The 129,565-nt window shown below is 42.2% G+C and overlaps 15 protein-coding genes and 1 non-coding gene across 23 annotated transcripts; 7 read left to right on the forward strand and 9 right to left on the reverse strand.

Moving 5' to 3' along the window:
- Positions 1–3,401: 3,401 nt before the first annotated feature.
- On the forward strand, positions 3,402–3,473 carry Trnad-guc (transfer RNA aspartic acid (anticodon GUC)). The gene has a single exon. It is a non-coding gene; the product is annotated as a tRNA-Asp (tRNA).
- A 5,073-nt stretch (positions 3,474–8,546) lies between these two features.
- Positions 8,547–32,328, forward strand: LOC144471928 (uncharacterized). Of its 2 annotated transcripts, none has more exons than XM_078184520.1 (8): positions 8,547–9,230; positions 20,831–21,300; positions 21,425–24,038; positions 24,247–24,367; positions 24,447–26,297; positions 26,380–26,566; positions 26,726–26,974; positions 27,152–32,328. In XM_078184520.1, the coding sequence occupies exons 1-8, from the start codon at positions 9,221–9,223 to the stop codon at positions 27,683–27,685; spliced, it is 6,036 nt and encodes a 2,011-aa protein (XP_078040646.1). In that variant the 5' UTR covers positions 8,547–9,220; the 3' UTR covers positions 27,686–32,328. The 2 variants fall into 2 exon arrangements, with proteins under 2 accessions (XP_078040646.1, XP_078040647.1); XM_078184521.1 differs by having other exon boundaries at positions 21,425–24,029.
- Positions 32,329–33,396, reverse strand: Rpb12 (DNA-directed RNA polymerases I, II, and III subunit Rpb12). The gene is made up of 3 exons (XM_078184524.1): positions 33,163–33,396; positions 32,580–32,672; positions 32,329–32,480 (listed from the first exon to the last, which is right to left on the reverse strand). The coding sequence occupies exons 1-3, from the start codon at positions 33,218–33,220 to the stop codon at positions 32,458–32,460; spliced, it is 174 nt and encodes a 57-aa protein (XP_078040650.1). The 5' UTR covers positions 33,221–33,396; the 3' UTR covers positions 32,329–32,457.
- Positions 33,397–34,232: 836 nt separating this feature from the next.
- Positions 34,233–35,425, reverse strand: LOC144471929 (receptor expression-enhancing protein 5). Of its 2 annotated transcripts, none has more exons than XM_078184522.1 (4): positions 35,208–35,425; positions 34,648–34,880; positions 34,449–34,584; positions 34,233–34,360 (listed from the first exon to the last, which is right to left on the reverse strand). In XM_078184522.1, exons 1-4 carry the CDS (start codon positions 35,332–35,334, stop codon positions 34,314–34,316), a joined length of 543 nt encoding a protein of 180 aa, XP_078040648.1. In that variant the 5' UTR covers positions 35,335–35,425; the 3' UTR covers positions 34,233–34,313. The 2 variants fall into 2 exon arrangements, with proteins under 2 accessions (XP_078040648.1, XP_078040649.1); XM_078184523.1 differs by lacking the exon at positions 35,208–35,425 and adding an exon at positions 34,947–35,102.
- Positions 35,426–36,828: 1,403 nt separating this feature from the next.
- Positions 36,829–38,898, reverse strand: LOC144472530 (cytoglobin-2-like). Its single transcript, XM_078185713.1, has 4 exons — positions 38,756–38,898; positions 38,053–38,256; positions 37,316–37,541; positions 36,829–37,175 (listed from the first exon to the last, which is right to left on the reverse strand). Exons 2-4 carry the CDS (start codon positions 38,205–38,207, stop codon positions 37,044–37,046), a joined length of 513 nt encoding a protein of 170 aa, XP_078041839.1. The 5' UTR covers positions 38,208–38,256; positions 38,756–38,898; the 3' UTR covers positions 36,829–37,043.
- Positions 38,899–40,742: 1,844 nt separating this feature from the next.
- On the forward strand, positions 40,743–49,063 carry LOC144473574 (facilitated trehalose transporter Tret1). 3 transcript variants are annotated; one of them, XM_078187543.1, is made up of 4 exons: positions 40,743–40,919; positions 46,612–46,776; positions 47,154–47,599; positions 47,676–49,063. In XM_078187543.1, the coding sequence occupies exons 2-4, from the start codon at positions 46,635–46,637 to the stop codon at positions 48,588–48,590; spliced, it is 1,503 nt and encodes a 500-aa protein (XP_078043669.1). In that variant the 5' UTR covers positions 40,743–40,919; positions 46,612–46,634; the 3' UTR covers positions 48,591–49,063. The 3 variants fall into 3 exon arrangements, with proteins under 3 accessions (XP_078043669.1, XP_078043671.1, XP_078043670.1); XM_078187545.1 differs by lacking the exon at positions 40,743–40,919 and adding an exon at positions 40,942–41,239; XM_078187544.1 differs by lacking the exon at positions 40,743–40,919 and adding an exon at positions 44,283–44,421.
- Positions 41,672–45,234, reverse strand: LOC144473576 (globin-like). Its single transcript, XM_078187547.1, has 4 exons — positions 45,103–45,234; positions 44,159–44,367; positions 42,994–43,219; positions 41,672–42,458 (listed from the first exon to the last, which is right to left on the reverse strand). Exons 2-4 carry the CDS (start codon positions 44,311–44,313, stop codon positions 42,327–42,329), a joined length of 513 nt encoding a protein of 170 aa, XP_078043673.1. The 5' UTR covers positions 44,314–44,367; positions 45,103–45,234; the 3' UTR covers positions 41,672–42,326.
- Positions 48,776–50,308, reverse strand: LOC144471995 (uncharacterized). Its single transcript, XM_078184624.1, has 7 exons — positions 50,163–50,308; positions 49,867–50,086; positions 49,629–49,805; positions 49,271–49,544; positions 49,097–49,212; positions 48,935–49,037; positions 48,776–48,867 (listed from the first exon to the last, which is right to left on the reverse strand). Exons 1-7 carry the CDS (start codon positions 50,306–50,308, stop codon positions 48,776–48,778), a joined length of 1,128 nt encoding a protein of 375 aa, XP_078040750.1.
- Positions 50,309–50,347: 39 nt separating this feature from the next.
- Nero (deoxyhypusine hydroxylase nero) lies at positions 50,348–51,715 on the reverse strand. The gene is made up of 3 exons (XM_078187546.1): positions 51,268–51,715; positions 50,877–51,197; positions 50,348–50,784 (listed from the first exon to the last, which is right to left on the reverse strand). The coding sequence occupies exons 1-3, from the start codon at positions 51,545–51,547 to the stop codon at positions 50,474–50,476; spliced, it is 912 nt and encodes a 303-aa protein (XP_078043672.1). The 5' UTR covers positions 51,548–51,715; the 3' UTR covers positions 50,348–50,473.
- On the forward strand, positions 51,695–53,273 carry Mrps23 (mitochondrial ribosomal protein S23). Of its 2 annotated transcripts, XR_013494610.1 has the most exons (6): positions 51,695–51,911; positions 52,067–52,228; positions 52,297–52,399; positions 52,467–52,575; positions 53,049–53,164; positions 53,261–53,273. XR_013494610.1 is itself a non-coding variant. In XM_078187549.1 (5 exons), the coding sequence occupies exons 1-5, from the start codon at positions 51,868–51,870 to the stop codon at positions 53,081–53,083; spliced, it is 453 nt and encodes a 150-aa protein (XP_078043675.1). In that variant the 5' UTR covers positions 51,695–51,867; the 3' UTR covers positions 53,084–53,183. The 2 variants fall into 2 exon arrangements, 1 of the variants encoding a protein (XP_078043675.1); XM_078187549.1 differs by lacking the exon at positions 53,261–53,273 and having other exon boundaries at positions 53,049–53,183.
- LOC144473577 (oxidized purine nucleoside triphosphate hydrolase) lies at positions 53,221–54,784 on the forward strand. The gene is made up of 3 exons (XM_078187548.1): positions 53,221–53,374; positions 53,834–53,979; positions 54,292–54,784. The coding sequence occupies exons 1-3, from the start codon at positions 53,223–53,225 to the stop codon at positions 54,477–54,479; spliced, it is 486 nt and encodes a 161-aa protein (XP_078043674.1). The 5' UTR covers positions 53,221–53,222; the 3' UTR covers positions 54,480–54,784.
- Positions 54,785–63,063, reverse strand: Lrrk (Leucine-rich repeat kinase). 2 transcript variants are annotated; one of them, XM_078187540.1, is made up of 3 exons: positions 62,940–63,063; positions 62,514–62,882; positions 54,785–62,417 (listed from the first exon to the last, which is right to left on the reverse strand). In XM_078187540.1, exon 3 carries the CDS (start codon positions 62,407–62,409, stop codon positions 55,039–55,041), a length of 7,371 nt encoding a protein of 2,456 aa, XP_078043666.1. In that variant the 5' UTR covers positions 62,410–62,417; positions 62,514–62,882; positions 62,940–63,063; the 3' UTR covers positions 54,785–55,038. The 2 variants fall into 2 exon arrangements, with proteins under 2 accessions (XP_078043666.1, XP_078043665.1); XM_078187539.1 differs by lacking the exon at positions 62,514–62,882.
- Positions 63,064–63,401: 338 nt separating this feature from the next.
- On the reverse strand, positions 63,402–66,322 carry Nup75 (nuclear pore complex protein Nup75). The gene is made up of 8 exons (XM_078187542.1): positions 65,996–66,322; positions 65,333–65,759; positions 64,880–65,259; positions 64,481–64,800; positions 64,190–64,407; positions 63,904–64,122; positions 63,719–63,818; positions 63,402–63,646 (listed from the first exon to the last, which is right to left on the reverse strand). Exons 1-8 carry the CDS (start codon positions 66,023–66,025, stop codon positions 63,445–63,447), a joined length of 1,896 nt encoding a protein of 631 aa, XP_078043668.1. The 5' UTR covers positions 66,026–66,322; the 3' UTR covers positions 63,402–63,444.
- Positions 66,323–66,668: 346 nt separating this feature from the next.
- Positions 66,669–89,135, forward strand: LOC144472774 (uncharacterized). Of its 2 annotated transcripts, none has more exons than XM_078186112.1 (2): positions 66,669–66,763; positions 87,518–89,135. In XM_078186112.1, the coding sequence occupies exon 2, from the start codon at positions 87,519–87,521 to the stop codon at positions 88,386–88,388; it is 870 nt and encodes a 289-aa protein (XP_078042238.1). In that variant the 5' UTR covers positions 66,669–66,763; position 87,518; the 3' UTR covers positions 88,389–89,135. The 2 variants fall into 2 exon arrangements, with proteins under 2 accessions (XP_078042238.1, XP_078042237.1); XM_078186111.1 differs by lacking the exon at positions 66,669–66,763 and adding an exon at positions 68,452–68,774.
- A 5,336-nt stretch (positions 89,136–94,471) lies between these two features.
- LOC144472775 (uncharacterized) lies at positions 94,472–99,358 on the forward strand. Its single transcript, XM_078186113.1, has 4 exons — positions 94,472–94,644; positions 95,036–95,228; positions 95,291–95,435; positions 96,136–99,358. The coding sequence occupies exons 2-4, from the start codon at positions 95,037–95,039 to the stop codon at positions 96,390–96,392; spliced, it is 594 nt and encodes a 197-aa protein (XP_078042239.1). The 5' UTR covers positions 94,472–94,644; position 95,036; the 3' UTR covers positions 96,393–99,358.
- Positions 99,359–103,762: 4,404 nt separating this feature from the next.
- Positions 103,763–121,558, reverse strand: LOC144471996 (nephrin). The gene is made up of 14 exons (XM_078184626.1): positions 121,453–121,558; positions 118,682–118,811; positions 115,137–115,345; positions 113,600–113,710; positions 112,331–112,537; positions 112,085–112,239; positions 111,064–111,208; positions 110,735–110,865; positions 109,588–109,747; positions 109,174–109,473; positions 107,267–107,566; positions 106,919–107,143; positions 106,686–106,846; positions 103,763–106,296 (listed from the first exon to the last, which is right to left on the reverse strand). The coding sequence occupies exons 1-14, from the start codon at positions 121,556–121,558 to the stop codon at positions 105,937–105,939; spliced, it is 2,700 nt and encodes an 899-aa protein (XP_078040752.1). The 3' UTR covers positions 103,763–105,936.
- Between the last annotated feature and the right edge of the window lie 8,007 nt (positions 121,559–129,565).

Genomic DNA, 129,565 nt, shown 5'->3' on the forward strand with positions numbered 1-129,565 from the left:
CTTCTCTGTACAATTATCTTGCTAGGAGATGTGGAGCACTGAAAGCAGTGTCACTATGGAAATAGAACTTCTGAGATCTTCGCTACTAAATTTCTGAGATTACGATTGAATTATACCAACATAAATTTAACTTAAACGGGTCTACTTAAATTTAACTTAACTTAACTTATCCAGCGAATGTTCGACTAGTATATTCTATTATTCATATTATTATTAACATCATTAATAGTACTTATATTCTGTGGAATAAGGTCACGATGCATGACAAATCGTCTCTCCAGATTTTTTCCTAGAATGCTTACCGAGAGGACGCAGTTGCACGGCACTTGAGTGTCTGTTTATGTTGGGACCGATAGGGTCTGCAGTCAGAATTTCTCCTTCGACGCATCACTACGGCAGTTCTGCTCGACGAAGAAAGACGCGCGAAGACGTTGTTTTTGTTGGAACGTTCGTGTAGATATACCGTTTAAGTTTATTAATCATTTAAATACGAATAATTCGGACACTCGCAATAGGAGAACAACAGAACGGTAGAACTAATTAAATTCATATTCATCATGTACGATATCGAGAATCACAGCCGACAGGAAATCCTCGATGGTATAATGGTACGTATCCCTAACGCAACAAGACTTACTAGAGACAATCGTAAAGACGACACCAAAAAGTATTGGTGGCTAGACACTAGTGACGACAGTTAATAAAGAATTTTTAATAAATTTTCACGTTTATTCGATTCTCGATAGTATAGTGGTTAGTATCCCTTACAACAAAACAATCACATACAATAACAATATTAGGTTCGATGTCCCCGAAATAATTTTTAAGCACAAGTTCGCAAACGCAGACTTAAAAGACAAACACAGAGACGATACAGATAAATACTGGTGGCTAGATTTAAACAATAGAAGTTAAATAACATTTAACACATTTTTTTTTTCTTACAATAAACAGTAAGAATAGCAATTGTTAAGTAGTTTTTAATAAATGTCTCCCGATAGTTGGTCCTCGATAGTATAGTGGTAGGAGTCGGACGTGTTTTACAACCGCTCCGCAGGTACCCGAGTAAAATAACAAGCGCGCATCTCCGCTGTAACAAACGCCGTACGACACGAAAAGGACGCCGCGTCGAAACCGTTAGAAAAATAGTACAAGTTACTACATCCCGAAGAAAACTGTTTGTATTTAACATTTTGTGAAGTGAAAATTCAAAATCAAACAATTAAAACTGAACAATTGAGTGTGAGTGTGACCCTCAAGGGGTTACGACCCCAGAATGTGAAACTTCCACGTGCCAGGAAAGTGATTATCAATGGAACGTGCCACTAGATCGAAGGCAGCCGTGAACATCTCGGACAAAAACACAGTGACAACGGACAGTGCGGTATTAACATCCTTTACAAAACAATCAATAAAAATGAAATCTAATTTTTAAAAAATAAACCCACAACCGAATATTATCCAAAGAAAGACCGGGCCAAAAACCGAAGCAACGCAAATAGACAATTTAACAGGACCGGAAAATATAATGAAGCCTTCATACGAAGACTTGATTCAAATTATAACGAACTTGAATAAAACGATAGAAAAACTCTCAAACCAACTGGTAGAAGAAAGAAACAAAGGACAGAGAGAGATAGTCACAGTTAAACCTGCAGCAGCAGAACCAACGCCACCCCTAGCAGGTACCGTCTAAACAACAAGAAATCCTCCAGCTTCGACGGAATTCCCAATATCGCGCTAAAAAACCTTCCTCCGTTATATATATATATCATTATACAATTCTTTTCAACAATTACTTAAACCATACATACTTCCCCACGGCCTGGAAAACCGACAAATTAATAAGTATAAAGAAGAAGGGAAAAGACGGTAGCGGCCCTTCAAACTACCGACCCATCAGCCTTCTTCCTAACATTAGTAAAATATTCGAAACCATCATTAACAACGCTATTAATTCTTTCTGTATTGCTAAAGACATTATTCCAGAAACCCAATTCGGATTCAAATACAAACACTCGACTGTACACGCCATATCGAAATTCACTTCAGACATCTGTTGGGCCAGAAATGCCGACGAATGCGTTGGTGCAATATGTATCGATTTAGAGAAAGCTTTCGACACAGTTTGGCTGGACGGATTATTCTTCAAACTCGCTAAAAAAGCATTCCCCCATCACCTAATTAAGATGATTTGGAACATGCTACGCGATAAAAGTTTCTATGTTGCAGACGGCGAAACCACCTCCACCCGAAGTTTCAAAATCATCAACGGACTCCAACAGGGCACCGTCAACTCTCCTATACTATTTAACATATTCTTAAGTGATTTACTGTACATGTACGGCCTAAACAGCGACGGTACCAAATCAGCCATAGTATTTGCAGACGACCTAATAATCTACAGCAAAAACACAAAACCATCCAAAATAAAGACCGAACTTCAGAATACTTTTAAACAAATTCAAGACTACTTTCACACATGGAAACTTAGGACTAACATAAACAAATGTGAAACAATTCTATTCCGTCCGTATATATCAAAAAATCTCAGACGCAAATAACGACGTACGCACTCACGGAACCAAATTCCATCTATACGATAACGACAGAAACTGTAAAATTCCACATGAAAACACCGTTCGCTATTTAGGCGTACATCTAGATTTTAAACTAAATTATAACCACCACGTACAAATACAAATCGACAAAGCTCAAAAGGCCTTTTTCGCACACAAACGTCTATTCTACTCAAAGGATCTTGACACCAGTGTCAAAATCCTTTGCTATAAAGCCTTAATCCGGCCTATCTTAACGTATGCATGTCCCACGTGGTTCAACATTAGCGCCAGCACGATGGAAAAATTAAGACTTTTTGAGCGGAAATGCCTTAGAGCTAGTCTAGGAAAATACAGGACCCCCGAATCCAACTACACCAAACTTTACAGCAACCGCAGACTTTACGAATACGCAAAAATCACAAGAATAGACCTATTCATCCTAAAATTAATTAGAAATCATTGGGCAAACGCGCGAAAAATTCATTCAAACAGCCTAATTTTTGGCTCAACATATCCCAACCCACTATACCACGACAGAACTAGACAAACTGGTTACACCCCCCCAGAATCATTTACACATCTAGATAAAACTGGCTACATCCAAAACAAGAACAACATTCCACTAATATACCACATTAATAGACAAACATATAACAAAAAAATCCTATACGACACGAACACACCATTAAACAGTCCAGATTTGCGTTTTAACACCAACCTATCAAACATAGACAAAAAAGATGTACACAGATTAAACACAAAAAAGTACTGGTGGTTGTAACAACACAAACTATTGTTAAAAAATTATGTAAAACAAATTAACAAGCTAACAGCAGAAAATCCTCGATAGTATAGTGGTCAGTATCTCCGCCTGTCACGCGGAAGACCGGGGTTCGATTCCCCGTCGGGGAGGATTTATTTTTTAATTTTTTTTATATTAATAATGATAATAATGTTTCAACATGACAACGGATGAAGACAATTAATTAACCTTTTATCGCTAGGTGTAGAAAAACGATATTGTGCGAACGTAACTGATCTAACTAAATTTGTCGACGAAATTTAATAAAAAAAAATGGTTTTATTAGCGGATTCTAAGATATGATTTTCGTTGCCCCGGCAAGAGAACAGCTGCGTCGATATTTGAGGATGCCATAAACTAACCGTTCCCCGTCGTCAAGGACCAGAGATCTGTCCCACCACTACTACAACCGTGCAGAGCACAGTCATTTCTTTGTAGTACCGTCATCGTAGGCGTAGATGAACGTTTCGAAGATTCTCTGCAAGCATAGTTTTCAGTTCGTCGAGTCTTATTAGTTTACAAAAACCATTTCTGAATGAACAATACGTCTTTTTCGATATTAGCGAGTGCAATTAGATGCATTGGTATCGCGCGATTGTTACGACACCCTGTGTACAAACAAAGTTGGCCACGTGACGCACGTATGTTTTGTGACGTCGAAGTATTCCCCTTCGTGGAACACGTTCGACGATAAAGCATGAAATTCGCTTGTAATTCGACGTATCGTATCGGAGTTTCTCGTAAATACAACAAGTATCAGCTTCGCGCGGTGACTCATTGGAGATAGCCGCGAAATAATCGGCGCCGGACTCGCAAAATGAAAAAAAAAGGAAACGAAAAATCCAAGAACACTCCACTAAATTTTGTAATCGACCGCGAACAAGTTTGAATTGTTAACCGTAGTTCGTCTACTTTGTGCAATAGAGGAACAATAGGACATCTGTTGCAACAGAGGTTGCTTATTTTCGATAATGGACTTTTCTCGAACGTGAAGGTAAATACTGACGAATCGTTGTGTGTTTACCCACTCGAAGTAGCCTAACTCCGACCACGGAATTCCCTGAAGAGGGACGGTCAGCAGGTGCACAGAAATCCATTCCACCTGCGGTTGCCACGTGGGCCTCTGAAAAGCTATAGTCGGTCGCCTGAACACGTTCGATAAACAATTACATTAACTCCCGTGTATTTCGCAATTTCAGCAAGAATGATACATGACCGTAAGATTAATTCAAATCGGTAAACTCCATTGGACAATAAAAAACAAAATAGTGTCCAATATGAGACGCCTGGAGAATTTTCAACAGGGAGACGTCATAACACGAGAGCCCGACTTTAACCACTTCATAAGAACATTCCTGAGGAACAGGGAATGCCTTGAATTTCTTCATTCCGTTTGATTCCGCGCCGTCTTTATGCACGTAGGGTCACCTATAGTGGGTCAGAATTTGTGAAGCATGCTCCCGGGATGTCCTGCAAGGGATGAAGAACGCTGCGTATTCGGTACGCGACGTTAAAGAGGCCAACGGGACTCTAGATAGAGATTCTCACAATTAAACTAGATTTTTCCAACTCGTTCTTGGTTTTCATCGAGACGAACGACACGTTGAAGAGGTGAACGTCATCTCAAATTGAAATTCTCGTCGTAACACAGCTTCGTCTCTCTACTGACCCCAAAGGGGGGCGCGATTTTCCCCGGGGCGATGCTACAAGCGGGCAATAAAATTGGAAATACAGGAATTATGACGGGTGCAGGAACGATAGCGGGATTTATGGTAGGAAACGACGATCGTCGACACACTATAGCGCGCGGAGCAGAAGCCGGCAAAAGGCAAGCGACTAACCGACCAGCCAGGCAACCAGTTAGGCCAGAAGACTCGAAGACCGTGCTCGATCGGAGTTCCGACTGTTGTTCGGCCGAGAGGACGCGACATTCCACGAAACGTCCCTCCCTGTTTCTCTCCTCGTTCCCTGTTTCCTGGACGCCATTCGACTTCCCCTCGGCCGGCGCGTCCCGAACCCTGCACGTGTCAGAAACTGCATCCTCTAATTAATCCGTCTTTCCAGCCCATTAGGTCGCCGATGTTCGCGAGACCATAAAGAATTCGCCGTACAATAATTGCTACTGTTTTGGTACGACTTACACGAGGGAACGAGCCACGCAATTAGCAGTGCATTCTCATTATTATCTGCAACTTATCTCTGGAGGAGCGAGTCAGACAAGTTACGCGGATTATCGATCGTATTCGATAACGGGCACATTTGTCTAGAACACGGTTTCACTGTGGCCAATCGACAGTGCGGGGGGGGGGGGGGGGGGGGGCTCTGCTCTGCACACGCAACAAGTCAGTCAATTTCCCCCTCCCTCTGTGTGGAGCTTATTCTCTTTGATTTGAATGGCACTGTTGCTTTTCCTCCGTAGCGTCACGATACGCGTTTGTTCGCCGTGGTGATCTTTCGCGACTAAAAAGGGGTTACCAGTCCGGGGATCCAGTGGATGTTATGGTAAATATGCAAGCGACGGTTCGCTCTCGTAATTAGTGTTTTCTTCCTCCAGGAGCGGCCGTTTCGTTGAGGTCAATTCCCTGAAGGCCGTTCTTCCGGGACTGGCAGACGCGTGAGAAGAAGGCTGTGTGTATGTATCTGGCCTGGCAGATAACAGCGCCAGGGACGACGAAGCGCGCGTTAGACCCAGCGACACCCAGAAAGCCCGCGTCTGCCCTTGGCTGCCGCAGATCTGGAATAGATAAGCCGGGATTATCGGGAATTCCTTTCTGTCTGATGCTCTCCCTTTCTTATCGGCGATCGTACCGCAACCAGTGACCTAACGCCGATACCGTCTGCCCACGTTTACAGAACGATATTTATTTAATATTGGTGTCCATCGAATTCCTCCGATCGAAGATCGTTCGCAGGCCGTAAACATCGGAGATCCAAAGTGTGACGAACGAGGCAAACCGCAGACTCACGTTGTAAAATACGCGCGCGCGGTGACGCCAGAGAAAAATCCATCAAATATCGCGGCACCGGACAATTCCGCGTGACGTAAGAGGCCACCACCGGCTGACGGGGAGCTGTTTTCTCGATTTTTCATTTAGCATGCAGCTACGCGGCGCAAGGCCACGGTTAAAAGCCTCATTATCGTCTTCGAATATGAGGCATAGACAAGAAAGAGCGTAGTAGAGTGCGTCCCTGAGGATTCTGACTGGATATATCGCTAACTTCGTCGCTCCGCTCGCATGAACTTTCTCGTGCCGCGCAACCTTAAAGCACGTTCACACCCTCTCGTTCGATTTACTCGTAGATCACGACCGTGTCACGCTACGGATTGATAAAGAACGGTATCGTAATTGGAAAAAACCTGCCACGTCAATTGCCAAAGATACGACTTAATGTTAAAGTATATTGCTCGCTGAATCGTATTCCCGAGATTCTAACATTTCGAATTATGTATGTATATCTACGCTTCAATCAAGACGATACATGGCCAAGAGAAATCAAGAACTTAGTAATCATTTACAAAAACCCTGCAATATCGATAAAATTTAAATCTGTCGTACAACTTTACATTTGGAACGACTTCTCTCTGTGGAAAGCTATCGCTCTGCAATAGTTTTCGAGATGTTCGTAAGAAACCCAGACCTACCCCACGTTAAAGGATACATTAAGGCATTGTGTGTATCTTAAAATCGTCTCTTCTATAGATTGATTATTTATGCATAGATAGTGTTGAGATAGGAATGTATATTGTTTTAGAACAGCGGCAAGATTTTATTTACCCGAACTTCGGACGCATTCTGTTGTAGATCCTATGCAAAACAGAAATCTACTTAAACATCGTAATGAGTTATTACAGTTGATACTGACGACAGTATCGTTGAATTTCTTTGCTATTCTATATTCGATCCACTCATCTTGGTCATAAAAGAATAATATTCGCAGTCTAGTTATAATATATGCTTCGCTAAAGAAACTTATCGATAAATTTCTCGGAGAAACGTTTCTCTAATCTCAGTAACCATGAAAGAAAAAATTCGGTTATGATTTGTTGGTTCTGTTCGGTACAATTCGAAATCGACTGACCGAAAACTTCAGGAATCTCGGATCTTATGAACCAAGCTTAAGCCAGTTCTTTCCTCCCCACCCCGCGGAGTTCCCCCACTCGTGCGATCCACGTCCATCCCTTCAGTGGCTCGGCAGCGCGCGCTCGATACACGGAATCGCCTCGTGGTTCTCGGAAGGCAGTAGACTGTCGTCAGCCACGCCAGACGGCGCACAGCTCGCACACTCACTGCTCTTTCGGAGATACTCGCCCACCGTCTCACCCACTCTTACCACTTCTCTCTCTCTCTCTCTCACGCACACACACATTCTTTCTCTCTCTCTCACTCGTTCCGTCTCTCTCGGCGTCTGTCTCTCGAGCACAGTCGTCGGCTTAGCGGGCCGCCAGTTACGCAACAATAACAACGCTGTCAGGAGGTGTGTAGCATGCGCGTGCTGTGCCACCTATACGCCGCCGAACGACCCTGGAACAACGAGCGGGGCCGATCTGTCGCTTCTGCTGCCGCTGGTGTCGCGATCACTTGTTGAAAACCCGGTAGGCGAGCGACGCGCGTCCGTTTCGCAACGCAACGGTTCAGAATCCCCCCGTGTACTGCTGCCAGTGCGACGAAGTACGAACCGCGAGTGTGTCCGCTGCTCTGTAGCCCGGAGAGGAGCATGGAAAGTGCGTGCAGTGCGGTCGAGCAGGGATCACGGGGCACGAAGAAGAGCAGCGACGGTCCGGGAGGATCGGCTCGGGCCGAGGATGAATGAGTGAGAGAAGAATTGGTGTTCGGCGCGTCGCGCAGCTGCTGGTGGCCGGTGCTGGACCCGAACGAGAGGCCCGAAAGGAGACCCGATTTCCGTTGGTCGGTGCCCGGGAGTCGCGACACCGTCACGACACGTACGACGGATCCGCGGAGTCCACGGAGAAGGAACGCGAGAGGTGCACGTCCGCGAAGTACGTCGCGCGATTAGGCGCCAATGACGTCAGCCGGAGACGTGTAAGTCGCTCGGCCGCGTTTACCGACGGTGTTGCGCCGCTGGCGGTAGTAATATCGTAGTACAGTGTGTCTCTCCGCGGCGGTGGCGGTGGCTGTGGTGGTGGTGGTGGTGGTGGTGGGGAGGGGGGGCAGCGGCCGAACGAGAGAACCCATGTGGAATAGGTTGCGCGCGGTAGCCAATTATATTTCGTGCGTGTGCAATGACTAACTGCTCTCGGCGGCCCGGCTGAGATGTGTTAGTGGGACGGTGTCGTCGACGGACCCGTTTCTGCGTCGGTGTTGCCCCCGGCTACGTCAGCACCGGTCCGACGGGATTTGCATGGCAAACAGATTGACGCGGCGCTGGTAAGTGGATAACGAGAGAGGAGCCCCGCATACCAGCCGGGAAAAAGACGGCGGCCGCGCGTCCTCGCGAGAAAGAGAGCCGAACGAAAGAGAGACGAACGCCGAGAGAGCAAGTGTACGCGCTGCTTAAAATAGAAGAGTGACTTCGGCAGTCGCGAGTCGACCGAACGGTGTTTTCCTCCTCGCACCGATTGTTGTGCTTCTTCGTCTACTATTTCTTCTTCTTCTACTACTGTGATACGTTTCTATATCCGGTTGCGTCAGATATATTATACCAGAGAGTGTACCAGTGAAAAATCGGGGTTTTCTGTGATAAGAGGGGAACGTGTTTCTACGGAGCCACCAACGTCTTCCGATATCGAAGTGTCTCCTACGATGGATCGTGACTCGTGTTTCTGCGGAGGCTGCGAAAGGACCGAGGGTCGAGCTATGCCGATGGAGTAACAAGTGAGCGGCGAAGCGGCGTTGCCATGACGACAGGTGAACCATGAGCCACCTCTCTCTCTCTCTCTCTCTCTCTCTCTCTCTCTGTAGCGGTCTTTTTCCCTCTCTTTCGTTCTCCCCTCTCTCACTCCGTCTCTTCTCTCTCTCTCTCTCTCTCTCTCTCTCTCTCTCTCTCTCTCTCTCACTCCGTCTCTTCTCTCTTTCTCTCTCTCTCTCTAGGCTACCCGTGACTCCTTCATTCCTTCGGTTTTTATTCTTTCTCTCTCCTTTTCTGCGTATCAATTCTTTCTTCTCTCGGAATCTCCCGTCACCCCCTCTCGTTCTCTATAAATATCTTTCTCTTTCTCTCTCTCCGTATGGTCGCGCGGAGACCCTTCCTGTCCGATTGTTCCTCTTCTCTGACCTCGTGTATTTACGAGAGACACTGCCCGGTTCTGTCTCTTTCTCTGTTGCCCGCGCGACGCGACGCGACCCGACGGCCGGGTCGCCGGCAACCCCGTAAAGTTTATTCAAACGACACGACTTTCTATAATGTCATTTTTATTTCGCGGCTAGAGAAAGAAAGTCTAGCCGCAGCGGCTCGTTAACCTCCGCGAATGCAAGTCTCGTTTCGTGTCTGGAATAATGAAAATTTCGTGCAGCTAGTTAACCTTCTATAATGGAACTTTTGTTCCGCGGCCGGCGAAAAGAAAGTTTCGTAGAGCAGCCAGCCAGTTCAACCGTCTATTAGTTCCGTTTCGCGATCGCAGACGGATGAGACTGCTATCCCAGAAGCCGCGTCATTAATTGTCCAACGCGACAGACTACGATACGTACGATAAACAATCTGCATTCGGAATTCTAACCTGTCCGGCGGAACCGAAAATACACACGCATGATCGTAATAGCTGTCCACTCAACTGCCGTGTTTATAAACCCGAAACAACAGGACCAAGATGGACAGCTATTATGCTAATCAGGATTTCTTCCGAAAAACAGGTTACGGTGCCAAAGTCACGTGACTTTGTATGATAGATCCGAAATAGTGGCGAATCTGCAGTTTAGTGACTTTTTTCTATTGATTCTGTTGACTGATTCCTTTTCCAAACGCTTTGTTTTTTTATTCATAAAAGTAGAAATCCAAGAAGCTTGAAAAAATAATGCGCTTTTATTAGGTTTTTAGGCAAAAGATACAATTTTGAAAACTGACTGTTGTATACGAAAATCGATTGCGGTAAGTTTGTTATAGAGAACGATATTCTACTGTTTGGTTTGAGACGATCAGTGGTCGACTATAGTTTCCAAGATATTTGCTAAAAAACTGTTGTCACTACTACGTTTCAAATTCCGTTTTCACGTGCATGCCGCAGCAGCGTGTATGCGTGAGCCAGCGGTCGTCGCTCATCTTTTGCGTTCATGTACTTCGCGCTGTCCGACGGCTACTAAACACAAAATAGTTTTTCCCTAATATCTCGAAAGCAGAGACCGACGGACGCTAAATGGAACAGGAAAAATTTGTTCGGAACGATGTCCTTTATAATGTATAAAAATATCATCGAGATCGCTGTAGCCAATCTGCATAATTACGGAGACTTTCTGAATATCGCGTTTTTTTTTTTTCAAAAAGAAACTAGTGAAAGCACATTATGTTTCCAAGCTCCCACGATTTATACTTCATTTTAACAGTGAACGTACCACCGGTGGTCAAGCGACCTGTTTCCAATTTGTTATTTTAGAATTATCCAACTGCCAGAGAGACGTTTTCTAGGAAATTACTTACCATAGTATTTCTTATTCAAGCATATATGTATATTATGATAAAAATGTCTCGAAGTATAAACGAATGCATTCTTATAATTATTATAATACAGATCAGCAGCTTTTGGTAAGTCGTTGATGATAAAATAAAAAACGAAAGAGGTACAGGAGGAACAAAATCAGCGTATTTAGGACTAAGTAATTAAACTGTAGATTTATCGAAATAAACAATTGATCTCCTGCATCGCGGAACAGATAGAATAACAAATCCGACACAGTGTTATGTTAAAGATGCTGAAGCCAGTGATCAATTTGATTTTATAGGATCTGGTTAGGTAGGAGGATCGGGATGAAATTTACAGAAAAGGCCACGCGGAGTCCTTCCGTTCCTCGTCGAGTGATTTGTCCTTTCCTTTGTGCTTTCCCCCCACCCCGCCGGTTACTGGTTTTCCTGAACGGTCTTCCCTCGCGTCTCCTCTCTCCCCCTGCTCTCCTGAAGGAGTAGTCGTGTAATCTCTCTAGCTCGCTCGCTCGCTCGCACTCGGTGACCGTCGACGGCCGCTCGGTGAACGCCGTTGTAGCATGCTTAACGCGTAGGCCGCACAATATTCCAAGTACGCTCGGCTATTTTCATGCTACACCAGAAAGACACCTAGCGACGCGCTACGCCGAGCCGAACGGATCCGAGCAGAGAGCTTCTAGGTGACACGAATGGCTGATCTCTCTCAGGCACCCGTGGCAGCGAATCTCTCGAATCTACGACACCCTAGACATATCTTGCTTCCCTCGATTTTCCACTGGAACAGCAAATATTCTGGACAGGATAAGGGTTTCCAAAAAAAAATGTGAACCGTTCGTTTTTTTATTCGACGATCAGATCCGCATAGTCTATCGCTAAATCGCGTCGATAGAATTTTCGCAACGTTTCCTATAGGTAGGAAATAGGTGGGTCTCTCGACAGCTTATTGACACGAGTGTTTTGAATGCACGCAGACCCGATAGGGATTCCGCAGAATTTTTCTTATCGAGGAATTCCACGAAATTATTACTTCCTGCGATTAAAACGAGCGATTCATCATCGCGTCCACTCGCATCCTGCGAGAGCGTTATGTAAAGCGCCGCGTGTCCGCGGACCAGTCGTAAATTCGGAGCAGGTTTCCTGGATCGTTCGGATTTTTGCCGCGTTTACGTTCCTTCCCCTCTGTCGTAACAAAGTTGTTCTCTCTCTCTCTCTCTCTCTCTCTCTCTCTCTCCCTCCCTCCCTCCCTCTCCCCTCCCCCTCTCCCCTCCTCCTCTCCCCCCTTCTTCTCTCTCTCCCTCTGTCGAAATACATATCTATATTCTAAGGGAGGTTATAATCTATAACAAAGTTTCACAACTTCCGTAAAATCTGCAAAACGATCCCGATTTTCTAATAACCGTTTATTGTTTAGAATGCACCGCTCGTATACGCGATCCGTAGAAAGTTTCCCGCGACGTATCGGCGTTCGACGAACCTTTTTTCACGAATGTTTTCGCGCCGTTGGCTCGACACCGCTCCGATCATGCATTGCATCAGAAAGAATATATGTACGTACTTAGGGAAAGGCGATTAAACTCGCGATTCCATGGTTCTCCCGATGATTCTGAATGAACGCAATTGCTTGACGGATCATTCATTGAGTACCGGGAACCGCGCGTATTACGCGCACGAAATTCCTCGCGTTCTTTTTCGTTGGCGGATCTATCGCAACTATCCCGTCAATTTATCACGATAATTGCCACACGCTTCTCGGAATTTCGCCGAGTTCCCGGTAACGATTACCAACCTCCGCGAGCTTCTTCTATTTTCACGGACCGTCGGAAATTCCTTAAACGAGTTCTGCAAAAATACAAAAGGTCGCTGGACGTTGCAGTTTTTGTTTCGAGTTAAATAAAACGGTGACAGGGATCGTTGACGAAGGGAATTGCGGTGCGGACGAATGAATGTTGAATTTTCGTTGCTCGACGTGTTTTACTATTTTCGTTGGTGTTCCTAAATTTACCGGGTGCGTTTCGTTCGACGCGTCCCGCGCGCCGTAAATCCGGAGAACTTCATTACATACGTACGGTGATACCATAAAGTGGTTACGGCCTTGTAATAAGCTTAAAAGGATTGAATGCACTCGCTTTTCTCGTCGGAACTACTTTCGATCTTGCAACTTTGGCGGCTTCAACGGACCGGCACAATTCCCATTTTGCTGGTGTAGCTCAGTTCCAGGGCGATAAGCGATATTACGAGCGTACACGTTGCGTAGAAAGGTAAATTACGGTTCTCCGTCTATCACCTCGTCGCTCTTATCGGTCTTAACGAGGCCCGTTATCGAGGCGATCCGGTGCTGTGTCCCGATCCGCTGATTATCATCCGTCGAATCTTTACGATGAAAAATTAAACGATACTCAACCTGTCGTAACCGACCGCGAGAAAACGTAAAATGTCGCACGGAACTGTACCGGGGCTCGTTTCGAACCGGGAAATGTATCGCCTGTCCGGTGTCGAGTCGTTCGAACAAGTGGAAATTAATCATCGGGCGACAAATAATTAGTGCCAGAATTTTTCTTCTCCTTTTACGAAATTATGACAATTCGAGCGTCTCCGACTTCTTGCTCATGACACGTAGGATAGCGGAGTCGATTACCATGACTAAGTACATATTTACCCGATAAGGCGTAGTACATTTCTTTTATTCAAAATTCAACAAAAATAGAAGATGGAAAAGTTTTATTTTTCCTTTTTTTTGTGGGGTCGTCACCCCACAGCAACCGACTACACTACGCTACGGAACGAAAGATGCAACGATAGATTTAGTTTACGACGATAACGCTTGAATTACCAGTAAACAATGAGCGATTCTCGCCGGTGAATGTCCCGTGATACTCTATACGAGCGGGGCTCGTGACCTAATCACCCATTCACAAGTAGTACTTGGCCGTTACTGTGCATTGAATGCTATTGAGCCACGAACAAACCGGAGATTTGTCGAGAAAATCATTAATGATTATCCATACGATCCGGTATAGGCGGATTAAACTCAATTGATCGTGCGCGTTGCTGTGCCCTGATTGTGACTTACGATCAACGCACCGCTCTTACGTGTACATTATACCTACGCGATTCGAGCCCACTTCGCCGCGACACCGAACAAAATCACCCGCACAAATACTTGATATTTCAGGTAAATGTATCACGAGGTTACGGTTCCGCGGATTTTGAGCGAGGTAGCTGCAGCACCGTCAGCAGTGTTTATGTTCGTTCTATCTTCCGAGTATCTCTAACATTGAACAGTATAATCTGTCAGCACACTTCTGTGTCGTTTCTCCGTCGTGGAAATTTCCTGGTAAACCTACTCGCCATTACCGGCGTTCACCGTGCTACGTAAAATTAGAGTTCCACCAAAATTTTCCTGTGTAACATCCTCCCACGTTATTTCCATCTTGATTATGTAACCGCGAACTCGCCGTTGCATACCCCATCAATGAATGCTTCGATTATTTGTTAAAGAATTTCTTCGCGAGCACGTACTCGTTCGTCAAAGCTTTTCCAAAACGAAGTGTCTCACTGTACACTTCAACAGGATTGCAAACCAAACTGATAACGTTAACATTATTTTGAAACCCGATGATGAGCAATTTTCAGCGGCGTCTTGGACTCGCTACGCGACTGAAAAGTTTAATAATGTAATCATGACAAGTTAAACTACGCCGAATCGATTTTTCCAATTGAAATTTTCGCGGAGTCACGCGAAATGCGTGGCCGATGAAGTGTCAATTACGCCCGAAAACCAACCAAAAGCCGCGTCATTTGGTCGCGCCAGCCTGCCTCTTGACAATTCCAACACACGGTTACAACCCTCCCGCAGCTAAGTAGAAGCTGGCACAGCGTCGAGACCCCGTGAAAATATGGCCACAGTATCCGCGAAGGATCCCCCAAGAGCCCGGCGTCGTACGGTCGCGCCGCTCGCCCCTCTCTCGGGTAATAATAGGTAGCGTGTCGATCGGAGCGGCTCTCAAAAACAGCGGGGGATTCCGTGGAACACGGCCGTGAACGGCCTAGGGCACGTAGACGCACGGGGTGCGTGACCTAATCACCCGTTCACCGCTCCATCGGAGCGGCGCAAGTCGTACGACACGAATCTGCGTCGAGTTTACTGCTTCTCTGGCCGCTCGGTGGGGGCAGGCTGTGGCAACTTGGCGGGAGGAGCGGGGAGGAACCTCGGGGTTTCCTCGTGGCACCGGCGGAGGGGAGGGCCGGATCGGATCGGTAGGGGCGCGGTGGGACGCGGGACGTGAATGGTGGGGGACACGCTGCGCCGGGGAGACGGCGACCGTCTCAGCGCTTGATCCCGAATGAGGGGAAGACGCTCGCGGGGAGGGTGTTGGCACTTTGTCAGACCGGAGAGGATGAGAGAGGCGCTTCGTCAGACGAGCTGCCCAGCCGCACGCGTGACTCACTTGCCAGCGGGGAATCTCCCCGTTCTGACGCGGGGGCAGCACTGTACGCGTCGCTAGAGACGGATCTCGTTTTCAAGCTGGAACTACCGATTTAACCCTAGAACTGACCCCCTTCTATTTTTCGGCGTAAGTCACGTTGCGGGGTTGCGGCCGACTCGAAATAATATCTTTACCTTTTACACTTTGATGTCGCCGGCGCGACGACACACAGAAGCTCATTGTTTTAGTATTTATTTACACGCAGGTCGCTAACAAGTCTAAAGGGTTCATTCCACGGTCAACGGTAGATCTCCTTGCTTTAGGATTTTTGAGTTTATCAAAACGATTTGGCGGAAGAATACTAGAATATTGATGGGTACACAACCGTGTGCAACGCTGACTATGTATAATGCACTGAAGTTATATAGGAAAGTTAGTAGTCTGAGTTGATGTACTATTAATCTTAAGGCTCGAGTATGGTGCAACCCCTCGCCATAGTGAACTTAAATTTACTGCTGAACGTTAATTTTGCGAATATCTGTGTCACCGTATTTACAGTTTACGACTTATATCAGCGCATTTGCGCTGACACTATTTGCTCGACTACCCGTAAAGACGTAGGCTATGATTTATCAACGTGATTAGGACGTTAAAAATAATTAAAACGTAAGCTGATCTGTGTTGTGGGCTCTGAGATTGCCGTGAGATGACGTTTGAAAATATAAATCCAGAGCAAAGTTCTGATTATCCTGCAGTACACAATTGTTTGCGGTTGTATTTAGAGTAGCATCGTGATTAGCAGGGTACGCGCGTTCTTTAACCGTTAAATCGTCACATGGCTCATAGTTGCGCACGGTATGAACGCTATGCCTTTTAGTCTGCATTCATTCGAATCTTCTTCGACTTTCTACAACTAGACCTGTCGTCAAAAAAAAGTCTGGAAAAATGAAAATATGTGCATTGAGGCGACTCTAGCGTATGGATAGCGTTATCTTTTAACAAATATTCGCGTGATTTTCTACGAGGAAATCGTGGCGTAAATGCGGCTTGAGAGAAAACTCAAGGTGGAAGGTTGAAAGTCGACAGAGATCGATTATCCTCGACAAACAATTGAATTCTAATCGAGTTCAATTAGCTTTCGGGTCAGTTCAGACCCTGGTGCATCCTCCTATGAATCATGCCTTCGTATAGTATTATCGTACTTTTTCACTGTTCGCAGTTTCGGGTTTGATAGATCGTAGAAAGGTTCGAAGACCGTTGAGACAGGTTTGTATGAGTCTAACACGTCCGGCACGGACCGGTTAACAAATGGCAAGGCCTGACCAGCGGCGCACAATAGTCTGAACGGACTATTCATGGCTCGTAATTGATCGTTCGCGATTGGTGCAAGTTACGCTTCGTTTCTTGGACTCTAGCCTTATCTTGGCTGCAGCCTTCGTGTGTCACTGACGGTGCTCGATGACGTTCACTTTTCGTTTTCTTATCGTTCGCATGCTAATTTTGGCTCGCTGCGATTCCGCGGCCGCCGTCAGAATTATTAGACTGGAATAATTGCAGGTTGAATGACTTCGATACCGAAACCGTCCGATTTGGGAATTTTCTCGGCCTCGCCTATGGCCTGTGCGCAAATGATACTTTCGATGAAACGATTCTACAGTTTCTTCCGAGTGCAAAAAGTATATAGTTTGTAAAAAAAAAAATGTTGTGAAACGTATCGAAATACAAAGAAAACGAAACGAAGAATTTGTGTTCCGTCTAAACCGTGACAGACGAGTGAATTTTGCATGAAATTATCCTTCGGGCTCTCCTATGTCTAATTAAACAGAAGCATGCACGACCAGCTTTACTATTTCGCGATCGCACGTGTTAAATAGATTCCCCCCTGCTTTCTATTTCGAACGTCAGAAATGTGTTACGATTTACAAACAATACTACCGTGGCCTGTGGCACAGCCACTGATACATTTTCATACATTAGTATTTATAATCGCGCATCGCATTATTGCACAGTATAATTCCAAGATCCTATTAATGCATGGCGGGAGATTGAAATTCGTATAGGAATATTCCAGTATATTTATCGTCGAATGGGTTTCGTGAAATTATTTGACAAAAAGAAAACGGATCCTATTAATAAGTTGAAAATAATTTGTAATAAATAAAACTGAAGGAAACTTGAAGAGCAATTGGAACCGCAGAGTGGCTCTATTAATACCGACAATGTTCAAACCGGATTTAATTGTAGCGTTAATAATTAGACGATCGTTAACAGAACCGCGTACAATTTCTGTGAAATAACCGTTGTTCGTATAATCGAGCGTAGGATAAATAGCCGATTGTATCCGTTCGATGAATCGATGACAAGTAGAAACACTTTTAATCTAGACATTCTTGATTATGATTAAGCTCGGATAGAGCAATGATTCTTTACGGGATATTACGGGTTCATAGAACTTCATAGGAGGTCGTCGCTGTCATTTCGTTCGTTTCTGTGGATTTCCTGTTGGAGGATCGAATAAAGTCATGAAGCGTCGTTTGTTCCGCGTAACATCGGCTGCCGGTTATCGTTTACAAAGGAGCTGCCTCGCGTTCAATGAATCTGTTATGCGAAATTGGATCAACCCCCTGCGCTCGCCGGCTCATTACACAATTTTAATATTCGCCGATTCTTTCTCGTTTGTTTGCTCGGATTTCGCGCCGAACGTGTACACAGTGCCCATGAAGAAATTAGTCGTGCACGTAATTTTATTTTCCTTTAATTTCGTTTAGATGTATTCAATCCAATATCGAATTTAATCCTAACATAGTACTAACTTAATTCTAATTTAAACTAGCTTAAATTTAGAGTAACTCTGTTCTACATGGTTTGTTAAATTAACTTGAAAAAATCACATGTAAATAATTGCAGACAATGAATTGATTACAATGAAGACGAATAATTTCTTGATGGTGGTTTTCCCTTTTGGCATCTTAAATTGTGACCGTTTGAAAGCGGTTTGAATTCTGACGAATCTGAAGGTTATGGTTACGCTAAGATCAGTCAAGGTTACGGATTAAAGGGAACTATAATTTTCCAATCGTTGATACTAGCGAATAACCGTCATCTTGTACAGATTTCGCAAACGATGTTCTCTTCGACATCGACCAATTTGATCCTAGTATATTAATTAATATAGCGGACTGTTAGTCGGATAGTTCGAGAACTGTCGCACAAAAATTAAGCTTCTTAAAAACCGAGGATTCGATGTTCCGAGCCCTGTATTCAGCGCGCAGAAATTTATGAAAGTCGCTAATCGATCAATGGTTATTGATACTTGTAGCTGGATCGCACGATGCAGTGCGTTTTTAAGGTGGCGAATCATTGGGGAATTCTTCCATAGACAAAGCCGGTTGATTCTGGCGGTGCATGGTCTCTCTCTCTCTCTCTCTGCTTCAGTTCACCTCTTTCTCTCTCTAGCGTCTCGTTTTCCCGGTATCTCTCTTTCGTCGTATAAATAGCGCGATCCAAAATTACCGAGCAGTCCGGCGAACAGCGGTGCAGAAGACGTCACTGAAGAAAAGTTCTGCCACCGAATGCTTCTTCGAGAAATACGTGGGAAACCCTCTGATGTCTCGCTTTTCATATCCCGACGTCTGAAGCACGCCGATCTCACGAAGTCGAAGCTCCGCCCCTTATTTTACAGTCGAAACACTAATTGACATCTGGATGCAGCATTTTTGCTGAAACATCGCAGCGAAGCTACTCAGATTTCAAAGAAATTCAGGTTAAGAATAGTGTTTATGTAATTTCGGTTCTACAGAGTTGGTTAGCAGCGATTGGATTATGGAAGTATTAAAGGTGAAAGAATGTGCACAGCGTGTTAGGCATGCAAGCTGTACGAAGTTAAATTGGGTTACAGCGCAAGATGTTTGCAAACAACCGTGACTCGTCGTCGCGAATAGTATTGGGCGCCGATGTTCGAGCTTCCGAGACCACACAACCCTAACTTTCTCATATAAAAACGAACTCGTTAGAGGAGTTTAATAATTCTCTGCGCGAAAAGTCGATAGTACAGTTCATTCGATTGGTGCTTTGTGCACGCTCTTTGGGACGGCCTCTGCACAGTTTAAACAACGGAACCACGCCTCCTCGGGACTGTTAGCACAGAGAACGTAGGATAGACGATCTTCCGTTGCAATAAAGGATCGATTTGTCGAAAAATTCCAAACAAAAATCTAGCGAAAGGAAAATTGTGCTCAGTAGTTGTAAGCCACGAACCAACCGATCTGAACTGTTGAACTTGGCTCCTTCCGCTTTCGTAATGCAATTCCCGCATAAATCCGTAAGAATAACGTTCTAGGCCTTGAATATTAAACGACCCGATAAACACGCGTCTCTAAAGTAGAACCGTTTCTCTCTCTCTCTCTCTCTCTCTCTCTCTTCGTCTTTATATGTGAATTAAGATTCCAACTGGAATTAGTCTTCAATGAGTCACATCCCTCGATTTTGTTTCCTCGATTAAAAGCAAAACTTGATTCTTGCTTTACTGTTATCGTTTTCCAGCGAGGAAATTCTGCTGCATTTATTCTGCACATCTACTAAAAGCAACGTAAAATTGAAATTACTCGAGTGTTCGGCATTAACAATTCCTCGTGAATAACATTATCGCGCACGGTTCTTAATGATAGTTAATTGTTAATGATTTGGGAGATCCTCGTATGCCTGATGCATGCGCATCGTTGCAGTGTAATGATCGAATGAATATTCTTATCGAGCTGCGACTGCAACGTCTATGACGTCTTAGACTTGTTTACCTCGTCGTCATATTTGCGACATATTTTAATGAGAGCACAGTAAAGACGCTGCTAAGAAACGCGCTTCGTTCTCGCTTGTCGTCTACTTCGTCGGTAACTATTCGGGAATCGTTCCCGGCACCCTAAAAATTGTCGATCGAGACCCGTGTCTGCACCGCGAATGTTAATCGCGAATTAGTCCTATTGGTGTTTATTCATGCAAACAAGGAAAACGGACATGCGATGCAGCCGTTCAAGGAAACCGTCGAAGAAATTGTTTTATTATGTAAAGCGTGTGGTACACGGTTTTCTTTCAGACGTCCAGCAATTTTCCTATTTTGATGAACGAAACCGCGGCACGTGAATCACTGCATCACACCACGAGATAAAATTCTCGGAACGATCTGGCTAATTTGTGTGCAATATCAGGAAACCGTTTGAAGCGGCGCGTGATTCATGGTTTTCGACGAACTCATTATGCGGACGTCTTTCCTGCTATCTTGCGGCGTTTCCTCGTCTGTTGTGGTTCAGCAGAGTATCATCCACATTCGATTTGATTGTTATTAAACGATCGAGCCTTAATCATAGTAACAAAAGTCAATGGAAATTATCGCCGTTCTAACAAAAGCTCGGACAACGGTGGACATGTCTTAACACGGTTACGAACGTTCGTTTCAGAGACTCATACTGTGGCGATGACAGATCCGCAGTTGTCGAACAACAACAACAACAATAACGATGGCGAGCCGAAGTACCTACACAAGAAGTTCAAGAAGATGGCGACGACCGAGGTCGCGCCTAAGCTGGAGCCAAAGAAGGACGCGGCCGAAAACGACGGCCCCCCAGAGACGCTCAAGAAGAAGGACTGCGCGAAGGAGTCGCTCAAGGAGCCGATCAAGGTCGAGACTTCTCCAGAACCAATCGATGGAGAACCGACCGAGTCGAGAAAGAGCGGCTACGTGTGTCCTTACTGCAGGCTCTCGTGCGCTAAGCCGAGTGTCCTGCAGAAGCACATCAGGGCGCACACGAACGAGAGACCTTATCCCTGCGTGCCATGCGGTTTCGCTTTCAAGACCAAGTCGAACCTCTACAAACACTGCAGGTCCAGGGCTCACGCTTTGAAGATGGAGGGTGGCGATGCCAGCAAGGTAAACGCGGCGAATATGCTGAGTACTCGGACGTTTGCTCGATCGAGTGACCCGATTTCAATCCGAGTATTCAGATATTCTAGACGGCAAGAATTCCAGTAACAACGTCTGTACAATGTTTCAGGTCTCGGAAGACTCAGATATCAGCCTGTCCGACAGCGCGAGCAACGGCACAGGCACACCACCACCACCGCCGTCGTCGACGCCGACGACCACGGTGTCCAACATAAAGACAATCCGCACCGGGAAAATCTACAAGCCAAAATTCCACACCGCCCTGCAATGCGTGAACAATGACGCCGAAACGTCTTCCCTCTCCTCCGTTTCTTCCAACAACAGTTCTTCCTCTAGCAACACGAAACCCAATCCTGAACAAGTGCAAGAGCACATCGATAAGATTATTACCGATAACCAGGCGATCGTTGACGCTGTCGACCCCCGGCTGCACAAGCTGATGCAGAGACAACAGAGCCTTGTCGACCAACCATTGAATTTGTCCTCCGTCGAGGAGTCTTCCAGAAAACGCTGTTACAGCGAGAGCTTCGTGAGAGATGGAAAAGAATGTTCGGAAAGCTCGTTGATCAAAGACCTGCTGCTGAAAAATTCGAATCAGGACGGTTTGGACAACGAGAACTATCTCTGCCCGTCGTGCAATATCTCCTATTCCAGCATTGACAACCTAGAGACCCACCGCAGGTATTACTGCAAAGGCAGCAGTCCTCTGAAAGAGTGCCAACTGGATGACAAGTCCGACTTCGAATCAAAGTCTTCCGACTACTACAACACCCTGCAGCCTCTACCCTCTCCAGGACCTCTGTTAGGTAACACGAGGCTAGTAGATGCCTACGCACCGCCCGCGAAAAAGCAGAGATCGGAGTCAGTACCCACAACCCTACGATCCTTGGAGGAACTTAGTAAATACCCAAGACCGAACTCGCTGCAGATGTTCGGTGGAGAAGTCCGGATTTTGGACAACACCGGGGAGACAAAGACGATGAGGATCGAGCCTAGACAGACCAACTCGCCTACCAGCGAACACATAGTCAGCAGCAAGTGTGCCACTTCGGAGACAGCCTCTATTGTAGTCAGATCTGGACTCCATTCCGGCGGTACCATGGTGCACAAACCTCCAGGCACGCCAACGAGTACACCTAGCGCCATGTCATTGGCCAGCACTCCGCAGATGCTGGCGCCGATCATACCGAACATATCAGCCCCTAACATAGCGCCCAGCATGTCCTGCTACAGCTACCTGGAGCCGCATCTCAATCCTTTGACCAGTATCACTGCCTACAACCCGCTGACCCTGCCGCAGGCTGGCATCTCCAGCATCCTGCACGCCGGTAAAGTGATCCCCTACGTACCCGGAATGCCCGGTCCGCACACCCTCGCACCCGCCATAGATATATCCTCTAGCATCGCCACAGGGAACCCAGGGTACAAGGTGATTCCAGGTCTGCCTGGCCTTCACATGGTACCGCAGCCACTAGATCTGGCAAGCCCTGTGAAGGTGCAGACCCCCAGTGTTCCTGGGATTCCTGGTCCGGCAGGACAGCCTCTTGACCTAGCCAGCCCGGCTAAAGAAGCCAAAATGGGATTTAAAACGCCTGGAAGCGATCAGCAAATCACAAAGACCGGTTTTATGAGCCCCAAAGTTCCTAGCAAGGCTGACCCCGCGACAGATAAATATAGGAGAGTTTCCGGAGACGTGGTGAAGATGGAGCTCGACCGTCATATCAAGAATAGCGCGGCAATGAAATACAAGGAGGGTTCTAGAAGAGAGTTCTATGACAGGAGTCCCAAGGCTGATGGAAAGGTGTTTGGGTATTCGAATGGCGTTGATGCTGCTGTCTCGAATTCGTACAGTAAGTCGAGATACTCGCCTAGGGAATCGGAGAGCAGGAAGAGGATTTCCGCGTGGAACGAATTGGAGGGCAGTAAAACCACACCCCCGCCTCAGGCCATGTCTCAGGCTCCGCCCCTTGAGAACGGTCGTATCAAAGTAAACTTCAATGATAGTAAAACGAAAACTATAGATAGCTATAGTACAGTAAACGGATCAGAGATGAAGGCCGATTCTGTGGCACCTATGGTAATCCTCAACGTGGACACCTCGAAGACAGAAGGACCAGTTAGAATTGAAATAAAAGACAAGCCTGAAGTTAGGTCTCCAAAGAATGGGGATGCTACTAAAGAGGAAATCAATTCGAGTAAGTTTTTGAGGCCCACTTCGTTGCCTCTGAAGCCAGGTACCTTTACGCCTAAGAAACACCATGGGATCACCCCCACGGCGAACACATTGCCCCTCATCAGTCCCGAGACACCAAGACCCAAGAAGTCCTATGGACAGCTTTATTTGAACGGACACGCTTATACATATCTGGGCTTGAAATGCTCAACCAGGGTGTTTTATTGTACGCTAAATAGACCACAGCCTATGTACGTCACCCAGCAGCATGGTTTGTCCATGTATTCTAACTGGAAAATATGCAAGGAGGCGCCACCTGACGTCGACATGGCGCATTATGACTCCAGACACCGACCCCTTAATTATACTACCGCGTGGAAAAAGGAGGAGGATATTTTAACGCATTCTTCGCAAAGACCTACTACACCAACAAATCAGGATAGTGGGTCAGATGGTGATTCGCAAGAAAAGACTAAGAGAGTGAAGATTTTTGATGGAGGGTTCGAGAGCAATGAGGATTATACCTATGTCAGGGGCAGAGGTGAGGATTGTAAGCATTTCTTAAGACTGGGCAGGTCTTGTAGGTCACTGACCGTAGTGTCCTTTACCAACCGGAAGCACTGGGTCACTGACCACATGATCTTTTTTACCGACGGGACTCGCTAGGTCACTGACCGTTGCGTTGTTTATCGACGGCGCTCCCTGATCACTGACCACGGTATTTAATAATTAATTGCATTTTTTTCTTGTCTCATAAGGTCGGGGTCGGTACGTTTGCGAAGAATGCGGCATCCGTTGCAAGAAACCTTCCATGTTGAAGAAACATATCAGAACGCACACGGATGTGCGGCCGTACACTTGCAAGCACTGCGCTTTCAGGTAATTTATAAACCGTAGATGCTCGATGTTGTAATTGTCTCATACTCATTCATTAACTTAGCAAATCTTTGTTCTTAAGTTTCAAAACCAAAGGCAATCTGACCAAACATATGAAGTCCAAGGCTCATTATAAGAAGTGCGTGGAGTTGGGCGTTGTACCAGTTCCAACCACAGTCTGCGATGAAAACATCGACAAGGAAGCCATCGCTAGATTAGCAGCAGGTGGCAATACCGAAGAGTCCTCGGAGGAAGAAGAAGAAAGCGATGGAGAAGAGAGTGAAGAATCTGGCAGCGAGGAGCAGGAGGCTGCTCAGAGTTTGCTCTGTCTCTCTCAACGAAACGCTAATAGACTTCCGGGGCTTTTGCCTTCAGGCAGACCCACGACCTATCCATATACTCTGACCTTTCCAACAACTTCTGCATCCACCACTATATCAGTCAGTGTCAGCAACACTGCTCTCAGTGGACCAACTGTCAGTAGCCAAGGCACCACTGTAGTCAGGAACGAGTTGCCATATCGTTATTACTTTCCCTCCAGCAGGGCCGCTGAGGAGTCGAGGACAACTGTAATTCAATCATCTAAAAAGGAGACCAATGAAGAAGTGGATGAGGTGGACGGTGATTCAAGAAATAGTTTGTCTCAACCTATGGATCTCACCACAAAACCAACTCTGCAACCTCTGCCATCACCTATTCCACAAAGAGCTATGCCAGCAGATATTTTGACCCCAGTTTCTGAACCTGTTTTATTGCAGACCATAGTTCAAACAATGGAGAGGCTGCCAATACAGGGCAGGGAGTGGAAGCAGGATGCAGAGGGCCATATGTTGCAAGCTTACCTGACTGAGCGCCACGTGATGGACAGTAAAATCAAGCAGCAGTACCGAGTTGGTACCACGAAGGCCGAGAAGCAGCCGAGGGACTACTTCAGGCAGCTTTCACCTAAGTCAAAAGGTATGGAGACTACCAATGTCCTCACTGTGACCTACACCGACCCTAGCAAAATGCAACAGACAATTATGGACACCAGAGTGAAGATCGTGAAACATGTGGATGATGTCAAAATGGAAATCAGGGAGAAGATTTATCATAACAAGGAACAGGGGAGTCACGAGCTGATGAATTCTGCTAGCTCGAAGCCTTGTGTAGATTATGGAGTGCCTGTGATTAACAGTTGCGAGAGGCTAGGCGAGTCCACTAACAGGAGCTCGCCTAAATCTTTTGCTTTGGAACCTATCAACAGATTGCTGCCGATTTCTCATATGAATAATGAAACTGATAGAGGTTCAGTTCTAAAGACTATAAATGTTAATCAGGAGATCAGAACAAGTGGTCACGAAGTTAGACCACCATCATCAGATTTGAGAATGCAGAGCCAAAGTCCTAGAAACCTAGATATGAGGCCCCCAAGCAGAGAATTAAGATTACAAGACTATAGAGGTCAGTTGCAAGAGCTGCGACCTCCAAGTCAAGACTATAAGCTATGCAGACCAGAGTTAAGGTCTCCTAATCGTGAGTTCAAGCCCTTAAATCAAGAGATGACGCAATTAGGAACACCATTGGCTACCATGGACTCGAGACAGGATAGTAGGCCCCCTAGTAGAGATATGATTTTATTGTCCGACTATAGACATCCTCAGACTCAGGAGTCTAGGGTCAGCTTCGAAACCATACCTCTGGCTATGCATGAAGTACCTAAATTGCAAGAAGTGTCTAGGACTAATATTGATATAAGAAACATGGAGCGAGTAGAATTGAAGCATAATGAGATGTCAAAGCAGAGTATAGCTGATAGTATTAAGCATACTGTAGCGAGGAAAATGGTAGTCGGGGGACCAGGATTTAGGTCGCCATCGCCCACTGCTGGAAATTCGAAACCACAGGCTGAGTTTTTGCAGCCTTCTAGCGGGCCTGCTTCAAACTATGTCAGGTTAGTTGTGCGATAAATTTTCAATGTAAAACGTTAGAATCGTTTTCATTGAAAGAACTGAGTCTACTGGATGTAGTTACAGTGTGACCGAGGATGGGAGGAGCGTCTGCGGCATTTGTAACAAGGTGTTCAGCAAACCTAGTCAGTTACGATTGCATATCAACATTCACTACTTCGAAAGACCATTTAGGTGCGAGAGCTGCGCGGTTTCTTTCCGAACCAAAGGTCACTTGACGAAGCACGAACGATCTGTTTCTCATCATAACAAGGTAAAACTATCTTGTTTACCGTTTTGTAGCAAGCCTCCGCATTCTATTTTATCTGAGAGGGATTATGTTCTCTGTGAAAATTGATCCTAAAATTATGGAGTTAATGTTAAGGAATGATTTTCTAATTTTTTAATAAAATGTTTAATGATAAATTATTAGGTTAGTATGACTTCAACCTTCGGAGCAGCGACTACCAGCAATCCTAGGCCATTCAAGTGCACTGACTGCAAAATTGCATTCAGAATACACGGCCACTTGGCGAAGCATCTCCGAAGCAAAATGCACATTATGAAGTTAGAGTGTTTAGGGAAATTGCCGTTTGGAACGTATGCTGAAATGGAGAGGTCTGGCGTCAATTTGAACGACATTGATACTACTGACTGTGATAATAGTCTTACTAGTCTTCAGGTGTGTACTTTAGTATTTTGTACAAATCATGGCATCTTTATTTTCTAGATGCAATGTTGGGTTACTGACCAGACTATACTTTACCAACACAGCTCACGAAATCGCTGACTGTTTAACCATGTTTGCACATGTATAAACAGTCAGTTTTAGCATGAAATAATTAATTGCTTTCAACAGATGCTGGCTCAAAGGCTCTGTGAGAAAGACCCTAGCAAAATCGGGCAGTGGGACTCTGAAGCGCTTCCCAGCCAAGCTATAAGTGGAGGAGAGACCTCTTCAGACGAGGGTGAACCCATACCGCAACATATAATGCACCCATGTCCTCCGAAAGCGACCACAGACGCAGACATGTCGCGATCATATCATGTGCCAATCGCTAACGAAGATCCGAAGTCTGATGCCCTCCTGGTGAATTCTCCTCAGTTCACTCAGCTAGGTTGTGAGTACAATTCAAAGGAGAGACCCATGGAACCTGTGTTCCCCATGGAAGACACCAGGCCGGACGAGAACACGCAACCGTTCAAGTGCCAAATCTGCACAGTGTCCATGCGCAGCATGAACGAGTTCCAAGTGCACTGTTTCGTTGAACATAATATCGAATCGGACTCTAGTACAAATATACACAGGGACAAGTGTACAGAGAAAGAAAATACTCAGCAGGAGCCGGCAGGCAAGGAAGATCACGGTAGACAGAAAACTGACGACACGTAGTGCCAAAATCATACAGAAGTTGTTCGAATGAATTTGTTGCCGTACCAGTAAAATAGGATAAATTGTGAAAGAATTGTTCCACCACGTTTCGAAGGAAATTATGGTGAGAGATTCAAGTTTGTTTCTACTAAGAAATTTCCATCACTAATTTTAGTTATTAAAAATTCAACAGAATTTAAAAATTATATATAATTTTCTTCTTTCCATGCAATTGTAAAATCTTTGTACTTCCGAAAAAATCAAAGAAGTACTAAACTAAGAAGAAACTATTATAGTTTTTTGAAAATTAATTTAGATTAAAGGGCACTTCGTTTCTTTAATGACATTGTACATTTATTTTTAATTTGAGAAACACATGTGAATGTGATTGTGACGTAAAACGATGTAAAATACTTTATCTGATTGATAGTTCAAAAATTTCAATTTTCGTTTTATAGTATTTAAGATGGAAAAAAGTAGTTAAAACTTAAGTACCTTGATACAAAAAATAGCTGTATGCATATTGCGTTGCATAACATTATGGTATGAATATTAATATTCAACGTCTTAAAAGACCATCGGAATATCATAAATAATTTTGTTTTAAAATATTATTCAGGGAAATGATATATTATAAAAATCTTGTTTTTTTCAAACCAAAATTAGATTACCTTCGAAAAGTGATGGAATGTAACTTCTAAGAGCATAGTTCTCATACCTAATGCAAAATACGATATTTATATACAATAGTCTTGTATCAACACGAGGTGCAATGGACTGGCATGTGATTCTGTATTTAAAGTGCAACTGTTGCGTTCAATATTAAAAGAGTATTCTAATATTACAAATATAATATTATATCACTATTATTGGTACAACAAGCATACACACATACACATAACGTGAGCATGAATGTACGAATAAAAGAAAGCACTTCTGACTGAATCTACAAATGTCCTAATACGTTTACTTTTTAAACAACAATACTGCAAATTACAGAATTTATTTAAATTATACATATTTATTTCTTTGTATTTATATAAAAGTAAATATAGATTGTTTTAATCAAAGTGTTTCCGAAAATGAATGATGACGCTTGTGACACAAAATTGTCAGGTTATTATTGAATAATTTTGTAATAATTAATGGACATTTGTAAAGTCATTGCTAAGTGTATTATTTTGTACGGATGAATGACATTAGCAAGAGTAATTACACGAATTATTGTTGACATAGGAGAAGATGTGTTTGTACATATTTATGTATGATATAACGAGATCATGTTAGTCTTTATAATAATTTTAAGAGGTCCGTAACGAGAGCAGAATCGGTTATTCGGTTCCATTAATTTCGATCAAATTTTTCGATTAATTAATCACAGGTTTAGGTTGTAAGTAATAGTTGTTACAAGATGAATGAAACATTTCATATCAGAATTAGAACTGCTACTTCAGAGCAAGATTGATTGAAATTACAGTTGATAGAGACTACAAACGATGGTTCTAGCTTTTTTACTGCAAAACTATATTTTGTAACGTTGTATATCTGTGCCAAAGTTTTTGTTAACTTCTGACAATGTTGCTCTGTGTACAGAAAGTTGTAATAAATTTTTTTAATGGGAACAGTGCCACAAATAGCATGAATTTGTACATAGAAGTATATAGAAATTTGTATATACATAGAGAAACTGGATGGAGATTTTTGAGACATAAAATGAGAGTATAAAATTAAGTATTTATTCAAGTACTTTTTGGTGAGTTTTATTGAATTTATAAAAAAAAAACATGCTGGATAACCGATTCTCAGGTCTCCCCTAAATTGTTTAAGAAGAAACAGACCTTCCACGACAGACAGCTATCGCATCGTATTGTTAATCACACCGTCTAACAAATTTTTATATTTTCTTTGAATCTCGACAACCAATAGGCGAAAAATTTAATTAAGATTTCTCATTTTATATTGTTATTATATATACTGTTATTTTTGTGAAACCATGGAATGTTTTCATGGTAGAAAAATTGCATAATTCTAACAGTTGGAGCTCACAAGTTCTCAGTGTCAAAATTTGTTTAAAGCTGGCTGTTTTTTTTAAATGTTTTTAAAAGAGGATAACGGACAAACAATTTTTAAAATCTATGAATATTGCCTATTGGTTATCGTAGGGATTATTATTTGGAAATCCCAAGAAATTCCGTGGTAGTATAAAAAACAACATAAACGACGTAGGATAACAATAACAGCAATGGTTCATTAACGATATCGTACAGCAACTTCCTACGACTTATCCTAGGACTTCGAGGAACCGAAGCAATGATCCCAGGTCACTCGAAGCTGCCCAAACATTCTGTAAACATCTGTCTTATTCTGCCTTTCATTCTCGGAAAAACTCTACATTATTGAAACACAAAATTGATGATGGACAGTGTCATCTATCAGCACCCAATTCCCAACATCTCGCTCGAGTACGATTTGTCTTTCCTACATTGTAATCAGGTTTCGATTATCATAATTTGTACCTAGATGTGTTTGAGAGGATTCGATAGACTAATAGAAAGATCGCACAATCATACACATTGAGGTCCAGTCGAGGTGGTTGTCGCCAAACATTATCAGCGTAGCATAGTTGACCTAGCATTCGGTGTATATCCATTCTAAATGCTATTAACACCGATTTACAAAGGCCACGTATGAATTTCCGAAGTGTGCACGTGTGTATGTCCAGAATGGCCAAGCCAACAAATGGAAAAGTTAATTTTTCCATTGAAATGAACAACATTGTGAGTTACAACTAGAGCAGAAAGAAATATTTTGGAGTGCAACTGAAGCCAAATTTCATACGATGGTGTGTGTACGTGTCTCTTTACTGTCTAATGATATAATTACTAAGATAGTCCTTTCAGATTATCATTCTGGATATATTTTCGAAGACCAATTGATCTTTCCAGGGGCATCACATACTTTCATCAGTGCATCAAGCATAATTTACATATCAAATCTAATTAGGTTTAGGAATGATGAGTGTGAACCTTTTTTATTGTTCTATACTAGAATGACTCGCTAGAAAATTTATATCAACTTCTACGCAAGGTGTCCAAGTACATTTCATACTTATTCAATTCGATATATTTTTCGACGACTTGCACAGGTTTGTGTATAAATATTTTCAGTTCAAATGTGTGAGAAGATTGCTTAGATTTAAATCACTCAAGAATGATGTGAAGTGTAGAACAAATTCAAAGGTACATATGCAACACTCTTTTTAACGTGTACAAAGCATTTTTCATCTAGTAACTCATACTCTTACCATATTCTAAAGAAATAATAATTAATATGTGTATTTAAAACATTTGGTCTGAATCACATGAGTTGATTCTTTGGTAAGAATTTTTGTGCAAGACGTAAATGCAATTGTCTTCCATTAGGCTTCTAAGTAAGAATTATAATTTGCAATTAAAGTTCGTTAAAAAATTCTGTATTAATTATCCAATCGAAAAATTGTTGTAGAAATTATTTAATATCATTATTTAATAGAAAAAACTATTTTACGAATCTTCCTATAAAGTTTTATTTATTAAAAGAGATTATGATGATTTATCATATGGTATTATAATGTTTCCCTTACGTTCCTTGTCAACAGTCTTGAAGAACTTCTAGTTTATATATACTTAATATAGAAAATAGTTAAAACTTGAATATTAAATCACTGTCTATTATATATTATAAAAAAGCTGTGTAAAAACATTATTGTTCAGGAAGAATATTATTTTTATTCAGGAACGATATTGTTCTCGTTTAAATATTATTTTTGTTAGAATAGTGGTATAAGAGAATGAGATATTATTAGTGTTAAAAATGCTTCATCATGCATGTTATCATATTTACAAATGATGTAAAAAGTTGGCTTGGCTCTTTCCAAACTCAGTATTAAAAATTTAAAGAATAACCAAGAATACACAATATACGAATTATTTTTTATGGGACTGTGTTCTTCGAGAAAATGCTTCCAAAATTAATTGTCATTTTTAAAAGGAATTTCTGAAACGGTCCATATATTTTTACGGTTTCGAGTTTTATAACAAGCAATGGCGGCAGCATAAACAATCGGCATCATCTACAACAATTAATGTGATTAAAATTTTATAGAACTATTTTCAGACACGTTAGAGTTATGTTTATACAACGAGTGGTGAATCATATGCTTTTGTAAAGAATTGTTCCAATTAATATTACATTGAAACAAAATATTACAAAGTTAATGATAAATATCAGATAATGGGACCGGAGTAGGATTTTTAAAAACATATGCAGAAAACCATCAAGAATAATGGCTTTTACGAGAAAACGTGAGAATGCCAATACTTCGCTAGTGTCACTGTCACTCTTTCTTCCTAATTCTGTGACTCTGTTGAACTACTGATGAAAATGTAATTTATTTATTGTAAATAAAAAACATATATTGCTTAAAATGTTTTATATTATATGATCTGCATTAGTACGTAATCAATGAAGTTTTTGTTGAAGATTGTGAAAAAGGATTTAAAGATTATAATGAGCTATGAGATATATTTCAATTGAAATTGTTATAATTTTCTACGGTAGTATTGCAAGCATAAAAGTACAACTTTATGAATAATATGGGATGGGAATAAATATTTAATTTACAATATCGTTGTGTATTTTTTTATTGCTTATCGTTACCTTCGTTCATGAAAATTAATTGCGCTAAACTATAGACCTTACATTGTAATCTTAAATTTGTAATTCATATTTATTATAAATTAAACTAAATGTAGTCATCGTGCATCGAATACGACAACTATGGAATTATTAAGGAAATTATTTAATTAATAAATTATGTAATATATGAAATACGCTATAGGGAAAACGTTTATAAAATATTGTGAAAAAAGGATACGTCTTTTCGTGCGTTTCTTGTACATAATTCTGTAACCACACTCCCTGCATCTGATTGGATCTCTGGGACGTATTTCATTATCGTGGTGGCATTCTGCAAAAATGATTGTTTAAGTCTATAAATATTTTTAGTTTATGTATTGTATACAAAGTATTTGAATTTTGAACGTTTTCGCGCACTTTATTTGTATCAAAGTAACAACTAATATTTGAGAATGACGTCAACAATTTTTATTAATTGGGTTCACAAATGAATAATTCAATTTTTGTTCTATTAATTTAATGAGAAATAAATAATTAATTGCTTTCTTGTAACAGGTTGATGTTCACATTTAACACTTCAACATTTCATCATTTCATGCGCCATTTTCATTCAACAATGCTGACGATAGATGGGAACATCAAACGGCAAGATTTCAATGTTTTTAATAATGAACGTCATGCTCAATAAAAAGAATCAACTTATCCTACTTGTTCATGTATCTGGTAATTAATTTTAGAGTAAACTAATAGTTAATTTTATTTTCAAATTGTATTCACGTGCGTAATCTTAGCAGTGGGGTTAGCTTTGTGTTTTACTGTACCTCCGCAAATATACACCATGGCCTGCTTCGGCGTTGATTCCGATTTACTCGATTCCATTTCGTATAAACTTTAAACACAGTTTTACTATGTGCAATGTGTTTTTAACCTACTTCGAGGAAATATTTATATATTGCCAAAAATTCAACGTACAATAGTGACGGGCAGCGCTATGCCACAAAGCACATTGAAAGAGAAACTGTTGTTGGAATCTTTAATGTTTGTAATCATAAAACGTAACTATGAAATTTCAGATTTATATATATATATATATATACGGACAGTGTTGCCATTTTTTCAAATTGATATTTTTCACATTTTAAGAAACAATCATTATCCAATTATAATGTATTTTTCTCACAAATCGATTTCCCCTTCCAAGCGGTCATTTCTCTACACTTTAATTCCAACACTCTTTTCTGATTGGTTGACGATTTACTACTGAGATAGGATCCACTGTGGATTGGATGCGCATTCATATCATGGCGATAAAAATCCTTTACACTGAAGCAGCCCACAAGGTACTATGATGAGGCATTATTGTATGACAGGAGTTTCTCTGAATGTGTTCGTGGAGAATATAGCGCGCGAAATTATGAACAAGCTAATGACCATAATTCTACATTAAATTGAATATTTTCAGAATTGCCATTTCAAAGTTCAAGATTTTAGTACGTTCGTTTGATCGCCAGCTCGAGTGTTTTATCGTTACGTAAAACAGCATTGTACTGTTGTTCAAACATTCAAATTTGAAAGGAAGCAGCATTTATTACCGAAATTTGTATTATGACATGGCTAATTAATGCTGGAAAAATATGTCCTCTATTGCAGGTGAATAGCAATCGGAAAATAATTAGTATGACGTATTAGAAATTCATATTAACCTATTTATAGTCATATTTGGATTGGAAATTGGTTATACTAAGGATACTATATGCAAGGTCTGGCCATGTATATATTTATTATAATCCCCATCAGTTATTACCTTATTCTCACTTGTACATGTATTCGGACAGATTCTGTATGTGTCATTAAATGAAAGTAAAATCTTAAAAGATTGAATAACAGACAATAAGTGTAATAGAAATATTTTTATTCAAATAATGTTCATTCAAATTATGTTAGCATAATTAAAATATTATATAAAGCTCCATTAATCCTGTTTTTCTGTCAATAGTGCAGTTGATGCAACTTTAACAGCTGAAATAGAGACTGCCATTAAATACTGATCCAAATTATTATTATATTTCGTTGATTACTAATAATTAACTAATATATAAATACACACCTGCGTTCTGAGCTTCTGAAATGAACTGGTCAACTTTGTGATGATATCGCAAAAATGTGGGTCTAATAAGAACCCGATACAATACTAATGAACCATTATTATCCATGGGCACCATCAACCACATGTAAAACAGGCACTGAAATAGAAATTCCACGTAGAGAATACATTATATATTTAATCAATACCAAATTCAGTGTACCTTAAACAGCCAGTAAACTGGGAACCAACATAGAATATAATCTGAGAAAGATTCAACGATTGTGAACACTGCAAAAACTACCCAATATGTTAACCATTTTTTGTCATCATCTTTGCTTGGGCTCTCTAGAGCTTTCATAGAGCAATATGCAGGATATACGAATCCAAAAATATTGCAAATTAATTGCTGTCCAACACCAAATACTAGGTAAATACCTACAAACACTGCAGAGCCTAAAACAGAAAAAGCAGATTCAATTTTTAATCGATATTCTAGCCTTTAAACGTAAATAAAAATACCCTTTTTAATCAATGTTAAATCATCCATAGTTGTTATTCTGTTACTAGTTTCATACTATATATATATCAATCACTATAAATGTACAAGAGTTACTTGCAGTTTGTGTAATATTGAAATATTGACTTATCATGCTCATGGAGATAATTCGTTTGAAGTTGTCGTTACGTAAAACGAGAAACAAAGAATTTATAGAGTTATTTACCATACAGGGGATAAAAAAAGACTGGATCGATCACTTACGGTTAACCTAGCGGACTTACCTAAAAAGAGATAGGTCCTGTTGACCCCAGTTTGTTTCTCAATTTTTGCAAGATACTTTGTCCAAAGTTTGCTCTCGTCGTGCAGAGCTTTATCTAAAGAATCTTTAACTGCAGCAAGCTTCGCCATTTTGTTAATGAAAAGAACAACTGCCTATAATAAGAATGTAAGAATTTTACTAGTAATTTCTGCGGTAAAGACACAGAAATGCTGTAGTACTGCGCAGCTGTGCGAATTTAGGTGTGACAGTGTTCGGCAGTGTTGCAATTCTACGAGCTACATTTTGGCGGGCTTTCGTACTTCTACACACTTCCGTTTTCAAACGAAACTAGCTGAAACGATAATCTGATTTTAACAGTGCGAGATACTTTCCTACTGGTTAAAGAAAAACGGGAAAAATTCCGAGATAATTATTTATGTTACAATTTGTACAATTAGAGTGAACACTAATTAAAATCAGTTGCTAATAATATCTAGGGACTTTCGGTTTCATTGAAGAGGGGGCGCTCCAACGACTTTGTCCAACCCTTACTCCACCCTTACAGAGTATCGTCGCGTGACTGCGCAAAATCCAATCGTAATGGACGCAGGAGAGTCTGAATTATAAAATATAATAATGAAAGAGTATTATTTATATTACATCTTTACATATTTTCTATCACATTTATTGTCTTAGTATTATTGTTATTATTTGCATTTTTCTATGGCTTTTCTTTGTTAACATACAATATAACTATTAAGAGATCCAATTTCATTAAAGAATCAGAGGACTATATGCAAACAATTTAAGAAATTGCACATCTAATTTTCTGTCTCTTTTTGCAGACTTGTAATATGCCTATGGATTCCTCATCATTTTCCCGCCAAATCTTTTCTAACGGCTACAAATTCAAGAAAAGAGCGACATCTGACGAAGGGATGTTTTTTAAACTTTCAACTGAAAGTACACAGATGGAGTTGATTGGATCAAATGATAGCGTGTCGGTTAACACGATTTAAATATTGAAAAGTTCGCCGTTGAAAGTCAACATTGTTCTGCTTTAACCGGTCAGTTCAGAACTTCGGCTATATCTACTATTCCCTAGCCATAGTAAACAGAACGAAAAATTGAGGAATTAGGAAAACATGACGTTATCGCATCTATAGTATACTATTATCAATGAGAATAGTATTATCAGTGATAACAAATGAGTGATTAGTACGTGTGATCAAAATAATTGCTTTAGAGCAAGTATTAAACGAATGTAGGCAGACACGATAATAATTGCGATAATTATTATGTCATTAGGGAAGATCATCAATTTTATCATTTGTTAGATACGCTTAATATGACTATGCCGCGAAAATTGTTCACGATGGTTCGGCGAAAGTTCAGTCATTTTGGTGCACGACGCTGTAGGGAACGCGCGCGGAATACTTAAGTGGCCCTCGTCACTATTAAACGTTTAGTACTGTTAGAGGTAATGTTAGGTCCATCAAGTGACTCTAGACTTTGAGCCTTGCTTCATCTGCATTTTTTCCTTATTTTATCATATTGTAACTAAAATCGATTGATAAAGCTCGCTATTGTTTGATCTAATAACATTGATCCCGTGTTTGTAGGTAGAAATTGTGATACCATAATATCTTTAAAAATGTATAATTCTTATTACAAAACAATGAAGTACATATATAACACGTGAACAATAATAGCAGAACTGCTATGCGATAGTGTTATGCATACTTTTTCCGAGCGCTCATACCTTACAATTAGTGAAATAACAGCTTAGGACGATCCTTAGGGAACTGCTTTCCATTTGTATAAACCATGTAAAACAAATTATGTGGCTAATCTACTTTTAATTTGCCAGTACATTACAAATCTTCGAGAACATTTTTTCCACGATTATGTTCCACGCTTCAGCCACTTCTGGTGTGAATTGTTTCCCGAGTACCTGACGAAAAACGTCCACTATTACCTGCTTGATGTCCTAAAAATGAATTAAATTGTTTGTAAAAGTTGTTGTGCAATTTGAAAAAAGGTACAAATTGCAAAATTAACATTTTCTCCAAGTATGGTATTTCTTGAAGATAATTTTTCGTAATTTTTGAAATTATTCAATTAAAATACCTGAAATTGCTGCTCCGTCTGTCCGCGATTTTTGTGACGTTCAGCCACCATTATTAGATTCGCGTCCATTAATTCCGGGTCGTGTAAGGAATCGATAACACTATTTAAGGCTGCAATTATGTTAGCACAATGAGCCTGAAATTTTTTGTTAGCTGGCAGTTCGGATAAAGGAATGTCCTTGAACGGTCGAAACACTTGTTGGTACACCGGATATTTGGTGAAGTATCTGAAAACCGTTGATCAACAATACCGATCCATTATAAAATAAAAATTATTTAAATGTACGATAGATCTTAAAAATAATTCAGGAAAAGCATCGAAGTCTTTGAGTTTGAACTAAAAAAATTTAAATGTATCATTCGTGTGACCTTTAGAGGTCATTTTTAGGAAAACAATGAAATATTACACGTAACAGAGAGTGTAAAAAATTATCATTAAAATCTTTCTATTTCAATATCTTATCACTGACGAGGAATGTCAAGTATACTACTGAACGATTGAAGGATTTACATTTCTCAAAAAGAATCTCAATATTCTGGCTTAGTGTAATTACATATATTGGAAACCTATGCCATTGTTAGTCTAGTATTAGCATAACATTTTGATTGCAAATGTATGCGATTTATTAATATTTTCGCGGTGAAGTAAATAGGACTGGTTATAATATGTAGATCTATGCTGATGCCAAAGTCGGTCTCCCAAACTGACTGTCAAAAGCGAATAAACATTTCACTCACGCAATCATCACAGCAACCCCGGAGCTGACTTGATCCTTTTTTATCACTGCCCACGTATTCTGCACCAGCCTCTTCTGTCTCTCTGTTAATCCTATTGCTTCATCCAGTTGGTTGTCGTCGGCGAAGAACCCGAAATATCTTAGAATGCTTGCCATGGTTAGCACTAGGCATACGCCACGATGTCTCACAACGGAACTATCGAATCTGTTTGAGTTAACCAAGACAAGGATTTCAATATTTCAAGCCATACAAGACAGTAGAGTAGAGAAATTTTTACACAGCAACTCTACATTTCATTTTCCATTTTAATGAAATAACAATCCCGATTTTTCAAATCACTGTAGTTCCAAGCAAAATTATAATTTTCTGTATTGTTTCAAGCACTGTAAATGCACCAATTGCGAAACAGCAATCGAAACATAAGTAACGATTGCCGGTTAATTTTTAATTTGTTCAAACTTTTTGGGCTGACATTTAATTATAATTTCAGATTCCGATGCTTGCGAGGGCTTCATAAGATCTCGATTTTGCGCACAACTCTCCGGCTCACCGATGAATACAAACGTGTTGATTGCATGAATGAATGATTGAAAAGAACGATGTTTTCGAGGTGATTTCGGGGAACGCATACGGGGATTCGGCTAGATCATTATAATCGCGGGAGCAAGCCAGCGTGCGTTTTGTTCGGAGCTGAGGCATTTACCGTTATTTCGTAGATATGTCACGTGCCACTGTTTGCCGTCGTGTTTCAATTCATTGACTCTGCGGCACAGATGGATGGCAGCTAACTCGGCTTCTCTCAAAGCTGGACTAACCGCAGTCTCTGGCCGTCTGATACTGTTTTACATCTACCCCTTCCAGGCCAACGCCGACGCCATTAATGACACACGTTTAAGCGATTAAAATTGGTGATCATGGTTTTGAACGGGTATTGTACAGAGACGCGTACGTGTGCGCACGTATATGTACTTGATATACACGTGTTTAGATCTGTGTAATTTTTAATGCATGTAGGTACGTGTATCTAAATTCGTGTATTTCAAATATCTATGAATTTCGTGCTCTTTAGATTTTGGATTGAGAATATCTCGTCTTGAGTTCATACCCTAATATATCATTACGGGCTAGGAAGGGGAAGAGAGAAAAGGCACGAATGACTACCCTGGTGATATCGTGTGGAGGATGAGTAACGCGGTTGCGAACCCTTGGCCGCTCAGCTGACTCGAAAACAACTCACTAACTGTAGACAGTGAGACAGCTTTTTATAATAGGGTTGGTCATCCAACGGTATGAGTGACACGCGCAGTACTGTTTATATGAATTGTCAACAATGAATTATTGGAAATGAATTATTTTCAATTAATTATTGAAAACGTACCGTATAAAATGACTAAACAAATTGAACAACAAGTTTCTAAGTTATTGTAAGGGAGAAGCTTCAAAGTACAAATCCTCGATAGATTTATTCGCGAACAAAATTTTCCAATATTTTTGGAGTCGCTTCAATTTGTACCTTTCAATTTGTAAATTATTTTTCTAGTTTTAATTAGGATATTATGTAGAAACCTGTTAGAAATGCTGTTAAGATAATTAACACTTTGAATTACATAATTGGAAGCTGACTAGAATCTTTCGGGGTTTCTGCAAGATTCTGATCGTTTCTAACAAACAACTAATATTGATAAATAAACAGAAGTTATATCGTGTGTGGTCTTCTTTTAATCGACAAAATCGCATAGAAACATTGATAGAAGTTTTATTTAAAAAGAAACAAAAATAGAAATGTTTCATTTTCGCAATATGTGCTTTGTATGTGTTATCCCACGGATATTCGTGCCCGGATCAGGCTACAAACTAAGCGGTCCGTTTGACGTTGAGCTTCATGGCGTATCAAGGGGAATCTCCCTTCAGTAGTGAGGATGAATACCATGCACTTATCCAAACAAAAATGGCTTGCAGTTATCCAAGCATTACCGTATTGACATATGTAGTCGTAGAATCTTTGTACCGATTTACTCAATCAGTTGTTTCCGTAGCAATGGCTCCAGATCAGTGTCTCTACCTCACTTGGTTTTGCGCACCTTATTCATTCAAATGCAATTTTAACTCAAATTTTTTAATCGTAGAGATCGTTTGTACAAGGAAATTACACATCTAATTTTTTTGAAAAATTTTACAGATTATTCTACAAGATTACCAAGCAAAGGATGAAATCTATCAAAGGGCGCAACTTCCAACCGGAAATAGATATCAATAGGCTACTCGACCCAGAAACTTGCAAAAAAGTTTTACTTGACCTACATTTCCTGCACATTTCCGAGCACACAAACAACGCCAACTGTGAGAGGATAACGTCAACGAACTCGATTTTCAAATTGAAGATATCCATTAGCCTCCGCTATCCTTTTTTAAGTGGCGAATGTAAGATCTTGGCTAATTCTGTTATCACGATATCACGTTACGAAGTTAACAGATTTTGTGTAATTAAGAAAATGGTATCATTTTCAGCCGATTGTCGTCGTTCCATGAGGATTACATCCAAGGGTAGATAAGTTAATTAATATAAAATGCTGCTTTAATAAAAATTGTAATCGATAATAGGTGGAATGAAAAGACGTCAGATACGAGATTCCTGATTACCACGGAGAAGATTATAACTACGAAACAACAAATATTGCAACATAGGGGGAACAAGATAGTAATCGCGATGTACCTACAAGTTCCTTGATAATTATCAGTACTTAAGTGACAGGAGACTGTGAATGTTGCCAGGTCGCTATATATCGTCTTCAAAAATACGTTCTTTGTCATAGTTACAAAGCACCAGCCGAAGAAACAGCAACAGTTATAGGACCGAACCGATCGAGGTAAGCTGTCACATATGTTTATGGTCGTGGTTCGGTGAAAGTAGTCATTTTGGTGCCGAACGCTGTTACGGAACACTTACCGGACAAGTGCCTCAGTGGCCCTAGTGACTATTACGCGTTTAGTGTACGCGGTCTTGGGCCAGAAATGACCGACGTTTGACACCGCTGTAATTTCTTGGAGAAGAATTAGGTAACAATCTATCTGGGTTCGTTCCGAAGAAGTTTGTTTTCCTGATTAGTACTATTTTTCAAACAAGTATCGCTCCTGGTGGCAAGATTGACGGTAAATTAGCCTGGCAGATTGCACCTGTTGTTACCAGGTGAGCAAACTCGCACGTCTGTTTCGGCTAATTTTACAGGCTCGGGCCTCTACTTGATTGAGTGTTAAGTCGTTTAACATTTTCACACCACACATTCAATTGTGCATGTATAATTGAATTTGCTCAAACGTCTCTAATGATTTAGGATCATTCGTGGTTGGGATTGGAGATCACTATGGATATGATTACTATAAATTGAATTGTAGTTTTCCAATTGAGTTTGTACAATTTTGAATATTTCCACTAATTCAAAATTATTCCACTCGCGACTAGTGATAACTATAGATTGAAGTCGCCTCTTTGCAATATACGTTTCATCCGTTTCTTTGCACTCTAAAGGCAGTTCATAGGATTTGATAAATTTTTCTATCCGTTCGATATCATAGGGTTTGCGAATTAGTTTATCGTTAAGCTAGGAGTTATAGCATTACGTCCATGGAGAGCTATTACTTTTACTATTACATATTACTGATAATATCGTACATTATGTTGCGAAAGTGATTTTTATATTTCGATCGTCGTGAAACAAGTCGCGTTCGTGGAATATCGATAACACTTTTTTTAAGATATCCCGCGAACATTTCCTCATATGTAAAAGATAGTTTATTCACACTTTAAAAACCACTACCCTAAGCCTAGCGATTATTTAAAAAATTAGTATTATTTATAAGTACACAATAAATCGATACAAAAGTAGTCGAACAACGACGTTCAATATTTACCGACGAAAATTCATGAAAATCATAATAGAAAAAATTATAAAATTATAAATTTACCGCAACAAATCGGTATCCGTTCCGTTGAGAAAACAGAAAGCAGTACAAACTCTTTCTTTTTCAACATATTAACTGCCATCGTGAGTTGTGTGTAGGAATTTTTCGAGCGCGTTGGTTTCCTCAAAATGATGGCAGTTTACTCCGTCAGAAATGGATATTTGTTAAAAACGCTGCGCTAGTCCCCTTAATTGTTTGAAGTAGGTATCAGAAAGTATGTGACTTGAGTTCAGCAGGGATAGAGAAACTCCTCCATTTCGATTCAACGCGTTACAATTGTATGAAACATGTAAAATAGAACGCTTAAGCTATTCTTAAACTTCCACCACTTCGTATATTATTGAGAACGCTCCTTCCAAGGTTTTGCTCCACGCCACGGCCACTTCCGGTGTGAATTGTTTCCCGAGTGCTTGACGAAGAACCTCCAGCACCACCTCCTTCAAGTTCTAGAAATGAATTCGTTTGCGATTCTTAATACCTGCTGAAATTCGGTCGCCGAATCTCGGCGACAGAAATGATTAAATTGTTACACTGTTGCGAGAAAAAGGTCGGACAAAGTCGCGCCTCAATTCGTTTTAAAGCCTGAAGTCTTTACTGTCGTTGCTACCATTCTAGCTGTATTTCAATGCTCCACTGTTTTCCTTTGTTTTAAACATCTTTGTAGAATAAATCGAACGCGAAGTCGAAGATAGTCTGTTTCGTACATTTTACAAAAAACAAAAAATACGGACAAATATCAATAATTTTTTCCCGCGGCTAAAATCACTACGAAATCGGAGAGTGAAGTTTTCTCTTTCCAAAGACATGTGAAATCTTCTCCTTGCAATGATCTCAAAAAAAGAAATTAACGTACAATCTTTGCGTGGCATTTTGTCGAACTTTGAACGAAAGGTTATCGGTAAATTGATAATTTCTTCGAGAATGTCGTCCTTCCGAGGACGGCCAATTTCCGTAATTGCTTTAATTACTCGTTTAAAATACCTGGAACTGTTCCTTCTTCTGTCCGCGGTTTTTATGCCGTTCCGCCAATCCGATTAGGCTAGCCTTCATTAGCCCCGGGTCGTGCAAGGAATCGATGACATTATTTAGGGCCGTAATTACGCTGGCACAATGAGCCTGAAACCTTTTGTTGGCCGGCAGTTCGGTTATTGGGATGTCCTTGAACGACGCAAAATACTGCTGGTACTCCGGGTATTTGGTGAAGAATCTAGAAACCGTTGTTCAACGATTCGTAACCATGCGAAATTATTCGAGACGCGACGTACAAAGATTCCAGAGACGGCTCGAGTAACAATTCCATGAGCTTATCATAAACTGTCATTTCTGCTTGACCTCGCGGACCGCATAGTTAAGGGAATCCGAGCTGAACAACCCTAATCTAGCCGGCAATCATCCCATTTGCAAATAATCTATTATATATTCCGCAGAAAATTTCGTTTGCCAATGTAGTTTCATCTAATCTGCGGGAACGAAAGATAATTGAATAAAAATCGACAGATAAAGGAAAGATATTCATCGTGAACCTGCAAAAATGATCAAGGTCATCCCGAGTCACGCTCGATATTGCACAATATTGGGAAAATAATCGTGTATTATAGAAAACATGGATGATAACACACCAGCGTCAGGAAGTTTGTAAAATTATCAGAAAAATCTGTCTACCCTATTATCTTATCGGTGTAAAACAATGTTAAACGCATTAATACGCGGAAATAGATTAATAATCTCGAAAGATTATCTCCATATTCTTCTTCCGCTGCAATTTCGATTATAATAATCTTCTAAAACGCATTCACCGTTCAGCAAATCAAATTAACCCTTTGATGGAGCGTATTTACTTTGCTGCAAATCGATTTATTCCCGCGGCGAAAAAAAACGAATATACGATCTACGAAACGGACCAACGTCTGTGTAAAACCAATCTGTGTGCATTAAAATCGTGTATTCAAAATTGTTGTTGCAGACTCGATGCGACACGGTGTCCGTCTGATTTTTTGCAATTGTCGGCTGCTGCGCAGGACTTGTTAACGTCTTTGTATAGAAAGTAATAGATCCGGTTGAAACAGATCTATGACGGCATCGGGTTATCAGACGTGATCTCTCGCGAGTCGGCTGTCAAAAGCGAGCAAACACCATGAGCACTTACGCGCTCATCACAGCGATCCCGGACCGTACTTCATCCTTTCTAATCACTGCCCACGTGTTCTGCACCAATTTCTTCTGTTTCCCAGTCAGTCCAGTCGCTTCGTCCACTCGGTTGTCGTCAGAGGATATCCCCAGATGTCGCAGAAAGTCTCCCATGGCTGATAATGTTAAAACACTGCGGTCTCTCGCGAAAATTCAAATGAACGCCGACTAAAAGAAGAAGAAAAAAAACCGCGAAAACTTTCGTTAGTGAGAAGTGCAACGGTGAGAATTCTTGGAACGCGGGTGAAGTCTCGGAAACGATTTAGAAGAAGGCCATGGTCACGTTCGGGCCATTTTTTCGGTCCGTCGACCGCCGGTCGAAGCACACGCGATGGCCAGTGAAGCATGTGTGCCGTACGCAGCGACGAACAGCCCATTGTGCGTTATTTGGCCGGCGGCCAGCCGACCGAAAAACGGCCCCGTCGTACCATCGCCACAGGCGATATCTCCGCAAAGCTGTCCTATCCGTTATTTGCCGTTTTATTGAAACGATTTTCACGATTTTCGGAACCGTTTCCTAAGCGAAGTTGGAAACTATTTCGACTGTTTCAAGCACTGTAAACTCATCAGCTGTGAAACAACTGTCGCTACGAACGCCGCAAAATAGCTACCTTACGGCGGCTACCTGTTCGCCGTTTGAAGTTTTCAATTTTGTCGAACATTTTCGATCGAGATTCTTTGTTACAATTTTAGATTTCGACGCTCGCGACGACACCAGAGGATTTTGACTTAGCCCGAAAATCCGCGGTGAAACATCGGTTCCGGAATTATTGGACGAATGGACGGATGATCGAAGTGAATGATGTCTTGGCGGTGATTTCGGGGAACGTGTACCTATCCGGCTAGACTGTCGTGAATCGCGATCGCGGGGGCGAGCGTTTTGATCGGAGCTGAGGCAATTACCGTAATTTCGTACGATATGTCACGTGCCACTGTTTGCCGTCGTGCTTCAATTCACTGACGCGGTGGCACGGTTGGACGGCAGCTAACTCGGCTCCTCTCAGAGCTGGACTAACCGCCGTCTCTGGCTAATGCTGTTTTACATCTATCCCCTCCAAGTCGACGGCGACGCCACTAATGTCACGCGATTAAACCATTAAAATAACTGAGGCAAAAATTATCGTTCCGTGATCAGTTCATCATCGGTTTCATAAACATTTCTTCGGGTCAATATCGGCGTTCAGCGAGGACCATGCACCATCGCGGCGTTCGGCGATCGCGATCGATCGGCCATCGAAGCTTTTCAGTCATTGTTCCATCGAGTCTTACTGGAGACTGTTAAACTTGCTGGAATTGATTGATTCGATTTTAAATACTAGAATTACCAAACTCGTAAAAATGCCAAGTATAATATATTGTCATTGAACATTTATTAATATTGCAAAGATGTTTTTCTTACTTACTGGAGCTATCTATTTATACAGACGTATTCTATAATTGAAACTGTGTTTGACAAATGTGATCCTATTCTCCTAAAGCCAAAGCAAACTAGACATTTATAGTGTTTGGTAGTTCTAACGTTAAGTAATTAAGAACCATAATACGTAATAATTAGAATTACTGAGGATAATTAAGGGTCATTGGAGTCGATTAGAGAACGCGCAGAATAATCGCGAGTTGTCAATAAATGATTGGCAATAACGGCAAACAATTAGAAAACAATTGCAAACAAATCCGATCGCATAATCGCGGAGCCTATAATCGCGTTCGCCAGTATTCGATCCTGCCGGCATCGTGCTACGACCGTCCGCCCCGTTTCCATTTGCGGTTTCTCGATAAAGGACATTCGGTTAATCGTCCGGGACCAATTACGACCTAACTCGACTAACCTGATGCGCCGAGTTTATTACTTTAATCGATTAACCTTGCCCTGTGTCCTGGCGACGCTGCACCGTCCGGTGAAAACGCCGGGCAAACTTGTTTTTTCAAAGTCTTGCTTCTAAAATCTCACAACAGTATTCGGATGATCTTAATGATTCTTAATTGAGCATTCGTGCACTCGGCCTTTAGTAAGACGTCGCCGACAGTATTACATAACTTATGTAGAATGACAGCAATTGTAGTTGCACGATTGTACCATTAGCAATCGGTTTTATCATTTCTATTACTGCCTTAATCTTAATTCATTGCGCGACGCATTCTGCGCGGCAAAAGAAATCGGATGCACACCTGGCAGGTGTACAGTTGCGACAAGTTCATTTGACATGGTGCTCACGTACCACTCCGGGGAAGGGTGCGCAGGTTGCCATAAGTTAACAAAATGAATAACGTCATCCATTAACAAATATGTACCTCTATTAGCCAATGGAACACAACCGTTCAATGTCGTTTGACATCGCAATAACAAAACAGTTATAAATTATTTTATTTATTAAAAATCTATACAACTCCTAATCGAGCGAACTTTTTCAGACAAAACCCACGAAACCTAGAAAATGGAGAAAGTCGACGAAATCACGGAATCCACGAAACCCACTTGCACTGACGAGATGGCGAAAAAAGATGTAACGGAAGTCGATGTCAAGAAAAAGGAGGACAGTTACGCGATCTACCCTCAGATAATCGCCACTCTCATAGGTAATTCCTTGAATCTCTCTAGAGAGGAGTTTTTGTTTTGCCATTGATAAGTGCACGAGTTGTATTATGTGCACAATGTAGCAGGAAGTGTTTAGCCATGCGATGCACATAGAAAACGTGATTTTTAAACCGATTTGTCAGCAACGTTCAAAACAACGCTCTTCTTCAAATGGTTGAGAAAAGAATTTTTCAAGGAAGGCATCTAATGCAGCCAACCGATATGAAAAAATAAATATAGCAAGATAGATATTGCAAGATGAATATAGCATGACAAGCATAGTGAAATAAATATGGAAAGTTAAATACAGCGAGATAAAGATAGCAAGAAAAAAATAAATATAGCACGTATTCACAAATTGTATTGTTTCTAATTACAGCGAATTTGGTGCTGCTATCATGTGGGCTATGCTATGGGTGGCCGACTATTAGCCTGACACAGTACGACAGGTCCAACTCGCCTATCAAGATGACGTCAGAACAAAAGTCCTGGGTGGTCACAGCGGTACCATTGGGTGCCATACTTGGTCCCGTCTCAGCAGCCTTACTAGTGGATCGCATTGGGAAAAAATGGTTCATCCACCTATTATTCTTGCCCTCGCTTGTCGGCTGGTCACTGATCTACATAGCCAAGAATTGGGTGTTGCTTTTCGTAGGACGGCTTTTCTGCGGCTTTCCTACCGGCGCTGCCTATGCAGTTATTCCCCAATACCTTGGGGAAATTGTAGAGACTAGGATCAGAGGAACTGCGAACTTTATGATGGTCATTTTTTTGAATACTGGATACATTCTGATGTACGGGATTGGATCTCAAGTGAATCAGCAGGTACTTTGGAAGTTTTATCTAAAGGTACAAAACATTTCCACGAAATTTTATATGTATATGCAAATATGTATTTCAGATGCTGGCGATAATCTGTGCGATACCACCTGTCCTCCTACTCTTGCTAATGCCCTGGCTACCAGAATCACCTTACCATTGTTTGAAGAAGAACAATAAGAAGAACGCAGAGCTCTCCCTGATTTGGCTCAGGCGCGACACAAGGAACAGCGATAAAATAGACGAAATAAATAAGTTCGTAGAACTAGAAAGAGACGGTGGTTTGACAGAGCTGTTCGCAAAACCAGTGCACCGGAAAGCACTGTACATCCTGTTACTGCTGCTGGCGGGTCAACAACTATCGGGGACAATAGCGATCCAATCATATGCTGGCGAGATAATCAATAAGTTAAACGTGTCTCTCAGTGAGAACTTGATCCTGCTGATTTTAGGAGCGGTTAGCTTATGTTCTGGCATTGTAGCAGCGGTGATCATCGACAAGGTTGGCAGGAAACCACTGTTCTTGATCTCGGCCTACACCACAGTCCTTTGCTTGGTCACCATGGGAACTTACTATCTTCTTGAAGATATGCGATTCAATGTTAAACCGTATGCTGTGGTGCCCGTAGTAATGTTACTATTATTCAACCTGGCGATCAGCGTAGGTGTAGCCAGCGTTCCAGCGGTCGTCTCTGCTGAAATCTTTCCCATAGGCGTGAAAATGTGGGCATCCTCTATAATCAACACCTACGGAGCTGTACTAGCTCTCGTAGTTGCTAAGGTTTACCAGCCTCTAGCCGAAGCCTTTGGCCTCAAAACGGTTTTCTATGTTTTCGCACTGCTTGAACTAATAATTGCTACTCTTTCTATCTTCATCATGCCAGAGACGGCGAAGAAGTCGTTCTCGGAAATCCAAGACGATCTCAACAAGTCTATTATTGCGAGACAGCAAAGCGACGAGACACTGGTGTCACAAGAATATAAAGCTGAGGCTTAGTTATGTAATATAATACAAATAAGGGATAGTCAAATATTTCAAGCATTCCTATCATTCAAGATTCATATGAAGACGACTGAAGACGACTGAAGATAACTGAAGATTGGACTTAATGAATTGAAAATAAATGCAAAGTCATTCAATATTCATTTAATAATGGAGTGCAACATCTTCTTGCAATGTAGCTATGCTGAATAGTTGCGATCAGCCAGAAAAGAGTTCCGCCTTTTACGCTCCCTTGCCGCAGCGTGATTCGTTGCATCCCAGCTTGATAATTCTTCAAAGGAAAAGTACAACATATTTCTTAAACAACACGACCAAAATTTGGAACGAAAGAAACGTACTTTGTTCCGAAGGCAAGGATTGCTTATCATCCAGCTGAGTGAATGCAGCAGAAGAAGAATCTTCCATCGTTTTCTGCTCCCTAACAGTTTTCTCTTGCTGTAACTGAATTACAAAAATGTTTTTGTCAATATCTGAGTTAGTATTTTATATTTATAATTGACCTCGTTTATATGCTTTATGGCGACCGATTTGGGGATTTTATTGTTACTGGATTTATTTCCATATTGATTGATGAACAGCCAGGAGCTGTGGAGAGATCTCTGGTACAGGCTCTTATCTGATAATAAAATGATCATTTAACAAAACGACTGCGATGGAAATAGTTGCGATTTTACCTAGGACTTGATCACTGTCGGTGCTAGTTCGTTTATTTATGGGCTTCCACGTATGACGTCTCTGATTAGCTCGCCTAATTTCCATCGTTCGTCTACGAGTTAGCAACTTTAACCTGCGTTGATCGGGCGTGACTATACTGACTCCCATTGATCCCAGATCTAGCGAAGCCCAAACGGCCCGTCGATATTCCCAATAGCGTTTCTTGTACATCCAGTATTTCAACGGGTAGTTGTATAATATTTCAGTATCTTTTTTATAACACCAACCGCAGAACTGTTGGCAATCGCAGAAACATTAAAAGAATGTGTTTTAATTTTGAATTTTAATATTCAAGGATAATCGTACTTTGGTCTGTACGGTTTGTTTGCCTGAGTATAATATTATGTGGTCAATCTTTTTCCTGAGTTCGTCCATCAAATCTAACATTGCCTCGCATACAATATTAAAATACTTCATTTGTATGAGAACATTCTCCACGGTCATCAATTTTGGCAGCTCGGTGCATAAACACTCCATAATGCACGATATAAAATTCTAAAATAATTTGTAATGAATAAAAAATAATTGAATAATTTCATTAACATGCCATATGAACCTCGAGATCTCGTAGAGACAATCCCATGTCTTTGTGGACCATCGATATGTAACCGATAAGATGGTCCCTCTGAACGGGTTTCTTATTAAAATTGATGAACAATGCGGACATAATGTCACAAATGACGGTGAATTTCTTTTTCACTTTTGCTTCACGTACAAATTCTGGTATCTGCAAGTCTTCGAAGTATTTTGCGTATTGAGGATGATTTTTATAAAGTCTACAAATCACATACAATTATGATGTTTCTTATTATAACTCGATTATCCGATAGTTAATGAATCGAGGATAGCTACATCGTACACATTGCGAAACCGTAGTACGCGCTATCCTTTCCTACAGCTAACCAGATCGTTTTTATTATCTCGTGGTCATTGTCCGTGATTAGATTATTATCGTATGGTTTCTTACTTGTTCTAAACATCTTAATTATATTCCCCATCATGCAAGATATTTTGACACATTGGCATAATAATTGAAAATCGCCTAAAATATCATTTATTTGTTGCACATAATATTTATATATAAACATAATGTAGTAATACTATATTGTATGCTCTTTTTGCAATAGATTTATTATACAAATTTCTTGCATAAATGTACGCTCTTATGCAGAGACTTTACACAATGTATCTGCATACTGAAATTCTGAACTATTCTCATACTCGCACATATCTAAAGCAATTATACAGCTTTCGCGTACAACTCTCTTACTATCATTTAAATATTTATTCAAAATACTGAAACAATCTGGAGTTGCTATGGAGCCCAGAGCCTCAGCACACTCATGCCGAACCATTTCATTCTCATTCTCATCTTCTAAGGAGGCTTGCAAATATGGTACAGTGATCTCTTCCTGCAATTGTCCAAGAACAAAGGCTATCTCATGTCTGAACAGAGCACTGCCAGCTTTTAAACCTGTAAATAGGAAAGAACAATATATTACAATATGTAAAATACTATACAAGGATATTAGTACAGAGTAGAATAATAGAGACAGATATTCTCACCTTCACTGATAGCAAGAATGCTTTCAGGTGTACAAATATTCCTTAATGAAAACATAGCTTGGTATCTCTCAAATAAAGAAATGTCCTCATTTAAAAGAATATTCTTCAATGTTTGAACATCAGAAATGTCTGTAGGTGGAGCAGGATCCACAGACATGTAAGGACTCTTTTTAGAATTTGTTGAAACATCATTCGACTTTAACCATTGCAACCGGTTTAATGCTAACTGGCAAGTTTCTGCCACTTCTGGTATGCAGTCCCCACTATACTCTTCCAAGATTGGAATTACACTAACATCCCCAATTGCACCTAAAGCTTCCCCTGCAATAATAAAAATTAGAATATTTAATTATCTTATAGATTAAAAGTTAAAATTCAAATTTAAATTTACCTGCTTCATGGCGGACCATTGGTTCCTGGGATACATCTTTTAATACTTCTATAAGGATTGGTATCGCTAATGTATCTTGCATTTGGCCGAGACAATATGCTAGTTCGTGTTTTAATAATGCAGAGTCGTCTTTAAAACACTTATGAATTTGCTCAATGGCTTTAGAACCTCCCACATTTTTTAGAGTAAATAATGCACGGAATCTTTCTTTCAACGGTCGATTTTTGTTATTCAAAATGCGACCTGTAGCTATAATTTGATCATCATTTACTTCCAACATTTCTGTTTCAATTTTTAAATGTAAATATTTATTTTAAACAGGTTGTCTAGTAACATTAATAATTTATTGATACCATATTACTGACATGTGGACCACGTATCATATAGTTATTCTAACCTAAAAACCGTTGGTACAGTCACAAAACAAGGACTCAGAACGGACTGGAAATTGGAATGGACTGTACACTTATAACTTCTTTGTTTTCTTCACAGCTGGCAGCACTGATATTAATTTATTTCATAATCAACTTGAGCATCGTAAATAGAGATTTAAAAAAATAGTATTTAATATTGAATTTTCATTGTTGCAAGTTATACATTATGGCGCACAGTAGAGCGGAAAGGATTGGTACAATCTTCTCAAGGTATAGTTTGTATTTGATTTATTAATTATTGTCAGTTTAGTAGAGAAGAGGTTATACATAGTTTTATAGGTATTATAATCAACTATGTAATTTATTATTATATTAATTTCAATGCACATGCAAATCCATGTAATTTAATTATACACAAACTTCAGAGTAACAGCAATGGTACGTGGTGGAGCCATAGAAGAGCACAATTTACCACTGTGGTATAAAGTCTATGAAGCTTTTCCTCCAAAGTACGAGCCCCTATATAGCAGACCTGCATCTACGAAGCCAATAATTGATATCTTTTACAAGGAAGATATTCTGAGAGCGTAAGCCAGTAACAATATTCACAGAGGCAATCAACAAATATCTTTGCAAACATAATATTATCTTATAGGACATTTCATAAACAAAGAAAATATATACCGGAAATAGAGTTAGAATCCGAGGAACCTTCTGTGTGTCAAAGATTCCTATACAAATATTTTGAATACTTAAAGGTAATCTGTTATAAAACATATTAATGTAATACTTTATGTCCACATTTAATGTATTGATTAATTATAGGAAGGATTCTCAGAGACAGAGGCATATGAAAAATTAATGACACCAAGTGATGAAGATTCTAGAAACGAAGCATTAAAATCCATGGCGAGGACTGACAAATTTCACAATAGTAAAGTTGAAACGAAGACTTAAAGAATCATATTATTACTAAAAAGATTCATATAATATATTAATGTTATATAATATACTATCCACATTATATCTTCATCATCCTACGATCTTTTGTTTCATGTTATATATTTTAGATAAGTTGCACAAATATTCCTAATTTTACAAATAAAAATTGTCATTTATCCTAAGTAATAATCTAAACAAATTTAACACATTCTTTTTAATATACAGTGTGACTGACAAATTGTGATACAACCAGCCAAGAGAACAACATGCCATACAAATCTGACGGGTCATTGAACATATTTCTTTTGACAACGCAGTTTTAAATGTAAAAATGTTATTGTTTTTTTCGATTTATAACACCATGTAGAATTATTCCCTAGCCGATTGTATGACGATTATTCACTCAGCCTGTACGGTAGATATACTATGAAGGGATTCATAATCTTTGTTTATATCATGTTGCAGAGAAGAAAGACATAACAGATGAAAGTTATTTCTAAGCTTCATAACCTTTAAGAAAACATTTTAGAAGTGTGTCCTGAACTCGTTATGAACTCGTGCGCCCTGTACATACTCAGTCGGTCAGTTTGATGATTTTCAGCTTTGGATCCTGTTCAAAACATCGCTTTCTAGTACAAAATGACCGTGAAAAAAATATATACGTTGGTGTTCGTTAGAAAAACTACAGAGATTTTGCTGGGTTGGAAAAAACGAGGATTTGGAATAAATAAATGGTGTGGTTTTGGTGGAAAAGTAGAATCTGGAGAAACAATTCTTCAGGCAGCCGTTCGGTAAAGCCGTTCTAAACAATTGATGTGTTTTTAATTGAAATATTTTTTAAAATAAATTAAAAACGTTATGTTCAACAACGATTTATTAATAAATATCACATTAACAATAAATTTCAACAAAATTGTTTGTTATATTTGTACAACATTGATTTACGAAAGTTATATCCAAGCATTAAATTAGATTCTTAATCATGATTTTTAATAATTAATTAATTTTTTCGAAATTGTTAATTACAATCAAACTTGTATATGTGTTTTTAAATCTATCAATCAGTTAATTGTTTCATAAATTTATTGCAAAATATGAGTTGTAAAACATTTTATACTTGTAGCGTGCAGGTACAGACTTAAAGAATAAAATAAGTTAATAAAGATAACTTAAAACTGCTACATTAAGTAATGAGAATCAAAATAAAGTAACAATAGTAATTTTACAATAATTTTTTCATCATTTTCCAGTGAATTGGAAGAAGAATGCAGTTTAATAGCTCATGATTTAAAGAAAGTTGGAATTGTCACATTTGAAACTGAAGGAGATGAGACTCTGTCAGAAGTTCATATCTATGAATCATTCAAGTACCATGGAGAAGTAACAGAATCTGAAGGTATTTAATTTCTATATCCAAATTCCTCATTGAATAAAATTTTACATTGTTGATTCATTCTGTATATTATTTCTTTTGACAATGATTAATTACACTTTGTAACACCAATTTGTTTTAAAAATTAAATTTCTCAAAAACTAAGTTGCCCACAAAATGCAAAACTGGTGTTGCACAGTGTAATTAAAATAAATAAAAGAGAACATTCATAACAAAATAAAATCCTAACTAAGCTTTTGTTAAAAAAATGATTTGTGTACTTAGATTTCTAGTAAATATATTTCTAATTATATATAAATATTTCTTTTTGTTTAGAAATGCGACCAAAATGGTACAATATAAAAGATATTCCATTTAAACAAATGTGGCCGGATGATGAATATTGGTTTCCTTATCTGTTACGAGGAGAATTGTTTAAGGGATATTTTTTCTATCGAGGTGAAGACATAATTAAACATAAGATTGAAATCATGGAAGAACTACCAGTTAATAATACCCCTTAATTACATTACTATGCATTCGCATTGTTCGCACACATTAAAAAAAAGCATTTTCACGTTGTTCTGTACTAAGGTTCTATACACTAACAAATTTGTTCATAGTACATCCTATCCAGACTGATTTTGTATTAAAAAGAGTTTAAAAGGTTCATTGTACAGATATATTACAGATTCCCTACTCTAGTTGTACATTTAATTCAATGTTAAACTACCTTAAATATATAAAAGCTTTACCGTTACGTCAGAGATCATCGAATAAATGTTCAAACATACTGCGAGGCTAATAAATTAATTTTTGTTTTTACTAATTTACCGTTACCTTGCCAACTTAAATATTTACAAAAACTGTATCCTATCGTATCACAAACGATAAAAATATCCTGCTTATCCTATATTCAATATCTAAACGATAATTCGCAGAAAATATTTCGGTCAAGCACCATACAGCTCGGACAGATACAAATTTTCAGGTTTAGTGCGAGAGATCTTAGATTATAGACTAAAGTATGTCATGGACGTATAGAATTGTGAATTAGTTGTATCACCATTGTTCTTTGCACCATTATGCAGCCGACCAGTGCTCAGACCTCCATAATAAAGCATACATGCTGTGCCTGAGATCTTCTGCATCTAATGAGTCAATCGGATAATCAGTATACCTTGAAATTAAGCTTCTATAACCCTGGCCAACAGTTGCCAGTACCAATTTCTTTTCATCCGATGATTTAAAAGAGATTATCTGACAGACTTTTCCTTCAAATGGTCTGAAGACAGTGATTGGTCTTAGAGAATTACATTCTGCTACCACAATGCAGCCCCAAGTTGTACCAATGTACAATTGGCTTCTACAAGTTTCAAACGTCGTGACTTGACATTTTTCTGTAGATAGATTTTCCTCTATAGAAATGGACTTAAGACTCTCTGAGCAAGGTACTAATTTCGACATGTCTAACTTATTTATTATTTGCCTGGTGTCTATATCCCATTGATAAACAATGCACCCAGGATATGTGTATGATAGAATACAGTTTTCAGCACTCAACAAATATGTTGCAAATAGATTCTTAGTAGCTGCCTCTCCAGTAACATGATAAGCTTGGAACGTGTCTATCAGACTATTATCTTTCAGTACATAGATTGAAATTTTGCCGAAACTCTGTCCAACCCACAATTCTAATATCCGTTTCTTCCTGTAAACAGCTGCCAAAGAATATGTCTTAATATTGTCCTGTGTCTCAGTCACAACCTCCATCTTCTTCATCTGTGTGAAAGAATTAGTTAACAGAAATATCCTGCCGCTATGTAGAGCCACTACAAACTGTTTTATCTGCTCCAAGTATATTAAACCGATCACTTTCGATTCTCTGCTGTGATCTGGCTCTAGATTATAGCTGGCGACACAGCCAAAGTTACTGCCGAGGTAGACGTGTACTTGGCCTGCGTTGTCGCCAATCCAGATATACCCATCGACGCCACACATTGCGTAAGGTATTACAGGAGTCTCAATCCTTACATGCTGCAACCAGCCTTTCTGTGTTCCTAGTAACATATCCACTTCGCCATTGTTATGCCCAAACCAGATTTCGTCTCCATTTATATTTTCTTCTATAATTCTATTTGTCATAGTAATAGCTGTCACTTGAGTTCTTTCAGTTAACATTATAACATCTATTAAATGTGTAAATTCTGGTGCAGAAGCAATGGAGACTATCTGACTAGCTGTAGGTCTGTCTTTAGGATTTTGTGCCCAACATATTACCATTAAATCCAAAGCATAGCAGGGATGGAATGTCTCTCTGTAAGTTAATGGTGGCCTGCCACCCTCTAAAATGCATTCTTTGACTGCCTCATGACCTACAAACGGTTGTCTCAGGGTGATTAACTCATATATGAACATTCCAAATGAAAAGGAGTCAACTTTCTCAGTGTACTCTTCTTCACCATTATATTTGATGATTTCTGGTGCCATGAATCCCTCTGTTCCACCGAACCCTTTGGCACCAGTGGGCAATGTCAGCCTAGAGATGCCATAATCTGCTACTTTAACATGGACAGGATGCTCCGGGTGGTCTTGAAAAGGCAAAGGCATCTGCCAGACTAAAACATTCTCTGATTTTAAGTCTCTATAAATCACATGTTGTTGATGAAGATATTCCACGGCCTTTGCAACTTGCAGAATTATAGTTTGCAAAGTATATGGATCCAATTTAGCACCTGAACGTCTGTAGTTTTTTAATACATTGTCCAATGCACCCTCTGGTGCCAGATCTAGCACTAATGCAAGAGGACTGACGACTATACCAATTAGGGGAACAATGTTGGTGTGTCTAAGTGTTAATAGAATATTTAATTCTTGTCTAGCAGTGCAATAAGCCTTGCAAGCATACTGCAGAGGATCTCTATCCCACTTACTCTGCGCAGCTTTGTAAGCCAGCACTGCCGATTGTTTTGAATTTGGACCTGGTGGGACTGGTTGCAGCATCTTAATAGCAACATCAGTCTTCTGGTAGGTGCCTGGTAGGCGACAAACTCCTTTAAAAACAAAGCCAAACGCTCCACGACCCAGAAGCTTTCCCAATTTTATGTCTTCTGATTTGATCAGGTGTTTCATTCCTAAATCCATGAAAATGATGTCTGGAGCTACATGTGACAGGGGTATATCAGAGTGTTTAGGACAACTGATGGGTTTATTGCTATAAGCAGACAGTATGCATTCTTCTACCATCCAAGAATATGCTAAACTGCCTTCAAAATGGGAATTTTGTTTAGAAATATCAGGATGACCTTCAAGAGATGGCATTCTACTAGATGTGAGGCTATCATAGCCCACTCCACTATCTCCGTCCGACTTGTAACTGTCCTGGCTCTGTCTTTCTTTATTTACATAATATTTTTGAATGTCCTCTGCTAGCCGATCGTTATCGCTAATGTCATTTTCATTCTCCCCGTTGTTTAATAAACATCTGGGGCAAGGAATCAGACGAGTTACTAACAGTTTGCCTTCAGAAGTGTGTACGAAACGCGTTCCTAGTGTAGGATACCAGTCTTCTAGTAAAATATCAATATGGTCGACTATCAGAGCTAACAGTTGCGGCATGCTTTCAGGTCGAGGCTCAACAACAATCGCCTGATATCCCATTGGTTCCTCATCGGCAGAATCGGACATTATGGGTTGCTTAATCACCAGAGTATCAACTGGGAACCAAATCTCTAAAATCGCCGAATTCTTTAAGTCCACTGTGCACCAAATCCCATCCTGCTTCAGTTTGAACTTGAATTGTCTATAGTCATATGGGACATTTTTTAAATTATAATTGACTTCTTTGAGACGTAGCAGAGTGATGTTAGCATATCTCAGTTCAATCCCTGTTTGCCAAAGTGCCCATTCAGCCTGAGTATCTAGCAAACTTATAAAAATATTATCATCCACAAAATCTTTGAATGGTGCCAAAAAAGACATCACTATCTCGACTATAGCATCATCAGCTAATATCCTGGTTATAAGTCTTGACCAAAAGCCACTAGGAAAATAAGACATAAGTAGTAACCTTGTAACAGAACAATCTGGTTGTGACCTTGATGTCAATACACATTCTGTACTTTGTTTATCAGCAGAGTTCTGGAAAGTAATTATAGGGGATGTAATCTTCTTAGATCTCACATGCCACCCTCTTGTCTTCACAGGGATCTTGATCATCTGGTTGTTCCTCAAAATATCCTCCTCAGTTGGCAGCAGGGAGGGAATCAGTAGAGTACGATAATCCCAAGTTAGAGCCACTTCAAATTTATTTAATAAACTCACAATGTAGCCTTGAGTGTCTATGGAGGACATTGTAGAGGATTTGAAGACATGTTGTATGTCGTCGAGTTTCATAATTCCAGATCTAGCAAAAGGATTGATCTCACGAATGGTCACCACGTGTGCCAACATGTCGCAAAGCCACTGAGGGTCCAGAAAATACAAATCTTTTAGCGTAGCATCGTCATAATGTAGAATAATGCCGTTCTCATGCAGGAACAACGTAGCCTGATGTAATTCCGCAGGGTCTCTGAAGGAACGATGTAGCTTCTGCAGTTCGTTATTTACTGCGGTGTAGTACTGGTCTGCTTTCAGTACTGGATCTCCTCCAGACAGCTTCCTGTCGTGAGCTAATTGAATCACAACGTCCTCTAAGGCAAGGTAACTGGAGGGAACCTTCTGTTCGAGTAGAAGCTCTTTGCTACCGGGTGATCTCAGACTAAAGACAACATCGTAGATGAGGTTGCATAGCATCTTGATGTTGTGCCTGGTCTTGCAGCTGACTTCTATGGTCTCCATGACTTTCGGTAGGCCACACTTCTCAGCGTCGACTACATTTATAAACTTGTCACGAATGTATTGTTGTAATGCTTCGCTATGCTCGTTAGATATATCATAGTGGGTGCCAATGATAATTACTGGGGAGTTTGGAGCCCTGCTCTGTATGTTTACTAGCCATTGGAAGATCTCTGATACGCCCTTAAAACCGTCCGTGATTCTCCAGACGACCAGATACAAGCTACGCTTGGATAGAAAGTACTGATGAGTTGCATAGTACTCCTTTTGTCCTCCAAAGTCCCAAGTTCTAAAATAGACTGGACCATGAGACGACTGACCTCTAACTTTCTTCTCATAGATCCAGTCTCCAATGTCTACACCAACCGTAGATATTGTAGTCCCTCTAGCAGTTTTTGCATTGATGTTCTTGTTACCCATCCTCTTTGCCCAATGCTCAGAAGCTTTCTTTTTGTTCGGAACCTCACCCTCCTGCCTCAGCTGCTCCAATAAACTCGTCTTACCAATTCCCTGTATGCCTACAATCATCAGTTTCATTCGAGCGTAGGGCTTAGCGTCCTCCAAGATCGATTTTAAATATCCGATAACATCCATTGTCTTATACTTTTTCGACTCGATCATCGTCTTCAAAGGCTCCTGCAATCTGCAACCTTGTGTATTCAAGTTCCACAAATGAGACAGTAATCCCATCTGCGGAGGCAGTTCTACAATATCAGGATTGCCACTTATATTCAATACCGATAAATTATTAAGTTCGTAAATGTTCTGAGGTATTTCCTTCAATTTATTATTGCTAACGTCTAGCATACTGACATTGGGAAACAGTAAATACTGCTTTGATCCAGAGTAGGTTGTCTTCAAGTCTTTTTCAACATTTTCCTCTTCTAAAGCTGGCATCTCCCCATCATCAATGGAAGTCAATTGAATTCTACTTAATAGATTGTTGGCCATTATCAACGTTCTCAGGTTCTCCAGTCTGAGATGCCGTCTGTGAGTGCATACTGACATGAGAACCACGTCTCTTAAGGACGTGGCTGTCTGTCTATTGCTACCTGGGACAATTGGAGACTGGACATTGGTAGTGGGACAATAACAAGCAGTGTTAGCTTGCTCCATCAGGTCACCAGTGTCCACTTGTGGCAAGCTGGGCCATCTAGAAATCTGGTTATTAGACAGGTCTAATTGTTTTAAACTCGCAGGATAAGACGTTATGTGACTCATGGACCTCAGAGAATTATAAGCCATGTTCAGTCTCACTAAATTAACAGCTAGACAAGGCAACGCTACCGGGATGCTGTTGAATAAATTGTGTGCCAGATTTAAAGACGCTAGAACAGATCTAGCTCCATTTTCATTATCATCTGCAATCTTTTCTGAAACCTGAACTGATCTAGTCCACACATGAGGACGGTTCATCTCGATGATCTGAGCATTTGCTATCTTGGTGAATGACTCAAACTCCAGAGAGTCTTCCCGAGCTATGCCTAATTGTGACGCTATACTCGGGCTGTGATTTAAAGCGTCTTCTCGCTGAGATTTGCGTTGAATGTTTTGTGACACCTGACTGGGCAGATCTTTGAGTAAATTGAAGGACGCGTTGAGCTCTTTCAGCTTCGGTGCTCGCCACAGATTGTCTGGGAGACATTGTAGTTTATTATTTGAGACGTCCATGACCTCCAGGACGGGGAGATTCATGATAAATTCGGGTAGCTGCTCTAATCTGTTATCTTGGAGGTATATCTCCTCCAGAACAGGACACAATTTGTCTTTTGGATTTCTTGGATCAGCAGTTAGAGTATCTATCTTGTTCTGAGCCATGTTGAGATACCGTAGACTCGGCAGGTAAAATAAAATAGAAGGTACAGAAATTATAGAATTACGAGAGATATCTATTCTTGTAATAGCGTAGAGGACCAAGTCATTGTTCTTTGCATTCAGTTTCTTGTTCACGTGCAGGACAGCATCCACCAACCACTGAGATCTTATCTGTGAGAGATGGCACTGCTGATTGTGCCAGTTTACCATTGTCGGCGTGTTTGGGAACAATGTTGAGTATGTAACATTTCCAAAAGAAGGCAGTGCCGAGAAGTGGGAGGTCTGAGTGCACTCGGTCATTGCTTTCTTGTTAATTTTGTACTCAGAGTCCGGATAAGCTTTTATTGATAGTAGTTTCGCTGTTAACGGTTCATCCCGGTTTTGTGCGGCAATTTTTATAGCTTTGCACGTGTTGTCAACAGCACCGTGCTTCAGTAACAGGTCGGCTATTTTTATGTCCCGTTGCTGGCAAGCTATAACTAAAGCGCTAGAGAAATTGCTTTCCGGGTCGCTCTGATCATAAGGAACTTTTAATGGTAAATTAGGATCAGCTCCTGCCATTAGCAAAGCTGCCGCTACATCTGTATGCTTGCCTTTCACAGCTGCGTGTAAAGCAGTTTCGTTGCCATTATTACAATACAAATCCAAATACAAGGGACACATCATGTTATCATCTTTCTTATCAAATGCTTTACTCCTGAAGTTCAAACTGGACATTAATCTCTGAATTCCGCTGGAAATCTTTCTTTTTGACATTGGCAATGGCTGACTCACTCCCATATCCTCCTCCTTAATCTTCCTTGCTTTCACTTTGTAATTTATTAACAGTTCTACGATCTTAATGTTTCCAAGCATGCTGGATATATAAAGAACGTTCTGCCCGGTGACGTCTTGAGTATTTATGTCGAACGGCATCTCATACTCAAATTCACCTGATGAATCTTTGTAGCCTTGGTACATAAGATGTGGATATTCAAACTTCAATAACAAATCAATAACCAAGTAGTGACCGTTTATAGCTGCTGCATGGATTGGTAGCCACCTTTCCACTGTTAAAGACTGCACCTGCCTGGGAAAATGCCTGAGAAGGAGATCAACGATCTCCACCTTGCCATTGTAACAGGCAATGTATAGAGGACAATACTTAGTCACAGAGTGTGTTCTACAATCTGCACCATTGTCTAGAAGCAATCTTACTATGTCCCTGTGACCCATTTCACAAGCTGTGAATAACAATGTGTTAGCACCATTGGGTGCCATATTAATAATAAACTCGATATCAGAAGTAAGGCCCTGGATAATGTTCCTAGCTGCTATGGTATCTCCCTGAATGCAAGTCGCGCGCAAAGAAGCATGTGTTGCCAGTTTTGCCAACTCGTACTTCTCTGCTGCTGAGATTAACAGATTCTTACAAGCCTCCTGATTGCTTTTCTCGACTATATCTATTGGTTTCTCACCATTATTGTCTGTGATCATCAAGTCTGCATTGAATTCCAGCAGTTTCTCAATATTGGAACTGTGACCATGTTCTGCACAGATGTGCAATGGTGTACGGAAGTGGCCTCTTGGGCCACAAGGGATGTTCGGATTAGCACCAGCTGATAATAAGACATCCAAGCATCTTGAGGTTTCTGTGATTGCTGCAGCATGCAATGGTGTCCTGCCCCACGAGTCCTGGCTGTTTATATACTGTGCATGTTCACCTCGTAGAAGATCTTCTAAGAGTTCTGCGTTATCCCACAGAGCAGCTTGGTGCAATAACCGACCTGGGAAATCTTCATCAATTGGAGTATAGTCTTCCATTATGGAATCTGAAAAGTTTGTACTATAGAATTGCAACATGGTCACTAAAATAAATAATTACATGGCAATGATGTTAAATTAAAATCAAGTATAGTTTTACTTACAAAAACTATGTCTATAAATTGTTACAGTTTTTTATTGTATATGTTCTTAGCTTATGCATTTTTCTTTTCTGGTGTTTGGCATATCTTCTTGTTTAAAATTGATAAATATTACGCACTCCATTGCCGATTTTGTGATTATTTATGAGTTGAAATATTTCCACTAAGATTAAAGTGGAGACTTGATATTTAAAATTGTTTATAAACACTTAAGAAATTTTAATTGTTTGTCACATTTTCCATCTAATTTTTATTCAATTTCGAAGTGGGAATTATCTTTATAATAATAAAAATATCGTCAGTTTTTAGTTGTTATTAATGCCATATTTGGTTTGCTAAATTAAATTTGCACATACGAAACTTTGTCTATATCTAAAAAGGTAATGATAAATAGTTGTCGTAAAAATCATGATTCGTTTTGCAACTCACTGTAGTTGTCAAACATCCTTCATATTTTTTTTTCACTATTTTTCTTGCATTGACAGAATAGCGGTAACTGTCAACTGAAATGGTTAGCGTGAAACTTGAGAACAACACTAAACACACTCAGTGATCGCCATTTTGTTGCACCTCTTTATCGACTGTACACACCTTTAAATGCAATCCTATGCATCAGTGGCATCGGATCGATTAAAATAAATAGTATGTGATATTACATAACTTCATTATTAAACCGCAGGTCTTTACAATTCTCATGTTACTAATAACAAAAGTCTTCTTCTAATCTCGCACGTAATTTTCCGCATTGAGAGATAATATAAAGTGTAAAATATAAAAACATAATATGTAATGATATAGAAACTATAATGTAGAAAATACGGAAAATATTAAACATAAGTTATGTATAAAATGGTTTAGAGAAACTCTTACATCGGATGTATAAAAATGAATTTCTTTTATTTAGAAAATTTGTACATAATACATAATCAAAATTCTACTGGCAGCCTTCAAGACTCAGTGCTCTCGCCAAATTTCTGGCAACAGCTAGTCTAAAAATTTCAATTTCTTCTTGAAATTTAGGGTCATCACCATGAGCTTCAACACAGCGTAATAATTCGTAACAATCGTTGGAAGAAATGATCACGTCTTTGGCTTCCAATAATGGAATAGCATCAGATAAAAGAATCGACCAGAAGCTGTAATAAAGGTTCTTTAATTAGTCTCCTATTAATTAATGTCAGGACTATGTCATTCTTTATTTGACTTACTATTTTGGAGTTAAGTTTGATACTAAAAGCGACACTAGTAAGCTAGCTGCTTCTTTAAACTCTCCAATACTGTACATTTGATGAAATTCGCAGTATTTTCCTAATAGAAAGTTATAATTAAAATTTCTTTATCTAGAAGTTAAAATAATTTTTTAAAGAACGTTTGGAAATCCATTGTTTTTTACCTAAGAATGTGAGTCTATCGCTGGCCATCATGCAAAACCCTAAATTCTCCAAAAGATCACGACACTCGAGTTTTCCAGTTTCTGCATAGTGTTTCAAAAATTGATCAGCTATGTAAGTTACAAAAGTACTGTCCTGTCCTTTCAATGCCCACGCAAGTGCATTTCCCAGTCTGTCGTGCTTTATGCATTTTATAGACTGGATTTTACATATACTAGCCACTGGAAGAAGAGTATTCTTAAAGAATCATTATATTGAAATAATATTTTATTATTTAAAACTACCAACCAATATGGTCCATTTTATTATCACGAGCTATGTCTATAATTTTATTTATTCTCGCTTCTGAACCCATTGGTAGTGATTGTATCAATAGTTCCAGTCTGGCCAGACCTTCCTTAGGACATTGCATTAAATAGCTTGCACCACATTGCCAAAGAGAGTGATGTTCCATCAATGCATTGCCATATTCTAATATTAAAGATTCATGAAGTTGGCTCGTGACTCTTGAACAGAAAATAATTTTCAGAATAAAGTTCACAATGTTCAAGAAGATAATTAATCATTAAAATCCCTTACTCGATTTGATCTTTGTCTAAAACTTTAAGTCTGCCGCAAGTGTAGAGTAAATCTACTAAATGAGTAGCGAACCATCCATTATCCCCCATATACTGTATTTCCTTAATAACTTGATGCAGATCGCTTTCCATCAATGAGCGTATAGCATTATCCGATGGTCTGCTAGCTTGCCATCTCTTGACAATATTGTTTGCATGAAACGAAAGCTCAGCCTGTTTGCAGCATGGAGATGAATAAAATAATTTTGCTGCCAACAATTCATACCAAGCGTCCGTATAAATTGTTAATTGCCACAGTACTTCCTGTTCTCCTGCAATTAACTAAATTAAATTTTTTTTAAAGAATCTGAAATAAGTATTGTCAGCTGGCTATATTTATATACGACGATATTATAAGTACCTTCATGATCATTTCCAAATCTTGGTCAACAATAAAATCTTTGCAAGTCAAATGTGATTCTAAATCTAACTGCCAGTGCTTCCAACGCATTTTGAACTCGTTTACTGAATAACCACCGTACACATTGTACACAGGCATCGTTTTAAGTATAGTGTCTGCAATATCAAAGGCAGGTAGATCCGCTTTACTGTGCAATGCTAGAAGAGCTCGCACTGAATCCAATTTTCCATGTAATGCGCAACGTATGACAGTCTCCCAATAATTAGCATGTTTCAAGTCTGCTCCAATTGATTTTTGAGACAGTATTTTACTTGCCATGCGATCTGTAGATGGAAAGTGAAATCTGATCCACTCTAACAACTGTGGCAGGACTACATCTCCTAAATTTAAAATGACAATAAATTGTAATTAATGCAATCAGTGTACAAATTTATTGAATACTAAACACATTACCTGGTGTGATATCTATATACAAAATTTCTGTCAAATGCCAGACACATTCGATTTGATAAAATATTGTAAGGAAATTCTCTATAGACTCCTTTTTATCGGACAATGATTTGCCACATATATCTTGCAAGCTCTCGATGCATGCTCTTAAAATAGATCTATATTGCTTGCTATGTTTCAAAATTTCCGGCCTAACATCACTGGAAGACACTTTAATTTTTCGAATAGATAAAAAGACACCGTTGCTTTCATTCACCAGTTTGCGTAATTGTGGAGAAAACAAAATCACTTCTGGCTTTAATATATGTATGATTGGGCTATATTTAGTATAGTCTTTGTCGGCCGAGGTTTTGGTACTGTATATGCTCACTTTATTGCTGTTCACCCAATTTGCTGAGAGTCGTTCGTTCTTGTGAATATTTGGAATATCCTACAGATGAAAAATATTATTATCAATAAATCTCTGTGACCGAGTACGAATTATGAGTTTTTTTTATAAAATGACAATGGCAAATTATACATCAGGAAGGATTAATTTGAACAGTATCATCTACTTATACTCTTGAAACATTTTTAATTCAACAAATAAACAAATTTCTGTAGTTGACGAGGTTAAGCTTTATAGTTTATGTATATATTTAAAAGTAAAAATATTATAATACTTACGATAGTCGGAACACTTTCGACTTCTGCCATATTTATTAATAAAAACCTTCGACTTCAAAGTATTTGTTAAGGTGTATTAATTACATGAATTTTACATTCGTGTACAATCTTTGCCTTGTTTTCCCACAAATTTAAAGTACATGCAATTGTAACTATCGATACTGATATATTCGCATGTTCGATTCGATTACAACTGATACAAATATCGATACTGATAGTAGGTATGTACTTTATTGCGGTAACTAATTATATTTATACTTTTCGTTTGGTTTTCTTACACGATATGGACACAGTAGATTGCCTTGAATAACTCCGTATCCGTGGTTTAGTTTTTTTATGTCTTAATTTTGCCATAATTAAGATTTTTAGGCCACCTTACTTTGTAAATCTGTGTGCGATTGTGGCGCATCTTTTAGCGAAACCTGGAAGCTTCTTATCAGGTCCGTACAGCGCCAACTGGTCCAGTGGCAAAACGCTGAAATTGTTAACCGCATCACCAACGGGGTAAGCATTTCGATCGATATTTGGCTAACAGTTCCAACGTTTTGTCACAGCAACAATTTTCGCTGTACAGACCTGGTAAGGAGCTTTCAGGTTTTGTCACGAGAGTCGTCACAGTCGCTCAGATATTTACAGTGTATGCTCGATTAGAAATATTAATTATAGCAAAATTAGAACGTATAAAGTTAAACTAAGGCTATACCACTTGTTCAGGAGGATCCGCCGCGTCGATGTTTTATACAAGAACAACTGACAACATTACGAAAAGTAAGTAACTGCTCTTTGAAGTTTGATTAACTAATACGTTAATTAATTATATTTTACGTTGTCGTCGATTGGTGCCTTTTTTACACGATATTTTCAATTACTCATCCACGAATTAAACGGCACATTTCTCTATCAATGACTCATAGTTCTGGATGTCTGAAATTAGATTTTGAAAAAAGGGAGAAATTGGCGGCATTGTTTTCCCATGCCTTGCGCATGTCTTTCACCCCTATCCATGTTATACACCTTAGGTTCTGTTCTTTCGGTCTATGGTATTTCGATGGTTTACATATCGATAGTTATATTCGATTGGTTCAACTACGAATACATGTATCGATAGTTTATGGATTGCTATTCGATGTACTGTAATTTGAATTTAATTCAATGTCTCGTTGTTTTGAAATATCTTTATCGATCTAAAAAATAGAACATTGTTTCTGTAAATATCGACGATACAAGTAAAATTCGATCGAGGAAACTTCTTAAGTTAGTGAATTATTTTGGTTAATTTTTGAAACGAGTAAAAATGTGTTTAGACACCGTAGGATCGTAATGAACGCGTAACTATCGTCGATATAGTGTTTACCACCGTGCCATAAAGTCAGCAAAATAATATAGATATATATACATATACATAGTATATATACTTTATCCATGATGGTGGGAATTATAACACCCAAGGGATGACCGTGGTATATGGGTGCTCTCACGTGTGGGTGTTTATTATAAGTATTTGTTACACGAAGAGAATAGAGATTAACAGAATCTCGTAAAATATATAATCCAAAACCGAATAATTTATCACAATATACTGTTCTCGTTACGATATTACAAAATGATGCAATCAACCTAAAGTGAATTTTATTACCAATTTAATCGACTGCTAAAAGGAATTGCTAATAATTTATATCAGCCCCAAAAGTGAATGCTATTAATTATCTATTCGCAAATATTATCAAGTTGGTCGAATACTAAAAAGAAACGTCATTAATTTACAACAATATTATCGCATCGATACCGGCAACGTTAATTATCGATTGCAACATCGTTGTTACAGTATTGTGACAAATCACAAGGAATTTCGAATAAATGAATCGCATTCGCGAACAAAGCAGACGATTACGCGCATCCTCGATCGTTTCTAATAACTCGTGACACTTAACCCTTTGCACTCGGAGCCATTTTAACTGTAAATTTGAAATAATTTTTCCGGTTCGTGGTATTTCCATTCTATTTAACAAAATAAATTTTTATGCATACAACATTTATTCGTGTGACTCCTACAAACAGTTTTACTACTTGACAATTTGTTAAATCTAAACCTTATCGTTGCAAAACTTATTTTGGAATAAAATAGAATAATTTTAGTGGTGCCTTAGAGTGTACCGCTCGAGTGCAAAGGGTTAATCGAGCGATTACAGCCATCGAAACGATCGTTCGTTGATCATGCAGAGCTCGTCCGATACGAACAGCGATAGAGATATTCGTCGCGAGCCGGCTCCGTCCGTCGAATCCTTTGCGTCGCGTCCCTTCCCGTCGCAACCATAAAAGCTCGCAGGTACGTCGGGAAAACCCTAAGCTCGGCGAAACGGGGGAGTGTGCCAGCGAATGGTCCGAGTTTGCGCAGATTCGCGTCGAAGGCGCGTCCTGGCTGCGCTGGAGCCGAAGCTTTTACTCGTCGACGAGCTTCCGTGCAGGAGTGTCTCCGCCGATCCCCTAAACAAGTTAGCCAGCTATAGTTATAGCCGAAGTGTCCGCAACTGGCTCGCCCGTTCGAAGAAACAAAACAAACGATAAAGAAAAGAACGAACTCCGCAACGAGCGTGACACGTTAAATCCGCAAAAGTGTCGCCCGGTCGGTCGTCCGATTAAAAATGTAAGTGACCGCGGACCAGTTCCGGATCGAGGGGTCAAAGGATCGACGTAGATCGCCGGAGGCTCCATGGCGTGAGCGCTGACACACCGTTACACCCCTTCCGTCAACGTCTGAAGCTCGACAAAAACCTGTCAGGTACGTGTCGCGGACGCGTCCGCCTAGTTTCTCCTTGCAGATTTCTCTCCCCCTCACGGACCCGAAGAGGCGAGATTAGGCGCTTAGTGGCTAGACTTTCTAGAGAGGGTTCCTCGGGGTTCGGGGGGATGGGTAATTGCTCGGCTAGGCGTGCGATCATGGGGTTTCTCGGGCACGGTTCTTTTTCGGGGACGGTTCTATCGGTTTTTTCCTTGGACGCGAGGCGGCTCGAGGGTGGGCTCCGGTTACCTGTGGATCGTTTGGCAACCGTTTCCTACGACGGTCGGTCGTTTTTCTAGACCAGACCCTCCGAGGGTTGTTTCGTACGTGGCCTGCGACGCAGTTGCGGCGATCAATCGCTTTCGGGCAGATTTATTTTGGTTCCCCGGCCTTCGGCACGGTTTGTTTGGGTTTTATGACCGAGCAGCATTTATTTATACCTGTCACTATCTGTCTCCGCGGGGGACTCCGCTCGCGATTCATCCGTTCGCGATTCCGCGGAAACGATACAATACCCGAAAATTCGCATCCAGCGAATTTGCTCGTCGAACGGTGTTCGAATTGTTCAATTATCGGCAGGGAAGATTAGCGCAGAGTTTTCTTTCGAATTACCGTGGAGTGGGGGTTCCTCCGGTGCCTTGGCGACCATCTTAGAACAATTTCTCGCACGGAAAACAATCGGCGTACGGTACCCCCTGTCTAATTGGTAACGAGATGGAAGTCGATAGCCGTCGCGGTTCGCGAGAAAATAGGCTGCGACTTATTCGTGCCAGCCGCGTACTGCGAACCTCCGGGTTCAACCAGGTCCAGTTTTCTCAGATAGGAGATTACGAGTAGTCGTAGATCGTGGCTACGTTAGGCCGGTGTCGCTGTTCCATCAGGTTGGTGCGTGCGAAACGTCCAATTTTTCGATGAATATGTAAAAAAGTTATTTAATCAAAATATGCTCCATTTGCTTCGACACATTTTTTCCAAGGAGATTTTATTGCATAGATGTCTTAACCCGTCGCCGTATTTTAACGGGTCAGACTCGTGACCGAGATTTCTGTTAATATCCTGTTAAGTATGGCTGTTATTCTTTTCTTTCAAATCGGATTAACATTATGTTCTCTTGCAATCAATATTTCATCACCCTAGAAAGCGTAGGGACGCAATAAGTATAAATTTTCTTTTTCTACTAAAAAATTATTATAACCAAAATGGTACTTACTATTGTAACCACGAAAAAAGTGGTACGTCAAGGGGTTAAAGAAATTCTAATCTTTCGATAAACTCTGTCATGGAATTTTTCAGATTGTATTCGTTTACGTACCGTTTAACCTGTAAAAACTGTACTAAACGTTCAAAATAATAAAAGTCGGTCGAATAAAGGTCCAACGAAATAAGCTGGTCGCTGCAAAATTTCATATTTCAGTTCGTCTAATTTCGCAATTGTTTCCTACGACGTATACGTAGCTTTTTATGGGCTGAACGTTATGAAAACGAAGACAGTGTGAGAAATTCCATATCAGAGTTTATTGATTCTACGGATCAGAATTTCATCAAGACAATTATTTGTGCATTCGAATCTCGTTGGGGAAAGTACATCGAAGCGAATCGCATATTCCGATTAAATAAACAGCTTTCGAAAACAGATACACAGTTTTATATACGATCTTCCAAATAATCCACCGTGTGCATAAAATTTTTTTATATGCGCCAACCTAATATTTACCCTAAAGGACAGGCACCGCGAAATAGAAGCGGAGTGGCTAGGTTCTAATTTGTCACGCGCTCGGTTCCTTGTACGTGGTCGAGATTTTCCGCGAACTTCGAGACCATGGCTCGCGTTGATACCCTTATCTATATGTTTCACGGTGGAGGTTAGATTCTGCGAAAGCGTTATGGATTTGTCCGACTGGCTTGCACAGATATGATTCATAGGCGAACCGCCGCGGCTGATTAGTTCGAACGTAGAAGACCGCAGCCATCGGCTGTGCAATTTTTCAGGCCAGCGGTGCCTGACGACACCCCCTCCCCTGCATACCTTGGTGATTGTAATAAATATCGTGAATCACGATTTCTAATTTATCCGACAAAATACGACGAATTTATCCGCGGTGAATAGGAAGCGTTATTAATAGACTGCAGCTTTGGTGCATTCACGATGGAAATGGATAGACTGGATGTAAATCAGTGTAAATCTACATTTATAGAATTTGAAAATATAGTTATTTAGTAATTGTAAAATATAATTGAGTCAATGTTGACTCATCGAAACGATATAAATATCCGCGTAATTTCTCTAACGTTTAATTAACACTTTACCGACCGGTCATTCGGCTTTAAATATTTTTGTTATGTTTAGTTTATTAATCGCGAAAGGTGTGTAACATTTAAAAAATTATATAACGATGTTGGAGCTTGCAGTAGTACGATCTAACGCTTTTATCTCGAGTTCTCGAACTTGGAGTTAATCAACAATAGAAAAGCAGAAGCAGGAAGTGGAATTTCTTAAATTTAGTGATTAAATCTCTAGCAGACGAATTAAAAATGGGATATGGATAAAATAGAATAGAATAATAAAACAGAATAGAATAATAATACAGAGTAGACTGATAAAATAGGATAGAATAATAATACAGAATAGACTGATGAAATAGAATAGAATAATAATGAGATTTCCTAGATCTAAACTAGGGATCTCAGCGAGTCTCTATTAAAAGCTAGTCAAGAAAATAAGATAGTACAGGTAATTAAAATTTTCTAGATTCAATGTTGAAATTTTGTGGAGAGTAATTAGGAACGAGGGATGAAAAATTAGCCGAGGAGATTGGGATTTCCTGGATCGAATATCTAAAATTCCGATGAATCGAATTAAAAATAGTTGAGACATGACTTCTTTGATTTTAATCCGTTTACCACTTTTCAATATATTTCTACTCAATTTAAAAATGTAAAGTTTGAATGGTGGTTATTAACAATATTTTTTAAACAGAGAAAGCGATGAAAACATCATCGCGATGTAACCTTAAAAAATATATTTACCAAATACTTTATTTATTTTCCATATTTGTTCGTCAATGGTTCGCTGCTTTCTAACATATTATTTTTATTAGAAGTTTTATTACTCGCCAGACAGCAAGACAAACACCCTCGAACTCTTCTAAATCTCGGCGTTCGTCCCGAGTAACTGCGCTCTTGAAAACAGTGCAAAATTATTGCCAGGTGCACTCTATAAATAATAGTATAACGTCGGTTTTGTTCGACGTACAGGAGAACCGACGAATTTACGAGAGATTCGACGCGAGGTTAGGTCAGCGATAGTCCCGAATTCTCGTGCAACGTCCCCGTTACACCATCCCGCGGATCGAATGGAGGTCGAATTCGCCTGTAAGCTCCGTTTCTATGTAACGTATTACGGCTCGCGGCTCCCCTCGCAACAGGTTAGACAACATTATTTCGCGGGCCGGACGAATACGAAAACACTTTCGGGACTTCCGGATTAACCTCTCAACTGCGGACGACGTGTACACGCGTCGTTAAAGAATTTTATATTTTACGACAAAAATACTTCCCCTACGTTTTATCTTCAGACGCTTCTGCAACATATTTATTCTGGTTTATTCGGGTCGTTGAGCAGCAACATGTTTGTTTCAAGCGAAACGTGGATCTTCGGATTATGACAGCACACCCGATACCAAATCCCGATTATTTTCGATCGACGTTACCGACAGTTCTCGACGAATCGTTGACGAATTTTTCCTCGGTTGAAATCATTCTCGTTTAATTCTCCATCGCGCTGCGACGCGACTTTTTTTCATTAATTAAACGGCCGCGCATCGCACGGCCACGGTTATATCTAATAACGCGGTTAACGACGAAACAACTTTCACAATAAATTTAAAGACAGGGTCGAGGGTAGCGATTAGAATTCTTCCGGCAAATTAGCGAAGTATAACGAAGTTTAATTAACATTTGCCTGCCGGTAATTTGCTTGCCCCGGTATTGGGCAGGGTTCGTTCGCATATTTTCCAGCGAATTCGACCCCGAAAGATTATGCTCGCATGGTCTCCGGCAATTATGACGTTTGTCGCGCGAGACCGTTAAAGCCGGTGTCCTTGGGCTGTGACGATTCAACCGGTAACACGAGAGCACCCCGTTACGATTTATCGTACGCCGATTTGTACCGGTTTTAACGGTCTCAATTTTTCCGGAACGAGGGAAACACGCGCGCCCTTCGCGGCCGTCGTTATTTAATAACGATTGAAACAGCGATCGCGATGCAATCCGGGGATGAAATTGCATTTCATGCTGCAGACGTTTCCGTCTTTCCGACGAGGCCGCGGGGGAAGAGGGGAGGGGGGAGGGCAGGGGGAACAGGCGTCGGAGTAGGCGACGGGGGGGGGGGCAAAATTCATATAAAAGTTTTGCGAGCGCTCTTTTCCCAAAACTATTCTATGCAGAGCACACGGTTTCAATCGCTTCCACGAAGCTGAACCAATTTCTTTTTTTTCTCCCCGATCCTCGACTACCACGAATTTCAAGATTAAAGCCTCGCCTTTGTAAACGGTTCAACAAATTCCGTTGGTGATTTTTTTAATTATTTATTCGTCGCACCGCTCTGTCCAAGTAAAATCGGCTCGCGAAGATACATACGTTTCCGTGGATCGCCAAAAATGTTTTCTTCGACTCGAGTCAACGCGATTTTTCGAAGATCGACGTTTCCCCTTTATAAAATGGCGTCTTGAAATTCGATGGCCGATTTCTCCTTCGTGCCTGGTTACGCTTCGTGCGCGAAGCGCGACGTCGGCCGGACTATGAAAACGAGCCGGTTTCCTCGACGCGTTTCAACGTGTCCGCGAAGCGCCAACAATTTTTCACCGCAGTCCGACCAGCACGAATTCGAAGATGAAAGTCTCGCCTACGAAACGAGCACTCTAAATCCGATCTAGGATTTTTTCCCGACGCTCCGTCACGCCGTTCGAATCCTACGGCTCGTCGTCGGCGTTCGAGGAGCCACTCGACCACCTCTCCGTCCCTATTTCCATTTATCCTCGCAGCGCGAGAGCGCTTCAGAAAAAAAATCAACTTCCAGCACGGGAAACTAGAGTCTTCGCCCTTTGGAACGAGCCTGGGCAGGCCCGTGTCGTTCCATTCCTCTCCGCAGAGTTACGAAAGATTGAAGTCCCACGATTCCGAGGCTCGAGACTCGGGCGATCCTCGAGTCCCGTGCACGTTCTACGCCGTTGTAAAGGGTGGTCCATCTAGTGTTTGGAATTTGAACTATCACTTATTTGGCTTTAGAAACAACCAATCGTCGTTCGGAAAGTGGCAGATATTTGCATACCCTCTGAAATTTACGAAATGGGTCGCTATTCGCTTCAAGAAAGTTGGGAAATATTAAAAACTTATTTCCAAAGTGGTGAGTCTTCAACTCAAACTGTGAGAAATCTGAAGACAAAATTTAAAAAAAAAAATGTGCCAAGAACTCAATATGTGGATCAATTCGTAAAGCGAGTTCGTGAAACTGGAATGTTGGTGGATAAACCAACTCGTGTACGTACTCGTCCAGTGCGCTCAACTGAAAATATTGCTGCTGCAATGAAGAAGGAATAGCCGTAACCGTCAATGGCGAGCGCTACCGCGCAATGTTGAACGATTGGTTCTTCGAACAAATTGAAGATGAAGACTTGGACGATATTTGGTTTCAACAGGACGGTGCTACGTGTAACACAGCGAACGCCACAATCGATGTTTTGCGACCAGTCTTCGGAAATCGGATAATTAGCAGAAATGCTGATGTGAATTGGCCACCAAGAAGCTGCGATTTGACGCCATTGGATTATTATCTTTGGGGAGCCGTAAAAGATAAATGTTACGCCAACAATCCAGTAACAATTCAAGACCTCAAGGTCGAAATTGATGCTGCTATTGGTGCGATTATGCCTGTAACCATCGAAAATGTACTCAAAAATTGGGTGGACCGGGTGGACTACTGTCAAGTCAGCCATGGTGGTCATTTGACCGAAATCATATTTCATAAATAAATGTCATGAAACAACCTTTTGAATAAATGTTCAACCAATGAAAAATATTAAGCCGTTTTTTTTTATAGCAAAATGAAATTCCAATTTTTAAATGGACCACCCTGTACTTGCTCTAATTTGTTACACTTAAGCCCGCGAGTTCTCGCGAGGCTGTCGAGGGCGAAATCCCTGCCACCGGCACTCGGCAACGGCCCTCCTCTCTCTCTCTCTCTTTTTTTTAATCGTCTCGTAGGTGCACGACCGCTTGTTGTGTCTCGAGCCAGAAAAGAAGTCCGAGCAGAACGAGCACGCGAATTTTCGGTCGCGTGCGGCCGCGGGCGATAATGGGTTCTCCAAATATCACGGAATTAACATATCTCCATCGCGAGCTAGCCTATTTCACCGAATCAATTCCATTGCCGGCAAAGCCTCCACACAAAATTCCATCCGGATGTATCTGTATTTTATTTCGTGCTACCTAGAAGGGTCTGCTGGCCGGTAAATAAATAATAACGGCAACCCTTTGTGCTCCATTGTCCTTTCTCTCGGGGGACATCGTAATTCCAGCATATCACCCGAAGAATGTCCCCTCTGAGGAGACGTGTTCCTCCATGTCCGCTAACTCATGTAAATCGAATATTATTATTATATCTCACTCGGTTATTAAGGCGTATAATATAAAGGGTGATAAACGCAATTTCTGCGCCGAGTAGTCAACGTCCAGGTCGTACGGTTTGCAAAACGTTAATAAATTTTTACATATAATTACTATATTATATTACTATATTGCCATAAGTCCAGCATTATAAGTATTGCTATAAGTCCAGCGTTCCTCGGACCAAAATTTATCGCATCTTCGTCACGGGGCTGCCACCAGGTAGCCGTAAAGCCCGATCCGTTTTATGACAGGATAAAAGTGCTCGTCCAGGTCCGTTTTCATTCCCTAACGAGCGTCTGCATTCCGCGACAATTCCTGCCAGCGCGGGTACACGATGACGATACCTGGTTACCAAAGCCTCCACTGACCAAAGCACTTCGCTGAGGGGTATTTTCGCGCCAACGCGTTCCAGCCGGTGTCTTTTTCCCCATGCTCAGCCGGACCCTTTGTATTCTTCGAGAAGCTAATCCGATAATGGCTCGGCATAGTCCTCATTGTAAAACACTTTTATCCTTGCCGTTTTAATGCGCATCCAATCCACAATGAAACGTATCTCAGCAGTAAATCGTCAACCAATCAGAGCGGAGCGTTTCTATCCGTGCTTCTATACCACCGAGTGTTCCTGCGTCTGTATAGGGACATTATAGCGAGGCATTAGTATAAATAGATCGTCAGCGACTCGTCTCTCGAATGTCTCGCTGTGCGACGATATTAAACGAATCTCGTTTTCCATGATAAATCTCGTAGCATTTGTCCAGGAGTCTTGTCCTAGTCCGACACCGCTCTCTTCGGTCTTTTTAGTCGGATCGTGGTTCAAATAAATTTCTAAGCGAGCGAAACCTGGAAAAGTACGCGGCCAGGTTTTCGCTGGAACGTATTCGCTCCGCGATTGTTTGCCAGCAAGCGGAATGGTTTCGGGAGTACGCCGCGTGCCGAGCTTTCCCTAAACCGAACCTAAAAGCCGGTGTCGAAACTCGAGTGTTCGGCACACATATTTCCCCTTGTAATAAAAGCTTCCCCGCGACTTCGGTATCTCTCCGCCGCTTTTAACTGCTCTGCATACACGGGGCCTCGTACGTGTCTCTGATACACGTCTATCGCGGAAGGGCGGCCCCCCACCGCCCGCCCCTCGTCCGTCTGTTGTCGGAATACCGTGTAGACACCGGTGTCGGGTCCGGTGTAATTCAAAGTAGAACATTGATCCGCGCTCGTTTAGACGCCGCGCGCGATAAACGCCGCCTTTTATTTTGCGATTTCATTTTATCCGTGTCCGCGAAAAGTTCGAACGAATTTTATATGTTTTTCCCGTCGAATATACGCGCGACGGAAGACCCGTCTCGCCCGGATATGCTCGAATCTCGTTGCACGAATTTCGGTATTGCGCGGGCTTGATTTAATTCCGCGCGCAAAAAATACGTTGTCGCGCGAGCAAAGTGGAACTCCAGTCTCGTTGCAGCGCGGCGTTTAGCGTCCGTACGATTTCGTCCGGCGAACAAGAATCGATCGAATTTTACACGGGAAGCTTACACGCGTCGCCGGGCCATCCATAAATTAATTCCGGCCGGCCAAAACGCCGGAGCTCTGTATCAGTTCCGCGAATTGTTTGGCGAACGTGTTCGATCCCGATGGAACGCGAGACGGACTCGTTTCGAGGCTGCAACACTAATTTGGCAATTTTTCGGGAGGAATGTTTCCGCGACGAACGATCCGGAACGCGAACAAAATGGCGGCTCGTTCGAGACCGTGTTCGCCGTTGGGTGCCGGCTAATTTAATTGCATATAAATCGGCTAAAAATAGCCGAGCAATTATTTGGAATTCCCGAGGCGGGCCGATTATGCGAGAATCGCTCTGAACTCGCTGGCAGAAGGCGGGCGCGTCTGTTTTTTGAGAGGTGCGCACGCGAGGCATAAAGCGTTGGCGGGCGTCCAGCCCGAAAATAAACTAAAAACAAGTAACAAAGATCCGTGAAACGGCGGGCAAGCCGCGTCCATTAAGAGTATGAAAGTTTCCGCGCGACTGAATGAACGCGGGTTTGAGGCGGCCGCGGCCATCTTGGCCGTAGGCCCGTCGAAATGGCCGGGGATGGCTCGTGGAAACAAGGTAAAAAGCTCTGTCTGTTGGAAAACACCGAGCCCCGTGGAAAAATAAACAGATCTATTTGCGTGGAACGCTGACAGTTTGTTATCCGCGCTAAAAACGGATTTCCTTCGGCACCTCTCTCGCGCGCGAGACTTCCTGCACTGTTCTACCTTTTCACGACCCTTCGACCACTTTTTTTTCTCTCTCCTCGTCGCGGATGTTTATGCAAATCTTCGCTTTTTATAGATCCCTCGAGCGGTCGGATTTTCGTTCTCCCCCTCCTCCCCCTCTCGAAATAAATCTTCCACGGGTGGATAGTCGATATTCGAGATGCAGTAACTTTGTGAAAACAAATCGTAGAATGATCTACCTAACCGCGTTTCGAAGTCCGAAGTTTCTACTTTTTCGAGTCTGCTAAATTATTTTCTTTCTCCAGAATTGCGGTTTAGTAAAGATTCCCGCTTTCGCCGACAACCGTGGATTCGGACGTTGTCGCAGACTTCGAAACGTTTGACCTATTGCAATCTCGTTAAAAAGAAAAATCGTTAAATAATCTACCCACGCTCGTTTTAGAGCTTGAAATTTCTGCTCTCGTCGCGGCTAATTGATTTTTCATTGGCGTTGCTTCTACGGTGAAAACCGAGCAGGGGAACGAGAATAGTATGAAACGTTCGATCGGACGTCGCCTCGAAAATTGTCCACGTTCGTCCTATTGTACCACGGCGGAAGAAGATCGTACGACGACCTACTTGGGCCTCGTTTTCAAGCCTGGAATCTCTGCCTTCAATCGCGCTAATTATTTTTGTTCCCTGAACGACGTTGAACGGGAGAACGGCCGCGAGAGTGAAGATGGTCGTTCGGTCAACAATTCTCTCGATCCAACGTCGCCTAGAAAATTCTTCGCGGTTTACCCTATTGTACCGTCGCGGGAAAAAAGGATCGCGCGATGACCTACTTGGGCTCGTTTTCGAGCCCGAAGTCTTCGCTTTCAATTGCAGTAATTATTTTTGTCCCTCAACGATGGACGAGAGAGAGAGAGGCGGCCGGGATAAGCGGCGACGATTTCCCATGTAAAATCGTGCTCGGCGAGAGGAACGTCGGAACGAGGCCCGACGAGTTGGTATGATTTTTGGCAGCGACCGTGGCAATCGGGTTCCAGCGCGTTTCCTGGGCGTGGCTATTGACAAATAGGCGCCCGTTCGCGCCTCCTGACCACGAAAGCCGATTTCACGGTAGTTCGACGCCAGTGGTCTCCATTCTATAAGTTTGGTTTAATCTTTAATTACATTAGCGAGGCAAACGAGGCCTATTCCGCGGGGAGCAACGGCGATCCAGATAACGGGACAATGTGTTTAAATCCATTCATAGCGTCGTTATCCTTTCAACACGTTGTTCCGTCGGAACAACGGCCGGCCACGTTCTCCTCGCTAAATCCGCGGTTCTCCCCCGCCCGAAACGCGCGTTCTCCTCGGCGAGATCCTCTCGAACGTAAAACACGCGTCGATCCCGTTTCTAACGGCGAGCCGCCGGCATAAACTATTAATTGTTAACGTTTAAATCTGTCGGAAAACGGTCTATAAATACGGAGCAATTTTGTTGCTGTTGCCGCGCGGAGTTTAGCCGGACGTATTTCTGGAGAACGAAGTTCGAAACGATCTCGACGGGAGCAAACTCGATCCAAAGTCGCAAACTCGACGCCGATGCGAGAACTATGTGTATCGGCAGGCTTGTTTGTCGATCCCAGAAACGACCGGCTTTAAATAGAAAGTTGAAAGTCCATCTTGCTCTCTCCCCCCTCTCTCTCTCTCTCTCGGCGGCCTCTTTGTTTTCTTTTTTAATTCACGCTCCTTTGCCTCGTAAATTGAGGGATGGGAATCGATTAAAAGCGAATAACCCAGTTACACTTTGTGCCAATAAATCGATTCAATGGCGCATTTCCTCCAGATGCTACGGGACTATCGGAGATTCCGCGGAGCGAGATTAAACGGGACGAGCGGCGAAAAAAAGAAATAAACGATCCCGAAACTCTCGCGAAGTTTAGATCAGCCCGAAACTCGAATCGTTTCCGCTGCCTTCTTCGTTCACGCGGCTCCGCCATTTTGTAATGTTTCGATGTTGGCAAAAATTCGATTACGATACTAGAGGGTGCGTCTGCATTCCTCTAGGCAATTGGGATTTTTCGGCTATGTTCTTTTGCGGTAATAAATTGCCGAAGGTATCGAAAATTGTCGCGGAGTTCAAAGCGGCGGAAAAGATGATCTTGACTAGAAGTAACTTCGGCATACGACACGATTACTAGCTAACAAAAATTGGAATACAAAGTTGAAGAACCTATTCATATCTCCTTTTAAAATCGCAATTTTCTCTTCACTAATTTCTCTGAAAAAAATCCCGAAATTTTGAAAGGGAAATGAAGTTTGAAATTACAGAAACCGGACTCGCCCTCTAGATCGAATATGTCCGCCATTTCGCGACCAATCCGCATTCCAAAAACCGCAATAGACAGCCGAGAGAGGCGACCACACGGTCGAAAAGAGTTGAGAATTCTCCGACGACCGACAGCCCCGTGAAAAATTCCGAGGGGCCGGCGATCCTCCTAGAGGCAATCTAATCCATCATCCCCTAATACCGCGGACGTTTCTCGAGCTGGGTCGAAGCTTAGCCGGCCGATAGAGCTCGTTCCGACCGCGTCGAGGAACCCGGTGCTCCCTGGACAGGGCCGGACACACGGTCGTCGGTTGAAAGCGGCTCGCGTCGAAAGACAACGGAAATGACGTCTCGCAGAGGACGCCGTGTACGGGTACACACTCCGGCCATGGTATCGCGATTACGACGCGCGGGACGCAGAATCGTTTCCTTCGCATGGCGATCAATAAACCATCCCCATCCCACTTTGCGGAACGCAAACGCAAAATAGACGGCGTCGGATAGTGCGGTACGTGCAACGAGGTCATGTGTGCACGTGCACATGCACCGGTGCGTGAACGTGGTGTGTAGTACGGCAGGCGCCGTGACGCGACGCGTCGCTGCCGTTAGCCGATAAAGAAGGGAATTAACGGGCAAAACCCCCCTGCGACGACCTTAATACACGCGCCCTCGGACGCGGCACCGGATCCTCGAGGTGTTTCCACGAATTATCGTCCAATTAGGCCCGGGTATCATTGCTAATTGGATCGATTATTCGGCTGGTCGCGAAAGGAACGTGCGCCCCCTCACCCCCTGGGAACACGCGGACACGGATAATTTATTCCCCGGCTCGATCTACATGCTCTAATAACGAACAACCCTTGAATATTTGATTCGACGAGAGAGCCTCGAAAGAATATTAAAGCCAGCCTTAATTGGGGGACGGAATACATTTGGGATGTTCGAGAGCAGGGGAAGAAAGCACCGAGGATCTAGACAATGGAGCTTATTGAGAATGTATGCCTTCGGTCGAAATGCTTGTACCTCGCTTTTTAACTAATTATTCTTACGGCTTTGTGCCAGGCGACGCCCGATACCGTATCGATATTTAATCACATGCTATCGAAATACGTAGGTTGGAAATAACATAGGCTGAGCAAAGTCTCAGAATAAGTCTCTCTTTATCTAAACTCCCCCTCTGGCACTGCCAACGATTTAGACTATGGTTTATAGTTGCGTTTATTGTCGTTTATCGTTTTCGTTTAAATTTCGTTATATTTATTTCGTTATATTTATAATCTGTTTACAAACTCCTCTATTCATTATATTATTTTCTTTTAGCGCCCGCAGAAGCGGAGGATTTGTAATCACCCTCCGGGTATTCTATGTAAATTACCGATGAAACGTGATTCGACAAAAATATATTCTCCGTATCTTTTGTCATTTTCGTTTAAACTCTCGACATCGTCGAGCAGGTCTCCGCGAGCGAGCTGATCCGACTAGATCGCTCGGGTTCTGTTAATGCAAATTACTACTCTTGTAATTGTCCCCCCAGGCCACTGCATAGCCATGCAGTACGGGAACCATCCGCCCAGAGGCACGCACGATGGTCCGCGGAGCCCCGGAAGGTTCCCAGTCTGGGAGAACGGATAGAACAAGTCCTAAAACAGTATTCCGGAGAGAGGTGTCTCGCGGGAGTATTAATCTGAGCCGTCTCCAAGGTCCCCCGAGGTCCAGGAGTCAAGGCTATTTAACTCCCTCTATGGCCAACCGCGGAGTTGGACCATCCTGGTGGCAGTTGGTAAGCCCATGACAAAGCGTAGGCTAGTCATAGAAAGAAATAGGTTGGAGCCTTAGCTGCAGTTTAGGCTGCTTGCAGCTGGCTTGAGCTAGACTGTTACGTGCCACTGTTACGGAGACAATGCTCTGTCGTCGATCGGTACCGAGTACACCGATAGACTAGGAAACCATAGTAGCGATAGTACAAGCATAGGTAATCATAGCCCTAGGAAACGTTGTCAGGGTGCTCAGGCTGTAAAGGGGTTTAAAGCCTGCTGCATCCCGTGTGCACCATTTTGTTTGTTAGCACCGGCTAAATTGTTTGATAGTTGGCAGGCTTGACACGTACTGCTCGAACAGATTATAATACAGAAGAATTGGCATATCTTCGATCGACGATTACTTCGCGACGAATTGTCGTAGAATAGTGACGACTTTTTTTTTAAATTAAAGTTTGGGGTTTATAGTTTAAGTCCTATGCTTTAGACTTTTAGTTTATTGCTCCCTCGCCAATGTAATTTCTTAAGCGCGAGGTCACCGTATCGAGGATTGTCAAGTATGTCATATTAAATATTGCCAAGTTTGACGAGTCGCACGGACTCTGAAAATGTTTTCTTAGCGATGACTTTTACAACCAAACGAAGTTTGATCTTTTTCCTTTAATTTAAAAAAAGATTGACTCGGCTGCGATTTTTTCTCGCCGAGTTACAGATTCACGAAGTGACCCGTGTCCAACCCTTTCAACTTTTACGTGCCACGAATGCGCGGGACACTTTAAGGTGCTGTAGCTTCGCGAAAAAAAATCGCAGCAGAGTTTCTTTCTCTTTTTTAATTAAGGAAGAAAGACCAAACTTTCTTTCCCTGTAAACGGCGTCTCTGTGAAAAATGTTACGTACTCCACGAATTTCGTCAAACTCTGTAACGTTTAATACGACAAAACATGGTCTGGCGTTTGAAGAGTTAAGATCGCGAGGGCGAATCAAATTTATAATCCAGAAAGATTACCTTAAAGCGAAGATTTCAAGATTTAATTGAAAAAAAATCGTGATCACTCTACGACGATTTGTCGCGGGAGTAATCGCCGGTCGAAGTAGGCCAATTTGATCCGTCTGCGCTGTAATTTCGTCGAGCGGCGTCTCTCCGTTTCTGGGTTCTCCTTTTCCATTCACATAATTCCTCCACGCATTTCTTATCTCCATTGAATTGATCTCTCCCCCCTCCCCCCTCTGCCCCTGCCCCCCCCTCGGAACCCACCCTCTAACCAATCAGCTAATTGTTCTCGTCGCTATAACTCCGCCGGCCTCGATCTCTCCCACGCGATTAACAAATTTAACTATGCAAAACATTCCGATGCTCTCGCACTCGGAATCGTTGAAATTCGGTTCTCTACGCCAATGGAGGGCGCAAGGCACAGCTTTGCCAGAGTGTTTACGGCTGAAAGAAATGATCCGTTGCAACGCGAAGAGAGGCCGGGAGGATCCGTGCTGAAGAGCCTTTGGAGATAAGGATCTCCAGTGTCGTCGATCGAAGAAGACAAATATACCGGGTGGACGATAGAAATCTTATCTACCAGTGCCTCGTCCAGCCTCGTGACGGGAGTTTACCCTTTCGTATCACCGCTCGACCTACATCCAGCGCCCATAAACCTCGTTACACGTTTGAGCAGTCGGCGAACAATGCCGAGCTGTTTTTCGAAAAAATCACGCGCGGCTCCGACGCGTCGTTAATCATCCCTTTAATTTGACAGGTTAGGCTGTTTTATTTCCACGCCTTTGAACATCGCATTTACCGACCTTAGTAGAACGGTGTTGTCATGCTTGGTGTAAAGATTGGATTGCCGATTCTCATGCAAAATAAACGTGGTCTTTATCTACAACAAGGGACAAGAGTTGCGCGTTTTGTAATGAATTTAGTAAGTTTCAAATACAGTTGTCTGGAAGCACGTAAAATACACGGTCCGGTAATAATATCCTTTTACTTTATTGTTATATTTTATTTTTTATCGGACAGTATCTTACCCCTATACGCGAGTAAATAAATGATTACTTAACTCTCTTAGTGCCGAAGAACGGTATATCGTTATTGGCTACTCTTGCAAAAATATTGTTTCCTTATTATTTTTATTAAAGAAGAATTTCATTTCTAATTTCTTCCCCCTTTTTGAATTTGGTAATTGTTAAATTTTACAAAATTCTTGCAGTATCTTCCCGAAACCTTATCAAACTATATCAAACGAGTTTCGTACATTTCGCTTGGATATACAGGACTCTTTTGCTCGGCACTAAGAGAGTTAATCCCTTGCTCTATCGCTTCTTTTATGCTGTGACGCTTAGCACTTATTCGTACTTAATAACTTTCCTAATAGGATCAGACAATTCTTTTCCTATATTGTCTTCATTTACCTTCGTTTCTATACTTTGATAACAGAAGAATTTATTTTTACTTCGACATGGGAGAGATTAATAACATTCATATTTAGTAGAGCTTGCATAAGACCTTCGCCACAAGTCTGACTCGTTATTATAGCGCAAGGGTTTAACACTGTAAAAGCTGCAAAACACTGTAAATAATTACGCCATTACATCGTTTAGACGTCGTTTGTCTCTCCGTCTATTATCCGTCTATTAAAAATGGAGAACGACCAACAGTCTCGCGGTTCTCGGAATTCAAATTTACCGCGACGCGCAACACCGTGGCCGTAGAAATCGAGCACGGTGTATCGTAATTTCTCATTAACGACACCGGAACTCGGCTGTGTTCTCTCGGCGTGTGTCGCAATAAGCCGCAAGAATCCGCGCGCGAGAGGTACAGGAGTCGAAGTCGAAGCCTTCGTAGAGAAGCATCGCCGCGAGCCGCCATTAAAAGAGTGGCAATACCAGGGGATTTCCCGCGGAGAATGAGGCCACATACTTCTCGCCCGGCAAAGTGGAATCCCTTTCAAGGGGAGGTGGAGAGTGGGGGAAGCAACGCCGTGCTCGCCGGTTGGAAAAATGCATCGAGGAGAGTTATTGCTTGCCGGAAAGGTCGGCCGTGGGAAACTTCGAAATCAATTTTGTTGCCGTTCGAACTGAAATTTCGAAGCGGCACGCGCGTCTACGTGTACGCGTCGAATTCCCGCGGCGGTGTACAGTAAATACTCTCGGAACGTCCTTCGGCTTGTAAACAAACACCGGACAGGCGGATTGTCAACAAACAGGAAACGAAAAAAAAAAACAAAAAAACAAAACGAGCCGCGAGGATTTTTGTTTGCAAGCCGAGGAACAATTCCGGAGCAAGCACACCGTGTCCTGCGACGGGGTTGTCAACGATTTCGCCGGAAGTTGAAACGCGGAGACCGTCCCGCAAATAGCTTTTTAAACGCGCGACCGCGATCTTAAAAGCAGCCTTAACGTTATTATATATAATTCAATGTGACATCACAGAATCGATATATTCAAAGTGCTTTTTACTCTGTTGCGGCGGTGTCCCGGGCGTATTATAACCGGCGCGTCGAGTTGTGCCAGTCTTCTTTCTTTTTTTTTCCCCCCCTCCGCGCGTTGCATTATCAGCGACAGCGCCGACGCCGTTGCGACACGCCGGGCATGGTCGCGCGGTAACTGGATTTTTTTCAATTTCGGAATCGACGGAGACAGGGCGAACGGTCTGGTAGGGTCGGCGCATGAGGTCTCCCGACGTCGAAGGGCCGCGCGATCTAGGACAACCCGCGCGCCCCGCTCCGTCTGAAAGCATCTCTAGTAGGCAAACAATCTGCCGGAAAGCTGGATCGGGCAACAAAAGCCACTACTCTTAGGGTTCTTCAAGCGATGGACCACTTTTCCTACCCTAAGGAAAGCAGTTTCGGTAGTTTCTGCGGACAAAAGGCATCGCAAACACGCCCACTCGACCGGGGCCGTGGTAAAGAGCCCTCTGTTTTACCGACGGAGAGCGTAACGGCCGCGGAGATTAATCGAACACGCCGCTTCTGACATTTTTTTCGATATTTTTAAACTTGGCGAACGACGAGCAATTGCAAATTGTTGTCCGAAGTTGGCGGATCCCTTCAAAGTTTTACCCGCCGTTCGGTGAATCGCGGAAGATGCTCGCGTCTGCATCGGACGCGGTTCTGACAAGTATTTTATAATAATATTGGAGGTTAGGATTGTCACATTGTGGCAATTTTATATTCGCAATTATAGAATATCGGGAATGGAACGTTTGCACGTACACGGGGGAATATTCTCGAAAATGTTCGCAGAGGCAGACGGGGACGCAGACCGTTCGCGCGCACGTACTTCAGCATGTCCACCAAATATTTCGCATGTGCACAGTGCCGGTTGATTCGCTCGGATCGAAGCGGATTCGTCGAAACGCGATAAAAACGGCCAGACTCCGTTTTTTAAATGGATTTACGAAACAGATTCGGCATTAAAAATTCAAGATTAAATTGATTGTCAATTGATCGTCAATTAAATTGACAAAAGAACAGAGCAGTTGGAAAAGAGAAACACTATTCCGAATAATAACGCAGGGTAATTTGGAACAACGCGGAACCGTATCGAAAGGGTTTAGAGAGGTCGGTGTCGCAACGGGTTAAAATGTTCTCGCGGCTGGCGCAAGGTCTGTGCAAAAGTCACTGCGATGTTTGCTTAGTTTTGGAATTTCAGCTCAACGTTTCAGGTACGAGTTTACAGTTTTGTTGAACGTAGAACCAACTAGTTGCTTTGATTTTGATATCTTGCATGCGAGAAGGGTACGGAGGCATTTGAGAAAAGGGTTACACACCGATGCACATTCTTTAGACTTAATTAGAGAATCCTGTTCCGATCCCAGTAATCGAACCACACAAAAATGTCGCCGGCGTCTCGACACCGTTTCGAAATGATTCGACGATTCCGAAAAGTCTGCATGCGACGTGAACTTTAGATCGATCGATCGATCGATCGATCGATCGTTCGTGATCTTGGCAACGCGGCGAAACAATCGAATCGCGAACCATCACCGACCGATCGGATCGTCGCCGATCGCTTGCTCTTAGATTCCCAGCCACGCCCACCACTCCCTCCACCACCGTAGTCAGCCAATCGAGAGCAGCTCGGTAGCCGAGCGGCCATTGGCGTGCACGAAGTAATGTTCACAGGTCCAGGGACAGCGACGCGGAGAGACCATTGGTAATCCATTAGTGTGTAGCCAATTAACGCGTGATTCTATCGCAGTGCATCCTGTGAACCCTGTCGGCGAACCTTGTACAGCTTTTAGAATTCCAATGTTCTCGAATTAAATTTCGAGAAAAAAGAAAGAGAGAGAGAGAGGGAGAGAAAGAGAGAGAGAGAGGGAGAGAGAGAGAGAGAAATACTCCGCACGACGGAGACGAGCATTATTGAACTCGAAAAGTCAAAATCAGATTAACTCGCTTTGCCGGTAGATTCAGAGAGAATCGGACTAGCCTGATATGCATGTAGAACAATCACATTACAACTCTGCTAAAAAAAAAAAAAAATCGGTCGTTGAACAGCCGGCCGGATCGGCCGGGTATTGTTCGTTGACACTAGAAGCACCAAGCGGTCGGAGCGACAGATCTAACCTTGCAAAAAAAAACAAATAAATAAAAGAAACAAACAAAACAAAAGAGAAGGGATAGAGATAATAGGATTCTTGATCAAAATCCGTCTGGTAGTTCTAGTGTTGAAGAGTCAATGAAAAGCAAACGAAAAAAAACAAAAACAAAACAAAACAAAACGAAAAAAGAAAACAATTGTCGGGAAGAGTCAGTAGTGCTCGTAGAGAGTAGTAGAGGGCGTTTCACTGAGCAAGGGTTGTCTTTCCGGTGTTGCAGGATGCACGCGGTTGGATTGCACTCTGCGCTGGCCATCAAGCGTCAGAGAAAGCGCCGGGACGAGCAGCGTCGTGCCCGTGAGCGTCGTTATAGCGCGCAATCGGGTGACAGTGGGTTGACGTCGCCGAGAGCGTCCACCGGTTCCCTGGACCATCACTCGAGACACCATAAGTCAGGCCACTCTAGCCATGCAGCTGGCCAGGGGATGCTGGACACGAAGGTGGTCACGTCGATCGGGATGCTGCACATCGGGGTGGTGTTCCTGGTGCTGGGAGCCTTCTTCCTGATGAGCGGATCGTTGCCAGGCGACATGACGCAGTGGGGCACCAAGTCCTCGAAGGGCTGGCTGAACGAGCTGGTGATCATCGGGCTGTTCGCGGTGTTCATCGGCGTGTTCCTGATCATCCTGAACCGCGTGATCGCCAAGAAGGAGGAGACCGAGCTGGTCGAGTACGTTCAGCGCCAGCTGACCAGGTCCAAGTCGGGCCACAGACTGGAGAGGGACGCGGAGACAGGCGGGCTAACCACCAAACAGGGCAAGAGAGCCAGACAGCTGCAGCAGATCACATCCAGCGCGTCCATAGAGACCGAGAACGAGAAGGACTCCGCCTCGCCGCCGAGAAGTCCTCCGCCCGCATACTCGCCGCCGCCCATCGTCAACGGGGATCACCAGACTGTCCAGTCGGCCCTCTATCTCGAGCAGATCACGGAGGAGGAGATCATCAGCGACCGCGTCGAGACCTCCACCACCAACAGCCTCAGCCCAGGCTCGCCCAGCGAGACCAGGGAGCTTCTGCAGAACCCTCGCTACTCCAAGCAGAACGGCAACCCACAACAGATACACCGACCCCTATACGTCTCCAAGATCTAGGCTACTTTTCTAACTCTGGACTGTGGAACCGTGCTCTCGCACTTGTTCGCGCTACCTTATACACCTTATATACACACGGTGTCGGTCGAAGCCGGGTGTCGTGGCCGAGGAGCATCCCGCGTCTCCCGATGCCCGCAGACGCTCGACCGTCTTCCGACGCTTCGACTAACGGGACCGCGGAACACGACTCGGCATTCTAACCTAGGAAAATGCTGAACCTCCACTGAACGGGTTAGGAGTTCAGCAAGCGGCTAGGGCATCTGGTAGTACCGTCGCGGCGCCCTGGAACGGGATCTTCCCTCGCGCGCTCCGTCGCTAGATAAAAATAGAGACCGGGACCTCGTCCGTGTCCCGGGAAAGTTACTAGACTATGGTCTTTTTTTTCTTCTGCGCTCTGTCGGTCGAGTATCGTCATCCGATCCGTCGACGATCGGCCCGAGGAGTCCGGTGCCGAAATAACGCAACGATACACATACAGTCTTTTTGATACGCGCCCGCTCGTTTCGTTCAAGGGCCGTGGAAGTCTTCTTTCTCGATATACACGGCGGTAGTCTAACGCGGAAAAGCTGCTCGAGAGAGCACAGAGAGACAGAGAAAGAGAGAGAGAGAGAGAGAGAGAGAGAGTAACCGAGCTCTGTTAGATATGCCGACTGGTTCGCTGTTGCTTCAACGAAAATACCAAAAAGACAAAAACATACACTTCGCTTCGAATCTGCTCGTTGCTTGACGGTAACTAGAGGGAGAACGCGGCGCAGACAGATGGGTGGAGGGGGGGGGGTGGGTTGGGTTGGGAGGGGGAGAGATCCTATCGGTTTACACTTTTCGTCCATTGAAGCTTTCATAGGGTTTTGCTAGGGTAAAATCTCTGACCCGAGGTAACGACCACAGGGAGAGACAGGCACTCGAGGCCGCGGGTGTCGAAGGATTACGAGGAACGGTGTGTATCATCGGGTGGGTTAATTAGGAACGATTTACTTAAGAAATATACGCTCAAGGACCAAGATTTAATTAATCCGACGAAAAGGAGAGTTAAGGGTTTTAAAGTGGAGCCGTGGGTGCGGTGGGTCGAGGGCCGACGTTTCCCGATATATATCATTAATTAATTCACTGATTAACCATCCGAGAATGTTCGACTTTATGATTCGGTGGACTATACTATATATATAGAGAGAGAGAAGGGGGAGAGAGAGAAAGTAGTAAGAGGGGGAGTTTACAACGCTAACATACTCATCGCACTTAGTATTTATCGGAAGCCAGTATCGTGTGTCCAAACGAACCGTAATCCTAGGATTATTCGTAAATTAGTAAGGCGAATCGGTCCCGATATTAGCGGTCTGATATTAGTCATTGCACCAGCCGACGAGTTTCTTCGAGGTTCGCGCCGGAAATCGTCCAACCGTTTCAGAACGCGCTACGAGCAACTTAACGACGTATATTTAGTGTAACCGAATATAGAAACGTTTATCACTTCGAGATACGAAAGCTTCGTCGACTAATAAACACCTGTACAGTATCGTATGTAGGTATATGTATATACTATAGGGAACGCGTCGCGCCAGTGGTCGTCCATTTTCCGTTTATCACATCCGACGGTTCCTCTCGGTTCTCCTTCTTAGACGACTCTTCCGCGCGCGATCTGCTGCTTCTCGCACACCTGTCCCGGCATCGTTTTAAACAATTTCTTTTTACAATCGACAATTCTCGCCCGGCCACGGTCTCGTCTATCGCGCCGGCTAAAGAGCGTCACGTGTATTTCTATATTATACGATAGACCAGAATTTAGAGGGACGAACGACGGCGGACGATTTTCTGTGCGGGCCGTTATCAGCCCCGGCCCTGAAATGCACTCGAATGCACTTCGACGGAACAGGTAACAAACGAATTCTTTGGTTGATCTCACGCGACAATGTGCCCCGTTCGATGACCCGTTAGAGACAGTTCGTTGGAGCTCTTTCCGTCGGTTACTCGGCAGCTACTAGTCTACCGTGCTTGAACTCGAGCACTCGAGAGTATACCTCTCTTAAACGATTATATCCGAACGCCGGGTACTCGGTGTTCAAGTTTTAGCACCGACTAGGTTGGATCTGAGTACGTTGAGTACAATTATTCTGAACGCGAACCGGGGAGCCGAGTAGCTCGAGCAACGACTCGAATCCGAGTACTCGAATACCCGAACCGAGTAGACGATTATTCGAATCCTCGTGATTGGCGAGAGCGCGCCGAGCAGCGCGTGCACTTGGATTCTAACAAACAGGAAGAGCTCCGTAGAGATAATTTAATCGGAGCGGCGACACAGCCGTACGCTTACGCATCCGTTCCGATAAAGGAGCAGCGCCGGTCTTCGTTCAAACTTTCGTTTCCGCCGTTAAGTTGATCGCGTCAGCTTAAATGGTTAACCTTCAGCGGACAATCACCGTTCAATCATACTCTTTACCTCCCTTGAACGTAAATTCGTTAGGCCGGCGAGCTAATTACCTGTTCAAACGGTTCTCGATTCCATTGCGTTTCAGACGGTTAGGCGGGGTGGGGGGAACTTCGATATCCGTAGCGGTGTTCCGGAGGTCAGTTCGGGGCACCCGGTGTCCAGTGACTGATGAAAGCGGTACTGTTAAGATATAGCTTGTAATTTTAATATTCTATATTCCATTTTATAATGTCTTGGGTATTCGATACATATGCTAGCTTTAGACGGCAGGGCTTTCGGGAACAACGCGAAACGAGCCCGCGGGCGTAGAACGAATGACGGACACCGCCCGCGGTGTTCTCGGTCGTTTTCGGAGGTCTTCAATAAAAAAAAAAAGAAATTGCCACGCTCGGGCGCTACCATTCTGTGATCCAATGAAAAAATTAATTAAACTCATACCGAGAAATGAATAATGTTCTTTCGAAGAATCTTACTCTGTACATATATATTATTATACATCTCTACCTTTTTTAAATTGGTGCACATTAATTATTAGTGAAACTGGGAGAAAGAGAGCGAGAGAGGGAGAATGCGTGTGAGAGAGGGCGAACGAAAGAGAGAGAGAGAGAGAGAGAGAGAGAGAGAGAGAGAGAGAGAGAGAGAGTAATATAATTAAAGGATGTGTGAGAGAAACAGTGTAACTTTTTCCACTCTCTGCGCATTAAACAACGTTCTGTACGCTGTTGCGGCGAACGGAAGCATCATTCTCGCCGCGAACCATTTTAAGCGAACGAACAAAGAAAAACGGAAAGTGACGGCGATTCGGTTCGATTGAATGTTGTGTGAAAGTGCCTTTTACAATGCGTTTCGTATCCGTAGCTTTTCGGTATTGAAGGGACACCAACCGGTTTTCGATTAGTCAGCTGAATCTTTTCCCTTTGTCAGGAATTGAAATCGATAATATTTATCGGTCCGCGTGGACGAAAAATTGTTAAAACATACGTTACATTCGTGTTTTTCCGTTGCGAGCCGATTGACCAGGAAGAATGGGAACGCGAATAGATCGAATAGGTGCTATAATCCATGGTTCGCGTACACTAATCCGGGGAACAGAATATTTACAGTATCGTGTACACACCGTGCATCCCTCTGTGTTAGTTGGTTAATTAATATTTAAGAGCGTGTCGTTTACGCGATCGGTTTAGTTCTAATTATTCTTCCATTCCTTCGAAACTGAAAGGCTGAGACTTGCAAAACTTTTTATTCGATTAACCGTCATTCCGTTTCGTTGTTTTACGGTCGATTTTGTAACGCAAAACAGAGTTTCGACGCACGACAGAACTCCTGTTGGAACACGTTTACAAATGATTCGATTACGAACGATGGTTACGGTCGACTCCACGCTACGAAAACAAGACTAAAAAAAATCGAGAGCGACGAGATAATCGATTGCGTCGCTGCCGTGCTGCGAGGAATCGCGATTGAAAATAATCCCCGAAGCACGGCAACCCGCCAGCATCGCCGCGTGTAGTCTTCGAAGGGGCCGGCCGGGCGATCCTCCGCGAATTTATTGCCGGCGAACCGTAAGAGCTATCGTAACGAAACTTCGCAGGATCGTTGCTCGTCTATATCGGTCGGTGCAGCCGATTTGTTTCGCCGCGAAGCAGGCCGACAGTATTCGCGCGACGCGTGCCGAACGATGGCCGTCGATAATCGAACGATTTGTTTGTTTGACGTGTACGTACACGCAATATTTCTATTCGTTGGTGGACGAGGCTTAAAAAAAAACAAAAAAAATGAAATTGCTGAAATCCGTGGCACGTTAATTTTCAGGTACATAGAGATACCTCGACATAAGTGGTACAATCGTTTATACTTAGCATATCGCGCGGCGACGACGCTTGGGAATTCCGCGAGACCTTTCCGTTCAGAAATTTACGTCGCCGTAGTGTTTCGTTTATCGAACGATCGGTTTGCGGTGCAAAAAGACATTCCAGGTCGCGGAGAACGTTGATCGAACGCGCACAATATAGGTCTTTTTCTGCGGATTAACCGCGCCAAACAAAAAAATTTCTATTTCTCGTGTCCACGTAAGGCGGTGAGAGCGCGTCGCGATTCCCCCGTGCCCACGTCCGAGAGACCAACGGGAACGAGACGGTTTTTCTATGCGGGGGACGGGGGGTGGGAGACGATGTTCCGAGCGGTTCCTCTTTCGATAAATCGACGCGTGGACCCGCAAGATAGATGTTGGATGAGCCAAATCCTCTAAATAAGTAATCTAAACGCGTAATCTTATCTGTACGTACAAGTTCTAGGACGTAAGCTAGCCGTTAAGGACGGAGTGGGTTTAAGTGAGCGGCGACGATCTTTATCATTGTTACAATTATAGCTCTCGCATTGTACTACCGCAATACTTTTACCGATAATTAACGCAACTACTATGAATAGGACGTTATTAAGCTTTCTTATGCCGTTTCTCTATTGTACCACTTATATACACCTGAGTGCACGACTTTTTCGAGAATAAATCTTTATGAAACGCTCCAGTCTATGCGACTTGGTTTCCTACATCGCCCCGACAACGCGTCGCAGACAATCTTGGAACGTTCCGCGCGACCCTGTCTCCATCATTTTCAGCGTGCTATAAAATAAATCGTGACGCCGACTATTCTACCGTGTCATCTTTTGTGTGTCCTTTATTTTCCTCAGACGACGACCGGCGAACGTGTTCCGTCCCCACGGAAGAATTTATATTCCTGGTTCGAATATATTATTGGTTCGAAGACGGCGGTGTTTCACGTTCGAGCAAGTCGCATGGCCCGTCTCCGATCTGTTTGCATGCGAGCAAAAATTCACGGAAGACGACTGCCAGTTTCGGTGTCTTTCCGTCGCGCGCACGAGCACTCGCTTCCTTCGGTGCAGGCACACTCGTAAAATCGATCTTTTCCAGTGGACTTTAGGCCCATGCGCGGTGCGGACTCGGCCGAGAATGCCGCGAGCCACACAGCCTCGTTTCTTTTTATTTTGTTATCGCTGTCTATTAATTACCGATCAATTAAACCAATAATTATAGGCTCGATGAATCTCGCCACGGCCGACGATCAACCTGCTGCAATTACGTGTACGAAAATCGTACGGCGACGCGGCCGTGCTCGTTTCAAAGGGCAAAGCATCCCCCTTTCTTACTTTTTACAGTTATTGTTTTCAGTGTAAATCGAGCCGGAAAACGAAGATGGCCTCTTTTGTCGGAAACGTCGAGAACTTCGACGCGATCGTAGTTTCGCGATGGAAAATCGTGGAACTGTTTAACTTAGCTCATTCCAAAGGCCAAAGACTCTGCTTTCGGAGCGCGGAGCGATCTTTTTTCTGTCTCTCTTAGCGGCCAAGAGATAGACGGTAAACCGGAAGCTGGAAAGCAGTTTTTCTAGTTCAGCGTATACGAACGTGTCTCGAGAGCTCGCGGAATATTTTCCGGGTTCTCGAACCACCCCGGGGATTTAAATATTAGAGTCTCCTCTTTGTAACGAGGCCAGAAAATTTCATGTACGATGTTTTTTCTTTTCTTTTTTTTTTTCTTTTTTTGTAACGTTTTCATCGAGCTTCGAGCGAGGGAATGTTCGGCTAATGGGAGGGGTTCGCGTACATTAAAACAGTACACGGGCCGGCGGAAAGAAGCGAGAGCACTGGAAACGCATGGAACTCCGGTGCATTCGAGCATATCCCGGTGAGCTCGCCGGGTGCAGAGGGTGGATGTAGTGACGTATCGACCGGCGAGGTCACCCGGGGTCACCAAAGTTCATACCGTCTCCCGGTTTATGAACTCGATGAAATTGCAGCGACGATTGCGTAATGGTAAACGAACCTTTCAGAAATTCAAAACGCTCTCTGACCCAGAATCTATCGCAGCGAATCAATACCATCGAGTCGCGAACCCTCTCCCTTCCCCCCGCGCGGAAACTCGAAATACAACGTTCCATCGAATTCTCGTTAGCTGGGTCGATTTTTAACCATAAATTAACAAAACAATCGTCGAGAACGTTTCAACGGACCACTCAGCGGTTTCGTTCCCTCCCCCCACCCCCCGGGTCGACTTTGCCAGTTTTTTGTTGTTGTTGCGCTCGAACGGCGAAAGCCGCGGGGATGATTCATACGGGAAACGATTCCGTGGACTATCCCGAACACAGCGATACATTCTCTGATATCGTTTTTAACCGTACGAACGTTTTTTTCCCCCCTCCCCCAGGATGATTGGTGCTATGCCAGCGGTGGCGGTACGTCACGAACGTAAACGACAGGAAAAAAGATTAAAACGTCCCAGTCAGCTGTACTTAGGGGCTCAATGGATGCCACCGCTCCAAGGCTCGCCGCCGACCCCCAGCCCCCACGGGCACAACAGCCATTTGGACCCGTTGCCCGAGCTCTACCTTTGCGGCAAGGTAATTCATTGCGGTCGTCTCGATACAGAATATCATTCCGGACGGGTGAACGCTGTCCACAGATATCGGGGCTGCACGCGGTGGTGGTGTGCCTGTTGCTGGGCGCGGTGGTCCTTGTCGTTGGTCTAGTCCAACTCGTCCCGGGAGCAACGACCACCGACCATAGACTCGCCCTGCTCGTCGCGGGCACGCTCCTGCTTCTCCTCGGTAAGCGCTACCTTTTCTCTCTTCTTGTTCCGTATCTGTAATCTATTCAAATTCCCGACGAATTTAATTGAAACACTTCTCGAGACATTTTTCTCTCTGTTCATACTTCGATCGGAACTCGCTGATCGTTTATTTCGAAACTTCGACGAGAGAAAGTGAATTCCCTGAAACTCCAGGACATTTTATGGATCAATCGTAAATCTTACCTACGCGATTCCCGTACCGAACAATTCGCAAGGTCGAGTATTTTTCAAGATTTAACTACAGAAGCTGATTTCCACGGGAAAATATTCCGCGGATGTTTCTCGCGACGACAATAATTTTTAATGCATATTTTCGACGTCTCGTCGTGCCCGAATTCAATTTCAAGTCAACCCCGGACGTTCACGGAAATTTACTTTGAAGAGAGAAACTGAATTTTCCCGACTTTCAGAATTTTTTTTTTTACGTAACAACCATAAATCCCTGTACAGAGCGATTCTACAGACTCTGCTGAATAGAGAACCGAGAACTTTTTTATAACACAGCGAGCCTTTTAAGACAGGGCTAAATCGAATGTAGCCCGTGTTCGAGCCTGGGAATGAATTTTCGTGGCGGTGAAAGCTGCGGGAGTTATTTTACCGTGAAACGATTCGGCGGAGTTTCTCGAACGCAACGACGTTGCCGAGATATAATTTTGATACGAATATTGGTGTCGCAGGGATCATCTTAGCGGGCGTGAGATGCTACGTCCTGCACTGCGTGCCATTGCCGACGGAGTCGCCGGTAGCGACGTCATTTCAACCACCGGCAGCCGAGCAGGCCGGCCTTCCGAGGGGCACCCTGGACCTGTTAGTGGGCCACCAGAACCAGGCCGAGATCGACACCCTCATGCACCAGCATCCGCACCACCATCACCAGCACACCAACTACAAAAAGAAACGCAGCTCCCACGGCTCGCATTCCGACGAAGCCTAATGACCGATGTGCAGCACCGGACGCGGCGCCGGCCGATTCATCGGCGACGATTCGAATCGGCCGGCCGACGGTCAGCGGCGATAGTACATTTCGTAGTCGGAGTGGAACTTCGTGTCGTTTCAGACCAAGTTAGAGATCACGAAGTAGGGGGCGAAAGCTTACGGGTGGGGTAACGAGCTAAACCGATGGGGGACCGTCTAGTCTCCTTCGCTAGTCAGTACGTGTACATTATATCCGATTCTTTTATCGTTTGTAACTTTCTATATATGTATACGGGGCGTCTCAGCCGAACGGGATCGTCCATGCAGCTGCCGTGTTTATCGTTGCACGAAAAAACCACGCAAGACTCTATTATCCCACGGAGCGTATCGACTGGGTGGGTCGGAAGGACATCCTGGATTTAACGAAATTTTAATATTGTTCTGGTTTTCTTTCTCAACGACACCCTATAGATTCGTTAAGATATTATCGTAGAACGTTCGAAGACGAAATCAACGAGTCCAATGACCGTGCCATTCCGATCACCCAATCTTGAGATGTTCGTGTCTGAAAGATTTAGATACTTCGCCTTTCGGACGCAAGTGTTTAGGGAATTAGAGATCGGAATATCGTTGAATCCGTCTTCTTGTGTTCTGGGAGAATGTCGGATGAAAGTTATAGTGTCCCGTTGAAAAATCGACCGGTGCTCTTGATATTTCTTTGAAGAATTTATCTTGGAACGATGTCTGCTTCGTGGAACGATGAGCGAGGTATATATTTGGGCGGGACCGTTCGACTGAGAGACTCGGTATACGCATACATATACAATGCGTGTCGTCAACGTGTACTCGGCCAATCGGCGCCGAGGAAAGTGCACTTTTCTATCTTATCTGTCTTCGATACCACTTTACAGTAAGGAACAAAAAAAACTACAAAAATCTCCACGATATAATATTATAAATGAATTCTGAGACGGTCGCGCGGTAGCCTGGCGCGATCGCGAAAGAATACGATATACAGAATTTTAATTCGTTTCTACGGGTCTGTTCGCGATCTGGAAAACGATCGCTAGGAATTTCGGTGAAGTTTTTCGTCAAGGTTCCAATGATTCTTTTTTTTTTTTAATGGCATCGTTTCTTCTACCTGGTAGTCTTCTGAAACTATAGATTACGGTACGATATTACAGTGTTAGAGGATTAAAGAAAAAAAAGAAAAACGGCCTAGCGTCGATAGATCTACATTGAACGATCGTAGACATTTTGCAAATTTTTTTTCCAAAAATTTCCCCGTTCGCGTCAACGAGCCTAAACGATCGAACAAACGCTGTTTGTCCTGGGAGGGGGTGATCACGAAGCGGTGAAAGACTTTCCCGAATAAAATTGAGACGGCGATTTGCAAAATGTCCACGGGCAGGAAAACTCTATCCAGCACACATTTTTTTCCATAGCTAGTAATTGTTTTTCTACTATGGGATAATTTCGACAAGTATCGAAGGAACTTTGATAGAAGATTTATTAAGCGATTAAGCTCTTGATGATTGCAAGGGCCTCGAATCAAAGTACTGTGTTTGTTTTTTCGATAATTTTTTGATATGCTCGAAAGGTAACAAGGTTTTAACGTCTTCTACGAACGAGATATTTCGTTTACACGTACACACGCGTGCGCCCGTTTACGCGTCTACGATACACCCGGCGTCTACGTGGACGCGTAAACGCGCACGTTGCTTGTAAATAAGCTGCCTGCTTCCTCTGTCGAGAGATATTCGTTTCCGATCGTTCGTCATTGTTTTCGCGATGATTATAACGACAGAGTGTTTCGCGGTGAATTCGTGCACTGTTCTTGGAAAGTTTGGGTACACGTATTGAATCGGCGGGACTGTCGCGACAAGCAAAAAGCGCATTATTCGTGAATAAAGAAGAAAAAAAACAATCAAGTTTTCGTTTAAACGGCAACAAATGTCTTTCAATGCTGAAAGTATAAATGTTTTACGCAGCGTTCGATGCGGACGGCGGTGCTGACGTAAGAAGAATTTTGTGATAAACGATAGTTTAACAATGGGTGATTCAACGTTCGAATAATGGGTTCGAGCGAGAACTTTAAAAATAACGCAATCGCGCGTGACGGTGAAACGCTGAAACTGGTAGACGATTACCGGGAAAATGTCCAGCGAATTTAGTTCGAAGCGATTCTAGAACGTCACCGGTTCGTTTTGAATTGATCAATTTGTATTTTAGACGATAGACGGAGTTAGGGACGGCGTAGGATAAGTGTACCCAAACTTTCGGGTCGACGGGATTCCCCTGTCTCGACCAATTATGTGTCTAAGAGGCCTATTAGAACGTATTGTGATTATTTTATAAAATGGTACTTGGAAGAGAGACCGAAGAGAATACCATTTTTACCACTGCACCACTCCTCGAATCGTTGAAATGATCTTTGTACATCTGTGCAGGGTGATTGCGGAGCATATTGTAAATTATGGCGGGACAGATTCGGCGCGCACGCGATCACATACCCGAATGTATTAAGAGCGATTATTATTGTATATTTTTAGAGCAATCGAAGTGTCCATTTCCAACTTCGATTCGTCAGAACGGTTTGCGTGAACGTTCCTCCTAATTTTAGTGGCGCTGAATCGGTCCCTATCATAATTCCCGTACATTCTGAATCACCCCGTATAATAATTTAATCTTTGCGATCCGTGTATTATGATCTCCTTCTCTCTATTCGTATATAGATATATTATTATATATTGTATATGTAATTATTCATATATTATTATATATGATGATAATATAATTATAATATAATTTAATTTAGACATTAAATTATATTAATAATTACATTCAAGTCCAACGTAAACGTTTTCTAATTTACACGATACCGTATGATTCTACTATACATATAATTATCGTTATATTATCGTGCACGATGATAATATACTTATTATAATTATGTGTATTATTATATATAATAATACTACGGCGCTTATAATTGCATATATCATTATGTATAATAATAATATAATTATTGCAGTTGTATATATGATTATATTATTATATTATACATTATATGTGAATATTATTATACATATATCTATATATACACGAAAACGTTGTTGAATTTCTGTCTCGACCAATTAGACGCATACAGAAACTGTTCGATCATGATTTAAAGTCTTTACTATACAAATGTAGATATGTGATATATAAGGAAATTTCGTTTGCTCCTTAAAACTCGATCTTCAGAGCCTTATGTAATTTAATCGTTCTACCGTTAACTAACATTTCTTTGAGGTTTCACACGCGAACGAACACCGTGCTTGTTCGAGAAGCGATACCTCTATGCCTAGAGCCCTAAAAGGAAAATCCTTGTAGCCCCCTCGATTGTTCATTGCAGCCCTAATTGTGCAAAAGGTGTTACGCGAACATCAAAAAGTATTCGTAGATCGACATCAAAGCTATTGATTTTTTAATTTTATTTCAACGCGCCTTATATTATTCAAATGGGAACAAATTATTCGTCTGTACGGTTTTTAAACATTTCGAAATGTTGTCACGATGTTTGACTAGATATTGGCTTGTACTACTTTATCAGGCAGTTGTCCGACTAAGCAATGACTCGTACCACTTGCTTTAGGATTTTTCGAGATAATTTTCAGTGTGCAAGAATGTTTAATAAATCAGGCTCTACTTGTTACGTTTGTTTAAACTGTACAAATTACTTTCAGCCGACTTAATTACAGTATTAAAAATAATGAATTTATATTTAAATATTCTTTATTATTGGCTCGTATACAAAATGATTACGTTCACGTAGCATCTTTTGCAAATCGGTATAACCACGAGATCTTCGATCGCTTCTTTTCAACACTCTCCGTATAAACAAATGGCGTTCTTCTTGAGAGAATAAAGGACTAAATCTTTAAAAAAGAAGGGACGTAAGGGAGGTCGCAAGAGAATTGAGAAACGTCGCTGAAGAAATATTCACTCCTTGTAACGATAAGTGTCACACAGCACGAGCACCCAATTTCGATGTTATTTTTTTGAGAGGAATTTTCGAAACGAGATCGTAGCTAGCGTTTCCAGAAACACGATTTTACGGAGCGATGTAAAACGCGATCTAGATGTGTCTTTCGGGTAACAAATATTTAAATTATCTATTTATAATTACGTAATATTTATACTTAAACGGTTAAACAAATTCTTCTATGCCTGCGCCTCGAGGACACCGGAAACGAAATTTCTCAGCCAACGGAAAGGAAGCAATATTTCAAATCGAAAATTTTCGTCTACGTTCTTCAAAGGTTTGCTCATCCGTGGTAAAAATTTGCAAAATTTATATCCAAGCGTTCCGTAAGAAAAAAAAAATGGTCAAAGTGGCATTTGCTTTCCGACGAAATTCTGACGATTTATTTTTCGTTCGTACGGATATAGCGAACAAAGTATAGTGATCTCGGGGCACAGGCACATATGTTCGACTACCGTTGGGGTCCACTTAAAATTATTACAAACTGTTACACCTACATGTATATGAAAAGTTATAAGGTATTTTACTAACAATAAATTAAACAGTTTGTCCTCGCTCGCCAAGCGCAGAAATATTCGATGCAGTGTAACATGGTATAAAACACAACATAACGTAACATAATAATAATGATAATAGTAATAATAATAATATTAAAAATAACAAAGCATTACGATATAACTAAATAAACTAATATAACATAATTTAATTTTAATTTACTACGATACGAAATTTCATTTCATAGAATAGAAAGATCGAATAATAGCATAATGGCAACTCTAACACCTATGGCTGTTAGGCAGAACAATGAGAGCCGTATATTACCATAAAAAAGAAATCGTAATTGCTCGAGGAGAACAGAAAATTCAAGGGATGCGATGGATACACCGTCGCGCGTTATAATTAAAATGCTTCGAACGAAAGAGAAGGAAAGAACGAAGTTCAAATTTATATATGGCTGGCATTGTTGGCCCGACAGCCGTAAAAAGCACCGAAATTTATGTTCGATAAAGCGTAAAGTATCTACACCTAGCCGTAAGCCATTATACTTGAATAAGAAGCCTGACCTTCCACTCGAGAGATGTATAAAATAACAGACAAATGAAAATTTACAATGCGATTTTTCTATAAGGGTCTCGGAACTTTTTACTATTTTCACTGTTCTAATGCTTGTTGAGCTAATTACTGTTACTGCGCCGAACTGTTTTACAAAACTGGACTGTTGCGTACCTTGAAGATTTCTATACGACTACGCTTGGACCGATTGTTTCGATTTTTGTACGAGACGTTACACCCTCCTTCGGTTCGTACGGAAACAAAAACCAAAATCGTTTCGATTTTTCTCGGACAAGCATTAGAGGAATCAATGATTTCCCCATTGTTTCGGACGCTCTTGTTGACGCTCTTCCCGGAGCGTTTCAAATGATTATTATATGTACACGTAAGCATAGTCGTTAGTTTTTTAAACACTTCCACGTCGACGAATCCGTGCTCCGCCGTTTCCTTCAGTCGAACGTTTACACCGTGAAGATTTCATCGACGTGGCCGAGATCCCAAACGCGGGTCTCGCCTCGCGTCCGACAGGTGTTTTAAGTAATAATAGAAAAAGAAGAAAAACGAATTCATACGGCGTTAAACGTTTGTACGAGTCTGTTTTATAATTTTTTAATCCCCTCGGTCTTTTAACGAATATTCTTCTGGTGATTTCTTCTGGTTTTCCATAAATATTGTAATTAATTATACATATCTGTCGCTACGTCTTTAATAAACATGATTATTCTGTTATCAGTGTCGCGTTTGCGTTTTTGTATCTTCTGTTCTTAGTTCTTTTCTTTCTCAATCTAGGCCACTGTCGTTTAACGATTTAGTCTAAGGATATAAATGTGTTTGACGAGTGAGATAAGTGTCGGCCATACATGCACAACGTTCAAGAAACTCTATTTCTCGTGAGATTATGTGATCTGCTAGCTTCTAAAAAGTATGTTATATTTTATATATACTCGCATCGTATACACACACGCTCTCCGAATTATTTCAGGGACGCCGAAAATGTAGGAAAATTAATAAAAGTTCAATTAAGGTCGACCCGTGTGACTCCCAGGATTTTTATCTAGTCCATTGCTCGTAGGGTTTTCAAGTATGCGAATTTTTCGCTATCCAACGACGAAACCTATTGGGATGATTTATACGGGAAACGATTCTGTAAACATTCCCGAACGCAGCGGTGTTTATTTTTAGAATATTACGGAGCTTTGAATTTCTTTCGATTTTAATTCGAATAAAAATAAACAGCGCTTCTAGCGCGAAGAATCCGAACTTCATATTGAGGATACATCGATAACTCATCTAATGGTAAAACCCACAAACTGTTCGGCAAGTTACCGACATGTCGATAAAGTAGGGACACGACAAGCAGTGAGAGACTTCTCTAATAATTATAATATAAAATATTTAGCGTTGCTGTTAATCTTTCTAGAGTTCTCTCGCAAAATACGTGGAAGCATCGAACTTGATTCGCGCGTATGTGTCAATGAAGGTTAGAACCATTAAAACATACAATACATTTATAATAACAGGAATAATGGTTACTTACATTTACAGCAGGGAGATGATCCATTATCACAATAATATTACGATATTTTTATTTATTAAACTGTTCTATACTTCGCGCAAATTTTAATCAAACTCAGAGCAACACGTAAACGCAACAGGTGTCGCGAAAGACGCGCGAATCTTCGATAATCGTCCGACAGGGTGCTATCGATTTATATCGAAAAATCGGAAGCCGTTTAACTGTTTTCAATCAGTACAGTTGGAGCGATTGTTAGTGGAAACTTGGAGTGATTGTAATGTGTTTAAAAGTGTTTACAGATGCCCAGAATGTTCAATAATGTTAATAATGCCAATAATCTTCGTTGTGCAGATATAAGGTAACGTAACTTTCTCTTATTGACTTTAAATTGTAATATGTTTATTCTCTTCGTACACATTTCACTTATTTAATCTTCAAGATGATGTCTTAATTATTTTCAGTAGTGTATTTATAGCGTGTCAGTATTATTTTCTTATCCAAATTATTGGATTTCTGATTTAAAACAGCTTTGTACTATCTGTAATTGGACGAGTTATTATTGACCTGTGCTACTTACAAGGTTACAGTCTCCGATAATACAAGTAGTACATGACAATAATAAATCAGTCGTCCACGGTTTCGGTCGTCCGATTTATCATTGACTTATACTACTGGGAAGGTTACGTTCTTTTCGAGCGCTTGAAAGTAGTATAGATCAATGATAAGTCAGGCAACGACAGATACACGCCGTCTGACTTATTATCGACCCGTCTCGCTTATCATACATATTAAGTGGCGCGTTTGAACAACAAACAGTAAGTAAAACATCGACGTCGTATATTTTTTCTGAAAACTTGTCTTTTATTGTATCGTTTGCGAACAAAACCTGATACGCGTACAATACAACTTAAATATTATAGTATATGAACTTGAACTTTCTTTACAAAGTCATGATTGGTTCGGACAATCATACACACTCACTGTTCATACTTCTCGCATCCGCGCGAATCGCAGGCCCGCGTTCTTTCGAAACGAATTTATCGACCGTTCCCTCAACCGTCGATCCCTTCGCAAAGAACGCGAACGCGAATTTCACGGACTCCGCAAACGGTACCAATAGCACTCTTAATTTATTCTTTATAAACCTCGGATTCAATACCTAGGTACGTTCGCTTATTAAAAAAACCTACGATCACGTTGTCCCGCTATTTACTTCTCCTCCTTATACCTTTTATTTCCCCCCCGCCAACGTTCTCGTAGTTTTACATTCTTATAATCACATATTTACAAACAAGTTCTTCTTTTTTTTCTTTTTTTTTAACACGTATCCGTTCTTATCATCTACCAAAATGTAGTACATTTCGTGAACACATACGGAAACCGAATGTTAGAAAACCATAAGTTCTGCAGAGTTAGAATGGCAATTCAACGTTGTTGTTCGTGGTACACCGGCGAGAAAGTTCCGTTGTTGCTGGAACAAGAGGAAGATACGTGGAGAGATTTTTTTTCGTTCGAGTCCTTACAATATATACAGGCTACGGAAAATTATTCGTTGATCAACCGCGTCGAATAAAGTATGTTATCCTTGATACACACGCGTTACACGCGAAAGAGTTTAAAATAGAACTTAGTCAACGTATCGATAGAAGAAATAAATACTTATTTAGTTCTTATTCTTTTAAATTGGTGCGGACAATTTTCCATCGAATTGTCGAATTATAATACACCGGATCGCTTGAATTTCTGCGTGGTCGGGACCGTGAGACGGACGCCCCGCGATTACAATAAAATTGGTCGTTAGAAGAGGCAGTGAAATGTTTGTCGCTAGACTAATCGTTTCAACTCAATTCGGACACTGCTCAATGAAAAATGGAATTTATTTGTCAGACACCCGGCGGAAGGCGTTCGATTCAGAACTTTCTCGCAAGCATTCGGGGGAAAGTATACGTATATGTAGATGATCGATGGAAGGTACAGAAGACTTAATTAGAAGCAGTTGATGGAATGGAAGTATTTAAAGTTAATTTGTGCGAATGAAAATCGGTTAGAAAGTCGAAAATATCAAATCATACGTCGTACATCCTAATTACGTTTTCTGTATACTTTACATTTTTCTTTATAATATTTAATACATACTTTAAAAGCAACAAATATATATATATATATTTATATTTATATATATTTATAAAATTCATTTTGTTCAATCGAATAATCAAAATTCTTCGTGTCGAGCAACGTATGCAATATACAAAATCATTGTTATACAAAACCGGAGAACTTAATAATAATAATATTAATAATAATATTAATAATAATAATAATAATAATAATAATAATAATATCGTTCGAATTTGTTGCATAACGCATGTACTGTCAACACAAGGATCGTAACTAGACTATAGATCTTCGTGCGAAACGATAATCGTCACCTCGGGATACAGAAATGAAACATTTACTCCGCCTCCAAATCATTCTCATAAAAGATAGAGCAACGCAACTAAGAATCGCATTAATTCCAGATTTGAATTCTCTCGTAGCTTTCGATCATGCTCCCCCCGGGAAGTGCACGAAGATCCACAGGCTAATTAAAAATAGTCCAGGCGGTTACGCGGTATATAAGATGTTCTCGAATCAGTCTCCACGATCAAATTCAGGTTACGTCGATCAATATCCTTGAAGAATAATTAACGCTATCGAAACACTGATTGTTCCACCGTGTTCCTGCACTCTATGTCTTTGTTCCATTCGTCATAGTTAAGATCCACCGGTTCGACAACCTCTCTCTTTCTCTCTCTCTCTCTCTCTCTCTCGACTACTTTACACCACACATTGAAGAGCATAATAGGGTCTTACGTTATGAGAAACGGTGAACTTGGATCCCGTGAGCAGCCGGACGCGCCGCCTAATCACATCGTGACCACATCAAACATAGTACTCGTTGACGTTCAGCGCGTCAGGGTCGCATCCCTATACACAGCTCTCCTGCGTGGAGATCAGCGGGGTGCGAACGGTCACGATCTCTATCGAGGGATGATGCTTGCCGACATTTAAGTCCTGAAACGCACTCTTCGCCGACAGGGGCGTCGGCGCACACGACGACGCACTCGACACGTCGATCTTCGACGGCCTGGCGTTGTGATCTATGCACGCGTAGATCGTCGACTCCTTCGCGAAGGGCTTCCCGCCCACGATACCGCCGCCGTACCCTTGGATGGTGCTTAAACTACCCACTCCGCTTATGCTAGTCAACTTCGTGTCGTTCGCTAACGTCGACAGGGTCGTTGGTCGTGTTAGGCAGAGCTCCGCGTACGTTATTTCACCTGACAGCTGCGAAATTAATTCATTCGTTAACCGGGGGGAGCCTCGCTCGACGGCGACGGCGGAGAGGGGCTGCCAAGGGCAGAGGGAGAGACGATTAATCCCCTTGTCGTACCCATTCTCTTCGTAGTTACAACGATAAGCATCTTTTCGGATTGCAACAAGTTCAGGTAAAAGAAAATTGATATTTATTGTCTGTCCGCGTTTAGTGGAACGATTAAAATATCGTTTCGCGAGAGGACGGAATTTTATTCCGGCGTAAAGGAACGGAGTAACGTTCGTATCTCCGCCGTGAATCTGACTCGTACGGCGAGGGGTTAAAGGGATCTCTGAAGGGATCAAATGGAACAGTTCTCCGTTCGCTGCGATACTTTTGTTCTGGTTGTCGTTTCATTTACCGGTAACGTGGGGTAATTGTTGTACTCGTGCGAGTACGGCGGCAATCCTTGGAGATGGTTCACCTGCTGAACCGACAGCGAAGACGGCGGCATGCCGTCGGGGGTGTTCTGCACCGCCAAAGGCGTCCCAGATATCGAACCAGTCAGCTGATAGTCCGAGCCTGTCGAGTCGATGTCTCGTTAAACGCACGATCTTGCAAGACGGGCTCGATTAATTCGCAAAAGTCGCGTACCTTTGTTTATCGGGACCACGTCAGGATTTCTGTCGTCGGTGTCGTAGAGGTCCTCGGAGCTGGGGGCGGTCCCCTTCTTCAGCGGCAGATCGTTCGGCCGCTGCGTTCTTCTGTCGCTTCGGATCTTCATGGCCGCCAGTATGGTTATGGTGATCAAAAGCAACGCGGTGACCACTCCGATCAAACCCCCCAGCAACGGGGTGATCTCGAATGGCACCGGAGTACCTGTGAACAGAACACGCACTGCTCTTGTGTCAGTATGTCGAAGGCCGGTCCTCGTCGACGATATTAACCCTTCCCTTTCGGCGATCACTTGTTTCTACCACGATCTAGCGGAATTATTTTTACCAGTTTGCTTCTCGGCGATTTTCAACGTGAACCCTTCCAGCAACGTCGGATCGCTTCTGCCCTTAGCGTTCACCGCGTACAAGAGCATGTTCAGGACCTTCCCCGGCTCCAGATCCTGCACCGTGAACGAGGCGGTCTCTCTCGACGTGACGTTCGCCTGCAACTTTCCTGTAGCTTGGTCGAATACTTCTAAGAGGAAATGCTGCGGCTGGCCGCCGTCGAAACCGGCGAAACACTCCACCGACAATGACTTTGTCGTTTGATTCGATAGGGTGCAGTTGTACGGCGATTCTGGTTTGCCTGTTTACAAGGGGATTATCATTATTATTATTATTATTGTTATTATTACTATTATTGTTATTATTATTATTAGTATTATTATCATTATTATTATTACTATTATTAATATTATTATTATTAGACCGTAGGTTTTTAACACAATCCGTGCCAAGCTATTTTTACTTGACACCTGACGCTAGTCATTTGTTACTTTCCTAAAACTGGGTATACCATATGTAACCATTAATTATCGTATATATATAATAATAAAACAAACTCATTACGATCCATTCTTGTGCTGGGAATTAATTCTTGAATTTTAAATCTGTCATAAACTATTTTTTGACGCATTAACAACCCCTTGCACTATAATAACAAGTCTGACTCGCGATACAGATTGCACGGAAGATCTACTCAATATGAACATTATTACTTCATTCTACATCGAAATAAAGGTAAATTCTTCTTTTATCGAAGTCTAGAAACAAAAGTACATAAAGACGATGAAGGAAACAAAAATTGTTTGGTCCTATTATTCAAAATATTAAGGACAAATAACAGCATAAAATTAGTCATAGTGCAAGGGCATGTACATGTAAGCATGTGCCATCGTACACGTGGCACGGAACGTGTTAATGATTATAATATCCTGTTAGTTATAACACATAGACGTCCACGATTTATTCCGTCAGCTACATTGTTTTATACTTCATCTATTTACTCTCTAACCCCTTGCACTATAATGAGTCAGATTCGAGGTTAAGATTTAATGCAAGTTCTACTGAACATGAATATTATTAATTTCTTCTGCATCGAAATAAAAATAAATTCTTCTGTTATTAAACTATAGAAATAAAGGTAAATGTAGACAATACAGGAAACAAAAATTGTCTGGTCCTATTAGGAAAATCATACTATAATAACGAGTCAGACTCGTGACGAACGTTTCGTGCATGATTCGACAAATGTAGCTGCCATTCATTTCTATTAAATCGAAACAAAATTTCAATCTCTTGTCATCGAAATCTGAAAATGAATGTAAACGAGGGGAATCATGACAACAAGGAAATAATTAACCTTTTGCACTCGGCGCCATCATGGATGTTACCTACCAGCGCTTATAAATATTTATATTATTATATGTATATATAATATTGTTATAATAATATTCGATTTATATGAATTTCTAGACATCGAGAAATAGTTGCAAATCGCTAATAAACTTTAATGTTTAGTCATATACTAGAATTCCGATCTCCCCTGGGAGGGGACAACCGAGTGCAAAGGGTTAAGGACAAAACAGTCGTAATCAACGTAGCTCTGAAAGACGTAATAGTGCAAGGGGTTAAGTACGAATAAGTGCTAATCGTCGCAGCATGAAAAGAGCAACAGTGCAAGGAGCTAACGTTCCATTCTCATTCTGTGTTGCGGCCTAAAATGGACGTCGTTGAGACGTCTTCGCGCCATCCGGAATATTATTTCTAATAGAAATCGACGCGCAGTTAACAGAAAGCACAAAGAAGACAGAGTTCTCCCTGTCGTTTGCGAACAGCGAACGCGACTTGTTTTTCTAATGGCACGGACCGACCGGCACAACGGCAATAAATATCCTTTGACAAGACCCGTACCCGCCGGAATGATGTGAAACACGCAAGCATTTTTCTGCTGGCCGGCGTTATTACTGGCCGAGCAAAAAACGGTGCCGTAGTCCATTTCAGTGACCGGCCGATAGGTGAGAACGCTCTGCATGTGCCTGGTCGAATTCTTGTAACGCGCTTGGGGCACGTCCACCATCTCCTCGGTGTTGTTGAATGTCCAACGGAAGCTCTCCGGCGGCGGATAAGCCTCCACCCTGCAAATGATCCTGGCGTCTTCCAGCCTGGTTACGCCGTAAATTCGCTTCTGATCCGGCACGCAGATTGGTTTGTCTGGAAACGTGAAATATATATATATGCCATGGGGTGGGTGTGTGTTCGACCTTTCTTTTTTTTTCTCCCCCGAACCCCCCACCGGGATAGATTAGAACGTGGAATATAGCTTACACATAATTTTCAGTTCCACGTTGTTGCTGTAACCGTCTCCTTCGACGTTGCTGGCAATACAAGTATAATTTCCGGCCTGGGAGCGATTGACCACCCTCAAAGCGAGGTCGTACTGCTGCACTATCACGCCGTTCTTTGCGTTGTTTTGAATCACGTTGCCCTAAAATTGCGCGCACATTGTATCCGGGCGCGCGTTGCAGTCCCGGCTGCTCGTTTCATCAACGAGAGGATCAATTAAATATTCGGCGGTGGGGGTGGAACTGCGCCGCTCACAGAGCACGATACGAATAGAATTTTCGTAATGGTATTGAATAGTAATGATCCTTTTACATTTCGCGAATCAGCCCCGCGTTTTATTAATAAATCGAGCATTGATTTATCGAGTAAGTTAATTGTAGACCGTATTATTCTTGAAATTGGAAATTGATGTATGCGGCAGGCTAATAATTAATCGTTTTGTTCGCGAAATTGAATATTGATTCGTCGCGCAGGATAATAATGAGTCGCAATAATTTCTCAACTGAAAATTACTTTCTACGTCCAATAACACGGGCTCCGTTGCTTTCTAAGATTTAACCTAACCGGGTTGCAGGGGACACTGCGCGACGAAATGATAGGACACCCCAGAATTTCTCGTGTTTCTCAAAACCAATAATGTATAGAAAGGTTTTGCATGTAGCTGTATAAACAGCATCCTTATTTCGGTAATACACGAAATAGCGATCGATGTTTACGCGGTTTTCCAAGAATTATATCTGTTTACGTGAAAACCGGGTACGACAAAATGATAGGACAGTAGAAACAGAGAAGTCGGTAGCAAATGTTAGCATGTTAGCGGTTCTGGAAAAGAAATGAATCTATACACATTGAAATTAAATAAAATATTAAAATTAAATGAAAATCATATTTTTTCTGCACGCGCGCCCATCATTTTGTCGTACTCGTCTTTTACGTAAACAGATATAATTCCTGTAAAAAAGCATAATCAGTGGCTGTATTCTCGCGTGTTAATTATTTTTATTTTTTGGTTTTTCAGTTTTAACATTATCGGTTTCGAGAAACGCGAGAAATTTTGAGATGTCCAATCATTTTGTCGCGCCGTGTGTATCAGTTAATGGAGAATGTTCGCGTATACGGTTCAACTAACGTTATGCTTCCATATCACTTTGTAAGCGTCGGGGTTAGCATTGACTTTGCACTCGAAGTAGACGTCGTCCCCTTCCTCGATGTCGTTCGGGTTCATGTTCGACCCTAATTGCAGACGCAGAATTGGAACATCTGAAATAGAACGAAGCGGTTAGAAGTGTCACGTCCCGCGTTATTTTACTGTGACATAATGCTTTCGGGGCGGGGGGCGGGGATGGACGCGAGAGACTCTCGGAACCGGGTATTCGAGTTACTCGGATACTTCGCCGACGCTGGGACTACTTTGTTTATAACGTTGAATAATATAGAGAACCTCCGCAGCGTACTTACAGTACACGTTTAATTTCCACGTGTCCTCCAGCACGCCCCGTTGAACTTTGCCGTTCTCCGCCCGGCAAGTAATTACTTTGTCGTGATCGAGTAATGTCGGTTGCAAAATTAGCGTGGAGCTCGTCCTGTTGCCGTCCTCGGATATCTTTAACGCCGAAGTTGCATTTTACGGTTAAGATTCACGCTGAAGCTCTCCTTGCAACGGCGCAGAGAAAGCCGTCGAAGTAAATCGAAGCGAACGCAATCCGTCTCGGCACGGTAAAGAATTAAACTACGGGAGGGGGCCGAAACGGTAGGGAACATGGAACACGGTGGGATCCGAACAACGGGGAGGAACCAAGGTGGAACGAAGTGGCGAACAAAAAAAGGCGAGTCGAAGTTGGAATAAAGTATTGTAATATAAAGCGGAACAAAGTGGAGTCAAGTGAATTGTACGGAGATCGGGTAAAATAAAGCGGAACAAAGTGGAACAAGGTAAATCGATGCGAAATAAAGTAAAATCGAACGCCGACGCGGCGGTGGCGGTGGCGGTGGTGGTGGTGGTGGGAGAAAGTAGGGTAGAGCGGGATAAAATAAAATGCGTGCAATTAAATGCAATTAAGTGCGACGAAGCGGAGAACAAAGCAGGATAGATTCGTACAAAATGGGCTAGAATTGAATACAACGCTGTACAAGAAAATGGAACGAGACGGAATACGGGTTCGCCGAATCGAATGCGAAGAACCGTGTGACCGGGTAGAATGAAAGTAGAATGGGCGGGGGCAAAAACTATGTGAAAATACAATGAAGTGCGAGCAAAGACAGCGAGGACTAATGAATTCCAGCCGAGTACAATGAAATACAAAATAAATGCAGCGAGGACTAATGAAGTACGACGCGGGGTATACATACAATAATAATAGCGAGGTGAAGCACGAGGAAAGTAGGATGGTGACGTAATGGAACGCGATGGACTAGCAAAAGGTGCGACGCGGTACAATCGAACAGAATTGTGTACAGGTTCGTCAAAGGACGACAATACCTCCTCCGTGTGATTTGTCAATGCTCTGCCGTCCATGTACCAAGACAACTTGGCAGGTGGCCTCGAACCCACGGTCAGGCAAACGATGTCGTACTTCCTGTCGGCGCTGAGAGGCGCGTGCTCGTTGCTCGATATCGTCACGCTCAGCGGCTTCACTGAAGAGAAAGAACGCGCAGTGTTATTAATGACGGTTCGAAGATCGCGTCAGGGCCTCTTATCGGCCGGATCTACGAAACGGAAACCGACAGTGCATTTCGATCGCCACCGACGCAGAAACTGGCTGGCTGATGTTGTTGTTCGCCGCCTGGCACGTGAACACTGCGTGGAGGTCCGCCCTGGACAGTTGTATCACGTTCAGGGTGTTCCTGCGGAGCGACGGGAACTCGCCCGGCTCGTCCTTCGAGTCCAACAGCATCTCGCCGCGCCACCATTTCACCCTCGGCTCCGGCCGACCTGGAACAATTCGTGCCGCCCTTGATAATCGACTTCTTAACCCTTAGCGGACGGCTGGCGGATATATCCGCCCAAGAGTGTTTACCGTTGCGGACGGCTGGCGGATATATCCGCCTAAGCGTGTTTACCGTTACGGACGGCCGGCGGATATATCCGCCCAAAATACTGCGCGCTCCAATACCCGCCGTCCACAGCGACCGTCTCCCGTCGAGCGTCGCCGTCCACAAAGGGTTAATTGAAACAAATTTTTTTTAACGTAATTCGAAGCTCCCTATTTCGGATAAAAAATGCACCGGCTGTGTTCGATAAATAATTTCGGAGTTATGGATTTTTCAACGCGACGCGGTTTCAAGAATCGACGAAACTGCTTTCGATGCGATCGTTTGCCTTGTTTAACACGTTCGTCGTCGCGTCGACCATATCTGAGTGACAGGTACGCTTCTGTGGGGGCCCCGTCACCCAAATATAGGTGTGACGCTCTTCTTATTCAACATTTTATTTATTTCATTTATGAAAATCCCATTTGTAGCACAGGAATTTAATGGAATAAGCAACAGCAAATGTAAAACATACAAAATAAAAATAGTAAAAATTCATACGTTATTATATTCGTTATACATTAATTTATATTTAATGTATAAAATATAACGTTGTCATATGCATCCTGACTACCGAATTTGGGCCTGGTAAGAATTTGAAGCGATTTGCGCTGGGCGACGAACGTGCTAAACAAATTGCGAGACAAGGAAGCGACGACTTTTCGTGCAAATCGTTACAAGACAGGTGACTTTGTACAAAACGACACCGATTAGTACCGTTTCGACCGTGGTAACGATGATCAGAGGACAACGATGTAAAAAGTAGCATTGCACAGCGTCCATGTTGTTTCGAGCCGGGGGATCGGATAGACGAGTGTTTGCAAACCATTAACGGCTGTTTAAACAGACGAAATTTATCGGTCTGTGTTAAACGTCGAGCGATCGCGACCGTCGGTCCGATAAAAAGCGGGGGGGTAGGACGGGCGGCGGAGAAGAAAGTTTTCAATTAAAATGGGATACTCGCCTCCGGTGACGAGGCACTGCAGCGTCATGTTGCCGCCTTCCTCGTATGGTCCTGCCACCGATGACACCGTCTTCCCGAGCTCGTCGATTATGTTTGGCTTCTGCGGCGGCACTGTGACGATGCAACAAAAATGAATTAGCTGGGTCGAACGCCTCGCGATCGTTCTCGGCGAATTTTCGAAGTCGCCGAGGTCTCAACTATCCGCAGCTTTGTCAAAATTATTTTCGGTTCGTTGATATGTAGCTGCAGTAACAATTACAAGATTCGATCTTAACCCCTTGCACTCGAAGACATTTTAACTGGAAATCTAAAATAATTTTTCTGTCTATTTCCATTTTATATATCAAAGTTCATTCTATGTATATGAAATTGAGTCTCGTGACTCATGTAACAGTTATACTTTCAATAATATTTTCAATTTCAACTTTCACGATATCCGTGAAAATAATTTCTGTTACAACAATTTTAATGGCGCCGCAGAATCGCCGCTCGAGTGCAAAGGGTTAATTCAAAAATTCCATTTTTATCAGATTAGCTCTAATTGCGATAAAAGTGTTTCGAATTTGTTCCCGTTATCTCGAATTCAATTGTTTCCGGTTCAGTTATCCGTGGCGCAATTATTTCTAGTCGCGATAATAATTTCAAAGTACCGTTACGATCGCTTCAAGGCAAATTACGCGTTATAACAATTCCACCTGTTCCATTTCGATTATTTCGAAATTCCGTGTTTCAATTGCCGCGGATTTTCCGCGAGTTCGATATCGCGTCTCGCTAGCGATTCGCGCGGGCTCCGTTATTACAAGCCGAACAATTCCGGCGATGTTTTTGCAAGACTGGATCAGAGGTTGACCCGCCGGAGACTGCGTGTTTCCCAAGCCCGGCGAAACGTACAAAGCCGGGAGTAATTAATCCCGCGATTTTCAAAGTGTAACAATGTGATTAAATAGACGTTGGACCTCTTGATCTATACATTCGTTTAATTAAATTTCCGTCTACGTTTTCAATTAGTACTTCTCCAAGGAAACCGTGGTACTTATTCGAGGCTCCATCATCGTCCCGGAGATTAATTGATAAATTCCGTGTGCCCGTTGCTGCAATTTTTCCGCGGCCGCCGTTCGTCGAAACGATCGCGCGCCGCTACTTACCGTTCTTCTGTGCGTTTAGCCGCGCGGAGCCTACCTAAATTACGCTTGTACCGTCGCGCCGCCGCCGTTCTCTTTCCGCGAGAAACGACAACGAGAGTTTCCGGAGATTTTATAAAATAGCCGCGAACGATGGCGGGACAGATTTTCCCTTGCGACGAGATTCGTCGTGAAATCAACAGAGAAATAGCGACATTGAAGCTTAGATCTCGAAGCGTTCCTTATTCCGAGAGAAAATGGACGAATTAAGAACGCTGGCAGGTGATCGCGACGAAACGAGTCCCGTTTCGTTGTTTTATAAAACTAGCGGGGACGAATCGCTGTCTCGGCGATATTAAACGCGAAACGTTCGGCGAATGTTGTCGAATAGGGGTCGGAAAACTCGTTCAACGAACCGATCACTGTCAGATGAATCCTGGAGTTTCTGGTCGGACTTTTAGCGAAGTCCACGCGACACCTGTACTCCCCCTCGTCCCTCTCCTCGATGTGATTTATATTTAAGGTGGCCGGCTCCGTGACCGTTCTGAAAAACGCCCGGTCGTCCAGGTGATCCTTATCGTTCCAATGGGAGGCCTTCTCCGAGTGTTTGCCCCTCATGTCGTAACTGGAACAAAGTGTTCCCGAGCCCTTCGTTAATTTTCGTTGCATATTTAATTGGGGACACTGGGCCGGCAGCCCTGCCGACGACGAACATAACCGGGGGGGGAGGAAACACGATCGTTCCACTGTGTTCTTCTGTGTCAAGGTTTAACGCGAAGACGATTAATTGCAAACGAATAAAATTAAACGTTAATCCTGCGAGTATATTCGCAAAATATAATGCCTGTTCGATCGAATCAGTTTTATCCGCGGTAGTCCCGGACTGGCATTAGTTTAAATAATACACGGCGGCGTGTAAGGGTGCTTTTGAAAAATTTAATACCAAGGAAAGTAACTGCAAATATGTTAATTAATTTTACGCTACAGAGGTGTATCCGAAAATGTGACGCGAGTCTGAATAAATAACGTTCCCCGGAAGTACAACGTTAATCTAAAGTAATTAATTTCATATGTAATGAGCGCGTTCTAAAAAGACCGCGGCAATTCGGATAAATTAATCGAGAAGAATATGAGCGGGTACTCTAGAATACTCGGCTAATTTTCTATGCAAATTAATCGGTGTAAACGGTTTTTGTGAATAGAGTTGCGTTCGACGGTGATGTTCTTAGATCGAAAACAGTTTATCAGTCACGCTGTCGAAGATGCTCGATAACGAAGCGGTTGATTAATTAATCTTGAACCTTCCGGGCCAAAATGCGGCTGGCAGCGAGGCGAATTAAATTGTTTCTGGCATTGTCTTTTCGAAAAGCGACCCTAACCTCGCTGCCATTGGCTGCAGGTTTATCAGAGAGCCGGGGTGTACTAATACCAGCGCGTGTTGCGTGATGGTTCACTATTAGACTGTTCCTGTTTCATGTTCCGGATCGATAGTCGTCAACCAGAGATTTTAATTGGTCGAGCTGGACAATTAAAAATCGACTGGACTAGCCTAACCTCGGGCGTGCCACGGTAACTCTATTTAGGCCGTTAAAGTAAACCACGGATTAATCAGAAGAATGTTTAGCAGCCGTTTCCATTAGTTCTCTGAAAACAGAAATTATTTGTGGCTCGTGCGTCGGTGTATAGTCGGTTTCGCTGTTAACGCGATGACTATTGCGGAATTATGGTACGCCCCCGGCGTCATGGGAGTCATTGGCTACCGGGCGATGGCGTTAATTACGCTGGTGCGTGTAAATCAACGATGTTCGTACATTTTTTAAGAATATCGTTCGGCCGGCTAAATATAACAATTTTCCGTGGTATCCGTCCAGTTTAAATAATCTTGTAGCTTGTCGACGGTGTTTAATGTCGCAAAGGATTACCGTGGATATTTTTGAAACATTTGATCCTCACATTTTCTGTAAAGATATCATCTCCACCCCGAGGAGACTGCTTGAAAGTTTCAAGTTAATCCGATTAACATCCGTCGAGTCCAAGTTCAGGCTCGGCTTTGACACTATAACCGGAGCGAGCGTAAAAGTTTCGACTTGTTTTTTCCCGGAACCGTGCTCCCAAAAATACCTTGAAAAAAATGTTCCATCGATTTTTTCTTCCGAGCTCGAACTTCGAACTCGCCTCGCTCGAACCTGAACAAATAATCGACGAAAAGGATTCGAGAAAGTATCTTCCGCCGGCGTTAATATTTACGAACGGGAAAAATCTGAGAGATGGTCCATAGTATTATCTTTCGAATGAAAAAGATCTCGTTCGAAAAGATGAGCACGTTTTCTTAATAAAAAATTCGTTCTGTCAATTTAAAATACACGCAGAGCTGAGTTTCTATAATCTGTAAAAATCGCTGTATCTTTTGCGATCGTCAATGTTCTATAACGAAAAAAAAATGTAAAATTATGTCGTGAAACGATACAAACTTTTATAAATTTTCTGCAAATAAATCACTGCGTCGATCGATTAAAAATGTGGGGCAAGAACCGAGAAAAATGGCTTGGCAAACGTGGGTCCTAAATTTTCGTAATCACGAATATTTCTGTACGAAAAAGATGCTACAGCTAGTCGAAGAAATGATTTCTCGAACGCGGTAGGTCTCGTCGCGAAACGCCGGCTAGATTTTCCAAAAAATATTCCGAAAGATCCCCGGTTTTCGAGCAGTCGAAATAATGCTTTTCCGCTCGACTACGATACTGCTTCGAAAATGCAGGCTCGTTCGACACAGTCGGCCCGGAGCCAGTTAATTGAGAAGCGTTTAACGCGATCCGGATATTTCGCGCGCAGCTCCGCGGAGCTGCGCATTTTCTGATAAATATGTTCCGCGGGCGATTATGGAGATTGCTTAAGCAGCGCGATATTTTTCGGGTCGGAATAACTCCCCTTTGAAATACCGCAAATCGAATTCCCGCGCCGCTGCTACGAACGTATCTATGAATGCCTCGGAGCGTTTCGAGTTTTCGTGAATTCGCGGCCGCGGCACGGTTACAAACTAAAACCTTATTGTTCGTACCGGCGGGAGCCGGCTAATGCCGCGCGAGCGTAAGCAGGTAGTACGCGCGCGCGCGCGCGCTGCCGCTTTACGTCCTGTTGGCCCAAGAAACATATTTCAGCCGGTTTCGGCCACTTCCGCGGCGAAACAGCGACATCCTGGAACTACCGACTTCCGGCTCGGGACCCGGGGCTATCGATATTCGATCTACACTTCTGCCGGACTCGCCGGATTGACTTCCTCCGGCTTCGAAACGACCCGGGTTCCAAGATAAGGCCAGCTCCTAGAGCCTCGAGCTCCGCCGGCTTAAACGCGATCCTGTATTTTCTTTAATCATGGAGAACCGTTTAACTTTTCTCTGTGTTCCTACGATTCTTTGCCGAATTTTTTCGTGCCGAAATTTTCAAGGTAGCCTGAACATTCTGTCAGTTACAGCGGTTCGAAAGAGAACATCGTAGATAAAGCGAGGAATCGTCTTCTGTCTCTACACTCGCGAAGACTATTAAAAATATCCAAAAGAGCAGCTGGAAAATCGACTTTGCTCTTATGTCATAGTCTTTTATCATTCTTCCGGAATTTTATAATGTAAACATTTTCTATATTCGGAAAATTGTTGCAGTTACAGAGGGTCGTAAGAGAACCTGCTGGCTAAAGTAAGAAACCACCCCCGAAGGAACATTAAGAACAATTTTAATATCATCAATGAGAATATTAAAAAATCAACCTGTTTCTATTTTTTAAATCTTCTGGCATCTTTTAAGAAACATCCGGTACAAAAAATTTTCCAGTTACGCTGGAGATTGCAAAAGTTACGACGATGTAAGTATTGTTTTACTTTGGAATCGAGTGAACCATCTCACGATGAATTGCTTGAACGTCTCTCTGCTGTTAATATAATCGAATCGATAGGAATATTAAAATTACCTGTAAATGGGCGTGACGTCGCTCTTGTACCACACGACCAAAATGGCGGAATCATTGTCTCTGGGCGGCCGGATGTCGCAAGGTAGCTCCGCCGTGCCTTGAATAACGGCCCGAGACGCGACAGCTGGTCCTGCAACATAAGGCAGAATTTTTATCAGAACTCTGATTATTTCGAAAATCGCCGACGTCAAAGAGCAGATATATTAAAATGTTATTATTCGATAGCGCAAGCTGTATCTTCAGCGGAGCTCCGCCAAAGGCAGGCAGGCACAAATTCATGGACTGCGAGTTGAGTTTTCTCGTCAAACGAGTCCTCCTATCACTCTTCCAGTAATATAACCGTGCGCTCTCTCGTTAATGAGCGAAATGTTTTCATTACGGTAATACACCCCACCCCACCCCCCACCCCCGTTCGTTTTCCTTCGGCGGCGATGATTCGCTCCTTCGACGTTTTCTCAATTAGCTGACATAACGCGCACAACTGGAACGTCGATTTATACTTATTCATCGACTTCCACTTTTATTTCCGAGATCCTTGCGCGCCAAGCTTTATCCGTTGCTGCAGCGCAAGTTTTTCCGAGGAAACTTCGGAATATTTTCCGATGGACCTTCTTGCATTTGGGAGATTACTCGGCGGACCAGATCTTGGCATTTTTTTCGTTAAAAAATATCGACGATTGCGAGAGATACAGTTATTTTCTACAGACGTGTTCTTAAATTGTATATAAAGGAAATGTTGATCTGGAATTGGAAGAGGCTGATACTGCGATTTTTCACAAAAAGGTTTATGAATATTTTTTGATGAGACTTTTTGCATTTGAAAGATTACTATTTGGACCAGATCTTGGAATTTTTTCGTTAAAAAATATCAATGATTGGGGGAGATACAGATTCTTTTCTGAAGGCATGTTTTTAAATTATATATAAAGGAAATGTTGATCTGGAATTGAAAGAGGCTGATACTGCGATTTTTCACAAAAAGGTTTATGAATATTTTTTGATGAGACTTTTTGCATTTGAAAGATTACTATTTGGACCAGATCTTGGAATTTTTTCGTTAAAAAATATCGATGATTGGGGGAGATACAGATTTTTTTCTGAAGGCATGTTTTTAAATTGTATATAAAGGAAATGTTGATCTGGAATTGGAAGAGGCTGATACTGCGATTTTTTAAACAAAGATTTGCGAATATTTTTTGATGAGACTTTTTGCATTCGAAAGATCATACTTTGGACTAACTCTAACAATTTTTATCTTTGCAAAATGTTGATTACTGTAAAAACTACAGTCATGTCTCGAAGATCTTGTTTTCGGCTGTTTAATCCCTTGCACTATGACTCCGTTAACGTTGCATTTATTAGCACTTATTTGTCCTTAATATTTTCCTCAATAGGACCAGATAATTTTGGTTACTTGTATCGCCTTTATTTATTTCCTTTTCCGGACTTCGATAATAGAAAAATTGAATTTGATTTCGATTTAGAAGAAATTAATAATTTATTAATTTAGTAGAGCTTGCGTGGAATCTCCATCACGAGTCTGACTCGTTATTACATTGCAAGGGGTTAATAACGGCTCGGTCGAACCAGTAATATCGAAAAGTTAATCCATAATCTGTGAGACAAATCTGATGTTTTTATTGAGATCGATGGATCGCCGTGCTCGATCCGGAAGTACCAGGAAGTTATTCTCTTAAACAAGCAATCGTTAAGCTGTTCCAGGACAATGATCCCTCGGCAATGTCCGGCAGGTTTATCTTTCTTGACCGGGCGAAGCCTTAACTATCCCCGTACTTCGAAATTAGTTTCGGCTGAGAGCCCCGGGGCATTTTGCAAAAGTCATTAATTGGAATCCAATAACCTCTTGCCCGGTATGGGAGAAGTATGGCAAAACTGTCCACTGTAAGTATCGAAACTTCCGGTTCCATCCTCTTGTCGCCGTAGCAATATTCGAATGCAGTTCGGCCAACTTCGCGTCCGAATTTATATCTACGCCGCGCTGATTTCTTATTTTCGTTAATTAAAGGAGAGTCTATGCAACTATTTCGCCAGCGAAAATATGAGTGTCCGAGAAGATGGCTGTATCTTTGGCCCTGATCAATATTTCATAACAAAAAAATTACGGAACGTGGTCCAAAGTATGATCTTTCGAACGCAATAAGTTTCATTGAAAAAGATTGAAAGGTTCTTTTAAAAAAAAATTATTAGCTCGATGGAAATTTCGAGTTTGTAATTTTGACAATCGACGAAGGAGCTTCAACAAATAATTACTACATCTTTGATACTAATCAATATTTAGTAACGAAAAAATTCTGAAAGATGGTCCAAAGAATGGTCTTTCGAACGAAAAAGGTTTCATGAAAAAAGATTGAGAGGTTCTTTTAAAAAAAAAATTACTAGCTCGATTGAAATTTCGAGTTTGTAATTTTGACAATCGACGAAGGAGCTTCAGCAAATAATTACTACATCTTTGATACTAATCAATATTTAGTAACGAAAAAATTCTGGAAGATGGTCCATATAATGATCTTTCGAATGCAAAAAGTTTCGTATCGATACGTCTACAACTAGTCTTGAAAAAAAAAATATTAAAAGTCGATGCGATTTCCGAAAGTCGACCGTTGAATCAATAAAATTATAAGTGTCGGGGGTGTTGACTGGCGTCGCGGGAGGGTGTCGTCGCGGGGGTCGGCGAAGGAGGCGGAACACGGAAGTATAATAACCGGCCTTGAGATCGCAGTTACGTCACTTTATTCAATCTCACGCAGTACGGATAATCCCATCAAGCGGCGTTTCCAGCTTAATAAACCTTCGTAACAGGATGCCCGGAAGCTCGTGGCCGATGATATCGCTGCTGACGTCAACGGGAATATCCATTATAATCGGTAAACACCCTCGCGAATGTATAGGCAATAAATTAGAACGAACCCGATATAGCCAAGACAACGGCGGATTGATTAGGAGGCCGGGACTGCATCTGAAAGTGAGCCGCATTGCTTCGACTGCTGCCGGATGCACTTTCACTTGATCCGAACAGCCGACAAGCGTCGAACAAACTAATCGAATTGCAATTTCAGCCTCGCGATAATTAATCTCCGTTAACGATCGGGATATCGGCACGCTGCTCCGACGAAAAAGTATACGATTTTTATTAACAAACGAGCCAATAAAACGACGCGACGTTCGAGCACTTCGCGAAGTTGTTATTTTGTTGTTACGAAACGAAAATTGTTGGCAAAAAAGAGGTTGAACGGATTTTATGCGGATTTAAAAATCGCCTTTCACGAAACTTAATTAATTAATGACTCACAAGTAATCGCATTTTATTTTATAACGCGGCCGGGTGCATTGATTATATTTTATAATTTTATAATTCCGCGCGGCTGTAGACTGCGCTCCGCAGTAGATTTCAGTATGCAAATTACAATTTTTCCTCGGTTCTATACGAAATTAAATGAGCCGATAATTTCTTTTAATTCCGCGTCGCGATAAATTTCAATTTTAAGTAGACTCTGTTAAATTATTATGCAGCCGCATGCAACGATAATTCCCGGACGATTTTGCGCAACGGCGAATCGCGGTTTGACGCGCGTTTCGAATGAAAAATTCCGCGAACGGTGAACGTTCTCACCGTAGACGTTTCGAAATCTGTTCGAGATGGAATTCGAGAATCCGTACGCCGGGGTGGTGTAATTCGAAATCTGCGCGGCCCGCGTTAAGATGATTACGAAACGGCGTCCGCGAGAAAAGTACCGTGGAAAAACAAAGTCTCCGGCAGGATAGACTTCTCTTTATGGGAAATGGATCCCGGGGTAGGAACTGATAAATCTTCCTGTCGTTCTGAACGACGGCTGAATCGTTTATCTGGATTTAATCGTTCTGAACACCTGGCATGCATGGATCCATGGCACTTTAATTTTGCCTTCCAGTTTTTACCGTCTACGATCCCTTTATACCCTCGTTAATTTCCACGGGGATAGTTTCCCAAGGTGCCGGCGTGCCTCTTCGGAAAAAGACTAACAGCCGATCGGGAGATTTTTAATCAACTCCGATCATACTTTTCCCGACGAAATACCGACCGACCCATTTTTCATCGAATTCTGTACGGTCGTTCGTTCTCCGCTGAACTTCGGTCATTAATACATCAAGCTTCGTTAATGTTGCACGCGTTTTGACAGCCATTTGTTCCACGATCGCATTTTTCTTAAACGGTGCAGTCTGATTCAGCTGGATGATATTCTGGGCCCACTTTGGCCTTTTTTTACTTGGTTACGAGGAATATTATTGTTCGGGGACTTTGGCGAGATTTTTGGGCAGAGTCTCGACCATATTCACAAATTTTTACAACGAGAGAAGAATAATATTCAATTAGTTAGGAGCGATTGAGTACAGCCATGAAATATGTTTAAAAAGGGGTGGCTTTTACATAGCCCTACTTTGGCAATTTTTTACGACGGAGTTATTAAATCTATTATTATGAGACCTTAGTGGTTATTTTGGATAGAGTTTCTACTATATTCTCAAATTTTTACTCGGCAGGAATATCAAAATTGAGCTAGTTATGAGCAATTAATTATGATCGTGTAATATGTTAACACGGGGTGGTTTAATTTCATTGGGAGGTACATTAGGCAAACTTCGGCAATATTTTGCAACGAAAATATTAAATCTATTATTATGAGACTTTAATAGTTATTTTGGACAGAGTTTCTACTATATCATCAAATTTTTACTCACCAGAAAAATAAAAATTGAGCTAGTTACGAGCAATTAATTATAACCGTGTAACGTGACAGAAGAGGGTAGTTTAATTTCGTTAGGAGATATACTAGGCAAACTTAGTCAATTTTTTACCACGAAGCCATCAATCCTATTACTATGTGACTACATCGAATATTTTTGTTAATGTTTCAACAATATTCGCAAATTTCTATATAACAAAAAGATTGAGGTTTACGTTTCTCGCAAGCGATCGAATGCGATCACGCACAAAGAGGATAATCTACTAAAATCGTTCGAAGCCCGCAACCGGAATTTTTCAGCAGATAACCGGCGAAGCTATCGTTATGAAACTATGACGTTCGCTTAAGTTGACGTGGTTTCGTCGCCTAGAAATTTCTACGTAAAGTAGAAACGAAAAAGCGAGGTTGTCACAGGCGACGCAGTGGCCTTTGGAAGCATCCTCGAGTTTCCCCGTCGCCTTCTTTTAATTTAAAATGTAATTTAGTAGATGACGAGGGAATGTAACAGGACCAGGCGAGCCGGACCGGCAAGTTAAGTGGTGTAGCAGCAAACCCTCGATGGTTTTGAGCGAGTTCAGTCGGAATGGACTTCGGTTCCGTATCCGTGGTCCCGGGGACACTAGGCGTGTCACACGTATTTTCAGCCCCTCTCGCAGTTGCTGATCCCGTAGTTCCAAGTTCTTCTATACCGGTGCAGTCTCTGCACTTCTCCCGGCGCCACGTCCTCGCCCATTCTCCCCCCTCCCCATAATCGCGTCGGCGAAAGTTAACCGGCCCCATAATCAAATAATAAATCCCGGCGGCGCCGGATCAGATCCTGATAAATTCCGCGTTTAAAAAAAAAAAAAAAAAAAATAGCGCGGGCACGCTCGCGCACGGTCGATATAAAAATTTCAGCGCGGCAACTCCCATCAGACCGTTAATAAATATCCATTTCGCAAATGAAAGCGTAAAAATTCAAGCACGCACTGTTTCAACCCCCGCGGAATTTACGGCGCCGCCGGAAAAAAATTACTTGCCGCGGCGCGAGGCAGTTTTGTAAAAGCGAATTAGGTTTGCGAAAATTGCGCGTCGCGTTTCGAGCCGAACCGCGGCCGAGTCGCTGCATTCGTCTCGCTCGCGGGCAAACCGGATCGGTTTTAATCGCTCGAGACGAACGGCGCGACGATCCGATTTCCATCGTCGCGACGAATCGCGACGGCGCGCCGACGAGACTGCAACTTTTAATTGCGCAAGTTTTTAATCCACCTTTCTGTTTCCTATTAACTGTCCAAAGGATCGTGAACTTTCCGCTCTTTGTTACGGTGAAAAAAAAAGAGAAGAAGAAAACGAAAGGTGCGGGACAAAACGTGGAGGGGAGAAAAATAAAAGTGGCGGAATCCGTGACGCGGGAAACCCGGTCTCGCCGGTCGGCGAAGGCTTTCGAGTCGATAAATCCGAAGGAATTATTTTCGCCGCGGTTGGTCGTCGACTTATCGATGCATATTCATTGCCATTTGCATAGACCGTCTTCGGGGGATCGGTCGAAACGGCCGGGCCCAGACCGAATGCGACAGCTTTCCACCGCGTCGATGCTGTCATGCCCGGCACGGAATAATTAACACGGCTCCCGGATAATCACTCCAAACAAATGCGGAATACAATATAACGCGTATTCGACGCCGTCGGAAAAATGCTGCCTCGTCGCGGCGCCGCCCTACGTGCCGGCACAACGGAAATTCTTCCTCGAGACCGTGTCGAAATACGATCCGGGGAGTAATCTTTCTCGTTCGAACTATGTTGTTCCTAAAATTCCAACTATTTTTCGCGCATCGATGCACTCGTGCGGTCGTAGCCACCTTAATTGGAGTTTTCTGGCTGTGCGATAATTTGTGAGTCTTGCTGAAACGTGGGCAAATGAGCACGCCTAAGTTCCATAATGGTACGTTTCGTTATTGTTTGTTGAAAAATTGGAAAAGTTGGCATAAAAGATACGCTGTACAAAAATCACTACTTCGAGCATTTTACAGGGTTATATTTAATCGCTTATAACTAACTCGATTTTCAGTTTTCTGCTGAATAAAAATTTAGGAGTATAGTAGAAACTATACTAGAAATAACCGTTAAAGTCTCATAATAATCGGTGTAATAGTTTTGTTGTAAAAAATTTCCAAAGTAGCCTTAGAATGTCCTATCGAAATTAAAACTACCCCCTTTTAACGCGTTACATGGTTATTGTTGATTGCTTGTAATTAACTCAATTTTGACTTTTCTGCTGAGTAAAAATTTGGAAATATAGTCGAAACTCTACTCAAAATACCTGTTAAATTCTTATAATAATAGGTGTAATAATTTCGTCGTAAAAAATTTCCAAAGTAGACCTAGACTGACCTATCGAAATCAAAACTACCCCCTTTTAACGCGTTACATGGTTACAGTTAATTGCTTGTAATTAACTCAATTTTGACTTTTCGGCTGAGCAAAAATTTGAGAACGTGGTCGAATCTCTATCAAAAAATATCGCTAAAGTGCTGTAACGATAGGTTTCCTATCATCTCCGAAAAAAATTTACAAAGCAGGTCTAGAATATCTGAAATCTAAATTGTCCCATCCCCTCGAAACGTGTTGCGCGACTGTACACGATCGCTTGTAATTTTCACGATATCCACCTTACCGCGATAGAAAAATTTGAGAATATAGACGAAGCCCCTCTCCGAAAAACTCGCTAAAAAGCGGCATAATAACGGGGCTTCGCTGTTCCATGGTAAAAAATTCTGATAGCCGTGCCGGAGTATCTTATATCTAGACTACGGCCTCGATACGCGGATGTATTCGATCGCTCGTAACCGGCTCGATACCGACTTTTCCGCAATGTAAAAAATTCCTGGATATTATCTGGACACGAACAGAAGTGCACGCCAAAGTTCCATAATAATAGGTTTCGTAATACCGCGGTGAAAAAAAGTTTCCAAAGTCAGCGTAAAACGAGCAAGAGGAACGGAACTGTATTTCATTACAGGGTTTCACCCGGGCGGACTTTCGTATTAACTGTCTTGGTATTCGTGAGTGACGAAATAGTAATAAGGCAGTGCGGTCGAAGTAGGCTAGTGAGTCAAGGAGCACGGGCCGTTGTTAGGTGGTTGCCATTCTACGGCCCGTTTCCGGTACTCTTCCCGCGGCCACTCGAAGCGGTTCGCGACTAAAAAATTTAACCTCATCGGGTCCGGTCCGCGCCGACTTCTTTTTTTTCTCCCGTCGCTTTAATCTTGTAAATTGACCTTCTGAAAATACCGTGTCATCGATGCACCGTATCTCCGGTGACCTCCTCCTCCTCGTCGAATTAGCAGCGTCGACCTTTCATCGTGCCAGTGAAAAAAAAAAATGAGTCCGCGGAGCGCAAAATTCGACGCGACCGAAACTCGCCCCCCCCCCCTCCCCTCCCGGTCGACGTTCTAATGAACATAAACTCGCGAAAGATCGTTTAAATAACTACACCGACGGACGGGGATGATATTCCGTGAAAAAACCTGGCGAACCGCGGTCGCCCGGATTTTTTTAAACAAACAAGCGGGGGGGGGGGAAGCGAACACCGGTCGATTGTCGCGCGTACAGCGGTTTTCAATTTGAACAAAATCCGTGAAACGTGTAGAAAAATGATCGATTCAACTCGGAACCGCCGCGTGTGCGTTGTTCGTTTAAAACAGGGCCCCTGTGACGGACGGTTATAAATCATCGCCGGTTTTCGAGGCTAACCTCTCGCCGTTTCTTGCCGCCAAGAAACCACCGATTCGATCGAATGCTAATTTCACAGTTTTTTTTTTTACGATCGAACCACGGCACCTACGACTACGGGACCTGAGCAGACCCATTTGTCGGCGTTTCAACAAGATACGCGATTTTTTATACAGCTCTAAAATCAAGATTGCGTTCGCTACGAAGCGATACAGTATATGCACTTTTTAATATTCCAGCGAAGATGCGAGCTGCATTGGGACAATTATGAGAATTTTTTACGGCGAAACTGTTAAAGCTATTATCGTGAGACCTCAACCAGCATTTTTGTTCATACTTTGTCTAGGTCCTCAAATTTTTACATAAAGGAAAACTCGAAACTGTTTTCGTTACGAGCGATCGAGTACAGACACTGTAGCTTAATGTATAATAGAAAGTCGAAAAGAGATTTTATTCTCGTTTCAGCAATTTTTCATCTTTAATCTAAGAGGTCTATCGTCACGCGACTTTAATACGCATTTATGTTCGTCTCTGGACCATTTCCTCGAATTTTCTTCATAAGCCGCAAATGGAAATTGAATTTGTCAGCAGCGATAGTGTTGCGATCAGTTCGGAATCGCGTTATCAAGTGCGGGGCTCGAGGCGAGGCGCGCAGAAAAATTTGATAAAGGGACTATCGACCGCCGGGAATCGATAGAGCACTAGGTCGACCGTAAATACCGTAGACAAAGCCAAGTCGGACCGGTCCTGAAGAAAGCATTGTTGGTAGCCACCGAGTACATACTTCCGGATTCTCATCTACAACGTGAAAAGTTCTCTCTCTGCCGCGGCCCTGCTCGCCGCTTTCCGAGCGAGAGGCACCGCGGCAGGGGCGATTCTCATTTTTCGACGTTCCGTCCTCCTCCGGTCCAAGTCAGTCACCTGCTCCCCCGAAATTCCGACGCTCCGCGAGCAAAACGAGCAATCTGAGAAAAATTGAGTACACGAGCCGTGATAGTACCTTGTCAGGGAATTAATGAAACAGTTTTGGAGAAATCTTCAACTTTCCGATTTTTTGGGGGTTTTTCATTTTTGATAGTCACAGCTTGCAACTGAAAAATCTGAAAAAATTCTATAACATCCGGCTCGATGTCTGAAATAAGCCATATTTTTTTCAAAATTTTAGAAAGCCGCCAAAGGTGGAAAAATGCCGGAAAACCGCGAAATCTAATTTACCTTGTAACTACCCTCACGGACAAGTTACAGGGTTAAAATTTTGCACAGATGAGTTTTTATTGGTCAGCTATCGAACGGTGTATGTCTCGTTGAAAAACCACTAAGGACAGTTTTGACCATCTTAATCGGCTGTGCCCTTTGCTGGAAATAGTGAGATCGTTCCGGCATCGGCGGCCATGGCGCCGCTCCCCGATCTTCGATCGATTATCGTCGACAAATATCGGGGGAATTTCAATGGGCACGGAGAAATTTGTGTAAACGCGTTTCGCAAATGAGTGGATCAATATTACAGCTGTTAATTGTTCGGACGGCAAACATTTCGACGGCTCGCCGACACGGAATATTGCATTTATGATAGCGCGGGAGGAACACTGACACTGGAATGTTTATGGCAAACACTTTTCGCGTGAGCAGATCGTCGAACGCGATACGCGGCGTGTGTTTGCGCAACGTGCGGTCGGTTCTTTCTGAACGATCGTCGTTCAAGCATTCTAATTTTGTGTAAACGTTTGTAAAAATCCCGCGTTTCGCGTAAGTTATTAGACGGTGCATCGTCGACGATATGAGGGAGGTAACAATTAATAATTAGTGAAAAAGTGTCGCTCTCGTTTGCGACTGCAGTTCAGCGAAATTGAAAGGCTGGCTTGACGATACTTTACAGAAATTATCACAGAATCATACCCCATAGATTCCCCTAGTTCCGATCGTTGTTGATAATATTAATAATTTCTAGAATTCAACGCAAATCCTGTTTAACAATTGTTCAACGGATTCGCGTAAAGGTCGCTCGAAGTTTCGTCCGAGTATTCTGGTTTCCACGGTGATCCTTTTTGGTTATGGTGTCCGCGGATGCTGATTGGTCGGATCCGGAGAGTTCGGTCGTCTCTCCTTGGGAAAGTTCCGGGCTGGGAAGTCCCGGCGAAAATTAATTAAAAAGATGGCCGAAGTTCGACTTGACCGCGAGTGTCTCTCGAGTTCGCGACAGTTTATGACCGTATTGTTCCGGGTGCCCGCCATGGGAGCCGGCACGTACGAACGCCAGGTGTGCAGTATCAACTCTGACAGTCTCTCGAAACAGTCCATTGTATTCTCGATTCCAATGTCCGGACGATTTCGAACGCGTTCCACCGCCGAAAGAACCGTCCGTGAAAATACAAACCTTCCGCGACACGAAACAATTCGCAGATATTTCCAAATTGTGAAACAACATTTTTTT

This window comes from Augochlora pura, chromosome 7 (genome assembly GCF_028453695.1).
Source record: "Augochlora pura isolate Apur16 chromosome 7, APUR_v2.2.1, whole genome shotgun sequence".
NCBI lineage: Eukaryota > Metazoa > Arthropoda > Insecta > Hymenoptera > Halictidae > Augochlora > Augochlora pura.

What these genes read in the sequence shown, in the direction of transcription:
- Nup75 (XM_078187542.1), bottom strand. Translation starts at nt 66,025, where the DNA reads ATGGCAGAAGTCGAAAGTGTTCCGACTATC. An exon ending in TCGAAAGTGTTCCGACTATC is followed by an intron (nt 65,760 to 65,995) that starts GTAAGTATTATA and finishes TTTCATCTGTAG; the next exon opens with GATATTCCAAATATTCACAA. An exon ending in CGATAGACTCACATTCTTAG is followed by an intron (nt 63,819 to 63,903) that starts GTAAAAAACAAT and finishes ACTTTCTATTAG; the next exon opens with GAAAATACTGCGAATTTCAT.
- LOC144471929 (XM_078184522.1), bottom strand. Translation starts at nt 35,334, where the DNA reads ATGGCGAAGCTTGCTGCAGTTAAAGATTCTTTAGATAAAGCTCTGCAC. An exon ending in CAGGACCTATCTCTTTTTAG is followed by an intron (nt 34,881 to 35,207) that starts GTAAGTCCGCTA and finishes TTTCTGTTTTAG; the next exon opens with GCTCTGCAGTGTTTGTAGGT. An exon ending in TTCAGAAGCTCAGAACGCAG is followed by an intron (nt 34,361 to 34,448) that starts GTGTGTATTTAT and finishes TCTCTATTTCAG; the next exon opens with CTGTTAAAGTTGCATCAACT.
- LOC144472775 (XM_078186113.1), top strand. Translation starts at nt 95,037, where the DNA reads ATGATTGGTGCTATGCCAGCGGTGGCGGTACGTCACGAACGTAAACGA. An exon ending in AGCTCTACCTTTGCGGCAAG is followed by an intron (nt 95,229 to 95,290) that starts GTAATTCATTGC and finishes CGCTGTCCACAG; the next exon opens with ATATCGGGGCTGCACGCGGT. An exon ending in CACGCTCCTGCTTCTCCTCG is followed by an intron (nt 95,436 to 96,135) that starts GTAAGCGCTACC and finishes TTGGTGTCGCAG; the next exon opens with GGATCATCTTAGCGGGCGTG.
- LOC144471995 (XM_078184624.1), bottom strand. Translation starts at nt 50,308, where the DNA reads ATGGGGAATATAATTAAGATGTTTAGAACAAGTAAGAAACCATACGAT. An exon ending in TGTCTCTACGAGATCTCGAG is followed by an intron (nt 49,806 to 49,866) that starts GTTCATATGGCA and finishes AAATTATTTTAG; the next exon opens with AATTTTATATCGTGCATTAT. An exon ending in CCATAAAGCATATAAACGAG is followed by an intron (nt 49,038 to 49,096) that starts GTCAATTATAAA and finishes TTTGTAATTCAG; the next exon opens with TTACAGCAAGAGAAAACTGT.
- LOC144473576 (XM_078187547.1), bottom strand. Translation starts at nt 44,313, where the DNA reads ATGGGAGACTTTCTGCGACATCTGGGGATATCCTCTGACGACAACCGA. An exon ending in GGGATCGCTGTGATGAGCGC is followed by an intron (nt 43,220 to 44,158) that starts GTAAGTGCTCAT and finishes AACGGTTTCTAG; the next exon opens with ATTCTTCACCAAATACCCGG. An exon ending in AGAAGAAGGAACAGTTCCAG is followed by an intron (nt 42,459 to 42,993) that starts GTATTTTAAACG and finishes ATTCATTTCTAG; the next exon opens with AACTTGAAGGAGGTGGTGCT.
- Mrps23 (XM_078187549.1), top strand. Translation starts at nt 51,868, where the DNA reads ATGGCGCACAGTAGAGCGGAAAGGATTGGTACAATCTTCTCAAG. An exon ending in AAGGAAGATATTCTGAGAGC is followed by an intron (nt 52,229 to 52,296) that starts GTAAGCCAGTAA and finishes ATTATCTTATAG; the next exon opens with GACATTTCATAAACAAAGAA. An exon ending in AATATTTTGAATACTTAAAG is followed by an intron (nt 52,400 to 52,466) that starts GTAATCTGTTAT and finishes GATTAATTATAG; the next exon opens with GAAGGATTCTCAGAGACAGA.
- LOC144472774 (XM_078186112.1), top strand. Translation starts at nt 87,519, where the DNA reads ATGCACGCGGTTGGATTGCACTCTGCGCTGGCCATCAAGCGTCAGAGA.
- Nero (XM_078187546.1), bottom strand. Translation starts at nt 51,547, where the DNA reads ATGTTGGAAGTAAATGATGATCAAATTATAGCTACAGGTCGCATTTTG. An exon ending in AATGGTCCGCCATGAAGCAG is followed by an intron (nt 51,198 to 51,267) that starts GTAAATTTAAAT and finishes TTATTATTGCAG; the next exon opens with GGGAAGCTTTAGGTGCAATT. An exon ending in CATTCTTGCTATCAGTGAAG is followed by an intron (nt 50,785 to 50,876) that starts GTGAGAATATCT and finishes TCCTATTTACAG; the next exon opens with GTTTAAAAGCTGGCAGTGCT.
- LOC144473574 (XM_078187543.1), top strand. Translation starts at nt 46,635, where the DNA reads ATGGAGAAAGTCGACGAAATCACGGAATCCACGAAACCCACTTGCACT. An exon ending in GATAATCGCCACTCTCATAG is followed by an intron (nt 46,777 to 47,153) that starts GTAATTCCTTGA and finishes TTCTAATTACAG; the next exon opens with CGAATTTGGTGCTGCTATCA. An exon ending in GATCTCAAGTGAATCAGCAG is followed by an intron (nt 47,600 to 47,675) that starts GTACTTTGGAAG and finishes TATGTATTTCAG; the next exon opens with ATGCTGGCGATAATCTGTGC.
- LOC144471928 (XM_078184520.1), top strand. An exon ending in AGGGTGGCGATGCCAGCAAG is followed by an intron (nt 21,301 to 21,424) that starts GTAAACGCGGCG and finishes ACAATGTTTCAG; the next exon opens with GTCTCGGAAGACTCAGATAT. An exon ending in CCTGCTTCAAACTATGTCAG is followed by an intron (nt 26,298 to 26,379) that starts GTTAGTTGTGCG and finishes ATGTAGTTACAG; the next exon opens with TGTGACCGAGGATGGGAGGA.
- LOC144473577 (XM_078187548.1), top strand. Translation starts at nt 53,223, where the DNA reads ATGACCGTGAAAAAAATATATACGTTGGTGTTCGTTAGAAAAACTACA. An exon ending in ATTCTTCAGGCAGCCGTTCG is followed by an intron (nt 53,375 to 53,833) that starts GTAAAGCCGTTC and finishes ATCATTTTCCAG; the next exon opens with TGAATTGGAAGAAGAATGCA. An exon ending in AGAAGTAACAGAATCTGAAG is followed by an intron (nt 53,980 to 54,291) that starts GTATTTAATTTC and finishes CTTTTTGTTTAG; the next exon opens with AAATGCGACCAAAATGGTAC.
- LOC144471996 (XM_078184626.1), bottom strand. Translation starts at nt 121,558, where the DNA reads ATGGATATTCCCGTTGACGTCAGCAGCGATATCATCGGCCACGAGCTT. An exon ending in GCCGCTTGATGGGATTATCC is followed by an intron (nt 118,812 to 121,452) that starts GTACTGCGTGAG and finishes CTTATGTTGCAG; the next exon opens with GACCAGCTGTCGCGTCTCGG. An exon ending in ACAATTACCCCACGTTACCG is followed by an intron (nt 106,297 to 106,685) that starts GTAAATGAAACG and finishes TTAATTTCGCAG; the next exon opens with CTGTCAGGTGAAATAACGTA.
- Rpb12 (XM_078184524.1), bottom strand. Translation starts at nt 33,220, where the DNA reads ATGGAATCGAGTAAATCGGAATCAACGCCGAAGCAGGCCATGGTGTAT. An exon ending in CATGGTGTATATTTGCGGAG is followed by an intron (nt 32,673 to 33,162) that starts GTACAGTAAAAC and finishes TCATTTTTGCAG; the next exon opens with AATGCCACCACGATAATGAA. An exon ending in CAAGAAACGCACGAAAAGAC is followed by an intron (nt 32,481 to 32,579) that starts GTATCCTTTTTT and finishes ATAATTCCATAG; the next exon opens with TTGTCGTATTCGATGCACGA.
- LOC144472530 (XM_078185713.1), bottom strand. Translation starts at nt 38,207, where the DNA reads ATGGCAAGCATTCTAAGATATTTCGGGTTCTTCGCCGACGACAACCAA. An exon ending in GGGGTTGCTGTGATGATTGC is followed by an intron (nt 37,542 to 38,052) that starts GTGAGTGAAATG and finishes AACGGTTTTCAG; the next exon opens with ATACTTCACCAAATATCCGG. An exon ending in AGACGGAGCAGCAATTTCAG is followed by an intron (nt 37,176 to 37,315) that starts GTATTTTAATTG and finishes ATTCATTTTTAG; the next exon opens with GACATCAAGCAGGTAATAGT.